The sequence below is a fragment of the Fundulus heteroclitus genome, chromosome 11, assembly GCF_011125445.2.
Source record: "Fundulus heteroclitus isolate FHET01 chromosome 11, MU-UCD_Fhet_4.1, whole genome shotgun sequence".
Lineage (NCBI taxonomy): Eukaryota > Metazoa > Chordata > Actinopteri > Cyprinodontiformes > Fundulidae > Fundulus > Fundulus heteroclitus.
Genome location: NC_046371.1, coordinates 13,861,902 through 13,972,406, shown reverse-complemented (window position 1 = coordinate 13,972,406; position 110,505 = coordinate 13,861,902). Strand labels below are relative to the sequence as shown.

The window sequence follows — 110,505 nt, the reverse complement described above, 5'->3', positions numbered from 1 at the left end:
TTTTGTCTGGTGCCCAACATGGGCTTAAAAATAGGGAAAGTGAAAGAGTGCACTGTAAAGATCTAAGATAAATCTGCCTACAGACATGATTATTATGAGATACTGTCTGATAATAATCATGTCTTTGGACCAAAGTGGTATAGCTGTGTGACAAATTAGGACAACCTACAACAACCTGTGTGTTTTTCTTACATATTTGGACATTTAGATATTTTAATATAATTTTTAATAGTACTGAAGATTTGAACTAGGATGAATAAACCATAAAACCCATTTTTGTTCACATGTGCATCACATCCAGCGCACACAATGAGAACGTAGTTACTCAGTAGTTAGAAGGTTTGTCCTGTTTAAACCTCACTGTCATGTTTGGGATGTCCCTGACCCTCGAAGTGACAGTAATCACCCTACTAAGACTGGATTAGTTATTTGAGGCCTTCAGAATAAGGACTGTTGCAGCTTATGAGCCGTACTGTGGGATTTGAGGAATTTGAAACTAACTCTTACGCTTTTTCGTAAATGGTTTGCTGGCCAACATTAATTCCTCTGGCTTCAGTTGTTCCCACCTGAGGGGCAGCTGAAACTTCTAGAAAACCAATGGCCAGGGCAAATGCACCTCACCAATTACCGTTTCCTTTATTCCAAAAATCAACATTCTTTCTCATTCGCTGGAAACCTCATGCATGACTCACGATTGTGTAATTTTTTGTGTACTTTGAAATACAGACTGACAACTCAAGTAAGGGGAAGAAAAACTTTAAACCACATCTCAAGCACCCTGTAGTGAAGGAGTAAATAGTTTGAACAGATGTGTTAGCTGTCCTTACTAATACATTCGTTTTTATTCTAACAAAAGCACATCTGGTATATGTATGCAGAATTATTCAGATATTTTCCTTTAACTACTGTTAACCTATTTTTACCAGTTCTCTTTGAACATAAGTGCATGGTTACATTTTTTTCTTTTTCTTTTTAAAGACAAAGGATACATTTTGATAAGGAAGATGATTTGAATTCATGACCTGAAGCCATTTTAGGCAGATTAGACTTCATGCACAGAATGTGAGAATGTTAATTTTAGTCATCAGAGACTTGGGATAAAATGACTTGTGAACAAATCTGTATGTAGAAAGGCTGATTGTTATATAAAATATTACAGTTTCAACAGCTTTATGTTGACAATGTCTTTATTTATTCATTTAATTTTTCTTTTTCTTCCACGAGAAAACAATCAAACAGTCCTCTTCCTTTTGATTTAGACTACATTGATGTCTATTTTTCTTCTCTTTTCAATTCTGTTTATTTTTTTTTTTTTTTGATCAATTATTAATAACTCCAATGTAATAATAATATATAAAAAAAATAAAGTAGTTTGATACAACACCGTATTTAAAAGTGAACATGTACTGTTTTGTTTTAGGGAACAGAGAATATCGAAAAAAGACATCTATAAAATTCTTTTCTATAGAGAAACTTAATGTCACTGTGTGTGTTTAAATGTGAGTGTGTCCATGCTTGACATGTCATACTCTTTCTCTGTCTGTCTCTGTCTCTCTCTTTCTCTCTGTCTCTCTCTTTCTCTCTTTCTCTCTGTCTCTCTCTTTCTCTCTCTCTCTCTCTCTCTCTCTCTCTCTCTCTCTCTCTCTCTCTCTCTCTCTCTCTCTCTCTCTCTCTCCAGGAAGACTTGGCCCTGTGCTGGTTTGCCTTCTGATGATAACTGAAGATGACTAAAAGGGAGGTAGCTGTCTTCCTTCACTCTGGTCACATTCTCATTTGTTGCTACTGGCATCCTATGAATTATTGAGTCTGGGGTGTCGTGGCTCCCACCTTTCCTCTCACATTCCCTCAGTCTACTTGACAGCCACCCTGTGTGCGTGCGTGCGTGCGTGTGTGTGTGCGTGCGTGTGTGTTCAGCGTACAAGTGCATTCTTCGGCAATTAGACGGAGCTTCCATCCTCATTCTGTCAAAAATGGTCTCTGCTGCATGAAAACCTCCAAAGTAAACACAATTTATCTTCTGCCCTCTCTCTCTCTTTCTCTTGGTCTCCAATTTGATTTTCACATTTTGCAGCTGCGTCTTGTAGCCTATTAGTTCACTTAAACTGCAAACTATTTAGTTTGATGTGGGGGAGCATACTTTCTCGTAACGATAAAGCAGAAATTGGCCTCCCGGTGCACCTCGATTACTGCATGAGAAACAGCAATATACCTTTCAGCTTCTGCTGAATAATTGAAGTGCCCTCAGTCGCCACATGCCGCTGACGCTCATAGTCCTTCAGCTCAACTTACCATGTTATGATATCAATACTGGTAATACGAGGATCAATTATTCACAATGCCAAACCTCACTTTTAGGTCTGAAAACTCTGAAATTCAACTTTTCTATTTTTGTGTGTGTGTATTTTTTATCTCTGCCCAAACTTTAAAAGGCACAGTATCAAATGGCCTAAATCACCAAGAAGGTAACAAGGTTTGCGGAGAGGAGGATCCATTGCAACAATTAACTCAAGGGTTTTGTCTCTCCCCTTTGCAAAAAGCAACCGAGCACCATAAATTAGACTGTATGAAATCAGCTCTCACCATCAAAGGGAATATTCATGAGCGCCACAAACGTTTCCGCGTAACGCTGCAAGGATCGATCCCCCCCTGCAACAACCGGGCCACGGTCTCACGGGGGAAGATCCCACCGCCGCCAGCCATGGCCACTGTGGGAGAATTCCGGCGGAAGCTTCTCATTTTAGCCTCTAATGCATTTATGTATTCCTTCCGTTTCTAGAAACCTTTGATTGATGTTTGGGGATAGTGACCGACGCCACCGGTGGAACCGCCTGTTTTAAGATACTTTTAGGTGTTATTTTTACGCCTCTTATTTCTGCCGAGTAGAAGCATCCTTTCCATATTTCGTTCTAATGAGCCGAAAGCCTAAAACTGATGAATAAAGTAATATATATATATATATATATATATATATATATATATATATATATATATATATATATATATATATATATATATATATATATATATATATATATATATATAAAACAATAATAGTCTAAATGCATGACGTTAAAAAGCTAATTAAGAGTATTGGTTCAACACATTTGCGCACATTTAATTAAACAAAACAAGAAAATACAACATTAAAGTGGAAAAATACTTAACAAAAAGAAAATGAAAATCATATTTACATTTTTTTTCTCTTTCAAATGAGACTGAATTTTCCCTGTTTCCTCGTCCCAACCTGTGGTGCGTCTCGGGAGTCACCCCGGAGTTTCCGTTCAAACTTCTGCTCGCAGCTCGTCCAAACGACTTGCCTTTATACACACATATAATTAATATTGCATCGTCATGACTTAATAATTTCTGTCCCGACGCACGAGACAACCCGGCAACACGAGGGCATCCATAATTGAAAGCGGCGCTAATTTGAGGGGAAGGGGCCAGGACGCGTACTTGTCGCTCCGCGGTGTGAGAACCGCTGTGAAAATCAAGCGCCCTCCCGTGTTTATTTGTTATGCTTGTATCATATACGACAATGCATATTTCATTCCAGCAGAGTTCGGAGGTCTATAAATAATAGAGTGCATAAAACAAGCCTGTTTGCAAAGAATGCATTTTTTTTCTAACACTGTAAACTATTTTTGAGGGGTAATTTTAGCTGGAAAAAATTGCGCTTTCCCCAAAGTACATTGCCCTTGGAGTACCTAATACTCTCAGCAATTATCTACCGTGTGATGTTTACATGTGTATTATGTTACTGTAGATTTTAGTGCACGCAGGGTAAATTATGAGCTACTGAAATTTAAAGAATAGCTCCATTATGGTGTGAGACAGTCCTCCATCTTGAAATGAAATCAGCTATGTTGTTCTAGGCTTGGCTTTGTTCTTGGGGGGGGCATTTTTGATTCATTTTTATTTTTACATAAGAAAAAATCCAGATTTTCTGTGATATGATTATATGTATGTACATATATGTAGTTTCTACACGAATTACAACAATCATAGCAGTTTAAACTATGTTTTATTGAACATGCTGTTATCTGTATATTATGGATTTTTACAGGAAAAAACGTTATGTTGTAGAATTAAAATACTTAACAAATTGAGGTATATACTAAGCATTTTATTAGAAATACTTAGAATTTAAATTTTTAAATAAATAAAACTCTTTTTAAAATACAAACAATTATGTTTTTTTTACTATAATTTTGCTGCTATCATTTGACAGAAAGATGCAGTGTGCTACTGTTATTTCACCAATAAACAATTTACAGTGTATGTCTGCAGCTTATCTCATATGCCTTGTTGGTAGGCCTCAAGCCGCAGCCTGAAGATTAAAGCAATGCATCCATTCTGTAAAGAATAATTATAAAATAGTAATCATAATAACAATAATGATGATAAAGATCATTTTAGAAAATAACCAATAATTTATTCAGTTTAAATGTCACACTTTTTTATTCCAAGTGAAATCAAGAGTGAGGAAAATAAATAAATAAATACTTATATTAGGTGATAAAAGCCATATAATAATTATCTATACAGCTCACCCGTAATTCTGCAAAACATGTTCACATCAAAATACTAAAATATAGCAGCAGCCACATTGGTTGTGCCCCTTATAATGACGGTGTCATTTCCATTTCTTAATGATTCAAGAAGAACAGTGTCATAGTTTGTGGGAAAAGACTCATTTTTTGTGCGTAAATCACAATCACTCACAGTTTACAAAGAGAGCGGCTTCATTCGCAGAATTTAGTGAATAGTTGAAACGTTGGAACATTTTAATCCTAAAGGCTCCACAGGTGAAGACATGATAGTGTGGCTATTTTTGCATATGTGATGTGGATATAATAGTGTTTTTTTTTTTTTGTATCGTTTTTTTGTGTATTTATGTTGTAAGTAGAAAAAGAAGTCCAGTTGCGCTCCAATGACAATGAATGTGATAGTTTCGAATAAAAGTCCATTCTCTGCGTGTGCAGAATACATGATCAATAACATCAAAAAATCCCCCTTTAAAATAAATAAGTATGCCGTCTCAACAGCAAAATCCAGAAAAGGTGCAACGAGGCAGAGTGAGTGACACAAAAAATGTGGAAAAGTCCGTTTTGGAAACGATCCCAGAGGAGACATGTTGATAAATCCCTGTTTGTTGGGGCTACTCGGGTTATTATTAATCACTCAATCAAAAATGTAGTAGGCTATTTTATTCATGATGTTGGTGGGGAGAACTCAGTGCACCGCCGAGTACTTCATTCGCTTCTGTTTCTGCCGCTGATTGCAGAACCACACTCGAACCACGTTCTTTTTCAGGTCCAATTTCTCGGCGATGGCCGCGATTTTCTCCGACGAGGGCCGAGGCTGGATGGCGAAGTACGCCTCCAACGAGCGCTTCTCCGGCGCGGCGATGGACGTGCGCTTCCTTTTCCTCTCGCTGCCGTTGAAAAGGTCCGGCTTGCTGCTCTTCTCCCGGTGCGCAGCCTCGGCTTCCTCCAGCCAGGCCTGCAGGACCGGCTTGAGCGCGATCATGTTGTTGTGGGACAGGGTGAGGGACTCGAACCTGCAAATTGTGCTCTGGCTTAGCGACCCCACGCCGGGGATCTTCAGGTTGGCCAGCGCGGCGCCGACGTCCGCCTGGGTCACCCCGAGCTTAATCCTCCGCTGCTTGAAGCGCTCCGCGAAGGCTTCCAGCTCCCGGGGATCGGACTCCACGTCGCTGACGCAGGCCATGCCGCCGTGCACGGACAGGGAGTGAGGGTGGGCCATGGTGGCCATTGCCTGGTGCAGCTGCCCCATGGTCTGCAGGTGGTGGTGCGGGTGCTGGTGGTGGTGTGCCGGCGCAGTCATCCCTGGAGGCTCTGGAGCTCCCATCCCGGTCACGGCCAGGCTGGTGGAAAGGTGATCCAGGAGGTCCCCGGCCTCCAGGGTCTGTCCCAGGTGATGGTGGTGGTGATGGTGGGAGATGGGCACGGTGGTGGAGGAGGAAGAGGATGCTGAGGTGCAGGGGACACTGCTCATGGTATGGTAAGTCACGTCTGGTTTGAACGGGTGGCTCTTGCCTTGAGAGACAATGCTGTCAGCAGCCGCCAGAGCTTCAGCCCGTGCCAGCAGGCTCTCATCAAAGCCTCCGAATATATTGCCCTGCAGCTGCAAGCAAGAGTGCGCATACTGGGGGTCAGTGGGGAATTCTGTCAGGCAGCTTTCAGGATCTAAAAAACATTTTCCAAAGGCAAGCAGCGCCGAGGAGAGGAGAGAACCCCTCCTCAAAGCGCAGGTCATAAAAATTAATATGAAAGCATTGCTTGAATAGACATGTGGATAAGAGGGAGGAGGGGAGGAGGGAGAAAGAGGGGGGCACAGACAGAGGAGAGAGAGAGAGAGAGAGAGAGAGAGAGCGCGCAAGAGAGAGACAGAGAGGGAGATAGAACAAAGTCCTGTCAAATCAACTTTACAGACATTTCCAGTGTGATATTTTTCCCTTCTCCTCTCACCCAGCAGCGCCGGAGCCCTTCTCTCCCACCCTGACCCGAACGTACCTGCGGGGCGGGCAGACAGACTCTGCGCATGCCCTCCGAGCCTGAGTGCAGGCCGGGATACTTGGGCTCGTGCAGGGCCGGGTGCATGGAGAAGTGCTGCTTTCCGTTCATGGTCATCATCGTCATTCTCCCTGCAGGCCCCTCGCAGACAGTGTGGCCCCGGACATGAAAACAGCCGGGAGGAGCGTACAGCCACGGGAGCCTCCTGCGCTCTCCGTCACCAGACTGAAGCTGCTCACAGTCAGGGCGCCTCCCGGCATCCTCCTCCTCCTCCTCCTTTTTCAGCCTCCCTCCTCCTTCTCCCTCCCTCCCTCCCACCTGCTCCTTTGCTCAACTTACAGGTTGCAACCGTGTGGCCTGTGAACTCAGACACACAAAGCTTCTCAAAATCACTGATGTGTTTTATTTCAAAAGCCGTTCATCGACAAGGTGCAAATATTTCGGTGACATTTCTTTACTAGATGTTTATGTCTTCCTGTTATTTTTATTTCCCCCTGCAAATCCCCAGATGTGTTGATTTTCTCAAACTCAAAGTCCTCCATGACTCTTATCTGTGATCTTTGAAAGGCTTGGAGGATCTAATACAGAAGGCCTGTCATTTCAGCACCATGGACAGTGCAGTATAACTCGATGGACTCATGGCCTCAATAAACTAGAGAAGGATCGAAGATTGTTCCAATTCAATATTAAACTCAAACGTTATAGAGATTAATTTTATAACGTGAGTGATAGCTTTCAATCGTTTCTTTCTGTTATTTGAGTGACTAAAATAAATACGTAGTGTATAAGACTTTCTTAGGGACAGTTTTTAAACAGTGATGTCATACCACTGAAGTGTTTCACGGTACTGTAAATTAAAACTTCTGAACACTTGACTGGGGCACCTTTTTGCCTGACTTACTGCATCAATACAGCGTGGTGTGGCAGGGATCAGTCTGCCCGCTGAGGTGTTAAGGAGGCCTAGGTTGGTGTGATGGCTTACTTCTCTTTTGTGCAGGCTTTCAGTGGATGTTTCCTGGACAACTGTAATGTCTGCAGCCTTCGGTTGGCCAACTTTAGCCCTCAAGAGCCAGCCTCCTACATGTTCAAGGGACACAACTAAAACATGCAGGACACAGGCTCCTAGGGTTGGAGTAGACACCCAATAATGTTCCTAATTTAATGTAAGGTTATTTTGTAATATTAAGATTTTCCTAGAAGCAATATTTTGAGTCTTTGTTTACTGTAATCCACAATCATTAAAATAAACAGAAACAAACACAAAAATGTCACTGATTATTTGAGATGCACTTGTACATGAATATTAATTTCCTTCCAATTGCACATTTTGCCAAGTTACAGCCATTGACCTCAATGTAATTTTAATGGGATTTAATAAAAGATCAATACAAAGAGGTCCATAAATAGGAAGTGAAAGGGAAATAATTAATAGTTTTCAATTGTTTTACGGGGCTAAATTTGAAAGGTGTGACATGCAAATGTATTCATCCCCCTTTCCCACAAACCTTTAAAAAAATCAGGGTAAACAATTCAGAAGTCAACAGTTAGAGGCTACAGAAGACTTTAAACTAGTGCCAAGGTTCAACTTCTAGCGGGAAAACGTCTCTAAATGTACAGCCAAAGCTACAATGGAAAACATTAAATCAAAGTATATTTTCATATGTTGAATTCAATTGAGTTTTTATTTATTTATATAGCCCTAATTCACAACACGTGTTATCTCAAGGCACTTTACGAAGTCAAATTCAATCAAATCATACAGACAGATTGGTCGAAAAGTTTCCTATCTAAGAAAACCCAGCAGATTGTCTTGACAATCAGCATTCACTCCTCCTGCAAGAGAGGAGAGTCAGAGTGGACAGTCATCTGCATTGTCCATGGCTTTACTGAGCGTGCATGAAGTGATAGTGGAGAGGAAAACTCCCCTTTAACAGGAAGGAAAACCTTAAGCAGAAACAGGCTCAGTGTGAATGGTCATCTGCCGCCACGGACTGAGTGTTAGAGAAGACAGAGCCGAGACACAAAAAGCCTGACCCAGGAATCCTTTCTATGTTATATGGTAATGGCAGGTGATTTGTTCCCCTGGATGGTGACACAGCTAACAGCACCATACCAGGTGTAGCTACAATTAAGAAAAAACGAGAGAACATAACGTTAAAAGTTGAAATAACAACAAACAATGCAAAATTGGGGAACAGTAGGAGAACTCAGCAGAGTGAGAAAAATAGATCTTGATGTCCTCCAGTAGCCTAAGCCTATAGCAGCAGAACTATAGAGATAGCTCAGGGTAAGCTAAGCCACTCTAACTATAAGCTTTGTCAGAAAGAAAGGTTTTAAACTTAGTCTTAAAAGTAGACAGGGTGTCTGCCTCACAGACCAAAACTGGGAGTTAGTTCAACAGGAGAGGAGCCTGATAGCTAAAGGATCTGCCTCCCATTCTGACCTGCAGTCTGAAAGCAAAGTGCTCTGTTAGGAACATAGGGGGCAATCAGGGCTTTGATATATGATGGAGCTTAATTATTACCGGCTTTATATGTGAGAAGGGGAATTTTTAATGCTGTTCTTGATTTAACAGGAAGCTGATAAAGGGAAGCTAAAATTGGAGAAATATGATGCTTCTTGTTGATTTTGATCAGAACTCTTGCGGCAGCGTTTTGGATCAGCTGAAGGACCATTGCATTTTGTGGACTTCCAGATAGTAAAGAACAGTCCTGCCTTGAAGTAATGTTAGAATGTTCAAATCAAAGTCCAGAACTTAATATAATATAAAATGTATGGTAAGACTTGAAAATAACTCCATCCATCCATCCATTTTCCAAACCGCTTAATCCCTCATGGGGTCACAGGGGTTGCTGGTGCCTATCTCCAGCATTCACTGGGCGAGAGGCGGGGTTCACCTGGACAGGTCGGCAGTCTGTCGCCGGGCAACACAGAGAGACAAACAGGACAAACAACCGTTCACGCACCCACTCACACCTAAGGACAATTTGGAGAAGCCAATTAACCTAACAGTCATGTTTTTGGACTGTGGGAGGAAGCCAGAGTACCCGGAGAGAACCCACGCATCCACAGGGAGAACATGCAAACTCCATGCAGAAAGACCCAGGGGTGTACTCGAACCCAGGACCTTCTTGCAACAGCGCTACCCACTGCGCCACTGTGCTGCCCTTGAAAATAACTTTCATTTAAAAAAAACTTTTGAAACTATCTTCCATTTTCCTTCTGCTTAACAGTAATACTTTATTTTGTGTTGGTTTCTTAAATTAGATCACAATAAAATGCATGAAGGTTGTGAAGTTGTAACAAAAAATAGGAACAAGTTTAAGTGGAATGAATACCTATTTGACAAACCACGTTTGGAGGACAGAGAAGAATGAACTTGTCATTGTTTAAACTGTGGTGTTATATAAACCTGCACTTCAATGACAAGGCCTGACCTGATGGCCTCGGCCTGCACTCCTCTCCATGTGAATGCTCAGTTCTCTGGAGCTGCTGCTTTAGCCGACTTCTCATGTGGCTGCCAGGTAAAAACTCAGAAACCCGGATGGACGGACCGAAAGCGGAGCCATGCGGACAGAGGCCGGGCTGATGACACAGAGGGTCCACCTGATCCTGCCGGCCACCTCTCCAGTTCCCCAGATTCTGAATAATTTAACAGCGCAGTGGCAGGCATCCATTACCATGTTGGCATCTCCTCATTCATTACGCAGATTAAAACAGCCAACCTTTTCTCACCATACAAACATATTGTAGCCAAACATGAATCCATATATACATGTGTTTCAGACAGACATGGTTATGACAGGGTATGATAAAGGCTAGATTCTGATTGAAAAGTTTGTGGCCTGCCCTCTGGACAAACAGCCTATACATGTGGTAAAAAAAAGCCAAGTCACAAGTCAGATATCTACCATGACCAGTTTGAGTGGAGCTAAAGTTTGACTTGGTCACATAACTCATTGAGGACACCCACCTTCAGAAATCTTGTGCTGGAATATTTAGGGACCCATAACAAATCTTTAATTAATAACATGTATTTAATATATAGGGTGCCATAAGAAATTTCAAGTATTTATTTATTCAGTTGCAAAGGATCTCTATATGACGTCCTGAAACTGCAAAGGTTGGAATTAGTAAGAGGTTTAACTAATGTTTTCCTTCCTAAAATTCCACAAAAATGAAAAAAAAAAACTAATGATATACAGGTATGATATATCTTTCTAGCTCAGTCCTTTTACGTGTTACGATTCTATAGTGGCCATATTCACAAAGAATCCTAAGGCTAAATGTAGCTCTTAGCGACATTATTTTAGAAAACAATCTCAGAATCCCTCCAATTCTAAGATTTTTTCTTAGAAATTTAGAAAGATCATATTTAACAATCATACAGTTTGTAGATCCAATAAACCTTATCATATCCATAGGGGGAAATAAATTAGTTTCAGCAAGAGGAGGCTTTAAAAATTATTCTTTTAAGGATAAATAAATAATAATAAAAAAATTGAATAATCACAAACTAAAAGTGGAACAATGTACAAACAATATAGTACAGAGAAATGTGAAAAGAGAGTGTGAAAAGCTCTCAATAATAAACATTTTGGAAGAATTAGAAAAAGTCTCAGAGAAATATATAATAAATACATATATATACATAAAACACACTCTAGACAAGATAAAGAACCATAATATCCATTCTATGTGCATGGAGAGAAGATGCAAAAGAGGTGAAAAGGCATTTGCTGTATTGTACATGATGTTTTCAGAGCCTAAATGGCCATCTAAAAGTTTGCTTGTGTGATACCTTCTCCTCTCTGGCTTTGGATTGCTGCATGGGGCGCTTCCCACTTTCCAGGCTGGTGTGTAAAAGCAGAGATAAAGATGCATTGATCTGCAATAATGCACTTCAAATTCCACCTCTTGGCACCCCTATCCAGGGACGAATGTACCTTTCAACGCTGCTCTATTCTCCTCCCAGAGCTGTGCGGACAGAGGCAATGCTCCACAGTCCTGTTCGGTTTTCTCAACCTTCTTTTGTTCTCCATTTTACGTTGGTTGTTTGCCAGATAACACCAAATTATACAAGCAGAGTATCCCAGTAAAACGCTGTTAGGTGAGCAGACATATCAAAAAGATGAAGTAGTAAAAGGACCAGTGTGGCGAGTAAAACTAACAAGCAAATCAAAATAACAATGAGGATAGAAGTGGGGTACGTTCAAACATTTTGATGCTGTGGCAATTATTTAATTTTGCTAAGTTTCATCATCATGACACACATTTCGTAATCTAGACTAATCAGTTAATTTCCCCCTAGGAGCACATTTGTGTTGTTTTTCTGTTTGTTTCTTGTGTCAGCCAATCACAGCTCTTAGCAGACAGCATCACACGTAGCAACGGGGTCAACCACACCTCCTCACTGAGAAAGAAACCTCTGTTGTCTCCTTACTCAGAGTTGCTCCTAGCAACTAGCTGAATCACTCTTTAGCTGTAAACTCCTCGGCTAAAATGGGATCTCTCTGAGAGGACTCAAATAATCTTTGTGAATAAGGACACAGGTTATCTACTTATTTTTAGTTATGTCATTGTAAAAGTTTCATGTTTTTATGTTTTCCAACCTCCCTAAAATTAGAAATGAAATTGAATGTAGTTGAAGATACAACAAAAATTAGATTGTCTATGAACTTAAATTATCTTTTATTTTCTCCAATTGTAAAGCAGGTTTTTCAACTCTAGACAAATCTCCCTTACAAGGCACATGGAGAAAAAGTGGCTCTTTGGATTTTCCTGTTTGTGTGATGTTTGAGAACTCCTATAGTACAGAACGACCACAGTTTTTTGCTTTCATATCACCAATTCCGCTGCTAGGATGCATCCTTTCAACTCAGATTTTAGCTGACCTCAGGCATGCTTTTCACAATAGTAAGATACTTTCAAAGGTGCTTTAAAGTGACAAAATGAAAATAAAAAAAATACCCCCAAGGAACTAATAAGCTTACTTGGTTTGTCGAGTCAGAGGCGGCTTTAAAATGGTTAAAAGAAATCAATTTCCTAAATGTTCATGCACCTGCTTACAAAACAAGGTATGAATGAGAAAGTTTATGAACAAACTTGATGGTCTGCAGAGAACTCTGACCTCAGATGATCTTTGGGATGAATTAGAGCAGAGACTGTGTGTTAGGTTTATTATTGTCGGACCCAATAATTGTTCTCCCTAGAGAATGGTCAAAAATACTATAAACAGACTTTAAAATCTTATGGACAGCCTTCCCAGAGCAGTCTAAGCTGTTGTAGCTGCAGGCTGGGCAATGCCACAATAAAGCCTTTTTTAGAATAAAAATTGGTTGTCATTCAAGTTTCATGTTTGTGTAATAGCAAGGGACCCACAAACTTTGGCAAACTAGTGTACTGATACCTATTGCTTACAGTCCATCCATCCATCCATCCATCCATCCATTTTCTAACACTTCTATCCCTTGTGGGGTCGCAAGGGCTGCTGGTGTCTATCTCCAGCTGTCAATGGGCTCCAGCTGTACACCCTGAAAAGGTCGCCAGTCTATCGCAGATTACTTACAGTCATATTCAACAAATTAGGATATTCTTGAAAAGTTAATTTATTTTTCTGTAACTCAATTCACTAAGGGAAACCAAGTATATATCTTAACACAGAATTATGATTTTAAAGCCTTTATTTCTGTTGTGATTTTTTTCCACCTCCAGCTTTTCTTTTTCTTTTTTTACAATATCAATATCAGATTAATAAAAAAAGTTTAATGCAGTTTTAAAGTTTTCTTTTGTTTGTTAAAAAGTACGTTTAATCTGATAAACAGGCCTTTTAAAAATGTATATTCTAATCTACTGAATAAGAGTGTTGAGCACACATCTATTGCAACTGGTAGCTTGAACACACACACACACACACACACACACACACACACACACACATATATATATATATATATATATATATATATATATATATATATATATATATGTGTGTGTGTGTGTGTGTGTGTGTGTGTGTGTGTGTGTGTGTGTACAGATGCAGGTGTAGATTAGCTGTCTCTACAGATTAACATCATCTGTGCAGGAAGCTCAGCCAGTACGTGGAACCATGGGGGGTTTAGCCTTCTTTGTAAATTTGTGATTATTTTATTTTATTCACATTTTTTTCATTTCTTTGCTTTTCTATTTATTTAATTTTTATTTGGACCACCTTGTGTCTTTGATAAAGTGATGATATACAAAACGTAGGTTTTATTTTAAATCCATGCATATAGGAAACTAGTACATATAATTTGTGCAATGCAGAACAAAGCAGTAGTTTTTTCCTCTGAATTTCTTTTCACATTATGTATTCTCTTATTGGTTAAATTTATAATAATTTATAATAGTTATTCTATTTTATTTTAAATTGATTCTATTTGTCACAGCCAGACCTTGAAACATACTTTACTATCTTCTTGCCTTCGTCAGGAACCCCATCCCTCAGGAAGAGCAAAAGGTTTGCACATTATGCAAAACATGGTCTTAAGTGTTTTCACTTGACTTCCTAAATTTAAAAACAAAATGCATTTGTTGAGTGAACTTAAAATTAGCAACCCACTTATCCTATACTCATCAAGTCTGACTTTTATACATTCATAGTAAAAATGGTAGTTATGAGGTTTAATTGTATTACAGTATGGTAAAGATGATTTAACATTAGAACCTTAAATAAACAATAAATACATCACATTTCAAAACCTGCCGTTACTTGCAGCATATGAAGGAGCAGTTTGCTGAAAACTAAACTCGTGCTACTAGTACCACCAGTGGTACCTGGGCTTGAGCTGAAGGAATCAAAGAGGAAACAGCTCGACTAAACTGTTTATAACAGCAGCAACAAGATTTAGTTTTACAATTTATCCCACAAGGTTTGTTTTCCCAGAAGGCAGTCTGTATTTCATGTTATATTCAAATATGGGAAATAAATTATTGGTAGGCATATTAGAGAAAGTCCAAACCTGCAGACCCAACAGTCTTGACATGCATGCTGCTGATTCTGTGTAACACCATCATTCATTTAAAACTGCATATTCAATGATGAGGTGGAGTTCAATCAGTGAGATTGCTTGTTCTGTAACAAACAGGCATCAAACAAGTAGCTATTATTTAAGAGCACGAGTATGAAATGTACATCTCAGTTATACTAAATCTTTCTCTGAAAACTGCAGGACTGAAAACAAAAGGCTGCTCAGCTAAAATGACCTAAAATGCCTATGACCTCAAATGCCTTAAAACCTGAAAAAGTTTACGGAAGAAAATTGGAAAAGAAACTACAGCCATCTGTGAGCATCGCTACCTGTTAGAAGACACCTAAGGCAAGGCGTCGCATGGAAGTCCCCGAAAAGTCCCATTACGGATGACATGAGCTGAAGAAACTGCAGTGGGCCGAAGAACACAATTGGTCTGAAGAGAAATGGCCAAAAACGGATAAAAGCAAGATTCCTTCTCTTGTTTGGACCATAGGAACCACAGTTTGTCAGACTCACACTGAACTCAAACCACATCAGTGAAGCATGGTGGCTCGGGGTTTCTTAAAAGCATCAGATCTGTTCATTGCAAAACGGGTGCCACGGATCAGTTTGAATACATCAAAATGCTAAACAAAGAGAAATATGTTGCCTAATACTGGAGTTAATGTCTTGAAATGGGTGTTTGAACACAGAGGGGAATCAGCAACAGTGGTCACAGGTAAATGTTGTTCAGGAATATTGAATCGTTGCCACTCAATGTACAAACTGAAAAGTGCCCGAGTTTGTAAAGAAAACCATTTACAAGATAGTTTTCTTTTACAAAATAGAAAAATATGCCTCATATTTGACTGAACCTTCTGCAGATAACCAAATGTATCAATAGTTCATGTTTTTGAATGTGCAATATTCCCAAAGCATGAAGAGCTTTATATTTGAACTTCTCTCAGGTTTTAGCACATTACCATCATCTCCAACTGTATATCTGATTATTAAAGTGGAGCCAGAAAAAAAATACACATAATAAAGAAGACAACACAAATTTTAAAGGTAGAATTTTCTGGAATGCTTTTGCTTGTATCTTTTTTTTTTCTTTTCTTTCCATGGCCAATATTCTCATCTTTTTCCTCAATTTTCTTTAACTTAAGCTTTTTCTTTTCCAAATCCAATTATTTATATTTGCTTTTTTTTTCTTTTCCTGGATCATCTTACAAGCACCCCATTCCTGTGTCTTTATTGGCAAAAGCAAACATGCTAGTAAATTATAAATCCATTTATACAAACAAAATACATGAAGAAAACACACACACATCCTGCAAATATAAACAGTAACAAATCCAAAACTATTATCCAATAAACATTTTACATTTTGTACACTGTTGGGTGACAGGTTACAGGTATTAACAAAAAAAGCCAGATCCTCAGAATTTGCTTTTACTCAAACAAGAGAAGAAGAAAAATAAAGACACTTAAACCTCTTTGTGGCGAAGTGAAATGGAAAAATCTAAAATTAAATGCATCAGGCTCTCTTATCAGACAGACAAAAGTGTTTCAAACAGTTCTGCAACCTCTTAAGTGGTGCCACTGTTCCGGAGATAAATGTATTTACACGCAGGCAGATTTATGTCTGCTAATAAATTAACCTCACCTTTAGTTTGCCTTCATTCTGTTGCTACTGGATATGATCGATTGAGTCGAGTTCGGGGAAGCTAAACGTAAACAATTATATATTGAATGGGGCTTTTTATGGCATCTTTCTGCGTTTATCTGAACAAACTGGGCTCCTCCCATCCTGATGTCTTTGGGAACACAGTGCAAGATATATAGATATACATCTATATATTAAAAAAAGGCAAAAACAGGAAGCAGTTTTCAGTCATCAAGCTTGCACACCTAAGCAGGTTTTGAACACTGACAATGTGCAGGAGGGCTGCACTCATGCGGATAAGTTACGGCGTGCTGCACGACTCAAGTGTGTTTCCAAAGAGTGTTTTTAACAACTCAGAAGCAGCTCTGAGAGCTTCGTTAGAGCAAACGTTCTACTTAGATGAAAAGTAAAAAAGGAACCAAAACAAGGACTGTTCAACACATGTGCAAACTTGTGCACTCGTGTTTGACCTTCTACCTGATACAATCCTGTCATTTGTGACAAAAATGCCAAGAAAAAAAAAAAGGAAAGAAAAATCCAAAGTTAAACTAATTCCTCTTCAAAGCATTTACAAAATTTACAAAAAGTAAATGACAAATCCTGTAAAAACTCAGCGACCAGCTGATCGTTTAAGGCAAAGAAATTACACCTATATATATATATTTCTTTATAATAAAATCAACTGTTCAGTACTACATTCAAACACCTGTCTATGGATGTCACATCTTGGAAATGGGCGATCTGATCAGCCTTGTTGGAGCCTTAGTTCAACAAGTGAGAATTTTACACCCCCTTTTAAAACGCCTGTGTATGTTTGGTGCGTATTCACAAAGAGTGGCACTGGACAGAGTGAGCTATAAAATAAAAATAAAAAAGGGGGAAAATTTGGGATATCTGCTACAAAACTGTCTGGTTGACATAGAGACAATGATTTGCAAACACTGATCTACTGCACTAGGACCCGTCAGTACCTGCACCCGCTCTTAATTTGGTACATCAGCACCTTGACATGCTGGGGGTGCCAGATCTAACAACTGTAAATCAAAAACACTTGGGATCATTAACATTTTAGGGCTAGCGACAGCCAAAAAAAAAAAAAATTACACTGAGATTAAGGTGAAGTTGGAAATCATATCAGGTACAACACAGTGCATCGAGGTGGTGAAAAAAAAAAATAAATAAAATTCTCTCTGGAAGCGGTAGCAAGCCTTCTACTGGTGATGGAATGGCTGTCCCTGAACTGAGGGTGAGATTGTTTTATTATTATCATCTTTTTATTTTATTTTATTTTTTACAAAAAACTGGTGAGAAAAAGCGCTTAAATACAGTATGTATAAAAATACCTATTCACAGTAGACACAAATGTTGTGCATTGCTGATATTAATCATCTGATAAGCACACTAAAACATACGTAGATTTTTTTCTTTTTAATCTATAAGAACAAAGCATTTATCACTCTCAGCAAAAGTGAGATGCTCTACATGTTTCACTGAGGTATACAAAAACTAAGGACCCTCTAAACTCTTTTTGTTTTTAGACATTTGCCAAAAAGCAAAGATGTTTTCCTTTAATTCAAGTCTAAAATTAATATAAAGAGGGGGGGAAAAAACTGTTTCCTTGAATGCAGGGAGAAAATAATAAAATAACACAATCCACGGTTGGGCATGCAGGGACAAATCGGTCTTCTTATCGTCTCCAAGACCGGCTCTCATACTCGTCGTCTTCATCGTCATCCTCCTCCTCTTCTTCGTCCTCCCTCCCTTCATCGTTTCCTGGTAGATACGAGCTCGGCTCCTTCTGTTCAAATAATAAAACAAAAAACACAGATGAAGTATGGATCTTAATACTTCTCTGGTTTTAGAATGTTTTGGAAATGTAACACATCTCATTTGGGAGAAGCGTTAAACAAACTGGCCTCAGTGGTCTTTTTTTACTTTGAAAAAAAATAAATAAATAAATAAATATATATATATATATATATATATATATATATATATATATATATATATATATATATATATATATATATATCTATATATATATATATTATATATATATATATATATATATATATATATATATATATATATAAAAAAATTAAATGGTCAAAATATAACCTTTCGCAGTAGCCATCATGGAGTCATGAACAAAATAATGAGCTACTTGAGGATTTTAAGAGCATATGTCAGATTTTAGAGCCAGAGAACCTAAACACCTTCAAATCAAACAAAAACAGAACTTTCTATTGCTTTTCAAAGCTGATAACTAGTTTTAAAACATGTTATTCTGCAGAAAAGAGCCTTTCTACAACAGAACGACCATTACCATGTATGGATGACAAAGTGTACATAGCATGACAACCAATCGCTTTAAACAGAAAACAAGTTGTTTTCTTGAAAAAAATGAAAACATGTTAAAAAATAGCACAGGAGTATTTCCAATGGATGTGTACTTTTTGGCATTGTACAAAAGGATGAAGTGAGAACTTAACTTTCCCAACTTTATGCAGACAGAGTGAGCTTTAGCGAAGTGAATAGATGAGAAGGGTGGACCTCTAAATATTCACTCTATACCAAACAGTTTTAGCTCTTCAATTAAGAAACAATTTTATTTTTGGTTTTCAGAGAAGAAACCACCCGAGGCTGAGGGAGAAAAGCACAACAGTTCACGGCTATGATGACTTTAAATATAATAAAAATATATAGCCTACAAAACAGAAACAGAGAGGATGGAAGGAAAGAAGCAAAGAAAAACTAAAGAAAGTGAACAGAAAGGACATAAGCACAAAGGGAAGGACAGATGGATGGCTCAAAGCAGGGATGGATACAAGGAAGGATGGAATAAGGAAGGAAGGAAGGAAGGAAGGAACGAAAGAAGGAAGGAAACAGGCATGGTTGAAGCGAAAGATGTGCAAGGAGAAAGGACACAAGGAACGAGGGAATATAAGCAGGAAGTAGTAAAGGAGGGAGGACAGAGGGATGGAAGAAAGGGTACATATTAGAAGGAAAAGAGGTGAGAAGGGACAAAGAAATAAGGACTGAGTCACAAGTAAGAAGGGAAGGACTGAAACAAAGGTCAGTTTAAAGCAGTAGTTCTGAAATAGTGGGGGACGCCCCCTGGTGGGGGCGTGAAGGAATGACAGGGGGTGCCTAGGAACAGCCTTGCCATTTTCCCTTTTTTTCCCCCAAAACCGTTTGGTCTGAACCTACAGTCAGCAGCATCAATAGCAAAGGGTTCTCAGTAATCCTCAGAGCAACATGTGGGAATTTCTCCTTTCACGCCCCTAGGGAGCTTTACGATTTGTTAAATTACATTTGTTCAGGTGTATTGACGGAAAACTTACATTTAATACATTGCCCAACATGGAGGGTTGGTTTTGAACATTGTAAACAGCTTGGAGACATTACTTTTGCTAAACATTCTGTGGTTTCATGGTTATTCTGTACATTAGCACCTAGTTAGCACAATGCTAGCTGTGTTTAACAGTATGGTTTGAGATATGTTATATACTATGCTCTGCAAAGAGTAGTTTACTTGAAGTTAATTTTATTAACTATGCTTAAGTATAAGCTTAAAAGGTGCAATAAGCAATATTTCACCAGTAGGTGGAACTTAAAGCACCGTCTGTACACCAAAACAAGATGTGCATCAAGCCACGCCTTTCTATCTCCGCTCCCACCCATCGGCTCATGTGAGCCTGTTTGCAAAGGATAAAAACACAGCAGAACAGCATCACTTCACTAGAACATGTCTAGTGAAGAAGTAAATAACTTATAACTTTATGATGCTATTAGTAAGGGAACGTTTTGATCCGACGGGCACGCTCTACGCCATTTTGTGCCTGGCGTGGCATTTTATGGGCAGGGAGCGGGCAGCTGTTCACGTGCACGTATGCGCATGGGCGGCTGGCCCGGCTGTGTAAACAAGAGATTGGAGAACAACATAGAGAGATGGTGTGTGACGTTTAACCACAGTCCATCTAAAAGATACCTTTAGTTCTTCACAAAACTATTTTTTAGTTCCATCGAAAATAATGAAATTTTGCTTATTTCTCCTTTAAGTCTTAGTATTAATGTACTTAGTCTTAGACTTCTGCTCATACTTTTTCGGTATGAATCAAGTATACTCCACTATACTTTTAAGTATGTAAAACAGAGTTTATGAAATGTAAACTTCAAGTACACTGCCTCATTTTAAGTGTGAAATAAGTATACTCGTAGTACACTTGAATAAACTACTTTTTGCTACAGGCTGTAGAGAAATAAATAATTTTTTGTGAAAATGCCTGATTTAAATCCGGTATAACTTTGGTTGTCGTCATATGATTTACTGTGAAGGTCTAGGTTTGTGGTTTGAATTTGTGTTTTTTGGAGGTTATCAAATAATAAAGACTGATGATGTGTGAAATCACGGGGCAATAAACAGCCAGTTCAACCAGAACTGGTTTATATTATTAATAGCACAACAGCTTCACTACATTGGTAATGTAGCTATGAAAATGTGTGGATGTATAATATTAATAAACTCTTAAAAAGAGCATAAAACTTATTGTAACAGTAATTTGTCTTTAATATTAATGGCTTCATATTATTTTCAGTATATTTTCAGCTCGTCTATTTTATGTCTGAATAGGTTCATGCCTACCTAAAAGTAGCTAAAAACGTGCTTCATCATTTGCTTTGACTGCTGGGATGTGTCAGGCTAAAAATCTTTTAGACTGTTGTTAATATCATATAGTTTAAAAAATGTGGCGATCATGAAAATTTCTAGTTGTTAGAAATCGATGTTATAGAATGTGTTTAACTGTTATAAAATGAAAACGCGATTCTGGGTAATCTTCAGAGCGGCAGTTTCAATGCATTAAGAGAGAAAACAATAAAAGTTACGTTTCTAACTCATTTTGTTGGGGTGCGCAACAGAAAATATTTGAGAACCACTGGTTTAAAGAAAGGATAGACAAAAGGAAACATGAAAAGGAAGAGTGGAAGAAAGAACACAATGAGGGAAGAACCAATACAACATTTATGCCATGGGACAAGTTTTCCAGGAAACTTATCCAGCCCTGGAAAACAGAAAAGTCAAATTCCATGTTTCTCCAGACAGAAAACAGATCCATGGTTCCCGGAAATGCTTTTGTGAGTATTCAACTGCATACAGACTTAAGGAGATTGAGACAGTCGATGTCCTCAAATCCCCACCCTGATAGCTCCATCATTAAAGTGCATTTCAGCCCAGGCCTCACAAATCAGGCATGAACCGATTATGTGTGGAAAAACGAGACTTTTAGTTGCTTCCATTCACTGCTGCTGTGACCTATGCAGTTGCTGGCCGGCACACAGATGTAAAACATTCAATGGGCAGTTGTTTTGAGAAGCTACCCGTACATATCAGAATGACAACGCTGATCAGAACCAGAGCAGAAATGACAAAGCTTGCCCGTTTACTGACAGCATTTTTCTTTCTAGGATTCCAACGTTTTATCAAACGCGATAATTCACCACTGTGACCAAGTAGGAACAGACTGGGTTTATTAGAGAACGCTTTTAAATCTTAGGTAGAGTACCAGGGTGCCGGGTCTCCAGGCCATTTCTCTTACATTGCTGAATAAATCCCCATACTTTCCTTTATGAACTCGCATTTGTGCTGCTGACTTTACCGTCTACTTATGTCTTGGGTGAACATCATGTTGTCGTTTCTTTTACTGACCGACATCCCTCTGCAGCTATTATGTTGTATTGCTTGCATTTATATTACTGTGAAGCACTTTGAGAGGTTTACAGCTGAAAACGGATGTTTTGGGCTTTTTTTTTTTTTTTTTTTTCCCCCCAAATTCAGAGACATTAATATATCCATTTTAAGCAATAAGCCCAGAGACAACTGAAGAGATTTTAAAACAGGAGATACATGTATGCACTTTAAAAACCGATGGACCTCACACATAAAAAAAAAACCTCATTAAATAAATAATATGATATCAAGTGATTGAGTTGCTCTAGTAATCCTAAAAAAAAAAAAAAATCCAAATCTAACCTGACAGGAAGAATAAAAATAATACCCTTCCTTAATAAAACAGCAGCAAAACACACTGAAGTGATAAAGGTATTTTACATCATTCTGGGAAGAATCCACCCCTAAAACACCAAAGAAACTATAGTAGTAGGATTTCACCTGAATGTAACGCCGTTTTACTCAAGAGGCTGAAATGCTCTTAGCAGAGAGACCACGCCTGACTTTGCATTGGGAGCTGCAGTGAAAAATTCAGCAGCAATAAAAACTTTACAAGTACAACCTGTGCATATAACTAAAACTTCTGAAAAGTTCACCAGCTGAGACTTGTTTTTCTTAGTATAAAAAAAAAGTGTCGAAGCATAAAGCTTGCCCTGAATCGACTGTGTATTATGTGCCGTACCGCTTTCTCTTCGTCTTTAGCCTCCTCCACCTCAGGTTCGGATGCGACCAACGACGTCTTGGGCTTGTACCAGGAAATCTGCAGAACACGACCTTTGAACTTCGCTCCCAGATTGGCTGCCTAGGATACAAAAACACAGAAGCTACTTAGAAAAAATATTTTTTAAAAAAAAAAGGACAGAGCGCCAGGCCTGATTTAAAGATTGTTACTTACATTCTCTGCTTCGCTTCGTGTCTTAAACGTTATGATGACAGTGTTGGCATCGGTGTCCCGCAGCTCTTCGATTTCACCAAATTTCTAAGAGAAAGAAAGAAACGGTCAACATAGCAGTTACAGTAAATTCCTGCCACTAGTCATGTAAAACCGCCTTCTGTGTATTTTCATACCACAAAGTGTGGCATTAGCTCTTCCTTTTCCTCCTGCGTCACTCCTAAAATAGCAAGCGTTCTGGGTCTGTGGTCCACCACCATGCGGTTGACGCCGCGAGCCATCATCTCCCGGCTTCGGCTCCTGCCCCGGCCCGGGTGCATGGTGCCGGGATCCAGTGCCATCTTCCCCCGGCCTCGACCTCGACCCGTCGGCGGGATCAGACCCAGTCGTTTCGCCTAAAGAAAGGAAAGACCGGACGCTGATTGTCTTCAAATCACACAGCAACTCAGAATGAGACAGCAGCTGGCAGTTTTCAAACTCTTAAACTCTTCTGTCTAGTGTACTGCTAGAAAGAAGTATAATGATAGTTTATGCAGCATCAACAGTCAATATATTTCCATTAGCCATTTATTTATTACAATTGCTTTTAATCTTTTCCAACGCTCGTCATATGATTATACTTGGCGCCTCGGCCATCATATCTTGTCATTTACTTTATTTCTGAATAACATTTGAAGACTTCACAGCTGCCATGGCTTATGGGCTCCTTACCCTTTTGAAATGTGTCCAAGAATATTACTGAACAAATAGCATTAGCAATACCACAAATAACACTTAACATTAAACACATTAAACATAGTCAATGCTATAATGGAATGCATCAGCTCAAAGATTATTCGTTTGTTTGAATGGCCTAGTTGAAGTTGTAAACAAAGTCTTAGGAACTTGTGGCAGGACTTGAATCGTGTTAAGTATCTGAAGCTCGGTAAGATTGAGTGGAGAGTGCCTGCAGAAAGCAAAAACAACTCAAGAAATTTATTTTTAGATCTCTGAACCTGGTGGGACATTCAACATGCCACACTTCTCAGATTTCCATTTGACGATCGTGCAACATTTGCATTTCACCTCGCTATTAAGCGCACATTTGTGTTGGTCTGTCACAGAAGATCAGACCTTTAAGGTTGTGGCTGTAATGTGACAAGATGTGAAAATGTTGAAGGAGTATAAATACTTTTACAAGGGACTGTACATGTTCGGCTCGCCCACTTCACCATTAGCTGTCCTTCCTCCATTTTTAACACGACATCGTACTTCCTAACCACTCCACAACCCAACAGCTCCTCTCTTCTCCATTTGTCCCTGCCTCACTTCTGCCTTTAATTGTCATTCCACCGTTTTCTTACACGGACCAGCAGCTCAAAGTTTAATGAGACGGGGCAACATCAGTGTAAGGACTTGTGGCTGATTTGGCTTGGTTAGCAGCTACTCCTCTGGGCTTGCTTAAGTGGCTGCGGTTTAATGCGCAGAAGGAAATTTGGGCTTGGATGGATGAGGCAGGTTGGGGGCGGGGGGAGATGAATATGCATTTTTAACAACCAGCTAATTAAGGACCCCTAGAGTAAAAGAAGGAAGAGGGAAATGAGGTGTTGCAAACCAAATCCATGTTGATATTACGCTGCCCTTTAGGATGCCACCCATTAGTAGCCGTATTTACGGTACATGTAGATGTAGACTCAGTCTGGATTTACATGGTCTGAGTATATGGAGTGAATTTTGTTCCGTTTTTGTTGCGAGCAAAGAATACGTTTTGTAAATGGAAATTTGAGGCAGAAAACCTCATGATCTATATGCAAGCAGATAAGAGCAACTAAATAACTCGTTACAGCTGGTCACACTAGTATTACTCCAAATACCGAGAAACAGCTCATGAGTCATGTGAGGTAAACGTTCACTACATCAGAACTTATTCGGCAAATGTGCGTCAATCTAACGTTTTGCGCATTAACTTTCTCGCAAAAAAACACCTCAAGAAAGCATAAAAATCTTTTTTTTTTTTTTAGAAATTGACAAAGTTATTTTGAAATTTGGTGTCTCAATTAACCTTTTCTAATGTGCTAGTTCACAACGCGCATACAAAACATTAAAGAAAACACGGCTAGTGTAGCTAAACCAAACAATGAATAAATGCCACACATGACAATTTTTGCTACAATAATCAACCTGCTCAATACTTATGCAGCAGGAGGAGTTTTTGTTGTTTTTCTCTTTTAAGCAAAGAAAAAAAAAAAAGCAATTTGAACATATTGTACATTTTGGTTTTACATTTTCATCTTAATACCACGCTAGTGTAGTGTTTTCACTCCAGATTTTCATATCGAGAGAATCTCATACTGACCCATTCTTTGTCACAGCTTTAACCTTTTCTTCTCCTAAGGTTGAATCGAATCCATTTTACTGACACAGTTCAATTAAATTTTATTTATATAGCGCCAATTCATGAAACATGTCATCTCAAGGCACTTTCCAAAGTCAAATTCAATCGGATAATACAGCTACACAAATTAAGTTTTTTGCACACATACGATGAACTGCTATGCCAGATACTGTACGTGCACATTAACGTAATCAGGGCTTTTACTAATCAATAGTGCATTATAAATAATCTTTGAAGTTTACAGTAATCACTTGTACAGTAAATGCAGCGGCCTTTTAAAGTCCCTCACTTTCCTTTGATTGGCGATTCCTGCACTTCTTAGACATCTCAGGTTTATCGCCCTTTGTGTATTAAGATATTGCCTTCTACATACACTGTTGCTAAGTCTTACTGAAAGCATCATTTCTCTTCTGTGTTAGCAGAAGACTGTGACAAGAATGTTATCAGCGAACTTCCTCTCTGACATTTCACATCCTCAAATTCAGCTTGCAAAAAAAAAAAAAAAAAGCTTATTATTGTTTGATGTTGTGTTTGTGTCCCTCTCTCCAGCTGTCCAAATTAGTATAAATGCATCTTAATTTTCCCCTCCCTGGGCTGCCACCTTACCGTGGTGGAGGGGTTTGAGTGTCCCAATGATCCTAGGAGCTATGCTGTCAGGGGCTTTAAGCCCCTAGTAGGGTCACCCAAGGCAGACAGGTCCTAGGTGAGGGACCAGACAAAGTGCAGCCCAAAATGCCCCTTATGATGAGTAATATTATTGGACCTCGTGTTCCCTCGCCCGGACGCGGGTCACCGGGGCCCCACTCTGGAGCCAGGCCTGGAGGTGGGGCACGTTGGCGAGCGTCTGGTGGCCGGGCTTTTGCCCATGGAGCCCGGCCGGGCTCAGCCCGAAGAGGCAACATGGGTCCCCCTTCCAATGGGCTCACCACCTGTCGGAGGGGCCAAAGGGGTCGGGTGCATTTTGCAACGGGTAGCAGTAGAGGGCGGGGACCTTGGCGTTCCGATCCTCGGCTGCAGAAGCTGGCTCTTGGGACGTGGAATGTCACCTCTCTGGTGGGGAAGGAGCCTGAGCTTGTGTGCGAGGTTGAGAGGTTCCGACTAGAGATAGTCGGACTCACCTCGACGCACCGCTCTGGCTCCGGAACCAGTCTCCTTGAGAGGGGCTGGACATTCTTCCACTCTGGAGTTGCCCATGGTGAGAGGCGCCGAGCTGGGGTTGGCATACTGGTTGCCCCACATCTCGGTGCCTGCACGTTGGGGTTTTCCCCGGTGAACGAGAGGGTGGCCTCCCTCCGCATTCGTGTGGGGGGACGGGTTCTGACTGTTGTTTGCGCTTATGCGCCAAACAGCAGTTCAGATTACCCACCCTTTTTGGAGTCCTTGGAAGGGGTACTGGAGAGTGCCCCTCCTGGGGACTCCCTCGTTTTGCTGGGGGACTTCAACGCTCACGTGGGCAATGACAGTGGGACCTGGAGGGGCGTGGTTGGGAGGAATGGCCCACCTGATCTGAACTCGAGTGGTGTTTTGTTGTTGGACTTCTGTGCTCGTCATGGATTGTCCATCACAAACACCATGTTCAAGCATAAGGGTGTCCATATGTGCTCTTGGCACCAGGACACCCTAGGTCGCAGTTCAATGATCGACTTTGTTGTCGTTTCATCTGACCTGCGGCCGTATGTCTTGGACACTCGGGTGAAGAGAGGGGCGGAGCTCTCCACCGACCACTACCTGGTGGTGAGTTGGCTCCGATGGCGGGGGAGGAAGCCGGTCCGACCGGGCAGGCCCAAACGCACTGTGAGGGTTTGCTGGGAACGTCTGGCAGAGTCCCCTGTAAGGCGGAGCTTTAACTCCCACCTCCGGGAGAACTTTAAACACGTCCCGAGGGAGGCGGGGGACATTGAGTCTGAATGGACCATGTTCCACGCCTCTATTGTTGAGGCGGCTAGTTGGAGCTGTGGCCGCAAGGTTGTCGGTGCATGTCGCGGCGGCAACCCTCGAACCCGCTGGTGGACACCAGCGGTGAGGGAAGCCGTCAAGCTGAAGAAGGAGTCCTACTGGGCTTTTTTGGCCTGTGGGACTCCGGAAGCAGCTGATGTGTACCGGCAGTCGAAGCGGCAGGCGGCTCGGCTGGTCGCCGAGGCAAAAACTCGGGCGTGGGAGGAGTTCGGAGAGGCCATGGAGAAAGACTTCCGTACGGCTTCGAAGCGATTCTGGTCCACTATCCGGCGTCTCAGGAGGGGGAAGCAGTGCAGTACCAACACTGTTTACAGTGGGGGTGGTGTGCTGCTGACCTCGACTCGGGACGTCGTGCGTCGGTGGGCGGAATACTTCGAAGACCTCCTTAATCCCACCAACACGTCTTCCATTGAGGAAGCAGAGCCTGAGGACTCTGGGTCGGGTTCTCCCATCTCTGGGGCTGAGGTTGCCGAGGTTGTTAAAAAGCTCCTCGGTGGCAAGGCCCCGGGGGTGGATGAGATTCGCCCTGAGTACCTTAAGGCTCTGGATGTTGTGGGGCTGTGTTGGTTAACGCGGCTCTGCAACATTGCGTGGACATCGGGGGCAGTTCCTCTGGATTGGCAGACTGGGGTGGTGGTCCCCCTATTTAAAAAGGGGGACCGGAGGGTGTGTTCCAACTACAGGGGAATCACACTCTTAAGCCTCCCTGGTAAGGTCTATTCAGGAGTTCTGGAAAGGAGGGTCCGTCGGATAGTCGAATCTCGGATTCAGGAAGAGCAGTGTGGTTTTCGTCCTGGCCGTGGAACACTGGACCAGCTCTATACCCTCAGCAGGATTCTTGAGGGGGCATGGGAGTTTGCCCAACCAGTCTACATGTGTTTTGTGGATCTGGAGAAGGCATTCGACCGTGTCCCCCGAGGGATCCTGTGGGGGGTACTCCGGGAGTATGGAGTACCGGACCCTTTAATAAGGGCTGTCAGGTCTCTGTACGACCGGTGTCAGAGTCTGGTCCGCATTGCCGGCAGTAAGTCGGACTCGTTTCCGGTGAGAGTTGGACTCCGCCAAGGTTGCCCTTTGTCACCGATTCTGTTCATAACTTTTATGGACAGAATTTCTAGGCGCAGCCAAGGTGTTGAGGGGATACGTTTTGGTGGCCTTAGGATTGCGTCTCTGCTATTCGCGGATGACGTGGTCCTATTGGCTTCATCAGGACGTGATCTACAGCTCTCACTGGAGCGGTTCGCAGCCGAGTGCGAAGCGGCCGGGATGAAAATCAGTGCCTCCAAATCCGAGACCATGGTCTTGAACCGGAAAAGGGTAGAGTGCCTTCTCCGGGTTGGGGGAGAATGTCCTGCCCCTAGTGGAGGAGTTCAAGTATCTTGGGGTCTTGTTCACGAATGAGGGGAGGATGGAGCGGGAGATCGACAGGCGGATTGGTGCAGCGTCTGCTGTGAAGCGGGCGCTGTACCGATCCGTTGTGGTGAAGAGAGAGCTGAGCCAAAAGGCAAAGCTCTCGATTTACCGGTCGATCTACGTTCCTACCCTCATCTATGGTCACGAGCTTTGGGTCGTGACCGAAAGAACGAGATCCCGGATACAAGCGGCTGAAATGAGTTTTCTCCGTAGTGTGTCTGGGCTCTCCCTTAGAGATAGGGTGAGGAGCTCAGTCATCCGGGGAGGACTCAGAGTAGAGCCGCTGCTCCTCCACGTCGAGAGGAGCCAGTTGAGGTGGCTCGGGCATCTGGTCAGGATGCCTCCTGGACGCCTCCCTGGTGAGGTGTTCCGGGCACGTCCCACCGGGAGGAGGCCCAGGGGAAGACCCAGGACACGCTGGAGGGACTATGTCTCCCGGCTGGCCTGGGAACGCCTTGGGATTCCTCCTGAGGAGCTGGCCCAAGTGGCTGGGGAGAGGGACGTCTGGGCCTCCCTACTGAAGCTGCTACCCCCGCGACCCAACCCCGGATAAGCGGAAGAAGACGGACGGACGGACGGGCATCTTAATTTTACTGCTATAAGGTTAGAGAATGATTTCAGGGTTTGTACCTCCACCTGTAGCTGCCCAAGTTTTCTCTTAAGGTCTGTCGTGTCTTCCCCAGAGCCCATTTTCTTGTGAAAGTCTAATTCAGCATCCAGCAACTCCTTCTGGGCCTGGTAAGAACACAAAGACAAATAGAAACTCACTCATTATTAAGTCATTTACTACCTCAATCAAAAGAAAACAAAAACTAAAGTTGGCAGTGTATAAAAAGCATCACATCTTATGAGGTAAACTGTGAAATTTTGGAATAATTGTACAAACACGCAGAAGTCTGGAAGCACAGAATAATTTCTGAACTTACATCCGTCTTGGTCTTGGGTTGGCTGTGGTTGGTTTTGCCACTTGAGACCTGAGAGGTAGGGTTCATTTCATTCTGCAGCTGGGTAATCTTCTCTGTTAGCTCCTTCAGGGTTTTCATGATGTTGGCCCGCTCCTCAGGCTTCATAGTTCGGTTTTTCTCCAAGCGGTTGATCAGCGCCTGAAGGGAGAGGGAAAAGCGGCGCAAGTTAAATGCCATCAAGAGCAGAAGGCATGAGCTCACACTGCAGAAGAGAAATAAAGAGGGCATGTTACTTTCTGACACTCGATCTGTGTCTTCAACATCTCCTGTTTCTTCTTCCTCATGTCCTGTTGGAGTTTCATTGCCTCCTACAACAGAAGAGGAAAACATTAGCACACCATTTGCTATTAGTAAACATTTTGTTCCAAAAATAACTGCGTTTCTTGTAGAATATGCATCAAAAAACAAAAACAAAACAAGGAATAACTTGCCTGCTTCTTTTTCATAGCTTCCTGCGCTTCCAGTGCTTTTCCAGTTTTCCCAAGGCTCTTTGAGGAAGATTTGGGGCCAGTAGGAGTGTAGGGGCCTTTCTGGGTGTTAGGTGCCACCTAAGTGTCCCACAAAGAAGAAGAAAAAGGACAAATGTAGCTCATCAAAGCAGGATTACGGACAGCAGTAAACTTTATGTCAAGCTAAAACGCACTGTTAAGTAACACCGGGTTGGAACGCAATGTCATGTTAGAACATGGCTCTGTAGCTTAAATCAATGTGGAAGAAGACCCTCGACGTCCTAAAGATATTCATTGCATGAAAAGTCTTCCACAACATATTCTCTGTAGTCATTTTTTTTTTTGTATTTTGTGACCACACCCAAATTATCACTAGATAGCAATGAAAATTAATGTTTGCATGTATTCCAGGTCATCAGTGTGGTCGAGTGTCAATCCTACTAACGGTTAAAAATGGTAAATGGACTAAATTTATAACGAATGGAAATATAGTGTGACCGTTTCCTAGTCACACTGACCACTCAAAGTGCTTTACACTGGAGTCACATTCATACACCGATACGCAGATCGGAAGGGAATCAACATGGGGCAGAGGGAAGCTGGAATCAAACCCACAACCTTCCGATTGCAAGACAACTACTCTACCCATTGATCAAATTATACAACTTTACACAAAAATACAGTGGAGGAAGAATGAAAGCGTACAATGAGAGGGTCCGAGTTTGGATTCAGGACATCCGTCTTTGTCGCGGTCGTGGTTCCAGGTGCTGCATTCAGGTGATGTTTGGGTACCGTGTTGTTTAGTACGTAGGCACCTGGACTATGTTGTTTGATCACCTGTGGCTACATAAAATAAAAAAAATACAAAAGTAAAAAGAGAGTATATCAAAAAGAGAATTTTAAAAATTCACAGATAAAAATCAGCTGGGGGCCCGAAATCAGATAATTATTAGCTTGATCGACAAGAACTTTGCAGATGTTTTTTTTTTTTGTTTTTGTTTACTGACCACATGCAAGGTCAAACTATGATTTTGTTTTTTTATGTGTATACTATTCTCAATCAGTGAATGAAACTTTCTTAAGCATAACTGAGTTGAAGAAATAGCACTCTTTGATCTGGAAGTTATTTAGATAAGAAGATTCAAAGTTACACATTTTCTGCATCAATGTGATCCTTAAAAATAGCGATGAACACATGATACTAAAGCTTCGGCACCTGTATCACTCTTCCTGAACGGGAATGACTCAAAACCCCGTGTTGCAGCTTTTAGCAAAACAGTGCATTCCGATGACCAACAGCATTTAAAACTTCACATATTGTTGGTGTCTTCACTTCATATTAGATTAGCGTATGACTAATTTTATGGTGATTTAATCATCCATTGCTTTAAATAAACAAAACAGCAGATAAAAATCACCACAGCCTGAACTTTTAACTGTTGACAACTACAAACAGTGCCAGTTTATCCATTTGATAGATTGCTATGGCTGCAGTCGGCCACCAGGTGTCCCCATTTTTAGAAAGGCTGAATCATTGAAAGTTTGACTCTTTTTCAGCACACCAAGACAGAAAGCCTCAGAGCTTAGTGAGGCTCCACCTTCCCATCAACATTGAACATCAACCTTTGGGATCAATAAAGTTTTCCTGATCCTCATGTCTCAGTTCTAGCTAACCTTGTGCATGTTGCCGTGCTGCAGGCCTTGGCCGGGCGCCGACCCAGCCCCGTGGCTCCCTGACGTCTGCTCCTGACCCGCGATGTTGTTGCCAGACTCCCGGTGCCAGTACACACGGATGAAGCGGTTGTTGAGGACGGCCTCGGTGCTGGATATGGCCCGTCTGGCCTCATCGTTCTTTGTGTACTGGATCAGTGCGGCCTCAGGGTCGCCGCCAAATACAACCTGGATTGGGGGTAAAACTGAACTGGTCAGCTGGACATCAAGTTCTCTGATGCTCTAATCTTTCGCTTTAATCCGCTCTATTCTGTCTACTTAACATGCCTTCCACAAAAAGAAATACTGCACCTGTATATTGACGATGGTTCCAAACTTGCTAAAATGCTCGTTGAGCTTCGTGATGTTGTTCAGTTCGCGTGGGATCTTGCGCACCTCCAGCTTTGTGTTCACGTAGTGGTTCCTCTTTGGAAAGATATTCTTTTCTTGACTGCTAAAGTTTAGCCTGAAAAGACAAAAAAAAAAAAAAAGGAACAAACAATGACATTTATCTTAAAAAGATGACTATTTCGAGCATATGCTTCACAAGAGAAAAAAAAAAAAAAAAATCATGCTAAAAAAATAAAAAGAAAATATTGTGCCAAGAGTTTGTCTTTCATGTCTTTGCAGGAAATTCATTTACACAAATAAAGAGGTTTTTATACTTTTTGAATATGTCATTTTTCACATTTTAAACAATTTATTTTTCATGAAGCGTTATGAGAAAAACTTAATTTGAAAAAAAAAAAAAAAAAGATTAAAATGTATGCTTCATATTTACGTTTCTGTCACTGAAAACGAATCACAAGTAGAGCACCTGCACCTGAATACTAAGGTATCTGTTGAGCTAGACTCGTGTGGAACACCCTATGAAGGCCTGAGTGTTTTGACACATTTGGACATTTGAATATGTAATATCCATATGGTCAAATAATGAAAAACTAAGCCATATAACCAACAATAATTTATTTAAAATAATTAAAATACATTTTAAAACTGTAAAATGCAATTAAAAATGCTATTTCTGGGGACAAAATATGGATACAACCACATTCTCCTTTATATTGTTAACATTAGATTAATTTTAAAAGAGGTTTAGTATTTTTAAAACCTCACACATTTAATTTATCGCTTTCAGATGGAAGGCTGTAGCTTCTGAGTCCAGTAACGGACTTTAAGAGTCTTAAAAGAATGTGAAATCAACCATTCCACTATAGGGAAAAGAGTCTAGAAGTATAAGACAATAAAAACAACTGCTAGCATTCTCAAGTCTAAGCAAGTCCAATTCACGACCAGATCGTAAAATGTTGAAAGAAGTCTCCAAAAAACCCAAAACATCATCACAGGTTGTCCAGGAGGCAGCAGCTTCTGCTGATATAAAGGTTCCTGCCTCTACAACCAGACACACTGCAGAAGTTTAGTCTCCTTGGGATGTGTGCAAGAAGGAAATCTTTGTTCTTTAAGACGTACGTGTAGGGCAGAATAAAGATTATATGCAGAGAATCATAGAATGCACAATTTTACCTTTTATCAGCGGATTCTTGAAGAAAATGTGAAAATCTGTTAAAAAAAAGAAAACTTAAAAGTGGAACTGGACCCTGGGTGATAATATACCAAAAACAAGCCTGTCTATCAACAAATGACTGACTCCATTCAGATACTTTCCATTTCTTAATTCTCAGCCAAAGCCCAGATCATGTCTTGCCGTGTATGCAAGACACCCCTCAAACATCTAACAGCTGCGGTAAGGGGGTAAGGGGGGGGGGGGGGGGGCAAACTTTCCTCTGATGATGCCAGAGACCGGCAGACAGCGTAACAACTACCCAGGTGTAGGGCAACTTCTTCAGCTAGAGAAAACAATGTTTCTGCATTTATCTGTAATTAATTAAATTCTCTTTCTTTTCCAGAGATAAACAAAAAAATATGGAAACATATAAAGCTCTGAACATATTAAGGTACGTCATTATTTTTCATATAACTCTTGTACACATCTGCTTCTCAATTCGTAGGCCTAGGATATCATCTAGCACAAGTCACCCAGGATTTAAGCCTCCAAACTACAGATGGGGCAACACTTTAATATCACTGAACTTGGCTCATTTAACTACAGTAAAATCTAAAATGGCTGCACAGTAAAAAAAAAAAAAAAAAAAAAAAAATCTCTGGAAATAATGCAGAACCAGTTTAGATTTTTTTGTGTGTGTGTGCATCTAATTATATTATTCTATTTTTTTATGTTTGTGTGCATCTGTGACTCCTTACTTCTCCATCCAAGGCTTTTTAGCTGCTGGACCCTCAGCTGTACTGGCTCCCATCATCCTCTTCCTGTTGTCCTGCTCAGTGTTGAAACGATTTCTAGGAGAGTTGGACGCAGTTTCAGGTTCTGTCTGGATCACTATGTTGGCAGCTAGAAGAGAAAATAAAAAAAAGACAAGACATAATTATTAGTCAAATGTCATAATCAGAAGATTTTGCACTTACTGTTTCTTCCACTGTCTAATAATTACACTCAGAGATATGTTGGCACACATAGTATAAATGTGTAAAGGCCTTAAAACGAGGCCATCTTTTTTTTATTTTTTTTTATTAGGATTTATAAGATTTAGGTCTGGGGCACTATGAAGTGAGCTTGGTTTACTTTAGACTGGGTCATCTGTTTTAGACCACCATCTCAATGAAAGACCCAATAATGACCAGTTATTCAGATTTTTAGTAGAGGTTTGCAGAGTTTGCCAAAAAAATTAATAAAAAATCTACCAGATTTATATAATGTACAGCAACAAGGTTCCCAAGTCCTTAGGATGAGATACAGGCCCACAGCCTCACATAGCCTCTACCACACTGAAAAATGGGCATGATGTTATTTTCCATATGTATACTCATCCTTTGTTTCAGACCAGAACCACGTTGGTCCCATTCATACTCCAGGGAAGCTGAGTCGACAAACAATTTAAAAAGTACCTTAAAAGGGACAGTGTGTAACTAGCTTGGCTTTTAATTAGCAAAAATCAAGTATTGCTTTTATAAATACAGATCCTGGCAAAGTCTAATAACCTCAAATAAAAAAATTAAAAAGTGTTCTCAAAACTTAGAATGAGTAGTTTGTAAATACATAAGTGTCAGTGCACCCATTGGGAGACGCCATGTTGCGTCACTATTTCTGATTTCAGAAGCCGAAAGGAGACAAACTGTCATCCAAACGGGTTTTCCCTATCTGTCTTCTATATGAAGACGCGCTGTCGGTGGAGGAGTATAAAAAAAGCAAACATGAAAATTGTTTGCTTGTTTTATACTACATGAAATTTGTACTTCATGTAGCGCATGATGGTGTGCCAGTGTGAAAATCCTGCACACCGGCGCTTTAAATCTCTGATCAATTCAAAAATGCTTGAAATAAATTTATTTTAAAAGGTCTTCTAAGAGCTACCAAATAATGGTGTTAATTTTGATTATTTAAAAAAAAAAAACGGTTCCCCATCAAATTAATCAGTAGGGTTAAAAAAATAGTTAAGTATGAGCTTATGCTACATTAATAATAGAGGTTTTATTTCAAGGCTTGTTATACATCTTTACCCGGCATCCAAAGAAAAATGTCCATGTGTGCAAGTCTGATAACCTGTATTTCCTGGAGAGGGAACAGTTTTTACCTCTGGATCCTTGTCCTTCGTTAGACGTGAGGCCAATGAGGTTGGAGCGTTGGGTCTGGACTCGAGGGATAAACTGCCGATAAGAATTACGACCTGCAGCAGTCAGTCCTGGAGATTCTGGGTTGTAGCCTTCAGGATCATAGTTATCTAAAAGAGTAAAACACAAGTTTAAAACGTGAAACTAAATGAAATTATAGTGGACTAAAACTCTTAATTTAAAAGAACTTTAACAGTTCGTAAATGCCCAGATTTTAAAAGAATATATACAAGTAGAGAAAAAAAATCTATTTAAAATAAAAATACTAAGGATTATAGTTATGAGCTTCACGTAGCAAAGTAAAGAAAACAAACAAAAAAACTCAGATGGCCAACAACTTCAGATGGAAGAGAAAAATATTTTTGCATAACTGCAAATATCTGGAATCTAACAGCAGCAATGCACCTTGTATGTAACATTAGATATGCTTGTTGTTCACATTAATAAACAGCACTACCCTATGGCTAACGATGGTTACTGCAACGCCCAAAAAACATGCAGATAAGGTCATCTAAAGATTTTAGTTCGCAATAAAATCTACTGTTATGAAGAGAGACGTTTACGTATGGAGAAAGAAGAGAGATAAAGAACAGAAAAAAAAAAGCCACACAGTCCCAATCTGAATAGGAAAAGCATTTCTGCTTACATTCAGACTGGACATATTGGGGCCGCAGAGACACAGATGAGGACGAGGAAGGAGGCTGAGGAGGAGCAGGAGGAGGAGGAGGAGGAGGAGGAAGAGTAGGTGGGAGCCCCACTCCAGGTGGTCCAATGGGGGGAGAAGAAGTGATTGCAGACTGATGGTTGGGGGTATCGATCCCACTGGTAGCTATCAGTGGGGGTCCTGGGGGAGACAAAAGCCAAAGCTAATGTCCCAGATGTATTGCATGTATGACAGTGTGTAAGGTTGTTTTTTTTAACCACTCTAGACAGCCTGCTTTAATACGAAGCTGACAGGAACTCGCATATTTTAATGATCTGCTGATACAAGAAAGACCTTAACATATGGAAGGTGGCAACAAGAGCGCTCAACATTTTAAATAAGACAACATTGCCTAGTTAGATTTTAGTAATGACACTAGATTGCACAAATAGAATCAACATAAGCTGCCGTGCAAACTTCAACAAAGAAAACAGCAACCCTCCGCATGACAAGGATATTTTAATTCACAGCCCCACTCCAAAAAAAAAAAAAAAAAAAAAAAAAAAAAACACATAACAAATAAAAGAATCCCTCAACTGTGTTTCTATGCCTATTATTTATCCAGCTAAAAATCCAAAACATTTATAGAAAAATAACTAAGTTGACCATTTTTTTTCTTTAAGGTTTTAAACAGTACCCCTACATTTTGGGCCAAAGCCTACACAGTCGGATAGGTGTTTTTCTGTAAGTGCCTGTAAAATATGTCATCACATGAGCAGTAGAAACCACAGCTGACGGTGAAAACCAAGAAAGCGGAGTCATATACCTGATCCAAATATATAAAACGTGACAGAGAAAATGCTTTATTTTTAACTGAACTTAAAGAAACACATGCACAACAAAAGGGAAGCCAAGTCTCAACTCTGACTTGGTTCACACATGGCACCAACGTCCTTCCAAACGGGATATGATTGCAAACCCACAACTATTACCGAATTGTAAAATGAAAACGCAAAACACAATCTCAATATGCAAAATGTCCTGTTACATTTATGCAGCATGATTAATAAAACAGCTTAATAAAAGCATGTGGAGTTGATGTTGAATAGCAGGTTGTTTTTTGGGGGAGTTGAAATCATTAGTGACAGTGTGCTGAAGCTGAGCTGAGTAAAATCCCAAATTATTTTCTCTTCTTCTCTTGTATCACATCTCTTATGCAACAATTAGGCCCATTAAGAGTTTGTTGATGAAATAACTTCCCAAAACATAATGTTCATGTGAAAAATCTAGAATTTTACAGAATCGACTTTCCAGAAATCTCATTCTATTGCATTTTGTTTGAGCTTTTTAATTAAATGAATTCACTATATTTCCATTCGTTATTCATTTTTGGCAGCGGGGAGCGTTTGATGACAGAAAGGGGGCCATCAGGAAATGGGAAGGAAGGACAGACAACACAATAATGCAGGAGAGGGAGCAAGAAAGGAGGATAAGGACACAGTTAAGGAAGAAAGGAGGACTAAAGAACTCATAGAAGAAAAGAAAGAATTCAAGAAAAGATAAAAAAGGACACGAAGAATGAAAAAGGAAAGACAAAGTAGTAAGGGAGGTATGGCAAAAGAAACTAAGCAAGGACAAATGCAAGAAATTAAAAGTGGAAATAAAGAAAAACCGAAACAAGAAAGGACAGAAAGAAGAATATAATGAAGGTACAAAAGGAATGACAAGAATGAAAAAGACCAAAAGAAGGCAACGGGACTGGGAACAAAGTCAGGAAATACTAATATTTTTCCATACAGGTTTTTTCCATCTTCATTAATAATTATCCTGACCCGGAAAATACTAAAACCAAATTCCTGATGTTTCCAGACGTCTTAGAACAGAGTAGATAACCTGGAATAATCGTAAATAAAACCGGAATAAAATTAGCCCAACATATGAAATGCTACAAACACACAAGCAGGCCCTTTCTTGCTCAGTTGCTCAGCTTACAGCACACATCGAGATCTGACTACATGCTTATTTGTATATAGCGCTGGTAACTGTGATCAGTTTTAAATCAGTCGTTTCCCTACTACAACTTTATAAGATCACCCAGGATGCACATTTATACCAGGGCAGTGGGAACAACGGTACAAAAAGCAACGATGACTTAAATTAGTAGGCTCTTCAAGAGGATGTGTTATGTGGTCAAAAAAAAATAAAATAAATAAAAAATACATGACTCAATTTAGAAATTTCAGAAGGAAGAGGCCAAAACTTACTGTGCTGAACTGTGCTACTTCTGTTGTGTAATTGTGCAGGCAGGGCAGAGGAAAATTAAACACACTGCACCCTTTATACAAAGTGTTTTACCGTCGACCGCCACTTAAATATTGTTTTGGATGCAAGACGCTGGAAACAAGAGAAAGTGTCACCAAAACTCACCTGTCATTGGGAAGACGCCCGGTGGCGGCGGCTGGGGGTACGGGGGCATTGCTGGCAACCTGAGTGAGGGAGGCGGCTCAGTGATCGGGGGCATCGGCAAGCCGGTGGGAGGCATGACGGGAGGGGGCGGGAAAGGAATCATTTTGGGCAGGGTGACATCGTCGACGATGAGGGGGTCGCTGCCGTGGTCGAAGGGACAAAGGTCACCACGGACGCAGAATCCTTTTTCTGTTTGAGCAAGAGACACAAAAACACTTGACTAAAAAGTACACAAGTCGATCACAGCAGGTTCCACTCAGTCATTGAAATCTATCAGATAAATAAAATAAATAAATGCTGAGGAAGATAAAGATCCGAGTTTAACACACCCAGTTTGCTTTTACCCAACAGCCTCATTAAAACACTTGGCTCCCCAGTGGCTGTGTTTGAGCACAGTGACAGCCGTGTGCTCTGGGGACTGTGGGTTAAGTTTAAGCTCTCTTGTGTTCTGTGCAGAAAAGGCCTAGTGCTCTGCTACCCTACACTGGGGACAAAGGGCAGAGAGCTAAACAGCGGTCATTAGCAAAGCGGCTCAACAACGGCCTGAACTCACGAGGGAAAACGAAACACACCAACCGTGCTGCTAAATTTAAGTATTTGAAAAAAGCCTAACGACGCTCCCAATTTTACAAGAACACAAACGCGGCTCCTACCGTCATAGTCCCTGCATCGCTGCTTGAGCTGAGTATTCTTGCCGCTGAAGGGCTTGCCGATGCCATCTTGCCTCTGAGCGTTGTAGTAGCTTGACCAGCTGTCTGTAGTGCTGTCGGGCAGGTGAGCCAGGGTCACCACAGGAACCCCTCCGGCTCCAGACGCCCCGGCGGATGAAGAAGCCGAGGAGAAGGGGTGCGGAGGGGCGGGAAGGGGCAGGAGGGGCGGTGGGTGCTGCTGCTGGGAGCCGGATGTGGCGGAGGTGTTGTATCCATCCCCGTCCTTTCTCTCCACCTCAAACTTTGACTTGAACTCTGTTAAAGACAGGAAGAGGAGACCTTTAAAAAACCGGTGGAAACATATCCTGGTGAGGAACTTAAAGTGCCATTTTAAGAACAGCGACATCTCTCGCTATGCAGATTAACCTTGTGGGTAATTAATCCAATTCCAACCCATGTTGTTGAATCCCCAATGATGGGACCGCAAAGCTGTCCACATTGCCCTGTTAGCTCTCAACAATCTGACTGAAAAACAATAAAATCTGCTACATTCAGACGCTCCACGCAGTCTTCTCCAAACAATCCAAATCCGCTCAAGTCCGGTATGTTCCTGGCAGCTCTTCTCAATTGCTAATGCAGTTATAGAGCTCCTGCACACCTGGGTCTGGTCCCCAGTGCTTTTGCTGTGGCTTGTGTGTGGGAACACTCTCTTGTTGTCTCTCTCACCTCTGCCTCCTCGGTGCTCCCTGTCCCTGCTCTTCCCTCGGCTGCCGCTGCGGCTCCTGCTGCGGCTCCGGCTGTAGCTCCTCCCCCGGGGGCTGCCTCTGCGCCGCTCGTGGCGCTCTCGATCACGGTGGGCGTCGCAGGCTTTCCCGTGGCGCTCAAATTCGCGCCGCTTGCGCTCGTCCCGCCTCCTGTCGTCGCGGCTCCTGCAGAGTTGATGAATTAGAGGTGAGGCATTTGGATGACTTATCTGTATGCCTCTTTTAACTACTAGTGTCAGCCTAAAGGGTTTCCACAAAGACGGTGAATTGTGGGTCGTAATCCCTTTATCAAATAGGCCCAAAGGGGCATCTCAATAAATTAGAACATTATCTATCCATCCATGCTGGGTCTTGCAAGACGGGAATCTCCAGAAAATGTATTCAAGTAATTCAGCTGAAGTTACACTAATTTATCATACAGAGTACTTACACACAGAGTAATATATTTCTGGTATTTATTTATGTAAATGTTGTCAGTTATGGGTTGCAACTAAATTTGGTTTAAATAGAAATAAAAAGGGGATTTATAATCCAGAAATGTTGTGTTATGGCCTATGAAAGGAGGGTAAGCCCCAAAAGGTCAAGGCTAAAGCATGTGGTTCATCATAGCTGTGCTTTATCTAAGCATATTTAGGGAAGGTTGAGTGGAAGGATAAAACCCAGCGTGAAGTTTCTACAATGAGTGAGGATTTGGGACGCTGACTTTTGTTACTCTGGATGAATCAAAATATCACAACTTTTACTTTTTTCTATTAAATGGCAGAAATACACTTTGGCAATATTTTAACTTATTGAGAAACACTAGTACAATAGTTCCTAGCCTTAGGCCCAGGAAAGCTCAAGCTTCATGCCAAAGAGACTGTTGACATGTTTTACATACAGTTAACACAATAACACAATAAGATTGTAAAATGGAACAGTTAAACATTAACAATGAATTGTTAAGTGTTGAACTTTCATTTATAGATGTCTACCTACTGTGTTCAGAGTTAAAATCAACTACAAAATAAATATAAGTACATTAACATAAATATATAAATTATATTGCTGGTCTTTTACAATAAGTTCAACACAGATGCAGCATCCTGAATTAGATGTGGACAAACTGAAGTGAAAAGTTAAAAAAAAATCATGTCATGCATGTTTTGTTTTGCTCGGGTCTGCGAGATAATTGGAGAGGAAATTAAGTCTTAGAACAATAAAGGAACAAGTTGCTGTTAGAGTAATCTATCCATCATCATTCACTTGTTTGAGATAGGGTTGCTTGGGCAACAGGTCCAGGATGGCGCCCCAGACATCCATCTCCCTGGCAACATCCTCCAACTCATTCTGGGGGATCCCAAGGCGTCCTCTGGCCAGAAAGGAGATATATGTGTGTATCGTTCTGGGTTTTTCCCGGAGGTCTTCTCCCAGTGGGACGTGGCCGCCAACACAGAGAGGGTAGTCCACTTTTTTCAGGTTTGCGAATCACGGCATCAGACCGAGAGGAGCTTACTCTCATCCCAACTGTTTCACACGCAGCTGTGAACCGCTCTGTTGCAGCCAGGTTTCCAAACCAGACACCTGCTTCTCCACAACTACGCATTGAGATCCCGTCCATAAACACCTTGGGCAGGATCTGTGACGGGTACTACTTAATAACATGAATGTAGACGCAGCTCCCTCTTTAGACATAGCTCTTCAAAGCCAGTCATATACCCTCCCCACATGGTCTTCTCCAGAACCACAAAACATACAGACAGGAGAAGCACGCTTCCACGACCCACTGAACAAGTCTGTGAGAGTAAAGATCTGGTCCACTGTTCAACGGCCTGAGATCTGAGGTTAAACTACGAGTGAGCGCCTCATCTCCAACACCCCAGGGTAAGCTGTCCCAGGGAGGCTGAGCAGCGTGATCCCTCCATAATTGGAACATACTTTTGCACAAATGTGTGCAAGTGTAAATGTGGCAGGTTTCCTGTAGGTGCAAGAAGGGGGTGGGGGGCTCCTTAAAAGACAATGGGGACCATTGCGCTAACAGATCGCTCCCAAGCATCTCTAATACAGCTTGTAAATCTTTTTCCAGACAGCCTCCTTTATTTAGCTCTATGACAGAAAGGTAGCAGACAGAAAGGGTCTTCGTCCTCTGCTCTGCATATTAGGTTCCTCTAATATAAAATGCTTTGAAACACTGATAATAGGACCTGTTTAAATTATTATAATTTTTTTTTTAATAGCTTTATAACTGAGGAAACGCAGGACGTGGTGCATCTTACTGAGGGCTGTTTCTAAAAAACAGAAGTAAAAATAAATAAAACAACCACACTGCGAAAACCTTGTGTATTCTCTTGAAAAGAAAAACAATAAAAGAAAGAAACACAACTATAATTTCCATACTGCACATATATATCAGAACTTTAAAGGAGAAGTCCGGTCAACAAGGAAAAAAAAAAAAAATCAGTGGATAATTAGCTATACCTAAAACTAATATGCCCGTGGTGATTGAATGAATTTAGCGTTAATCAATAAGAAAATAAAAGCATAAATTGTCGTCTCAATCACTGTGTATAGGGGCGGTCATTATTGCCCAAATATGGGCAATAATGGCCGCCCGACATCACATACAGTGAGGTCTCTGTGCGGTGAGGCACTGCGCTCTACAAGCCAATTCAATAGGAACTGTTGTACACAGCTGCGATCAACAACAATTATTTCGGATTTTGAGAGGATCTCACCATTGAAATTCGCGAGAGCTATTGTTGAAGCAACAATGCCCACGTGCATGGCAGTTGGATGTTCCAATACATCGGGTAAAAGTGAGAAAAAAAAACAAAAAACAGTTTTTTCACCTTTCTGATTCATGATTCACCACGGGTTCTTTTGTTGGATTGCCAACTTGCCATCGAGCCAACGTTTCGAAGAAGAACGTCTTCAAGATGACATGAGAGCGACACTTTTCGGTAGGTTTTTCTTTTTTGTAATGTAGAATTTGCCAGGACAGTTGTTTACCCGACCAGAGGGGCGGAGTGATACGATACACTTGGAAAGAGTGCTCACTGTTGCGAAGCCCACTTATTTTATGCGACTTTGGTCTTCTTTTTTCAAAAGTCGCTTGTAAATTTCATGAGTTATGGGGTTGCAATTTTTTTGGCCTCGTTTCTGAAAGTGAAGTCGATTGTTTGGGCTCTAAACTAAGTGATGCCGAAATATCCCTCCGCCTCATAACGCACTGCAGCTCATCCTGACAGGAGCAGAGAGTAAACTGAGGCGCTCTGACTGTATTTTCTGTAGTGTACGGTTGCAATGACTGATGATAACTGCTGGAAGTAGTTTAGGCGGTGCAGATCACCATTTTGAGCAGAAATTGGTTCTAAAGATGAGTTTTATACTCATCTTATAACATTGCAGAACCCAACCCATAAGCTGTACTTTAATGCTTATTTGTTCTCTTTTTATGTCTCTAAAATGTAAAATTAGTATTACTTTAAATTTAAATGCTTAATGCCATGTCTATCTTTGTTCAAGAGGTTAAAAAAAATATTTCGGCATGAAAACGGGTATTTATTTACAAGGGGATAGATACAGCATTGGGACTTATTCGACAGCCGATCCCACGACCTGGCGTCACAAACTGGGAGGTGGCAGCACTGTTCTTGACCAAGATGGCTGCCCCCATAAAAGGACCTTCAAATGAACATTACTCTTAATTAAAAAAGTTTATCATTTGTTGAACAGTATGTAATAATTTTATATTTAAAGTACTTTCAGCAGTTTGAATTCTGATTTTGACCGGACTTCTCCTTTAAACATCTTTAAAGTCAATCTGCTGTTTTAAATTGCTGCACAGAAGATTTGGAGTATCCCGTCTTGTGTAACCTACTGTGTCACAGCTGAAGGGGAGGTTAACCAGGGTTCCTACAGCACAAGGCAAGTTAAATTGAAGACTTTTTAAGACTTTTTAATGCCACTTGAAATAAAAAGTTAAGACCAACTTCACGATAAACAAGATAAACCTGGATGCGACAACTTTACCCAAATGTTTATTTTAACATAAACCATTACTTTCTGGCTCAGTAGACATGTTAAAGATTTTGAAAAACATTCCATATAGGAAGAAAGCTAAAAAACACACAAATTACAGATATATTTTTAACAACTACTGAATTCACAAACTTTGTTTTGTTCCTTACTAAAACAAACTATAAATCAGTTTTAAAAACCACAACATAACCAGTGCCAACTCTTTTTCACAGCTATGGTCCGGCCGCAACAGTTTTTATTGGTTCCGCTATCGGGACGGAATCAATAATGGTTACATTGAGCCGTTCGGTAAATTTAATAAAAATATAATTGTATCAATTATTTGACTGTTTGGTAAGGATTACAAAAATAAAATCCTATTTATGACCTGGTAACAATTTTAAGACCTAAGAAAGACTGATTTAAGACATTTTAATGCCAATTAAGGCCTTAGTTTTATATTACAGAATTCAATGCCTTTTAAGACTTTTTAAGGATCCGCAGGAACCCTGGTTAACGGACCTTCATCGAGCTGCAAAGTAGCCAGAGAAATACAGCAACATATTAACCTGCAGTTGAAGCCACGGCCTTACCTGGATTCGTTGAAGTCAGAGCGGTTTCTCAGGGGACTCCTCCTGCGTCTGTTTTCTCTCTCCTCCTCTGGAGTTTCCGCCTTAAGGGAAACGATGATTATGTTACACAGAAAGACATTTCACAAGATAAACATTTACAATATCAATGTTTGGATGTCAGCCTTTAAAAAGGAAAACAGCTCTCGTTTTTCTTTATGATACGTTAAAGAGGAATTACTGCTTTAGCAAATGTGTCTTTGTCCCCTGCTCTTACCTCAACAACATCAGCCTTGATTGCAGGTGCTTTAACCTCCTCTTTTGGTGCCTCTTTGGCAGCAGGGTTACCCAGGTAGTTCTTTGTCGTCAACGACTCAAAAAGGTTATCTACAAATCCTACCGTTTCTGAAAAAGCAAAATTAAAGTTGTGAACGTCTTATTAGATGTGTGGTCGGATTTCAATGCCGTTTCTTCTAGATAGTCATCAATAACTTTTTCTTCTGAAATAATGATGAGCACAATATAGCACTATGTGACATAACAATACATTACATTAGAATATCATATAATACAAGATAATATTGCACGTGCAATCGTTAGCTGCCTGTATTATAATACAACATAATATACTATGTTACATAATATAAAACGTGATTGTAAGGATTAAGCAGGAAGACATATTGGATGGATAGTATAAAAGGACATAACCCTAATATATTATTTTTGTTTTTACCATATGAGGTAGTCCAGTATATGTTTTATAAATATAAAAAACTTAAATAAAATCAGTAAACATTTTTTCTGAAAATAATCACTGAGATGAGTTTGCATCACAAGCCTGTGTTACATGTGAGTAGAGGTGGCATCAAACATTTACAGTTCCCTCCAATGATAAAGGACTCCCTCTAGTGGCCAAAAAGGACAACTCACTGCATCATAGATTATTTACATTTTTATTTACATAATGCCATTTTGAAAAATGCTAATTCCTTCCACTCTCTAATTGGCCACATTTGACTATCCCTCGCTGACCCACGTTACTTTTATTACAAGGCCTAAAGCTAGTCACTGTGGAGATCGTCTTAAAAGAACACATATTTTTAAACTTAACTCGTTTTATCCAATGAGATAACCCGAACTCGGTCAGACAACAATTTTGCAAGAGGTGGGTGAATGTACTTGAGTTTTCAGGGTAAAAACATTTCTCCCTGGATGAGCCAACTGAAGTCTACCAAGCTGCATGTTGTAATTATCTTTTTGAATAAGCTCCGTTTCCAAAAATGATTCAAATGTATTCACCCGAGCAATGCACCACTGGCAGAATCAAACATGTAAAACTTTCTCCTGATAAGGCAGGTCAAATGCCTAAACGTGATTTTCCTGGCCAGCAAATGCATCAAAACATGAAAACTTCTTTCAGTCCAGAAATGCACCAACAAACTGCAGGTTCTATGATTTTATATTAGCTTCAAATTAACTAACTAATGCCTCTAATACTCACCATGCCGCCAATTTCATAATCACCATTTAATTAGTTAAAATTAAAAAATTTAAACTGGTATAAGCTGGTGCATTTCTAACACAGCTGCTAATTTTACACAATTACTTCTCTAACTTCCACCATTTCTTCTTTTCAACTCACTGAGAGAGCAACACTTTTTTTTTTTTTCTTCCTAGCAGGAAAAGCGGTACTCGCTTTATCCAATCAGCTATAAAGAATTCTCCAAAGTTCTTACCCTTTTGTAGGAAAACATCGAGCTGGTCAGCACAGAGGGCTTTCAGCTCCTTCTCTGGTTTGTCTTTCTTCACAAGAGCCACCACATAGTTGGCCAACGCAGAGGGATCGGCATCACATCTGCAAGTCAAAACGAATGAATATTCGCACTCAGTTTGAGAAAACAATCTTTTTCATCTTTCCAGAAAGCACAACAGTGCTTGCAAAAAAAAAAAAAAAAATGGACACAACCGTAAACTCCAAATATGCAATTAAACTGAGTGAAGGCTGTGCAGCTGTTAACCAAATTTTCCCATGCGAGTCCAAAAACACATTGGGACTGAGCCACATAGCTCAGACCTTTTATTTGCGAGGCATATAAATCACATCAGGCAGCTTTTAACAGTCTATTTCACCGAAATCATTGGCCTTTCTAAAATGTTGTAGAAAAATAAAAAGTTAGCCAAGAAAAGCAGTTTTGACAGCAATAAGTAAAGACGAGACGCTACAAGAGTGGGGCAAGCTTGTTAGCTGCAAAAAAAATAAAATCAAAAATAAAATCAGACTTTAAACTAAAGGAGCTGTGTTGTGTCTGTCCACAATAAATAATCTAACACCTAAGCAAAAAACAAAAAAAACCCACCAACAACAACAACGAAAACAACAAAAATCAACTGCTAGTCATTACTTGTTTGTTAACACACAGCCAGACATATCAAACAACCTAAATTGATCTTTATCCACAGTTTTAAATTGTCTTACTGCTTGAATTAAAAGGGTGCCATAATTGTACTAGCCAGATATTTAAGATGGGAGGCAGACTGGATATATATATTAAACAAAAAAAAAAAAATAAACACTTTAAAAACCGCATGAAGGGTCCAAAATACACTCCAACATAAATTGTACAGAGCCAGCAATGTAACTGGTCAACTGGTTGAACTTTTCCTGCCTTTTGAGGCGACAACTAGACAAGTTTTAAGTGATCAAGATGCTAAAGCTGGAGAAGGGTGGTGGGGATTGTGTTGATGGAAACCAGAGAGCTTGTTTGTTTACTGGTGTTACTAATATCATTGCCAATATTATATTTATAGACAATAATATTATTATCCTTTCGCCAAATAAATAAAAAGCAGAATTAGCAGGTTTTCTTCAATGCAATTAAAAAAAAGAAAAGAAAAGCTTATTTTGTGACATCCAGTTGTAAACGTCCATACTCTATCAACTAGATGTATTTTTTTTTATTGCCAATGTACGTTTGTTAGTGAAAACACAGATCACTTGAAGGCATCTTAAAAAAAAAACAAAAAAAACAAAAACAAAGACTCCTTGGAAAGAATTCTCCTTAAGAACAAAATTCGACTGTTGACGTGAAAACAAACAATCGACACGCCATAAAACTAAAAATGTTAACGTGAATCAACGTCACTGATTCCCAGTTTAATTACATTTAGCACCGCTGACTCTTCTATACACGGGCTTTTTTTTTTTTTTTTTTTTTTAAATTGCTCCGACTGACGTTTCATTTACATTGTTTGCCAACCTCATTTAAAAAAAAAAAAATAGCAGAGTGAGTAACTATGGCTACCCAATAAGCCAACTTGATTCATTTAGTTTGTAAAATCTGGAAAAACCTCCGCGTACATTCAACAATTAAACGTAACGCCACATAGTGCAACTATGGTAACTCCAAAAAAGTCAAGTTAGTAGTTAAAACCTCGCTGCAACCACGTAAAGCCAGTATGTATCGCAACCACGAGTGGGGGGAAAAAAAACTACAAGTTATGGTATGTATTAGAGCGTTCTAATCCTCATAAAGTTATCCTTTCTGCTCCAACTGCAATCCCTAGTTGAGCCTAAAACCGTAGGGGACAAACACATATAGAACAGTCGCAAAAGAGGCACATTGTTGCTGTGTTCCTCGCGCTAAGTGAGCAGGATTACAGCTGCTCTCTTCCTCGACAGGCCTGATTACAGCACGGCTCCATTGATGCTTTGGCCAGGCTCGCCAGCTAACGTAGCATACGAGCTAAATGTCATTTCAATCCAATACTCACATCGGCTCCAGGAGTTTTGCAAGCCACGTCTTCAGGGCTTCCACATTCTCTATGATCATGGTGAAAATGACTTATACGGCCTAGAAGTAGAAAGTGCGCTCCGTCAACCCAACTTTCATCGTCTATACATTTAAAAGCTTTAAGGCCTTCTGTCTTCTCTACTGGCAGGTCGCACGAACTGTTTTACGGCATGGCAACGTGAGTTGAGTTGTCGTAACGCGGGCCTGACGAAGGACGTTATAATTTTATACACATACGCGTAATTTTGAAATGAGGACAAAATATTAACAAAATAAGCTTTGCGTGTTTATATAAAGTACACAAAATCACCAAAACATGATATATATATTTTATACCAGGGTACTAATTAGCTAGATGTTTTTGCAATATCGACAGTTAATACGTCGTGCGGACTACATTTCCCAGAAAGCCTTACGGAAAGTCGATTATAGGTGTCATCATCCAGACACCGGTGGCGTGGGCTTCCCTTCTAACAGGAGCATTTCTTTCATTTCCTCTCTTTAAACAACATAAAATCAAATTGTTATCAAATTTCGAAGAAATGACGGTAGGTTCTAAGCATATATTTGCTGCGCTTCAGAGCGGTTTATACTTCTGGAGAGTAAATTAATACACTTTCCATCTTTTTGTGTGAACTTACTTTAGCTATAAGCTACTTTAGCTAGCACGAGCTTTTAGAGCCACCTGCAGAAATCCGTCCTTTATTATGCCAAAAAAATGTAAACAACTTTCACATCGTTAGCTGTTAGATTTTTAGATTGTTGTTAATTGACACGGTTGATAAATTTCGTTAACCTTGTGTCCAAGGAACGCAAAGGAACAGCCAAGTTGGACTACTTGAGAAAGATTGAATTGGAAATCCAGGAGAAATGGGAGAAGGAGAAAGCGTTTGAGAGTGACGCTCCGTCAACTATTGGAGAAACGTCAAAGTAAGTATCTGTGGTCATTCACGTTTAGTTCGGCTCGAAAATCTGTTGGCTTATGTAGGAAAGCGGATCCCATATGCTTTATGCTCGCCACTAAAAGTTAGAAAAACAGTTTTGCAGGTATTTATCTTACAGTGATGGATTTGTTGTCATGATTTTATCCTGATTCCTCTGAGAACTGACCACAGAGAATATTTGAACGAGTAAAAACAAATGAATAGGGATATCAGCAGCATTCTCTAAACGACTTGTCAAAAACAAACCATTTCTTCCCATAGAAAAGTTGAAACAATTTTAAATAAAACCAATAAAACTTAAATTGCTGTAATTTTATTTAATGGCAAGTTTCAGACTTCTCATTACCCTTTAAATCTGTTTTTGAAACCTTTGCTTAATTTTCAGTATTTTCCTTCAGATGTTGTAAAACCCTCAACAGTCAGGAATAACTTTTCCCTTTTTTTCCCTGTCAGTTTAATGTTTTGTAATAGTCCCTTTATTCAGCCAAAATTTCCTGTTTTTTACTATAAAATATGCTCATATGCTATGCTATCATATAAAAATGCCAACCGGAAATATTTTGGTTTGAAAGCGTCTGCCTATGTTTTGGTAATTAGATCTTGTCATCAGCTTGATTAGAATTTAATTTCTCAATAGAAGCATAAAATCAGCAGCAAAGAGACATTTTTTTTATCAGACAAGCTTTGCTTTGCCCTGTGTATTCACTGTCCACAAATGGTAGAGGTTAGGGTTTTTGACATCCCACTCACAATGTTATCAGACCACGCTTTTTTTTTTTTTTTAACATCGTCAGAGTTTTAATCTGAGTTTATTTTAGATATTGTTGTTCATCTACGTTTGTTGTGTGGTGTGGTGAAAACAAAATGCATTGAAATGTACAGAGAGAACGGCACCTCCTACAATTATCTTTTAGACAACAAAACCAAATGTACATTTCTACTTATTTGTTGTCAAACACAAAAAAAGCAAACCAACTTGTATTTCAGTTTAATATTTTGTATTTTTGGACAAAAATCAAATAATCACCTCTTTGTTTTTAATTCTGTTACTATATCTGGGGAGCACATCCCATTTGCCAAAACGGCACAGAACAAAAAGTATTGCTGTTTACATCCTTATTTAAAATGAAGCATCAATTTTAGACAAAACGCTTTTGTTGCAAAATATGATCAAATCGGGACCTTCCATGTGCTCATGCTTCAAATCAATTCACTGTTTCAAATATTGGTAATTGAAGGCATTAACTAGCAGAGTATTTGGAGAAAAAAAGGGTGTGTGTGTGGGGTGTGTGAAATCAACTGGTATTCTGGTACATCAAGGGTTTCTTAGACCAACTCTTGAAATATAAGTCCCGGCTGTGCCACAAGCATAAATGCAAATTAAAAATCTGTTATTAAAGGGATGCCACAGCCAGTAACTTAGTAACCAGTCAAGGGATTGAAGCACAAACAACAACAGACTCATTGATAGTAACAAACCTACAATGTAAGGCTTATTCTGGGTGATATCAGGTATTTATTCCTCCATAATTCTACAACTTTGTTTTCTTTTCAGCAAAAACAAGTACTTTGTCACCTTCCCTTATCCATACATGAATGGTCGATTGCATCTTGGCCATACCTTCAGCTTGTCAAAGTGTGAGGTAAGTTGGATAGTCAAATGAATACAGAAAGAATGAATTCCTTTTCTTGTATTGTGCATATACCAAAACCAATAAATGGAAAGGCTTGATGGTGTGTCTGGGAATTTTTTAAGATGCTACGTTAGGCATGGTTATTGGTGTTGATTTACAGGGTTTTAAAACGTTACAGTTTCAAAACCTCAATGGTTTTATATGCTATTCCTAAGGCATCGACACGTTTACCTCAATCACTAGAGAGACGAATTGGGCTGGTTGTAAAAATGTTACAAATAACAAAGTACAGACAGAGTGGAAACTAAAGGTAACGTGGGTAGTCGCACTGATAATGTGTAGCACTCTCTGTTCTGCACATTCAATCTGGGCCTGCGTCCTCCTGCGCTGCCATGTTGGTTCAGCTGTGGGTTTAAAGTCAGAGCGATACAACGTGGATTCCCGTGTGTCTGTGAACGCACAAATACCACAAGAATTCATCTTGCAGACAAGGTTAAATTAAAGGAGCTTTACCCAACACTTGACTTTGTCATAATAAAAACAATATTATGTTTTTGGTTTCATTATTTTTTTTGTCAATTTATTTGAAATAAAATATTTTATTAGGCATGTGAAACAAAGTTAACCTCTTGGAATTACATTGTGTGCAGCTTTTAAAAGTCCGTCTTACTAGTACATAGGGCTGAGCGATAAATTGATTTTATCGATTAATTCAAATTTACAATTTATGAAGATAGGCACCAGCAACCCCCCGACCCCTTGAGGGATTAAGCGGGTCAGAAAATGGATGGATGGATGGATGGATGGATATTATTTTTGCCAATGCACTCATTGGGCTTCCATGAAGCGAATAGCATGCAATGCTGAATATGGGTTTAGGGAAAAAAAATTTTTTTCTTAACCATAATACGAAGCACGTTAATTTATTCGTTTACTTATTTTTTTTAAATAAGTAATTTTTTTTAAGTTAGTTTGAAGTTACGCTAGTGCAGTGAAGCCTGTTCTTAGCTCATTATGTAATGTGTTGATGAAGCGTCTCAGTCATCCAGGTCATGCTCAATCCAACAAATTGTTTAAAAATAAAACAACTGGACTTGTATTTTGAAGCTGAAGATGTTTCATTTCCCATCCAGAGAATCAAGAAAGCTTCCTAGATGGGAAATGAAACGTCTTCGGCTTCAAAATACAAGTCCAATTGTTTTATTTTCAACGTTTATTTGGACTCATGGTGTTAGGCTGTAGGAGAGAAAATCACTGTAACTTTAGGGTTTAAACAAATAAGACTCCTGGGTTTAATTTGATTTTAAATGGAGAATAGTAGTACCGTTCATGAAATTGTGCTGTTCTTAAAAACGTGTGTGTGTATATATATATATATATATATATATATATATATATAAGCATTACATAAAAAATACTCCAGACTATTTAAACTCTGTGTCTTTAGTAACTGATGATTTATCAAAGATCGTATTCTCTTTCCTCTGAGCTTCTCTTGTTCTGATTTGTTCATGCAGTTTGCTGTTGGCTACCAGTCTCTGAAGGGGAAGAAATGCCTCTTCCCATTTGGACTGCACTGCACAGGAATGCCAATAAAGGTTGGCGTCTTAGTTTTATTTTCCTTGCTGTTTATTATAATGCAGTTTCTGTATTTGCTTTAACTTCAAACAATAAAAAAGTGTTTTGAGGTCGGATGACCCCCTTCTACTATCTAATGGGCTCAACTTCTGTCTTTTATTGGAGTGTTGATACAACCAAGATGCTCCACAGGAAATATCTCCTACTTGTAGCCATGAAACTGCATAACTCACTGCTGCTATACACTGGAATTTTTACGACAGGTTGCTAAATTAAAATAGGATAGTGTTTTATTTATTCCATGTAGCATTGCCTCTACTTAAATCTGATTAGAGAAATGTTTTGTTTAAATTTTTTTGTTTTTGCTTTTTTAAAGAGTTTTCAATTTTATTTATTTAAAGCCCTGTATTTCAAATATACATAAAAAAAGATATAGTGTAATAATCTAAATTTACCCTGGTGTTAATAAAAGTTTCAGATTTATTCTCATGAATCAAACACTAAATCTCTGAGTAATAAAACAAAAAAGGTTCATACCAGAAATAATCAAAAATGAATGAGATGGAGAAGGTTTTCTCATTATTTGTCAAAAGAAGATACAAACTTGTATTTATAGATAGCTGAACTTCCTGAATGGTTTTTAATGAAGAAGTGATGCTAGTTAGTGATTGACCAAATAGATGTGCACTTTAGAGTTTAAGGTGTGCAGACGCTACGGATTTTCATGCTGACCAAATTGTTTAATTCATTCATTTGCACAAAAGGTGTTTGGAGACAAATTTCACTGGCCATATGTTTAGATTTCCTCAGTTTGTCAATTTAGCTTCTGTTTTCAGGGACTCGTTTAATCAGAATGGATGTTCTAATGTCCACAGAGCGTTTTAATAATAATTGACTTTGAGAAACTGGGATTGATAACGATGATACTTCTCCCAGATCAACAGCTCTTATATTAAGAAAACTCCCCATGAAAGCTCTGATGGATGACTAATTTTGTCTCAGTGCGTGGGCTATCGATTAATAAAACGCCAGCAAAAGCATTTTAAAGATTCTCAGCAAATTAAAGGCAATTTCAGTTAATGACGGACACCATTCAGTGTTTCCCATTTGATTTAAAGGTTCAAAGGCTGTTTTTTTTTTCCCCTTTTCCTGTTGATTACATTAAAACTAAAGTAAATTTGGCTTCTGTTAATCCTCATGTTTTATAGATGTATTAAATGCTACTGCATTATTTGAAACATCTAAACCTTATATCTTAGAAGAACACCTTTAAAAAAAAAAAAATTAATTTAAGAAAACAATCACCAATGTGCTGCTCACTTTTACTACTGAATAACTGAATAGAGGGTTTTATTAAAGAAAACTGGGGCAACATCACATTCACTTTCCTGTTCCATTATTTCTACACAAATCAGTCATTGATATGATATTCAGTTCTATCAACAAATATGCTCAAAACGGCCCATAAGCAATATGTCGCCTGTTTTATCAGTATATCGCCTTTCTTTCAGAAGTTTCTAAATCAAATTTTTGAATCCATCAGGCATGTGCAGACAAGTTAAAGAGAGAGATGGAGCTCTATGGAAACCCTCCCCAGTTTCCAGAGGAGGATGAAGAAGAGAAGGAGAAACCTAAGGCTTCTGATGAAATCATCATCAAGGACAAAGCAAAGGGCAAGAAGGTTAGGATCATCTGACGGTTGCAATCATTTCCAAATGAAAATTGTATTTTTGGTATTAAAATTGAAAAGAGGGATAAAGAATAAAAAACGTAATTTGCCCAAACAGAGCTATATTGTATACTTGCTTCAGATTCTCTCTAGATAGATAGATAGATAGATAGATAGATAGATCGATAGATGTATGCAACAGTCCTGTCTTCAAAATAAAAAACAAACCAATGACTTTCTATGTACAGTGTTTTTACTCACTTTGAATATTTCTTTGTCAGAGCAAAGCGGTGGCCAAATCTGGATCCTCCACGTACCAGTGGGACATCATGAGGTCTTTAGGGCTGAACGACAACGAAATTTCTAAATTTGCCAATGCAGAACACTGGCTGGAGTATTTCCCTCCACTGGCAATCAAAGACCTCAAACAAATGGGAGTCAAGGTGACTAAGCATACAAAACTATTGCTTATGTCTGCGTCTCACTGCTTTATTTATGCTCAGAGTTATCAGCTTTATTTGTAAGTCCTGACATAAAAGTGCTTTTGGAGCTTTTTGTGACTTTGGGCTAAATTCTGGATCATTCCATAGGTGGATTGGAGGCGTTCTTTCATCACCACAGATGTGAACCCCTTCTACGACTCTTTCGTCAGGTGGCATTTTCTGACACTGAAAGAGAGGAAGAAGATCAAGTTTGGCAAAAGGTGAATTTTTTTTAATCAAGTTTGAATAATCGTACCCTTCAGATGCAATACAAACTGGTGCCCTTTTTATTTCTTGCCATCAGCATCAGTAGAGAATAACAATGCCCAGCTCCTTCCATTTTTTTTTTCAAAGTCGGTCAGGTTACAACCAGAAACGTCAATGTATTTTACTGGGATTTGAAAATTTAGGGCAACACAAGAGAGCGTATAGTTATGAAGTGGAAGGAAATTAATACATTGTTTTCACAATGTTTCACAGTGAAAAATCTTAGTGTGGAGTGCATTTTATGTTTGACCCTCTGTTCTCTGATACCCCTGAAAAAAGTTCTAACTTACCAAGACACGGCTGTCCTTTAAACCTAAGAGGCTGCATACAGAGAACATTAATTGGAGAAGTAGCCAAGAGTGTGGCGGTAACAGTTGTGGAGATACAGAGATTTACAACTCAGGTGGGAGAATCTGTTGACAGGATTGTGCACTCCACTAACCTGGCCTCAATTCAAATGGACACAAACCCCAGATATTTTGTTGTTTAAAAAAATGGAAAACCATGCACCCAAAAATATCGGTGTAGTTCAAGGGGCGTTGATACTTTTGCAAGGCCCCTGTATTTTGCTATTCTGTACCGTTGTCCTTTTTCATCAAGTGAATGCTAAATCAATGACATATTATCTATGAAAGATGAATGATTGCAGCTAACTGCACATCATTCAGTTTATTGTTTATGCGTGGTTGAATGTTGTTTGGTATGAACCTTGTTTACTTCTCTGCAGGTATACCATCTACTCTCCTAAGGATGGACAGCCGTGCATGGATCATGACAGGCAAACCGGAGAGGTACTCGTATCTAGCTTAACGAATTAGCAAACACAAAATTCAAAATGCTGTAGGGTCCATGAACAATGTACATTCACTTTATTTTAATTTAAAATATTCTGCTAAATGTGCCTGTGATCCCATGTAATGTTTTTTCTATTCAAAAGATATTAAGTATAGACTGATTCCGCTGTATAATTAAAGTGCTGCACTTAAGTTTAATTTCTCTCATTTGCAGGGAGTGGGACCTCAGGAGTACACACTCATCAAGATGAAGATTGTTGAGCCTTACACGGCAAAATTTAAATCCAAAGTGTTTTATAGCAGGTAAAAAAGCATGACCACAGATTTATTCCCAATGATGTTTATTTATTTATTTTTTCCTAAGTTTTTAAGCTCATCATCTCACTTATCTCCTTTGGCAAAATTGTTTGCTTGGGTATAATTGCATGGCTCCTTCCATCTTCAGATTTATATATTTTTTTTCTCTTTAATACTATGTAAAAAAATAAATAATAATAATGAAGTTGAATTGGCTGAAAATACCAGTTCTTCTCTAAGAAAGTAGGTCAGGCTTTGATGCTTGCTTTCCTCCCCCCCACAGTGGCATGAAAGGCAAAAACATCTTCCTGGTTGCTGCAACCTTGAGACCGGAAACCATGTTCGGTCAGACCAACTGCTGGGTGAGACCAGACATGAAGTACGTCGCCTTTGAAACATCCAGCGGAGACGTCTTCATCTCCACCAGGAGGTCCGCCAGAAACATGTCCTTCCAGGGCTTCACCAAGGAGAATGGAGTGGTGCCAGTGATCATGGAAATACTGGGACAGGTAGAGAGTCTGCCAATGTTTTACTCGCATGCAAGCACAAGTGAACCAAAATAATGATCAAAAATCTTGATAAATAAGTGAGAAGACAGGATACTGTGTCGACAGGTCGCCAGTCAGATTTGCATTTTGATCTGAGAAATAAAGGATTTAATTAAGAACCAAGCCTCATTTTCATGGCATTTATACAGGTTCTAGATCAAAATAACTGCAGCACTTTGAGGAGAAGCTGCAATGGACTTACCTGATTATACACTTACTCAGAGTAAAAAAAAAATTCTTGGTGGGTGAAGAGAAGAAAGTTTGAAATGATCAAAAGACAACCTGTGATAAGCGCAGAGTGACCGATTTCAGGCTATTCAGACTCATTCTATACTACATTCACAGAGAATTTAGCTCGTTGTCAGAGTGACATTTTCTATCACCGCTCAGACGGTGCACAAATTGGACTCATCCATTCAGTGTGATGTAGATCTGACTGGTGTTAAAATGCTGTGAAAAAACCACAAGCCTATGCTTTAGAGCTGCAAACAACCCTTCCAGAAAGATTGTGGAAAGGGTTAGGGCTCAGCCTGTCACTGGGACCTATAAAAAAAAAAAATGTAAGCGCCTGAAACCGGTTTATTGTTGTTGGGGGAACTGAAACGCGAACATTATTTTCACTTTATCCACTACCAGCTCCTTCATCATGGGACAGTTTTTTTTTTTTTTTTTTGGAGGGGGATTGTAAAACAGGGATTTCAACAGCTGAAAAAGTTGTCTTCAGTAACTGTAATGAAACTTACTGTGTATGTTGTAGGTTAAGTTTGGTTATTAGGTCTTTCATTTGGCTCATAAATTGTAACCAATGTTCTTGAAAGTATCTTAGTCTTAAACTTAGTGAAACTGTTTGTAAATGTAAACACATTAATCTAAAGTATCATCTTTATTTGATGTCTAAAAATGTTTAACTTTTGTTATTGTTGTCTGTTGTATTCTTCTTTAAACATAAGAAAGGACTTGGTTCTTAAAGGAAGTTATAAGTTATACCTAAAATGGCATATCTTCTCTGTCTAGGATATCCTTGGCTGTGCCCTAAGTGCTCCTCTGACCTCCTACAAGATCATCTATGCTTTGCCAATGCTCACCATTAAGGAGGACAAGGGTATGAGTCCTTCACTATTAAACTTGTATAGCTCTCCACTGCAGTGATTTATGAACATCTGTTTGCCAGTGTTCCTTACAAAAGTACAGATCTTATATTTGAGCGTTTTTTTCCTGTATCCATCCATCACTAATCTGATTTGATCTTCAAAAGCTAATTGAAATATTTACATCGTTATGACACTTTTCTAGAACTCTAATATTGGCATTTCAGCTGTATTGAGTTTAATTTTCCTTTTTTTGGAAAGTTTTTTTTTTTTCTTGCAGTGTTGAATGGGTAAATATTGAGATTTCAAGCATTTTGAGTTATTAATCAGCTTAAGGATTTAATTTATTTGTATCGAATAAAGAGGGATCAGACTACAGACTCCACAACAGTCGACTTTTTAGTTCGTGGCTATAACAGAACAAAGTGTGGAATTTGTTGAGGGGTAGGAATACTTTTTATGAATTTGTAGTTGAACTTGCACCCCAAATAGTTAGTTTGTTGAAGATATTTCCTTTTTTTTGGCATCTGTTGCTAAAACGCCACTCTTTGCTCCTAAGTAATTCTTTGTCCTGTTGATGAATTTCTGTAAATATTCATAAGCTGAATTTCTGAATCACTAAACTGAAATGTCACAATATCCATATGAATAATAATGAATCTTTCACGCTCAATCTGTCGTCTTGTCTTGAAGGGTTATGGAGTGTAATGAGCAGCAGTAAATGAGATCATGTTTGTGTGTCCTTTTTTCACCGTTCGTTTGTTTGCTCCAGTTCTCGTTGCACAGCAGATAATGAAATGTGGCAGCATGGGGGCATTTATTAGATTTGGAACCAAGTGGAATGAATTAAATTAGTTTTTGTTTGTGTGCATTTCCATGCATTTTTTTATTTTATTTTTTTTGTCTTCTCTGCAGGTACTGGGGTTGTTACCAGCGTGCCATCTGATGCTCCTGATGACATCGCTGCTCTCAGGGACATCAAAAAGAAACAGGTGACATAGCAGACACAAACTTCCACTCTCTAACAACTACGGGCATCTTTCTTTTCTTAAGTAGTGTGTTCTGAGCAATCTGTGCAGTATTTAGTTAGTCTTCTGGTAACATTAGTCACACGCTTAATGGAAATTAGAATTATTAATCAGTATTGTTGCATTTCTTACAGGCTCTAAGGGAAAAATATGGAATTGAGGATAAGATGGTGTTGCCGTTTGAGCCGGTAAGCAAGTCTTTTAAGTCAACTTGGCTTCACTTGCACTAAACGCACGTGTTTAATGGCAGTTTCTGTGTATCATTATTTATTTTTATTATTCTGTTTGCACCTCAGGTTCCCATCATTGAAATCCCAGGCTATGGAAACCTTTCAGCCCCTCTTGTCTGTGATGAACTGAAGATCCAGAGCCAGAATGACAAAGAGAAACTCGCTGAAGCCAAAGAGAAGGTTTACCTGAAAGGATTTTATGAAGGGGTGAGTTTCAAACGGCTACATACGACCAATCCTCCTGTGGATTTCACTTTAAATTTGTAACGTTGCTTTATAACTTGCAGAAACGTAGCAACATGGAGTGAGCATAAAATCAATTTGCTATGTTGAAGTATCCATTTCTTTCAACTACTTTGATTACATTTCGAGCTGAAAAATCAGAAAGCAGGCTGAATTTATAATTTTTTGTTTATGAAGATCTTTTTTTTTTCTTTCTTATCATTAAAAGACTCATAGTTTTACCTTGGTTTTTAATAATCATGTGGATGTTTATTTTATGCCAGTTGTATGTTTATTGTTTTTTATGCTGTTTATATTTGTGTGTTTTTTTTTGTACAGCACTTTGGTCTCTGTGTGTTTAAAGTGTTTTATAAATAAAGTTGGATTGGAGATATGGCTCACTTATTGCTGTGAGAAGTTTTAGACCGATGAAACTTCAGAAATAGAAATAAGCTTCTGTGAATGACTGTTCCTCTCAGATCATGCTAGTTGAGGGCTACAAGGGGCAGAAGGTCCAAGATGTCAAGAAACCGATCCAGAAGATGATGGTTGAGAAGGTAAAACATTAACTTAACCCTGGTTTAGTTGTTCTTTTCTCCGTGCACAGATGTTAGTGCAGGCATTCTATGTCTTTATGTTATCCACATTTTGATTTGTAGTTTTCATTTTGTCTGATGCTCATCTTTCACAGGGTGAGGCCCTGATTTACATGGAGCCTGAGAAACAGGTCATGTCACGTTCAGCTGATGAGTGTGTGGTGGCGCTCTGTGACCAGTGGTGAGCGTCTTGGAAATCCTCATTATATAAAAATGTGTTTGGTTTTTAAAATATCACAATAGTTTTTTCTATTGTGATATTTCTATTTAACCCTTTATACAGACTCTCATTGACATCCAGGATCTCATTTAAAAGAGAGACCTGTTTGATAAAAATAAATATCCAAAAATACAATCCAAATAATTAAAATAAATATACAAAAATACAATACAAATATTTAATAACATTTGACACAAATTTCAAAAGCTAATTATAATATGACCTAAAAACGAGCAAGTTTTGTAGGACGATTTCTTTTTCTTACAGAAAATGGAAATAAAAATGTTGACATTGTCGAATAAGTTCTGTTATAACTAGAAAAAAAAAAAATCCTACAGCACATTCTATGATTAAATACAGGTGTAATACTGGTCTCTGTGAAAAGTATAACTTTTTTCATAGGCTTGAGAGGGAATAAAGAATTAATCAATAAAATCTATTGAGTTTTTTTTTTCACTACTTATTCAACAGATTGTTTTGCCATTTTTGCCCCTCTGCTTTTAATGGAGTGTCACTGAGAGTCCAATACTGCTTCACTTAGTTGGAATGAACTCAGATTTTATTTGTTCTAATTATCAGTTTTGAATTTACAGCTGCGATAAAATTTGAATTTATATGGTTCATTCATTCAGGATACAACCATTTGAAGAATGTTATATTTGTGTTTTGCTTCAGTTTCTGAAAAATTAACTGCAACTATCGTTTTGGTATTTGGACAGGTATCTGGACTACGGGGATGCCCAGTGGAAACAGCAGGCCAATGAAGCCCTCAAGACACTGGAAACGTGAGAAGATGACCTCAGAATAACATTTTTTTGTTTGTGGACTTCTTCTTCCTGCCGTGTTTGTAGGGCTCTTGTAATAGCTCAGAAATGTTTGTTTGGTGTAATGGAAATATATTTAGATACATCTTTATTTTATTTTTTTGTTTAATCTGCTATGAACATTGGAAAAAATCAACAAAAAATTTAAATTACAAAATTTTTTACATACTCTCTCTTACAAAATTATAGGTTTTGTGAGGAGACGAGGAGAAACTTTGAAGCAACTTTAGCCTGGCTACAGGAGCATGCCTGCTCTCGCACCTACGGGCTTGGTAAGTAGATCAAGTCAAGTTTATTTATAGCACATTTTAGAAACAAGGTAGTTCAAAGTTATTTTCCCCATGAAAACATAAAAATGTCCCAAACTGATCAAAATGGTCACTGGTAACAAACATTAAATTGTATCAGGTGAAAACATCAATACACACCAAATATGTTTGTCAGTGTTACTGTCACTGTTATTATGGGTCAAAAGCGACTCTAAACAGCTGGGTTTTCAGTCTTGATTTAAAGGAACTCTGCATTTTGGCTGTTTTGCAGTTTTCTGGAAGTTTGTTCCAGATTTGTGGAGCATAGGAACTAAATGCAGCAGCAATGTACAATTAGTGCATAATAATGTATTAAAACCCCTTTTGTTTAGTTCTTCTGTTTTAAAATATGGTTCTGCTTTTTATCTTTTTCACCTAATTTTACAACCATCTAAAAGATTTTGGAGAAACGGTACTTAAATACTGACAGCTAAAAATCTCCAACTGCTATTTGTATACAGTTTTTTGTCTATAGATGGAGACAGAGGACTGCTTATATGGCATCTAGCAGTAGCCTGTGTTCATGTAAGAATCAATGTAGTATGGAGCCAGTTTGGTGTTAATTGCAGGCCAGAGCAGTACAGTTCTATTTGGCTCTGACATCCAAAAAATGTACCTGCATTTAGCCTGCCTAAACAAAATGTTGAACGGATCGTACTTCCTTGTAGATTCAAATATAACGTCATATTCAAAGCACTTTCGCTGAGAAAAAGGAAAAAAAATATGATGATATTTGAAAATTGTGATCCCAGCTAGAGTTTTATTCAAGAGAGAAAAATGCATTTGCCATAGGAAAAAAAGTGCCCCTAAATTCAGACTAAATCACATCAAAATCCTGCACTCCAATTGTTGCAATAACCTGGTTAGTTGTTTTTGTTTTTACTCTGAACCAGCAGGGTGGTCTTCACTACTAGTAAGTATAAATTCTAAGGCTTGCAAATATTTTGCTTTCCTTATGTTAAAGCTTGGAAAAACCTTGAAAGTAGGCGGGGACGACATGCGACAAAAATGCTATTTAGCAACCTTTATTGCTATAACAAAGTCAAAAATTCTTAAAATGTATTTTTGCCAAAAAATATGTACCTCAATAAGGCTAGAGCTTAACAACCTCAAACAGTGCTATAAAAATAACATTTTCATTCAGTTGTATTTTTAAATATAAATACAGCAGTTATTGATGCTCTGGGAAAATAGGTCAAAATGCTTAAAAATAACCCCATTCATACAATATTTTGGGCTGCAAACATCTTTTAGTTTCTTGTTAATATGACTAACTAATAATGTTTCACATAGTAATGGTAACTGATGCGATTGTTGCTCATCCCTGCTTGTAACACATGAGCCATGAGGATATAAAACCCAGGTTATCTGTTAAAATTGCTCTTTAGGGATGACTTTTTGGTTTTTGTCTTCTGGCAAGACCAAATTGCATTTTTAAAGATTTACACACTCAAACAAAACTTTGATAGACAAAGATTTATATTGTCTCAGCATAAATCCAAAGCCCTGGACCAAATTTACCAAAAACGTTTAATCAATACCTTGTGCTGGTAATTTTGCATGTATCTTGGTTGTCTGGATGCTGTCGGTGTGTGACTGTGTCCCCCGGTTACCATAGGAACTCGGCTGCCTTGGGACGAGCAGTGGCTGATCGAGTCTTTATCGGACTCCACGATCTATATGGCTTACTACACTGTAGCCCACCTCCTCCAGGGAGGTGTGCTGAACGGACAAGGAAACTCTCCACTGGGCATCAAGTAAGAATCCACCACACACAGACTTGCTCTTGAAGCAAATATTGAACATGAACCTGTTCTTGTCTGCTTTCTCCCTTTTTTGTCTCCTTCTCTTGTTTCTGCTTTCAAACAACAAGAAACTTCATACCTGGGCATTAGGAAATATTCTTTAAAAATATTTTCCCAAACAACAAAATGATACCAAAATGACAAATAAAATTATGCTGTATTCCACAAATTTAGGTTAAACTGAAAAGTGCTGCGAGCAGCTAAATGCATTGTTTCTCACTAGAAAACCGAACTGTTTAAAGCCCACAGTCACACCTGCCATTTAATGCACATACGCCCAGTATTTTGTTCTTCCTGGCCTTAACCATATTTTCCTTTTTTGACAGGCCAGAGCAGATGACCAGAGAGGTGTGGGACTTCATCTTCTTTAAGTCATCTCCGTTCCCCAAGACTGACATTCCCAAGGAGCACCTACAGAGGCTGAGGAGGGAGTTTGAGTACTGGTATCCTGTAGATGTCCGTGTGTCTGGAAAGGATCTTGTGCCTAACCACCTGTCCTACTATCTCTACAACCATGTAGCCATGTGGCCCAAAGACAGGTGAGTTTTCCACGTATGAGCTGCTGGTATAAAATGAAAGAGTTGTTTAGCCAAAAAATGGAAATGAATATAGTGCCTTGCAAAAAAGGCTCCTGCAAATTCAACTTTTTATCACATTTTGACACATTAAAACTTAAACTATTTTGATAGATCAATATCCACCCCATTCTAAAGTCTTCTAATATATCGGATTCTCCGCTAGGATTTCTCTTTGTTTAGCTTCATCCATCTTCCCATCAATTCTGACCGGCTTCTCTGTCTCTGCTGAAGAAAAGTGTCTCCATAGCATAATGCTGTCTCCACCATAGGTTCATGGTGGGCATGATGTGTTCAGAATTATGTCTCTCCCACATGGCTCATGGCAAACTTTAAACGGGACTACTAATCTCCGTCCACACTGGCCTTTTCTCTGCCTCTCTTCCATAAAGGCCATGTTTGTGGAGAGCATGACTAATAGTTGTACTATAAACAGATAGTCATGTGAAGGGACTCAATTTTATTTAAGAATATCAGAGCAAAAATACAAATGAATGCCACCTTTTTGAAATTAATATAATTTTCTTCCACCTCGCTAGTATGCTGTACTCTGTGTTGGACTATCATATGAAATACCAGTAAAACCCACTAAAATGGTTGTAAGGTGTCCAAATATAAAAAGTGTATATGTAGACAGCTACCAATGTGATTCTCTCTTTTTTATTTAAATATTAAAGATATTTACAGATTTTTGCTTTTTGCACCGCATTTTTAATATCTAAAACCCTGCTGCGATTGGCTGGACATCAATCAGTTGTGCAATAGTTGACCGATGTGCAAAACGTACAGCTTTTATGGACTTATTTATTTTTATAAATTTATATAATTTATACATATACTTGTACCTGCCCTTAGGGCTATAGCAAGAATATCTTCTTTTGTGTGATTAAAGTTGCTGTCCATGGTGCTGGACAAACTCAAATTTACAATCTGTAAAGAAAACCAAACACGGTTGGTCATATTACGGTGGATGGGAAGTCATAGTTCTTAGCCAAGACCTGTACCTGTTACAACCGTTCCAGTTTAAACCTTAGTGATGTGTTCTTAGAACATGTTTGATTTTGTATCTGTGTAAATCTTTACACTATGCAACGTAAGTTAAGTATTTCCCTTGTGATCCTTCTGCTGAAAACATTTAAGTCCTGTTAAGAGAAGTCTGTTTCAGGATTATAGGGCCTTTACTGATACCCAGAGTCCTGGATCTGAATAGGATTTGACTTGTAATTGTTTTTGTGTTTGTTTTTTATTTTAAATCAATATGTCAGACACTGCTCTCCGCCATCAGCACAATGACATTAATGAAATATATGTTTTTTTTCTTTTCTTTTTTACAGTGGGAAGTGGCCACAAGCAGTTCGAGCAAACGGACATCTGCTCCTTAACTCAGAAAAGGTAAATCAAGCATTGGGAGCTTAAAATATTATTATTTATTTTTTCATTAATTTCTTTTATTTATTTCTATTCATTTCAGTATACATTGCAGTTAAGACACTGACATGTAAACAGAAAAAAGATCATTAATTTTAGCACTTTTTTTTCTTTTTGAAAGCTATTTTTTTGTGACCTGATTAAATGAAATCTGTAAACATTTATTTTAGTTAAATTCAACATTTCAATTATTTACAGACCTTTGGTTTCTCTGTTTTTGTTCTTACTATTTGTCAAAATTATATTTTGTTTTCTGACTGAAACTGAAAGTATTTTGTAATTATTGTATTTATGATTTTTTTTTTTGTATTTATGATGCTATTTAGATTGTTTTTCAGTAATACTGCCTTAATTTGTACCTTTTTTGTCGTTTTAAACTGACAATCTCCAGGGTTCTGATTAGATATGTTTCTTTTGAAGCAATCAGGAAAAACTTTTAAAACAATGTTACTCCCCACATCTGTTTTATTTTCTATTATTTGTCTTTTACCAGATGTCCAAGTCAACAGGAAACTTCCTCACTCTCAGCCAAGCGATCAGCAAATTCTCAGCTGATGGTAAAGCCAGTTTGTTGATCTCTCCTGTTTTCTTTTTGCTTCTTACACGTCATCTTTCTTCACTGTTTACTTCTTATTTTTTTCTATTGCTGATGTTTTATTGTACCAAAGTGATACATTACAAGTATGTGTTTTCACTACTAAGGCCATTCTGGTGGATTATGTTGTAAACATCTTCTGTCAAACTGGTAGCTGCTATTAAACGTGAAAATACATATATTCTAGGGCTACAATTAGTTACTCTAGGCTGTTTTAATCAGCTTTATTGTTTAGAATATTATTATGGTAGGGTATGTGGTTAGAATATGCTTTGTTTAGCATATCCTTCTAAAACCTTTAAGAGAAACACAAATAATGCTTAAAACATCCTGTTTCTCAGGTCTAACTAATGCTCTTTTGTCATTCTTTAGTCAGATTGTTGAAGTGTGTCCTAAATTATCATACATCTACACAAAGTGCACTCTAGAAAGGCTGACTTCAAAATCAACTATTTATGGAAATAAAAAAGTGAACATATTTTGCAGATGTCATATGACCAATAACAATCAAAGTAGAGATGTTCTTTCTTGATAATCCAAGAATACATTTGGCTATTAATGTCTTTCTGCACCGGGATAAAAATGTGACTCACCCTTAAAATCTGCCTGCTTTTTAATCCTAATAATTTGATACGGATCATCTACTATTTTTTTTTCTTTTCTAAAGTAATATCAAACTTTTTTAGGCTGGATAATAGGTTAGCTTGTTTGCTTTGTTTGTATTAACTGCTGCATGCAAAACTTTGACTATCTTTGTATAGTGTTTGAGTGAAATATTTGTTATATATATATATATATATATATATATATATATATATATATATATCTCAATCAACACTTGGCATAAATATTGCTGCTATGGCAGATTATTTCCATTTCCCTACCATTTGACACACTGGAAAAACCCCACCCCTGACAGCGCTTCTGTAACAATCCTGCATTGTGTAAAGTTTTTGTATGGTTTGTGCATTAAACATTTGTTTTAAACAAACCATTTGTCAAACTACATAACCTAAAACCTTCTTGATTTTCACCCTGTTCTATGGATTTTGCACCTCCTTCTTCCCTTCAGGTATGCGTCTGGCTCTAGCTGATGCTGGAGACACAGTGGAAGACGCCAACTTTGTAGAGACCATGGCCGACGCAGGCATTCTTCGCCTTTACACGTGGGTAGAGTGGGTGAAGGAGATGATTGCCAACCAGAACAACCTGAGGACGGGGCCAGCGGACACATTCAACGACCGTGTGTTTGCCAGGTATGTGGGAAAATTTTATTTTATTAATTAAATGTTTAATCAGGTGTGTCTTCTTGGCAATCTTATGACAATACTTAGAAGAAGTGTGATTTTTATTTATTTTTTATTTATTATTTTTTTATTTCCATCTTTAATTATTTTTAACTTGATTAAAATTTGGGTTAAATATTTCTGATTCAGTAATACATATTTCATTCCTTGCTTTTGGCTATAATAAGTAGTTACAGACACTTCCTGCCCAGTGAGAAATGCAGAGTCCTAGGTCTCAAAGGACTCTTTAATATGTCCTGGAAGTGCTGAATTAAATTAGCTTTTCATCTCCAGAGCCACAGCTCAGCTACTCTATGTATCTTTACATGATATGAACTTTACAGACAAACAAATGTTATCTTTTTATCCAGCGAAATGAATTCAGGCATCTTGAAGACAGAGCAACATTATGAGAGGATGATGTACAAGGAGGCCCTGAAGAGCGGCTTTTTTGAGTTCCAGGTAAATACCTTAATATTCTGGGTAAGATAAGAAGAGAAAATGGCACATACTATTATTTCTTTCTTAAAAGTTTAGGATTAAGGTGCACAGTTTTTATTTGGATGAAAATGGTGTTCAGATCTCTCCAGGGTCTGTTTGTGAAAATCTATTTTTGTGTTATGTGGCCAATATATTGATACATACCTTTAGGTGTTACACAAAGAACCTCATAGAGGTGCAGTAATTAGTTTTGCTGATTGAGTGATTTCTCTTTAAGAACTGTATTTGAAGGCATTCAAGCTGTGAAACAGACTTGTAAAACAAGATGGCGGCCCTGCCATTGTAAACAATGAAAATATAATAAAATGTTTGCTGCTAGTGGTATCACACTAAGAAGAGGCTTCACTGCACTTGTGTAACTTCAAAACAACTTAAAAATAAGTGAGTAAATTAAAGTGCATCATATGGTTAAAAAAAAAAGTTTTGTCTCTACAGTATTTTGACAATATACATAAACATATATTCAGCATTGCATGGAAGCCCAATAAGGACATTTGCAAATTAAAATCCCATATTTAAAAAAAAATGTATTCTTAAAAAGTTGTAAATTTGAACTAATCAATGGAATGGATTTATTGCCCAGCCCTACTTTGTATATCCTTTTTTTTCTGTTTTTCTTTCTTTTTTAGTTTTTGAATATCTTACCAATACTAATATTAGTTTATTTTAAGTCTTCTTTTTTCAGTTACAGCTTCCAAAGCAAACAGGATTTCTTTCAGAGCTAAATACAGTTATGATTTTTTGTTTTGGGTGGATCTCTAATTAAATGTGAGTGAGCAATTACCCTGTCTGAGATATTTGTTATTCGTAAGTAGTTCTAAATACTTCTGCAATATCATCAAAGAATCGCCCATGATATTCTTGGTTGAAATAAAAAAAAAAGGGAGTTGTGCAACAAGACGATACCTCTGTTTACATGTTTTTTCACTATTGTGTGGAGATGAATCATGCCTGGAAATCTGTCGGATGGACAAATGATTGAAGAACCTGAAGCAAGCCGTTGATGTGTTTTATATGCCAAAGTACACACTGTCTCTTACAGATATGTTTCTCTACTTTGACCTTTTTATGTCTGAATACTTTATCAGGCATGGCTGTTTACCTTGGACAGTATTTTTGTTGTTGTTAAAGCATCATGCATCTTGTAATTGATGTGGATGACTTTAAAACTATGATCATGTTTTTGTTTTAGGCGGCTAAAGACAAGTATCGTGAGCTGGCTATTGAAGGCATGCACAGAGAGCTTGTCTTCCAGTTCATAGAGAGACAGACACTGCTGCTGGCCCCCATCTGTCCACACCTCTGTGAATACACATGGAGTCTACTGGGCAAGGTATGCAACATTACATTTTGGTACTTCTCTGCTGTTAGTTCTCACAGTGCACTTTCAGGGTAGTAATCTGGCTTTGATTCTCTCCTCCCATCTACCTTTCCGGCTTTTTCGTGCGGTAGACTTTTACCTACAACAGGGAAATTCAGGCGACAAAAACATGTCACTGTAATTTGTTCATTCATGAAGAACGCCACCTGGGATCAGGAAGCTTAAACTTCCTGGCTCATGTTGGCCTGCCGCAGCACTGGATCCCACTGCTCATTTACTGGTGTGAAACGGCTACTGACAAGTTCCCAGTGGTGAAATACAGCTCTGCCGGGAGCCCGTCTCCACACCGAGCCTTTCCCTCTACAGCATGAAACAAGTGCACACACTGTTACGTGCTTCCAGTAGCGGCGTGCTGGAGCCAGGAATATTTTTAACACTCAAATTTATGAATATGAAGGAGTGCTGCTGAGCTGGAGATATGTTTTCCCAGCTGTTGCTTAGCAACAACAAAATAACCCCCCCCCCCTCAACTACCTTTATTTTCCTCTCGTCCTGTGCTGGGTACCAAAAGCTGAAATCCTGTGTTTATTTGACGCGTGCTGAAGCAAAGCTGGTGCCTGCTAGTGATGTTCCGAAAGTAATGGGGACTTCTGATTGTGTAACTGATGAGACTTTTTTTTGTTTCCACTTCTAAGCTGTCACTCCTCCCCTGTTTCCCTCTGACAGACGGGTTCTCTGATGAAGGCCTCGTGGCCCGTGGCCGGCCCAGTCGATGAGATTCTGATTCGTTCCTCCCAGTACCTGATGGAAACCGCGCACGACCTGCGATTGAGACTAAAGGCATACATGCTCCCTCCCAAAAACAAGGTACGTACAACACGTCCACAGCAGGGTTTCCGTGTGCTCCTAAAATATCTTAAATTTAACTCAGTTATATTTCCCAAAAAGTCTTTAAATACATTCTTAGTTATGCTTTATATTTCCTAAATCTATATGCTCATTCTTCCGTTGCTTCTTTAACAAACTTTTGTTTTTATACTTTTAAGAAAACATTTTTAGAAGAGAACTCTCCTTAGTTGCATTTATTATTTCTGGGCCTTTTTGTACTCTTGTCTGGTGAATTCTGGTTATCGTTTGACAAAATTACAAAAGATTTCCCTCAAACTGGCTTTGTGCAGTTTGTTTAAGGAATTAAACTGCAAAACATCTTGTTATGGTAGCTAACATTATACATTTGTTATTATTAATGAAATTGTGTTATATGATTCTGGTAGGCCCTAAATTAAAATAACGGAGATCTTATAGTGTTTAAATTTTTTTATTTGAATGTATAGTTGACGATGTCTTTCGGCTTTGAGTTATGGGGGGATTATCTTATCTATTGGTTGTCCTGCATGTTAATCATTGTGACGAACCCACCTAATACTAGTTTTACACATGCTGTCTGTGCATGCGCATTTTTAGTGTTTATGTATCAAGTTAGCTTTGATTTAAGTCGTTCATTGTAGCTCCGCTGCTTTCACTTGATACTTTGAAAATGGCTGAGAGTAGCAAGAAGAAAACAAGTTTAAGAGAAGAGGAAGGCATCAGAAGAAAGAAATAAGACCAGAGTGTATTTGGGAGATCATTTCACGCGATCCCCCTGTGGAGTGGAAGAGAAGGTGGGATGGTCTTGTGAATGCGTAGTTATTCAAAAAGGGACTTGGGCGTTTCTTTCCTACATTTCTGGAAAAATAGTCCATTATATCTCTAACTTTCTAAAACTTGCGTGAACCCTGTTGCATGTTCTTTACAATGCAACTACAATAGCTTTTCATTGTGGGAGTGGAGATCAATTTTAGAATTTTCATAGTTTTATTTATTTTATTTTTTTCATGAAAACCAAATATTTTGTGTTCAAAAACCCCAATAAAGAAACTGGAGGCTGAGTGTTTTTTATTCTCTCTGTCCGCAGAATTTTCACAGTTTAACGATGGTTGGATGTGAGGCATAAAATTAATACATAGAAAATGGATTAGACTCCAGACTAAAGATACCTTCTTTTAATGTTCTTTTTTTTTAAACACAGATTTCTTTACATTTTGACCAAAACATGTCTTTTACAAGTTTTAACTGGTTTCAGAAGCAAAATCAAAAGGAAATAAATGCTTTTTTTCCCCTCCCTTTGTGCGCCGTCCCTGACTTGCAGCAGTCGTAGATTATTGATGTCGAGCTTCCTACAGCATCTGTTATCCTTTTTAGATAAACTCGGTGTTTAGTCTAATTGTGTTTGCGGTGGGAAGGTTTGTCTGTCTGTTGATAGTTTAGCAGTTCAATAAGTGGATTTTAGCAGCCCAGAGAAAAACAAAACTAGTATTGACAATATCTAAGCGAGACGATATCTTTGATTCCCAGGCCTCTTGTTATCGATTTGCAACAAATGTTTCGTTGGTATAGGGTCAGGACTGGAGGAGGTTGGGAAAAGAAGGAAAAAAGCAGGAAAAGGCTGTCTTTAATTCTTTTTAAATGTTTTTTTAATGTTTTAGTCTGTGTTAGAAGGTCGACATGTTTGATAAGAGATTTTGTATTAATCTAGAAAGACCCAACCTGTAATTTTAGGAATATTTTAAAACAGGCAAAATTAGCTGTCATAAAAAAACTGTGTCTATAGTAAATTATGTGCAAATAAATTGCTGCTGCAAAATGCTATTGCAGCTTTATCTAAATTTTATTGCTATTATTAACCCCACCCACCTAAAAAAAAAAAAAAAAAAAAAAAAGAAAAAACATCATGACTCATTTATTAGAAACTACCATGTTGGGCTTCACAGCTGCCATGTAAATTAAATTCACAGATTACAGACTGAGGATCATGAAAATACATAATAAAAAAAAAAATATTATTCAGAGGTTATATTTCATTGCAACCAACTTTTTTGTTTGTGGACCGAACATGAATCAATCACATCTAAAAGGTTTTTATTCTAAAAAAACATTTCTTTTTCTTTTTTAGAAAGGTGAAACGAAGCCCCCAACCAAGCCCTCCCACTGCACTATTTATGTGGCTAAGAGCTACCCCTCATGGCAGCACAGTGCCTTATCTCTGCTCGGCAAGCACTACAAGGTAAGAAAACAAAAACTTGCATTTTTATGTGTTTTGTTTTTTTGTTAAAAAGCAATGCAAATCAATGCTGGGACTCTTTCAGCTGTCCTACTCATTTTTTTTTGTTCACAGTCGCCTTTTGTTTAAATTAGTAGCACCTCTTTGTGTTTGTGACCAGAACAACAACGGGAAACTTCCCGACAACAAAGTCATCGCCAACGAGCTGGGAGCCCTGCCTGAGCTGAAGAAGTACATGAAGAGAGTTATGCCATTTGTCGCCATGATTAAGGTACTAATTATCAGTTTAAAGGAGCATTGCGCAAGTTTTAAGGTTATATATATTTTTTTTTCTTTCCCATACATGGCCTTACAATTGCCCAATGTGTAAAATTAGTTTCCCTCTGCTTACCACAGTTGCCTCTATAGACTCCATTAGTCATCCTCTGGACGTGCGCGTATCACGCACACACGGGCAACTGGATCACAAAAGACCAGTCACAAGTGCAGCTCAAACCCCAACTTCAATATTGAGAACTTTCTTACCTCAGAAGACATTACACCTCTAAGCAAAAGACCTTTGCAGTGGCAGATGTGCATCCTCTTCTCCAATGCATGTGCACCATATTGGTGTTATTTCAACTTGTCACAGGGGGGTGTGGGGGTGACTTCTACAAAAACGCTGCAACGTGCGATATGCTCTTTTAAGGGTCGCCTTGGAGATGCACCGATCAGACTTTTTCCTGCCAAATATCAACTTTTCATTCTTATTTCCAGCTGTCTTAAGGCCTTATACATGTAATGTGGAAAGAATGTGCTGCATGTTTTTTGACAGATTGAATCCTCTTGCGATGAAAAAATTTATTCCCATTAATGCATCATAACTAACCTTTTTTTTTATTTATTTATTTTTTCTAAGTAAAAATAAAGCATTAGAATTAAATCAGATTTATTGTTCAGTTCAGTAATTCTTTTATTTTCACAAGGGTATAAATGAACAAACAGTAGAATTTAGATTTGGTGTTTGTATAAATGCAAACCACCATTAACAGGTTACAAGTACCTCCTGTTTTTGTTTTTTGTTTTTTTTTGTTTTTTTGGAAAAGCCTTTAAGTCGAAATTACATTTATTTTATATAAATGTTCTTTCCATGCAAGCTGGTTTCATTACTGTTTGTTTTTTAAACTCCTTATCCACGCTACATTGCGGCTCTGCAAGCAGAACATACTAGATTCATCTCTTTCCTTGCGCCTCACCGAAAAGCTGCTTTCATTCTTTTAAACATTGAAATTGTTCAATATTCAAAACGAAAAACATTTTGAAACTGCACGTGTTTTCTCTGTCATCTCATAGAATATATATTCAGTTAGTCTAAAGCAGGTAATAATGATACTGATCAAAGGCATTTCTCTTTAAAAATTGATGAGCTGTTTCTCTTAGGTGCTTTAGTCTTTATTCAAGTGATCAAACAGAATGAACCTGGTGATATTTAAGATGAGCTTCTTTAATAATTTATGTCCTTTAAGCTGATCTTGCAGATCAGCGTAATCGTCAATTTTTTTAAAAACAATTTATTTTGCTCAAAAATGCCAAAATCAACGTGGCAATGGGTTACATATAATGTACATTAATAGTAAAATGGCATATTTCCTTTTAATAACTTTCTGCAGCTGTGTTTTTAAATAATTCTAGCAATAAATAGTTATTGTCTACTTACTTTTTGAGTTGTCTTTGTGTTTTTTAGGAGAACCTGGAGAAGAATGGAGCCAGGGTCTTGGATCTAGAGCTGGAGTTTGATGAGCGGGCAGTTCTCATGGAGAACCTGGTCTACTTGACTAATTCTCTGGAGGTCTGTGACTTAGCACTTTCAGGTCTAACACAAACAAAACGCTGTGTGTATCTGCCAACAATGCTTTAAGGTTTTGTCAATCGTAAGCGTAAGCATTGTTTCTCCAAAACGTCCTAATACTGCCAAATAATAAACCCGCTATAATGGGTAGTATTGCTTTTTACAAACTGGCACAAATTTACAAACCTGACACGAATCTTCCATTTTTGCACATCAAAGTAAACTTGTTAATCTAATGCTTGTTAACAACAAAAAAGATCAACCAACCCATAATTTGTGTTCATTTTCAAGCACTGGATTTTTTGTGATTTGTTTCGTGCTGCACAAACCGGTGGTTAGATGAGAGTCCCATCAGTGATACTTCATTGAGGATAGAATGGTCAGCTGAGAAGAGGTGTGGATGGGTAAATGACTTCAGTTTGTTGCCATAAAATGGCTTCTGCTGAACTCAGATCACTTGGGAGTTGTTTCTTTATAGGTAATAAAGTGGCCTTAGATTGCTTCCGGCCTTTGTACTTGGCTAAAAGAAGGTAATATGCAGAGGTCAGATTCTTCCATGCTCAGAAAATGCATCAGGCAATGGTGTAAAAAAAACAAAACAGATTACATGATTTTTATATTTTCTCGAGTCCATCCTTGCTCAGTATTCCTCTTTCCAACTATTTTTTTTCCCAGGCCGTTTATGCTCAAAAATACGCATAATATGTAATATTCTGGTGTAAGGCTGGATGGTAAGTCTAGGATCACTGATGGATTCCAGCTAACACCGGCAGTCTGGACCAGTGGGCAGAGCAAACACACGCAAAACATTTAGCTGCACACCATTGTGGATTGTACTGCTCAGATGTTTACTGATGGGTTTTCCCCCCCGTTTCCTTCCCCTAACAGTTGGAGCAGATTGATGTCTTATTTGCATCAGAGGCTGATGACAAAGTGAAGGAGGACTGTTGCCCTGGGAAGCCGTTCAGTGTCTTCAGATCAGAGGTAAACGCTCCTTTGCTGTGATGGATGCTTAAAGAAAATTGACTTTCAGACCAATTGTTTTTGCATATGTTCCGAGTGTGAGCGGATCCTTTTCTTCTGTCCATCTGTAGGTTTGTGTGCATTATGGATCATGTGTTTATGTCGGTGATCAACAAGATTAATTAAACAAAAAACCTGTTGTGCCTTTCCAGCCTGGAGTGTCCGTGTCTCTGGTCAACCCTCAACCAGCCAACGGCCTGTTTTCCACTAAGGTTGAAATCCGACAGGGGGACAGCAAAGACACCGTCGTCCGTCGGCTAGCCAAAGTCAACAGGCTCATAAAAGGTTGGTAGCGCGGATTATATAACGGGATTTTTGAAACCCAAAAAGGTCTCCTTATAAGGCTGGATTTTTAGAGAGGGTAAAAGCATTCACTCTGTTTAGATAAAATAGTCTCTAAACTGCGAGTCACATTGGAGTTGTGTTGATTCATATTTTTAGTTTTGTCGCTTGCATCTCTTGGTGGCTAAATTCAGATGCATGTTGCAAATCTGTCTTGGAAATGTCTTTTTTTTCCCCTTTTCTTTCATTTTTTTTGGCCGTTGCCATCTGCCAGTAGAGAAATGTAGAAAACATTCACTAGTCTTTTGACCTTTTTTGCAATCCAAACTGTAGCTAGATGCATGCTGATTGCTGTAATTACCCCTGAGAAGGGCCTACAGCTTGGAAGTCCAGCTGTTACAAATTAAGTTAGATTAGGTCAAATGAAGCTCGAATAACATTTACAAATTTTATTATACTGCATTAGTTTGGGTTTCATAATTTATTCTTTATGTTTTTACCACCAGCCTGCCAGAGACTGCAGATAACAATTAGCCTTTATGGCTAAATCTGGCATGTTTAGACGATGGACTAAAATACACACTTTTAAAGTAATGAAAATACTAGAAATGTGCTAACTGTGATTGGCAGGTCGGATACTGAAAAATCAAAATTGTTATTTTCCTATTCATTAAATGCATCAAAGCTAGGAACGCTCCCCTGCAATCTCTATTTTATAAGCAGTTCTTTTTTTAAAAGTATGATACCACAGGTTTCTGTTATGTCCAACTTTTTATTCCTTTATGTCTTGGTTTTAATGGGGACTGGCCACCTATTCAGGGTTGATAAATGGATGGATGGTATCTATTGTAGCACACCACTTCAAGACTGGCTGGGAAAAAATCCGGCCCTTAAAAATTAACTATCATTTATTCCCCCAATCATTCTACGATCACATTCTATTGTATCTCACTTCCTTTCATGTATTGCCTCTTTTAAACTGTATTTTCTTCATTTCTTTTTGCTCTTTTTCTGTCATGTTTTTTTATTTTCTTATTCTGCCTACCCCACTGACTCTTAATTACTTGACCACACCACTAGATCTGTCCAGAGTGAAGCTGATGAGGTATGAGGACCCCATGCTAGGACCACGCCGGGTGCCCATCCTGGGACAAGAGGAGAAAGGCAAGCTGCCCATCTCCAGCAAATCTGTGTTCAACATAAATCTGGACGAGAAGAAGGTCACTCTGGCTGACAACGGCCTCACTGTAGACGTTGGAGACACTCTGGTTTATCTGATCCAATAATGTACAATAGGCCGTCTCACAGGCACAAAGGAGCAGGTTCAGCAGTCTCTTTGTAAAATTTTCAAATATATACTGACCTGTTACAGTAAAAGAAAAAGGCATTTTGAGCCAGACGGCACAAAAAAAAACGCCTTTCCTTTACATTTGATTAGTGGACACCTACAGTTAATTTGAAATGTTAGTTAAATAACTGCTGAAATTGTACCGTAACAGAACTCCTGTGTGCTGTTAAATAGTCTTTCTTTTTTTTTTTTTTTTTATAAGATTCAAGTTTGCCATTTTTGTATATGGCCGATCCTGATATTTAGAATTTTTAGGCTTTCAAATGGATCTGTACTGAACAAACATCTACCACCACCTCACCTGTGTTCGTCGTCGGACTGCACCTGCTGGGCTCTGAATGCCTGATGATGTCATATAAATGGAAATGTGTCTGGTATTATTTTATTCATCAAATATGAGGCCTATCTTGTCTCTTCAGCTTGTTGGACAGCTTTTATGTTTTCTAGCTGTCAGCTGTGCTTGTCTGGATTTTCCACAAAAATAAAACGTATTAAATATTCATAATTTGTTTGCCTCGCCTCTTGTTTATACCGTCTAAGCTATGGTAGAAAATCATCCAAGAGCTAAACAGTGACAAAATTAGGTTTACATTTTTAACTGAATATATTCTTAGCCAAATCCTATTTGCTGAACTAATGTTGGCTATAAAGTTAATATGGAGTCTAGTGAGCAGCAGCTGTCTGTCATATTATGTGTAACATAAAGAAAACCTTTTTCTTTGTAAGAATAAAAAAAAACTGTTTGAATATTGTCATATCAATATGAAGTTAGTGTTTAAGTCATTTATCTACATACAACAAATTGTCATTTAAAATGTAATGCAGGGCTTTTGTTGGCTGCCTCGAAAATGTGGCCTCCTGTTTCGGTATCTTTGTTTCCACATGAAAATTTTAAGGTAAGCCAGCAGAAGAAAAGTTTTCAGACTGATGGAACACTATGAGAAGTATTTTATGACTTACAAAAAGTGTAATCCTATTTATTTATTAATTTGTTTGGTTTGCTTTTGTTTTATCACACAAATGTTTCAGATCAAGCAAATTTTAATGAACAAATGACCTGAATACATGCAAAAATCTAATTCCTATTGAATTGAAATGGCTATCTCAACCGACCTGACCCTATGTGGTAAATGTCGACATAGCATTAAGTGTTTGAGACAACTAACAAGTTGTATATTGCCATAGAGGAATTTTGGTCACTTTGCAGAATTGTTTTCAATTAAGCCATTCTGGATGTATTTTGATCATGAACACCTTGTTTAGGTTCATACCTCTGTATCTCAGAGTCAATTCTGGACTTTGACCAGGCTGCTTCAAAAACTTCTACTTTTTTTCCAATCACCTAGAGGTAGGTTTGCTGGTGTGTGTGTGGATAATTGGTCTGCTGTATAATCAAAGTGTGCTTGAAGTTATGAGCTGCTTAGCAGAAATTCTTTGGGATTCTCTGCGAAAGAGCTGAATTCATGGGTCCATCAGTTACACAAAGTCATCCTGGTCCTGTAACAGCAACACAAACCCAGACAGTCAAACTACCGCCACCTTGTTTGAGCAAAGGTATGCTTTTCCTTCTGAAGTGCTGTTGAGATTTACCCCAGATGTAACAGGATGCCCGCTTTCTGAAAAGTTCAAGATTTTTTTTCTTGTCTGCACAAATTCTCCCAAACGTCTGGGGATCATCTGAATATTTCTTTCAAATGTGACACCCCTTTGTGTTCCTTTTAGCCATCTTTGGTTTTTAACTCTCTTTAAATATCTTATTGTTGAATAATGAACCCTGACCACGCTTTATTTTACCCCGTTTCCGTTTATTATGGTTCTAATCACATTTGCAGCAGTCCAATCATGAAATGTGTCGGTTTATGACCCTTGTTCAAAGCAAACTAAATGACCTGCTTAAAACCTATTGAGCAGGAAGCTTCTTTATTTCATCCATTTTGAAACTATATCTTAGACTATAAGTAAAGTATAAAAATTACTTTAACAGATTAACAATTATGAAAGTGGGTGTGAGGTGCCCCCAATGGGTGTATACATTTCCAAGCATTCTGTAAGAAATGCCCAGCCCCATGTGGCTTTTTTTTGGTGAGCAGATACATCAGATATGAAATGACATCATCTCAGTTGTTTAAAGACTTTTACAGAAACCAACACTGATTTGTTTTTAAATAAGCAATCAATCCTGTTTTAATGCATCTTTCTGGAAGGCATGCATTTTCATTATCTTTAAGAGTTGCTAAACTGAAAAAAAATAAATAGGTCTACTCTTGAGTGAACACGTGGTTAAACTAAGCCTCTAAACCTCACAGTTTCACTGCATGACTTTCTGTCACGTACAAAGCCCTTCTTCCTGCTTTACTTTCTGTCACTCAGTCTTAAATGCAAAGTTCATCAATCTAAATAGAAGGTCATTGTCAGAGCAGAGGAAATGAGCCTTCTTAAATAAAAGCCACAGACATTTTACAGTTTATAGAACCAAGACTTTCCCTCGCAGCGCTTCACTCAACATTTCTTTACCTACAGAGTACGTGTGGCATTCACCATTCAGAAATGTAAGTACATGATTAGAACCAATAGAAACTGATAGATTTGATTTATTTGGTTTGAATCTATTGTATTAAAAGTCTTAATGTAGTTATTTGCATGCATTTGCCTTATTTTAAAAACTTTATCAAATGTCCTCTAACTTGCTTGTGTGCAACTCCATCATCGTCATCATCGTTGTCGTCCCATGCTGAACGTTTTATGTTTTTGCACCCTGATGTGCCTTTGCCCTCTCTTCATTTGCTGTATTAGCAGGGTGCACAGCAAAGTCTCAGACTGAAGACAGCGAGACTTATCTTAGTCACGCAGCTTCTGGCTGAGCCATCTGACTGCTGGTTTATCTGCTCCGACACACAGCCTCTCACCGGGAGAGTGTCACTTTGGCTTCTCTTTCCTGCTGACTCCCGGCTCCTCTCTCGTTTCTCCTCCTTGTGTCGCCCATCTCAAGGAGCTGCTGGTAGAGCCAAGTCATGGAGGAGACGACAGTTACGGACCAGTAAGTGTTTTGTATTGTCCCAGACCACTTCATACTGTTGTCCGCACGTAACACAATACAATTAAAGGTAACAATTTCATCTTATCCCAAGTAGGACTGCTTGATTTACTTGTTTAAACATCAGGGATAGATAGATGATACAACTGTACATTTTTCTCTTCATATTTTTTGTAATAACTCCAATTTTACATTTACTGCTGTCTTTTTTTGTTTGTTTTCTAAACAATGTGAACAAAAAATAGATTAGAATATCAGATGTGATCCCTTTTGTGAATAAAGGACAGACGTTTATGTTTAAAGCTGCCTTTTTTGCTTCCCTTTTTTTAGAACGGAACTGTCGGTATCAAATGCTTCATCGATAATGTGTCCAGATGAAGAAGTGGAAAGCTTGAACACACAAAATGATGATACCCAGGGGTCAAGCGAAGTCCCTGTGACGACAAACCCAGTGGTAACTCAGCCTGGTCCTGGCCTCGCTACAACCACCATAACCACCATGACACAAATGGGGGGAGACTGGAGCACCGGCCTTCTGGATGTCTGTGGAGACAAGACCACATGTAACGTGCACACACAAGCATATTTTGTGTTCAGCATGCAGTTAATAATAGCCAATGCATTATGTTGGTGTAGAATACTAAAGTGGTGCAAGCTGTTCTAGCTTTAAAAATATTTAGTTACCTAGTGGATGATAGTGGTCATAACTAGGGCTGTGCATAAAAATCGATATAAAGATTAATATCGATATTTTTAAAAACGATTTAATATCGATATTCTGGCTTTCAATATCGATATACCTCCCAACCTCTAGGGGGCGTTATCACAGCGCAACCATTACAGTTCACAGCGAAGGAGAGCAAGTGAGACGAATTTGTGGAACGGCCGACAGGATTTTAGAAGCTCCTTTGTCCCTAAAATCAGATGTTTGGGCACATTTTTGGTTTCTGTGACACGTTAAATGCATTGAAGCAAATGCACTTTATTTTCCGGTTAATATGTCTGTGATCAATAAATAGAACATAAACATAATATTTGGCTGATTTTGGTGATTGAATCACTGAGCATTAATTCAAAGTAATAAATATCGATATTGGAATCAAAGCAAGCTGAGCTATGTATCGAGAATCGTATCGTATCGTGAGCTGTGTATCGAGAATCGTATCGAATCGGCTCATCCTAGATGATACCCAGCCCTAGTCATAACTAAAATGGTACTGTGGTACTGTGTTAACAAGTAATAATAACTATAATAATACATTTTATTTCAAGTGCCTTTCAAAACACTCAAGGACACTGTACAGGTAAAAACATTTATGTTAAGAGAGAAAAAAACAACCTTAAACAAAATACGACAACTCAGGTTTCCACTTTCAAATACAACACAGCAATAGGTTTGAGGTTCCTTCCAGTTTTCACCTCAATACTCACCTCCTTACAGGTGATCACAACATCTCCCCTGTAAGCCAGGCCAACGATGACCCTAACGACTCCCCATTGCAAAGGGGTGGACCAGTTTCAGTTTAATTTGCATGTTATCTAAGCCAGAACAATGCCTCTTTGGGCAATAATATAAAGCTTGGAACTCCACACTACTCCAGACAGTTGAACTGAGAAAGCTTTGTGGATGGGAAGCAATCATTCTTTTGGAATGATCATGACCTGGATGACTGAGAATCTTCACCAGCAGACTCTGATTTTCTACCGGTTATTACTTCTTTATCCTTTCTTGGTTACTTTCTCTTCCCTCTCCCTGGGCAAAAAGAATGAGTGGTCCTCCATTTCAACAGAAAACGACAAATAGAATGAGCTATGGTCATCTTTGCTTGTTTATACTCCTCCTCCACCAACATCATGGCGTCTCCCAGTGGGAGCAACAATGTATTTATAAAGTACAAATCATAAATTAGAAGAACACTTTAATTTTTGGTGTGATGTTATTAGACTTTGCCAGAATATGTATTTATAAAAGCAATTCTGGATTTTTGCTAGCTAGTTAAAAGCCAAACTACACACGCCAAACCTTTAAGGTTCACACAACTCTGAATCCTTTCTCATCTATCTTTCATCTATGTTACCCGAGCGAAAGTAACTAAAGTTTAAAACAAACTAAAACCAATGAAGACTTGTACAAAAGAGAAAAATAATCCAAAATGTCGAATTTGATTTTCTCAAAATGTCATGAAAAATAATTGAATACATTTTTATAGCAATTTGGCATTTAATAGTAATTATCTTTAATTCTACATATGACCCAAAATCAGATGTCAAAGCATATTTTTTCAGCCTTAATTGGTTCTAGGGTCTCAAAGACCTTTCAAAATAAATGACATATGAAAGAAGAAAAAACACTCAAAAAAACTCACACCTTTTACACAAACTATTGTTGCCTTCCTATGTGTTTACAGGTATCCTTGGGGCACTGGTGCCATGCTATTTAGACCTGAGTTTAGCCCACCAGTATGGGGAATGTCTGTGCATGCCTCTCCTACCGGGATCCACTTTTGCCATCAGGGTTGGGATCAGGGAGCGCTACAAAATACGGGTAAGTGAAATGTATAGTTCTTTGTTTCTTCTGAACAAACCAAAACGTACCCTTATACACAGTAATAGAAAAGCTTGTAAGAAAATGAATTATTATTTTAAAACCTTTATTCTACCACTTATCTGACATTAAAAGGTGCAAAGTAAGATGTGCACTTTGAACATTTGTTAGTTTTTTTTATTTTATTTTACGACCTTGTAGTTGAAAATTTGTTCTGTGTGGATTTCTGCTGCATCATTTGGTTTGTGTCCGTGCTTCCTCTGCTTGCTGGCATTTGTTGTATGTCTGCTCCTTGCTGTCCTGCATCTTTACCCACAGGGAAGTGCGTGTGAGGACTGGTGTGCAGTGTATTGCTGTTACCCTCTGGCTGTATGTCAGATGATAAGAGAGATGAAGCGCAGGATGAAGACCCAGACATATCAAGTGTCTACAGTGACGGAATCCCTGTGAAAAAGCTGTTGACCGTACCCTTTTTCCTCTGTGTTGACATTGCAACAAGGATCAGTGAAATCAGATTAGCATAAATTATCAGTGCCATAAGATTTGGGTATTTGAAAACCCAAAGTCCTCTAACAGTAAAAAAAACCAAAACAACAACCTGAAACCACAAAAGGGTTAAAATATTGGATCTGATTGTCCAGATTTTAAAGCTCCACTGGATGATACCAACCAGAATAAAGACATTGGAACTGCTGTTTGAACTAAAGTTAGCATTAATATCTATGACCATTTATTTCACTGGAAGATATTATTTTGTGGCCACATTTATAGATGGATGAAAAACAGACAGGAAGATAAATGGTTTCCCTTTTTTTCCACCCCCAATTCCAGCAGACCTCAAGCAAACTCTAAACATCTGATGCAATATTAAATTAAACACCAAAGAACAAACAGTTCATTCTTACAGAGAAATACTCCTGTAGCTGACATGATGTGGTCATCTTAAAAATGTATTAAATATTGCACTTATGACTATTATAATTGCCCCACTCAAGCTCAGGAGGATTTGTGCTACATTTAATCTTTGACTCACATTTAAAATACAATTTAAAAGCCAGCCTTTCACCTCTATTGTCAATTGTCAGTTAATAACCCATAACAATGTTCTCTTCAAGCCATTTTTTCCAAGTCTTTTTTTCAAGTCTCTAACTAAATTTAACTGTCTCACATTGGGAGCATGCTGTCTAGGTTGTCCAAAACACAGAATAACTGAAGGTTATGAATTTAGATCACTACCTTAGAGCCTAAGTCAACACATGCATTTTCAAAACGTTTATGCTTCTCAGAACATTTGATTATACATGCATAAAAACTGTAAACTGTTGTAAGTGTTAATGTGCAATCTTATCCCTCTGCAACTGTAAGTATGCATTTATTAAAAAAAAGGTAACCAAAATGTGTTAAAACTAGTTGATATTAAGTGCCTGAAAGACTCAAACAGGAAGTGCGTTTTTTATTTCAATGGTCAGAACTGCCCTTGTAATGACGATAATATAAGATGAATTGAGTTTTTTTGTTCTGACACAAACCAAAATCATGTGGCATAGAGTTAATTTTGAGAAACATTTGTGTGGTCATTAATCTACAAGAAACATTAACGGGTTGTAATTATCCATTGTTGGTACATAGGAGTTCTGCCACAGTTCAGAAACCTGACTTAGGTTAATTGGTCACTCTAAGTTGTCCAAAGGTATGTGATATCTATGGTATGATCGAGATTTTTGTCAGAGCTCCAGTTGTGGCTTACTTGCTGTGAAATCATTGTAATTTACATATGCAATTGTAACTCAGAGGGGATAAATTTAACTGATTACATGACACAAAGAGTGTTTGTGAGACTGGAAAGCCAGAAGTCGAGTCTCACATCTTCAAAGAAGAAGTCTAAGTCAAGCCTAATGTCTTTTGCTTTGTGATTTGAGTGCAACAGGAGTTTGGGTTGCAGACTCATCCCCCCATGGCTGAACATCATGTAATGTAAGATTTAATTTAGATTTTTGCTACAAAAGATAAAAATTAACACATTTTCGGTTAAAATACTCTAATACCTTTCATTTAACCTATAATTATATTTTTTAAGCATTTATTCAGCTGTTTAAAAATATATGACATATATTTCAGAATGGACTTTAAACTGTAAAACTCTCAAAGAAAATCCAAAAATGTCAAGTTTAGCTTAAACATTTGGATTTTTTTGTGTTTTTTTTTTTTAGGTATTACATTTCAGAAGAATAAGCTCAATATGCAGTTTTACAGTAATGAACATTAAAATATATTCAATTAATGTAAGTATATGAGATGGAGCTTCATCTTTTTTACATTGGATATATGTTTTCATCAAAAACCTTTTTTCCTCCCTGCTCTCAGCAATCAAGGCATCTGTATGAGAAGTTTTTTGTCTTTTCTTGATAAACATTTAATTGCAATGTTTTTATTCATAGTTGTTTGAAATGCGTTGCTGATATACGGTAGTAATCAAATCATTTTTTCAGGCCAATTTACTTTTAAGTACACAATTTATTTAATAAAGACACACAAGGTAATACATATGTTGCATATAGAATCTCAACAGCAGATAGTGCAATTAAACATTTCCTTACAGTAATATGAGTTATGAGGTTCACTTGGTCTATGCTCTATATCTGATGTTTTGTTTTCTAAAGAGAAGTGGGTCTAGGTTCACATGGTTTAAAGGAAATTGAATTCAGTGGAATCAGAAGCCTGAATGTATGTTACCTCAAAAAGCAACGTCTTTGACTCTGCATCTCTCACTTGATTTCTGACTTCATTAAATTGAGTTGAATATAAAGTTAACTACATAAATTGGGACTTCTTACTTTAATTGTCTGAAACCTTTATTATGTTTATTAAAGTGAAGGTCACCACATGATGTGTGTAATTCCAATTAAAAAAGGAGGGCAGACAGGAAATTTTTACTGATCAAAATTATATATATATTTTTTAATGTCCCTTGAAAGTCCTGGAACACAATGGATTCACTTGCAGTAAACCATTTATTTTAAGAACGCCTAATTACTATTCGAAGAGGTCTAATTGCTTATTTTCTGTATGCAGAGACACCCGTCAGGTTAACCAGCCTTCTCTCCACAACGTCGCTTCCCATACAAATAGTACAAAAAAGTCTGCTTCTCTATTCCTGTTCTTTTAAACATGCATTCCTTGATTCACCCTGAGGCATTGAACCATTTTATTAATCCAGTCCTGATTGGCCTGCTTCCCTGATCTTGAAATGCCAACCAGACTGAACGGATATGAAAATGTTATTTATTCACAAAAGCAGATGGATCCTCAAAGGGCAAACATGTAATTTGTTAACTCTTGCAGAGGCAGTCTCCCACCTGGCAGCTTCCGTGAATGAAATAGAAAGACTGAGAAAATTGGGTTTGAGTCAAGAAAAAGATGTGAATCTGATTGTATTTTGTGGACTGTTGTGAGGATAAAAAGAAAAAGTTTTCAATTTGGATAATTTCACAAGCGCACACACTTTAAGGGTAGATTTTAGCTTTATCAAGACCATTTGTTTTGGACTATAAGGACCTTGCATGGATCTAAACAAGGGATGGTTGGAAGTGATATTTTATCAAGAGGAATGTGGGAAACGAGGGATACTAGAGTGTGAGTTTTACTTAAGGGAGTCATTATTGAAAGCAGAGCAGAGCTATGGATCTAAGCATTGAGGTCCAAAATGGAACTACAGATCTTTGAAGAGAGACACAGCAGGGAGTGGTAGTATAACACCTTAAAAGTGGGTTAGAGAGGAGAAATCAGCAAACAGAGAACACAGACACTAAATAACACAACATAATGGAAGTATAATTATTAAAAGAATAAATTAAGTTGATAATGGTGAGAATGCATGAGGACAGAGCAATAAATGACTCACTGTTGAAATAAATTTGAATTTCCATATTACATTGAATTTCACAGCATAGATGTTAAGTTTAAATACTTGTGGTTAAACTGTACAATAAATGACATAGCTTTAATTTAAATGTGACAAAAGACTAACAGGAAGGAGGTAAGAGGAGGATGGGTGGGATGACCAGGGTCATGAAAAAGAAGGAAGCGAATGGGTGAGAGGAAACTGGGTCCTAAAAAAGAGGAAGATGGTGGAATGGAAAAGGATTGTAAAGAGGGATGAGGAGAATAAGGGGATAAAAGGGACTAAACAGTTTTGAGGAGGATTAGTGAGATAAAATTACTCAAAGAGGAATAAGGGCAAGTGAAATTAAATGGGTCACTAAGAAGAAGGATGAGGGGAATAAATAGTGATCATAAAGAGGGAGGAAGAGGATGAGTAGGTTGAAAAGGATTCATAAAGATGGGATGAGAACAATGAATGGAATAAAAGCCGCCATAAGACAAGGGGGATGGATGGGATCAAAAGACGTTGTGAAGAGGGGACGAGAGGAGTGAGATAAGGAAAAAGGGAGCTGCTCTGTAAAGCCTTCAGAGGCTTGTTAGAGATAACTTGTGAACAAACGGCACTGAGTCCAAGGAAAGCAGCAGAAAGGTCAGGGATACAGTTGTGGAGAATTTTAAGACGGGGTTGGGTTATAAAACCAATATTTCAAGGTTTTGAATATCTCATAGATCACTGTTCAGTCCATTATCTAAAAATGGAAATGGTATGGCACAAATGCAAACCTAGATATCCACAGCACAGGTTTTAAGACAAAACCATACGGTATTTAGAAAGTTTTTTCGTTTTACTTACCCAATGGATTTGGCACAGTAATACTGGAGTAAGCAGTATATGTCTTGGAAAGGACCTTGGTTATTATGAATATCTTCTTTTTTGAAAACTTTTTTTTTTAAATGTTGCTAGGCAATAATAGTGAGGCAAACCACAGGTCAGTTCTTACAAATCTCCATCAAAATATAAAACACCCAACCAAAGAACACTTTGGACAAAAAGCACAATAATGTTAACACGCATAGAACCACGCAGTGCCTCAACCTTGGAGGATCTGACCACATCTGTTTGTACATGTTACCGCTTACAATCCACTAATTAAGCAAGTTGAAAGCAGCCAGCAGTGAGATCACTGGTTTGAGGCTGTATGCTTTAAGCATACATACTGGAATCTCTTTGGTCTGGACAGCTTTTATTATGACCACTACATAGCTTCATTAATGTCTTACATTTGTTTCTGCTCAGAGACTCTGTCACACACATTAAGACAATATCTGTGTGTTCCCAAACCAAAAATCTTTAATAAAGAGGTGAGAAACTTGCTGAGCAGCAGAAATGTTTAAATGGGACCATAGAAACTGATACTTAAAGCCTCGCAGGAGCCAATCTGATGCGGGGGTAACATTGACTATGGTGGGTTAGGATCAAGTGTGGCTTCTCTTCAAACCCCCACCTACACTGCTCCTAGGGAAACAGGCCAACTATGGCTCCATCCGAATACCTTTATTGAGTAAGGACTCTTCAGCCAAAGCGGAAGTGCTCTCTAGTGCTGCCAGTAAGTAAGTAGGTACTAGGAAAAGGAGCCTGCATACTTCCTCACATGGCTAGTAGAACCTTGTGAAGTCCCTTACCGGTGCTAAGGAGCTATAAGGGAACCCACAGTCCTTTGCATGACTTGACATATAAGCACAACCCACCTCATGGAAATTAAGAAAAATGTCCGGACAGAAGAGAGCGCACACTTTGTTGTTCATTTTTAGAAGACTGTAGGCCCGGATTTGACTAGCATCATCCGTGTGCATTTCCATCACGTAATGACGTTGGAGTTGAAGGCAGTCTGAAGTCGCCTTTCCTGTGGATCTGTTCCAGATGGATGCGTGGAGCTAGGCGGAGCGAAATTAATTTGGCTAGGGTCAGGTTAGGAGCCTATGGCCCTGGCTGTGGAAATTCTGTCTACGTGAATAGAAGTTCATGTGGGTCTTTCTGTTGCTATCCCTCAAAAATGATTTGTTTTCTTGGGCTAAATGAATATATCTTAACTATATCTACAGTAGACCTGCTATGTGCATATATATTTATTCTATTTTATTCTTCAATAGCCCCTCTGTTTCCTCGTGTTTCTGTTTTGCCTTTTTGTTTACACTAGTCAATTTAGCAATAGTTGGTGGGTTGAGTTTATTTGTTTGGCTCGTGAAATTCAGGAGCTTGAAGCGGGACAGTAGTGGCGTCAGGCAAAAATCAAAACCTTGCAAACACCTATATCAGACTGCTCTTCCTGTTCCTCAGTTCAGCCTTCAACATGGTCATTCCCACCACTTTGGAGTCCACACTGCACAACCTTGGCTCAAACGCCACCATCCACAACTAGAACCTGGGTTTTCTGGTTTCAAGTTTTTAAAATGGGGAACTACACATCTTCCACCATCACCTTGAACACCGGGGTGCCCCAGGGATGTGTACTGAGCCGCTTGTTGTTCGCTTTATTTAACCATGACTGCCAGCCAGCCTACAGGACGAACACCGTAATTAACTGTGCAGATGATACGATCTGATATCCAGTGGTGATGAGGCAGCCTACCGGAGGGATGCTGGAATTGTGACAACCTGGTGCTCCACCAACAATCTCATCTTGAACAGCAAAAAACGAAAGAAAAGAAAAATCAACAAGGAGATGGATGGGATTGTAGTGGAATTCAGGAATTCCAGGAAATTGGTTCTTGCATTGAAAACAATCAACAAAGAAGCACTGGTGAGTTTCCCTAGCTTTAAGATCCTGGGTGTCCACATCACCAAGGACCTCTGGTGGGCTACCCACACCACACACACAGTTGGTAGGGCTCACCAGCATCTCAATTTTTTTGTGGAACCTAACGTTGGATTACCTCAGAACCTTCTCATGATTTTCTACTGGTGTTTCCTAGAGAACATACTGACTTATGGCATCACAGTGTGGTGCACATCAGGCTACAAGAAGGAGCAGAGGGCACTCTAGAAGGTCATAAAAGCACCACAGGGGGTTATGTTCATAACTTTCCTTACAGTTCACTATCTCACCTACAACTTGTTTATAACTGTCCATACCACATGGACACAGACGATTTAATGAATCTAATTTTATTTTATTGTTGTTTAATCTATGACTTATTTTGCTTTCTTATTCATTTGGTTTTGTTCATTTGGTACACAATTTTGTTGTATTGCTAACAACAATGTGCAATGACAGGTAAACTTCTTATTTTACCCTAAAGTGCTTTCAGATACATATACAATTGCCATGCTAATACAATCCATAATACTGCATGCTATATGCAGATGTAATACTTGCAAACCAATTGCTCCAACTGAAAAAAATACTTTAATATTTAACAATTATAACAATTAAGAATTTGGATATGTTGACTGAAAGAACAGTTTTCCTCTTTTACTAGCCGATTTGCCACATGAAGAAAAGTGTCTTGCAAAATCACCCCCACACCCCCTGGCTTTTTACCTACTGTATTACATTCCAACCTATAATTTAGATATTTTTCAATCTTTTTTTGTGATGGATCTACACAACATTGTTTGAATTGATGATGTGAAATGAAAACGTACATATTTAAAAAGAATAACAGATAAAATGCTGAAAATTAGCATGTTCATATGTATCCACCCCCTTTGGTATAATGCCCCTAAAAAGAGGTACAGATGATGGATGCATGGGTGCCAAATTGGGTCAAGCCCAGGAGTGAGCTACAAACATTTAAAAACAAGCACCATGGACACCAAAACATGAAAGCCTATTAATAAGTAAATGTTACACTCATCAAAGCTTGTCCATTCCTCTCTTGGCTCCCTTTGTGCCACTGATCTCAGCACCATGCTTCTGCCTCTTCACTTTTCCTTTCAAAGTAGTGAATGACAGTATTTGAATATCTCTTTTCCTCTGTATTTATTATTTTTTTTTTACTCTGAAATATATTTTTAATCTAATATGGGGTACTACCTTTAGGCATGCTAAAAACTTTTCATATTCTAGATATGTATTTCTCCTCCAGCAACACTATTTAAACTATTCACTCAGGCTATTTCTAATTAAATTAAATTATCACTGCAGTCTAAATGGACCCTGAAGTGTTTCCAAAAACAAGACTAAAAACAAGAATTTGTTGCAGGACAGTTAAATTTGCCTATTACTTTAAGGGAAATTAATTTGCTTTTACCTTAGGTGCTAATTGTTTTCATTCTTTAAGGAAGAAACTACATAGTAAACGTTTTACTTGATCCCTGTATCTTTACCATAAACCCAGTTTACACACTATGGGCTTACGTCATCGCTGCCAGATACACTGTCACACCTTAACCATTAGGGGGCAATGTTGCTCCGGATCTGGCTGCTGGCGCCTCTTCTATTGCTTCAATGGCTCAGCAGGGTGACATCAGTTTTAAGTGCTGATGTGAGGTCAGAGTTGGGATTTCCAAAGCAATAGCCAGGTCAAGATCTGGAACAGTGAAGCCCTTCCTAAGTCAGCAGTCAGACAGGCATCATAAAATATCTCTGCGGATGTTCTTTCCTGCTGATCCAGCATGAAGACAACAATCCCTACAGAGGCATCAGGTGTAGAGTACAAGCTGTTATCGACAACAGCCCCCGTGAGAGTTGAGTTTGCCGTGTGGGTGTGTGTGTGGGGGATGTATCTTGGAGAGCTTGTTTCTTGCTGTTGTGCTCATTAGAAACTGTTGCTTGTACAGAGAGACAACCAGAAGATCAAGGCATCATTTGCCAAATAAAACTGATTGTGCTCTCTCATACAAGAAACCATTTTAGCATATCAAACCTCTCACTTCCCTTCTCTTCTTTTTTTTAATAAATCCAGCGAATATATCCTTACCATATCTACATATAATTTCCCCTCTTTAAATCCTTACTCCGTCTATTCGGTCCCTGACTTCTTCAAAACTGCCTATCTTTTTTTGCTTCTCTTATTCTTCCTGGCTGATGATACTTCATCTATCCAGGACAACAAGTGCCACCTGGGGTTTGCATAACACAAACCCACACTCTCCTCCCTGCAGTCTCTTGTCGTATCAATGTCTCTCTGATACACATTTGCTTCGTCCCTGTCCTTCCTCTGTGCTCCTCTGATTTTCAGCGTGTCTTTCTCTGCAACATAGCATCACTGTGGGTGATTTTGTTGATGTGGTGTTCGGCTGCTGCTTAGCCCGAGGCTGTGGAAGCTTTGTCTGCCCATGACAGCAGCAGTCTTGGTTTGCTTTGCATGTTATATGTATGTGATGATGGGCACTTGTTTGGTACTGCTCCACTTCCAACGTTACATAGTCAATTTATCAGTTTTGTTTTTCTTCCAGTTATAGATAGAATTCCAGAAATAATTATAAAACCAAAGATGATGTCTGTTTTTGCCTTCTGGTCTCTACGAGAAAAAGAATTATTAATCAATTAATTAATCCCTAAAATCATTGCTTCACATAAAAGGGTGTTTTTTTCCTTCTTTTTTATTAATTAAGCTGTATCCTTTGAGGCTTTTGTCTGTTTTCAGAACATCTTCCAGCATTAATTAAAATAAACAAATATGAGCCAAGTTTACAAATTTGTCATGGATCTTTCTCTATTATATGAGTTTATTTTTTGAAAAATTAATTATTTTGAAAGCATTAAAGCAATTGACAATGTACTGAATGAGGGAAGTGGCACTGTTAGTATTCTTTGTTTTGCAGACGTTTATTGGTCACATCTTACTAAAGTCGTAAAATCGGTTAACATATTTTGAATATTTTCCTTTAAAATTGTTTTTACAGTGCTTTTTTTAAGTACTAGGGCATGCCATATGCATGCCAAGGTCTCATGCAAGTATAACACTGCACTATAAACGCCCAGTACCTTGAAAAAGTATTCATACTTCTTCAAAATATTCTTTTGGGCTTTTACGTGATAGACCAACATAAAATTGTAAATTATTTTGAAGACGAAACAAAATATCCTCTATCCCCCACTGAAAAAAGAGGCTGGATGGATGGATAGATGAAAATCCACCAAAACATCACCATCCACCTAATCTGATAGGGAAGGAGAACATTAATCCGAGAAGCAGTAAACAGGCCGATGGTAACACTAGAGGAGCAGCAAAGATTCCCATCTTAAATGGCAGAATGTGTATCCAGGACAACTATTAGTAATGCTCTTCATAAATCTGGCCTTGACAAGAATAGACCTGTGGTCGAAAGAAAGCCATCTGAAGTCATATTTGCACTTAGCCAAAAACAAAAAAGGGGACAAAGGAAGCAGGTGGAAGACAAGACCAAAATGCAGTTTTTACCTAAAGTACAGTCACAACAATATGTGTGGAGGAAAACTAGAACTGCACTCGAAGGGTTGCTAATAAACTGTTAACATGGATGTCGTATAGTGATGACTCCATGTCCTGGTCATTATTTTGACAAATTAATACACATTTGTTGAACTCGTGCTGTTGTGTCTAAGACCATCTCTTTTGCATCCTCTTATGGTTTAACGAGTGTCTTGCATTGAATTTCTAATCGGTTTTGCCATCGGTTCAAAAGATATTGCGACTTCACCCAGAAAATCTGACGTCAGTGGAGCTCAGTGGAGCTCTGTGCTCCACTGAGCCTCCATCAACCTCTGATGACGAGAGGCGGAGAAATCCTCCATGACACAAGCACCGCCACCAGATGCCGCCCTAGTCCCTCCATGTGTCAACACATGACTTTCCCTTGTTCTGACCACAGCCCCTCACTTAATGAATGATCCAGCCAAAGTCCAAAGCTAAATCTAATAGAGAATCTGTGGGAAGACCGGGGTGTAAAGTACTGTAACTAGTTAACTTTAGTGGGAGTGGTGGCCTAGTGGTTTAGAGAGCCGTGTGTGTGGGTCCGTCTTGAAACGGCCCCAAAGTCAGCGGTTTGAAACTCACCCTGGGTCCCTGGGCAAGACTCCTGACCAAAGATCCCCAACCCATCCCTGAGAGCAGGAGTTCCCACAGTGAGGGTTGGGACCTCCGAGGGGTCGTGAGATGATTCGATGCTGATATGGTAAAACGATTTAGTATTTCCTTCTTTGTAAAACTGATACCAGAGTATAGCTTTACAAGATGCTCCACATTCCTTATTTTAACATAGGAGGAAGACTGATCTTTCTTGTAAGAGTTCTTATAAAAATACTACTTTATTCTCATAATTTTACAACATTATTCTTGTAATATTATGACTTTATTTTTATAATTCCCAAAAAAAAAAAAAGAAGGGAAAAAAATCCCACTGGTCAAAAGGGGCCAGTCTCTGGCATGGTTATTTTGGGGGTCACAGACTGAAAAGTTTGAGAACCCCTTTGAGACCACTGTGCTGCCGACACCGTGGGACTATAAAAGGAAATGTTTATTTATTTATTTACTTGTGTTACTGTAATTAAGTACCATTTGTGGGTACTTTGTACCTTTTTTAAAACTCAATAATCTTTATCATCATTATGTCACCATAATGAAATTTTGGTGGGACACTGGCTCAGGATATACACAGATTCACACATATCACACAGACACAAACAAAACATAATGTTCAAATAGTTAAATGCACCAACAACACTTCCTGAGATAGTAAAAGCGTGCAAATAGTCCTTTGCATCTGATATATGCTATGTTTACAAAAACAAAATCTTTACTTGTACTTGAGTATGATTTGATTCAACTATTTTGCTCAGTTACTTTGAAATCACATTCGTTTCTGAGTAAAAGAAAGTAAGTAAATAAGTAAACTTTATTTATATAGTGCTTCACAATATAAACAACCATAAAACAACACAAAATAAAAAGATAAAACTGCATAAATGCAACATCATAGCATAACAATAGTTAAAAACTAGTTAAAAGACAAGCAAAAGAAGTGGCGCTTCAGCTACTTCAAAGAACGAACAGAGTCAAGAAAGCATGAAGATGAAGTCAACACATTCCATAGTCTGGGGCCAAATCTCTAAAAGACAGATTCTCTCGGGTCCTGACATTAGTTCTTGGAACAATTAATAGTCTTTGGAGGATCTCAAACTACGAGAAGGGGAATACGGTTGTAAAAGGTTGGTAACATAAGGTGGAGCATGGCCACTCAGGGCTCTAAAAGTAAAGACTAAAATTTTAAAATGAACTCTTAAATGTACCAGTAGTTAATGCAAAGATATTAAAAGCTCAAAGAATCAGTTTTTGAATAATCTACAAGGATGACACTCTAGTGACAAGGCAGAATCAAAAACGATGCCAAGGTTTCTGACGCTTGGTTTGACAGAGGAACCCAATGCACCCAGAAATTGCTCAATTTCTATTTGGTTATCAGGGGCAATTATTACGGTTTTGTCTTATCAGAGATTATCTGCAAGTAGTTATCACAGAGCCACTGTTTAATATCATTAACACAGTTTATTAAGCAGGACAACTTAAAAGAACAATAGAGCTGAATGTCATCAGCATAGAAATGATAAGACACATCAGGGAACTGCCTGATTATCTTGCCAAGGGGGAAATATATAAAAGAAAAATAATAGGTCCCAAGACAAGGCCCTGTGGTACCCCACATAGCAGGTACTTTGAGTCTGACATAAACTGATTAGCAAAAACACTAAAAGATCTTCATGAGCGTTAGGAGTTAAACCACGTCTAGAGCCTCTCCTGATATACCAACTACATTGCAAAGCCTGTTAATCAAAATACTGTGATTGACAGTATCAAGGGCGGATGTAAGATCCAGGAGAACCATTACCATTCCAGAGCCTGTAGAGATTAAAATGTCACTAGAAACTTTAAGTAAGGCAGTTTCTGTGGAATGGAGCTTATAAAATCCAGACTTAAAACTATGAAAGCGTTCATGTTTTTCCATTAAAGAAATTAGGTGTTCTGCCACTCCTTTTTTTAAGAACCTTGGACAATAAAGGATTCTTGGAGCTAGGCCTGTAATTATTCTGATGGGTATGATCCATATTGCACTTTTTCAATAATAGCTCAACAATAGCATACTTGAAAGAATCTGGAGCCACACCTGTTGAAGGTGAGGTAATGTGAATCTTTACAATACAAGGGCTGATAGGAGGGACAACTTCTTTGAACAATATTGCAGGGAGGACAGGGAGGACGTTGATTGGGCAAGTAGACATTTTCAATTTATCAAGGAAACCTGAGATGTCCTCTAAAGTAACTAGATCAAGGAAAACACACAAACAAAAACACCTGACACAACCACAGTGATCTATTGGCTGGGTTTGAGGTCAGAGTAATAAGATTCTGAAACTTAGGGAAGCTGAGTAAAATTACACACCAGACTTTTAAGGTTTACATTTATAAAAAAAATTATGAAAACTGGTGTATCCTTTTGCTTCCACATTAATGATTAGGCACTCTATCACACTAAAGCCCTGTAAACTGCATTGACTGTTGTTGCTGTAACATGATAAACTGATTTTTTTTTTGAGGGTTTTAGATACTTTTACTAGACAATGGATACTTCCGGTCCAATATCAAAAAAATAATGTATGGTTAGAAATCCATGACAAAGCTTTGTCTGGCATTGCCATGCTTAAAACTGATTTATGGACTTCAGTTTAATGTTTTTACTAGAATGTAAAATTTGAAACAACATTGAATCTGACCATGCCTGTGCAAATTCTCAGTTATCCGGGTCATAGCAACAGCAAACATGCTTAAATCAGAGGCAACCGGACTTTCACTCAGTTCTTTCTGAAAACGTTTCGACACCTATCCAGGAGCCACTGGAATTGACAAAGACTCCTGTATAGGTGTGGAAATGTTTTCAGAAAGTACTGAGCAAAAGTCCGGTTGCCTCCGATTTAAGCCTGTTTGCTACTGAATCTGAAGAAAGCACCAAAATAATATCTTACAAAAAAAGTAAAAAAAAAAATCATAGTTCTCATGCATGTAATATAAGGTAATAATAAGACATGCATGGCCATCTGAATTTTTAGTTGGACCTTAAATGTGAGAGCCTCTCTGACATGCATAACCATAAAATGTTATTTGTGCTTGTGTAGGTGAACAGTTACTGGTGCATAAGCACTTTGCAGTTTTAAGAGATAGGAAGCACCTCTAATTTAAACTCTCATTCTGCTCAACATCCCATCATCACATTCTTTCACCCTGAGAGCATAAGGGGGTTGTTGCATTGCTAATGGTTGTTCAGTTGTACTTAAATAAAGCAAAAATATAAATTAGAGGGTCCTATTCCCTCATACTGTTCTGCAGGGAGAGAACATTCTAACCATTACATTCAACTGACATCCAACAGTTTACGTTTGGAAAATGTGACAATCTTTAGCATAAAATAGGATGTTAAAGGTATAGGTTTATCTATCAAACACTTTTTGTTAAAATTCTAAATGCTATGCAGAAATAGCCCTGCTTCTTGTTGCATGAGGGTCTGAAATTCTTAAGTAATGAAAAGACGTTTACCCCTCATCACACTATTACATGCATGCCTCACATTTCAATGACAAAGGAAGAGACACCAGCTTGGGTAAATTATCCTTCCGGCCTATCTGATAGTGTAGCATATGGAATTTTAGCACTAAGTTAGTGTTGGTGCCACAAATATTTGGATCTGTCCAAAACTTTCACAGCATAGGTTTTGCTTAACCGACATGCAAGTCCTAACTAAATGTAACTGCTATGACCTGATGATAACATCACCTAATCTCATGCTATGCTCTGCAGATATTCTGTCTGCATTGATGAAGATTAATTCACTACTGAATCCATAGTGCTTGGCGTACTTTCCATTGATGGCAGTTTGATCTCGTTTTTAATCAGGATATCAATTATTTGATCATTTGGTGTCACTCATAAACTGCATACACAGTAGTACATTTCAAACCCCAAATGGTTAGGTGATAATTAAGTTTGGAGGAAAGAAATAGAGACTATAACATCATGGCAAAAATCATGTATCATGCTTTGACTTCTACAGACACACAATATGAAATGTGGGGCCCAGCAAAAGCAACACACTTATATGTCACAGACGTGACAAGATTTAAGCAATATATTAATTATATTTTATATTAAAATATTGCTTCATTTATTTCAGATTTAGTGACTATGTAAAACTGATTTTTATATACCAACCAACAGAATATATGAAACAGTGTGGCAACATCTTTAGAAAGAAAACTGTGGTAGATGGAGTATAAAAATTTCCTGGACTATTAAACTCTTTCTGTGGCAGAAATCTTTTCCTAATCTCCCTGTCTGTTACTGTTATGATTCAACTCAAATACATTGATCTGGGAGCTCATATCTGTTCATCATGATTAATGAGCTGGTTTTTGCTCATGCATGGCTGAATGTGCACGCATAGAGATCAGGACGTGAGGCTGATCCGATCACATTCCTTTTCAGATGAATATTGAATTTAGAAAAAGAACACTGCCCAGGGATATGCATATATACTGTTTTAGAAATCCCTTTCTTTTGGGCAATGCATTTTTAGTTTTTGTGGGAAATGTTGGAGTGAATGTTTGTGTGAATCAGGTGCATAGTTTTGGAATTGGAGGATTCCGCTCTTTGATCTTTGGGGTATAATGGTCTTCTCAGTCACTCTGGTTTTTGGTTTAGTGTCCGAATGCCATTGTCGGCTCCAGCTCTGTCCAGTCAAGTAAAGAGTTCTTTAGCTGTCAATTTTCTTTTCATAATTTTAGAAGGTTGAGTACTGCCCACAGCGCTTCCTTTTACTTTCTAGGCAAGGCAAGGCAAGACAAGGCAAGGCAAGTTTATTTATAAAGCACTTTTCAGTAATAAGACAGTTAAAAGTAATAAGATGATTCTATGTTTTAAAAATACAGTCCTCTTCTTCCCACAGTGCAATTGCTGGAAAAACTGTTGTGTCGCAATATTATTATTTACTTTTGTTTACGAAAGGTAATGCGTCCTTTTTATTGGTATATCAGTTTATTTTTGGTCCTTTTACAATTTGTCGGGCTGTGAAAATTAAAAGGAATTCCAAGACGTTACAGCCTAAACTACCTTTGTTTTTGTCATTTCATGTTGACAAGTGAAGGAGAGAAGATGAAAATATATGGAGCTAAATCAGTGACAGCTTGCAATGACATTGAGAAAGAGATTTGGCATTGTAAAATCAAACATTAAAAAATTAAACATTGAAAAGTGAAACGCTAAAGATTCAAACATTAAAAACTCAAAATTGAAAAGCCAAACATTAGAAAGTAAAAACTTATGATGGTATTCAAATTTTATGATACAGCTTTTTTAATGACATATGTTTTCAGTGTAGCTCCTTCAGCTACAAGCTGGCACTGTTTTGGGGCGGGGCTAAATTGAAGGCTCCTCATCATCTACCTGCAGTGAACCTATCGAAGGCTCCGGTTCAATTAGCGCTGCTCTACCACAAGAAAGGGTATTATTTTCAGTGTGACTTTTCAGTGTTTGATTTTTCAATGTTTAATTTTTCAACATTGAAAAAAATCTCTTTTTTAATGTCATTGCAAGCTGTCACTGATTTAGCTCCATAAAAATAAATCTTAAAAAGGCATCTGTACAAAAAGTTGCTTCATTTCATTGGCCATGTGTAGCTGCACTAGCTTTGATACAAATAAAGCTGCTTTTGGTTACAGCCCCTTTGCTGGTGGCTGAAAACTAACTTTACTAAACCAGAAGCAACACACAAAGCAGTGTTAACAAAAATGCTAGCAAATATGTTGCAAGCTGCAACACTTTTAAACGAGGAAGACAGAAATGAAAAATAACAACTTACATCTCCTTGCAGTATGTGAATAAATGTACACTCCCTACCGAACCCACTTTATATGTTCTGACATGAGCATGGTTTATAAATCAGATGGTCCTTGGCAATAAATGCGTTAGAAGCCTACTGCAAGTCTGTTGTCATCATTCAGGGGTTTCTCCCAACAGACTTACAGGACCCATACTGATTTGTGTCAATACAGAGTACTAGTCTTTAACATCCAGCAGAAAACCTCAGGGGAAAAAAAAATCACTTCCTTTGAAGGTGTCACGATGGCTTCCTGCTTGTGAAAACTTCAAAGTGAATGTTTAGGTTGTTCCTCCAATTTGCCAGAAGGGATGGTTGCCATTTGACTTTGCAATAGAATTCCTGAATAGTAGCCACTTCCCCTACCACACACACACACACACACACACACACACACACACACACACACACACACACACACACACACCCTTTACAGTTGCTCCTTCACCTCAAAGCCCTCTGTGTTTGGTGGCTTCGCACATAGACGTACAGTCCCACTGCTAATAAGAATTTGCTACCAATGGCAAGGCAAAAAGCAACAGAGCAACAGAGTTTTAGCTTCCTGCCTCCAGTGTGTCATAGATGCAGTTTGATTTGAAGTTGGATGGAGATCATAGACTGAGATAAAGCTTGATTGGTTCAAAAACTCCGCTCTGAGTCGGGAATGTGATCAAAACACTGCTATGTCGTTTTGAGATTTAGATGTTGATCGTGAAAACATGTGCTTGCATTTCCTGAGGTTTTTTGTTGTTCTTTAATTAAATACATTATTGTTTTTTTATCTTTTTTGTCTCTTTAGATTGTACAAACTGAATTAAATCATAAACATGATAGAAATGCTAAAATAAAATAAAGCTTTCTGAAAGAATTTTCATCATCTGCCATTTTTATGGCTGGTTGATGTGACATTTGACAGTAGATAAGAAGCAGCTTTGACAGTTTGATGCCTCATTTAAGCTCTTGGGCTTTAGTCCGGTAGATGTCTTTGTACGGTCAGTGAGCAAGAGTATCATCAGTCCGTCAACATTTGTTCAGTCAGCAACTTTTAAACACATCAAGTCCTTTTCAAAATGCTTTCTGAGTGACTGACACAAGCTATTATGTATGACAAACAAAAAACAGAAAGCAAGTTTTGATATCAAACCGATCTTTGAGTTTTGATTCAGGCAATAAAACAAAAAGAACAGTAAGAATTCACTTAAAAGCTCTCTTTCTGCTTGGTGGAATACCTAAAAGGAAAGATCCAAACTGTGTTGATTCGGTAACCCAAGGTTTTTGCGAATCCATCTGGTCAAAGTCCATATCACTGCATTGTTAATGAAAGAATAGTAAAACAAATGCATAACATATTAATTGTAAATATTGTAAATTGTAAATCTTCTGAACCAGAAAGGCTCCCTAGGTCTGGTCAGTAGCTTTAAAATGCTCTGCTACATATAGACACAATTGGCTTTACTTCAAGGTTTTTCCCCCCAAAAAACACAAAGTTGGTTTTTTAATACTTCACATTGGTATTGACATACAAGACAGTAAAATTACCATTTTAGTTTCAGCTACTTGGCTTGAGATAAATCCTTTCTGCTTTATATTTGCAGTTTCTACGTTCAAGCTGTTGACCGCTCAACAAAGATGTTTTTTTTTCTAATTATATATTTGATCAATAAAAACTGAAAACACAGTGTTACACTCCTTTGCAATGTTCTTCTTCAATTGTCATTACAGTCTCTAGACCTAATTATTAACAAAAATCATCTAATAATCGTACAGTATTTTTTTTCTAAGGCGGTAAATTTGGACTTACTGTACCGCTCCTTATTCTCATTTATTGTTTTTATATTTTTTACGTTTATGTGTATGTCTACTCTTCTATTTGCCTGTCACTTTACTGCTGGTACACCTGAATTTACCCACTCAATAAATAGACAATACAATATATTTCTATTCTATTCTATTCTATTCTATTCTATTCTATTCTATTCTATTCTATTCTATTCTATCAACACTGGTCTTGCAAGAGTTGCAGGTTGCAGCGCTGTCTGCCTGCATGGGCATCATTGTTATAATTGACTGCCTATTTGAAGTCGTGTCTGATCATTGTGAGTTGGTTTGTCTCTTTAGATACTGGAGCTCACCATGGCTGTGTTTTTATGCATGTTCTGTGTGGTTAGTGAGAATAGACATGAAGATTTCACTGAATGATGGGTAGCTGTACCATGCATCCATCAAAACACTTGTTTGTTGTTTTGCTTCAGTATCAGTTAGATACTTTGAAGTGAACTGTGTCACTGGTCTGCTCCCTGTACTAAGTATTTAATAGTTTAGTATGTAAAGCGGACATTGATCTTGCACCTCGTGAAGTGTTACGTTTGTGTAGGTAGTAGTTTTGTCTCATGTTTGTTTGAAGTTTGGCTAGTAATAATTATCTGTCTCGTTTATTAAGTTGACCTCTTTTATTGGCCTGCCTGTTTATGTTTTGGAGTTGTCAATCATTTTTCTTATTTTTGGGGTAAATAATAACCCATCTTTTTAACTAAACAAATGTGTTCTTTATGCTTTACTGCTTGGTCCCTGACACTGAAAAAACAGATGTGATAGCAGCAGCTACGCGTGTGTCCTCCTGCGCTGTCATGCTCATTTTGATTCGGCTGTGAGCTCTACAGCTCTTGTTTTAGTCAAAGCTGTACCTACCCCCTTAAACCATAATACTGCAACACGATTGGCCGACTCGTTCTGGGCGGTTTTTCAAATGGTTGAGGCGAGAGCAGGACAGGATGGATTCTTATGTGTTTTGGAATGCACAAATAACACGAGAATTCAGCTTGTGGGCAAAGTTAAGGATGTGAAAAAAAGACTCCCTGTCTTCAAGATTTGACTTTTTAACAAATTAATAAAATGTAAGGCTGTGCAGTTGATTTAGAAAATATAATTTCTAACTTTTTTGCATTTTTCCCCCTGATCCATTATACCAGAAACCTTCCTGGCAAACTCCTGGCTCAATGTATATTTAAACCACATTTTCTGTCACTTATAGTTTCGTCATCATGTTGTCTTCTTCATATTTAATTTTCTTCCCCCTCATGCAAGAACCTCTCAAAGACGAGCCCCCGCTTTGCTGTCGCCTATCATCATCCTTTGGGCTGTGAAAATTCCTGCAGGCCATTTTCAGTCTGTCAGTCTGTCACATCTGTTTCAATTGCTGTATGTCTCCTATGTTTCTACACACAGACGGACCTAATATGTTTGAATCTGTACTTATGCTGTAGAAATAACTGATATCCTACGAAGTGATTTTTAAAAGCTGGCATGTGTTACGTAATCTTTTAGTATCGATGCTTGCACATGTTTCCCGTCGTCCTGGCATTGATGTGGGTGTTATTTCATCTACTGTCCAACTCAAATGCGTGTGTGTTTGTGTGCATGTGATTACGACACGTCAAAAGGCCGCAGTGCAGAAAAATGTGTAGGTGTGCGCTGTGAAGGCAGTTGTAATGGTGCAGTGAGGGGAAAAAAAGAGAGTGTGAATGAATTAAAGTCTTTAGAATTCATCCTCTGCATCCTTCGCTGAGCTTGTTCAGCCCTCCCTTATTCCTACCATTCAAGTCTTTGATGTAGTTTATTATCATATCTACAAACAACAGTTGAATACTAATAATTAAAGCATAAAAGCATCTCAATGATTCAGTGTCTGCAGCTTTGGGTGTGAGGATTCCAAATAGAGCAAAAAGGAATCTCTGCCGTAATAGCTTGATATCTACATCTTGATTTAAATGAACACATATGAAAGCGTGTAAGGGACTAGATTGGAAAATGTTCAGTTTCACACTGTACCAGTCTACTTTTAAATATCGCCGTACGATCTATTAAAGACAGATTATTTTGATGCATGTAGGAATGTTATTCAAATTAGACATACATAGATGTGTGTTGTGTCTCATTCAAATTCTGACGCTTGACATTTTAAATGTCACATCCATCACACCAGTGTACATTTAACATCACTCCCTATCATTTGATTGCAAGATATAAAAAAATAATAACCATATACAACTGTCAATAATCACTCCAGTTACAGCTCCACTGTTTAGGATGAGATTATAGCTGTCAATGCACATGGTCTCTGTGCATGTCCTGAAGTCTAAGCAATGAAACAAATCTGGTAATCTGTTTCAACATTTTAGAATATGTCCATGATTGGGGCAGTTGCGCAGGAGTTAGGGAGTTTGTCCTGTAACCGGTGGGATGCCGCTTTGATCCCCTTCTCTGACCGTCTCAGTTGTTGTGTCCTTGGGCAAGACCACCTGTATTCCCTGCAGGCGGTGGTCATCGGGCCCGGTGGCACTGATGGATGGCAGCCTTGCTTCTGTCAGTCTGCCCCAGGGCAGCTGTGGCTGCATGTAGCTTATCACCATGAGGATGTGAATGAATGGGTGAATCCCTGAATGTGGTATAAAGTACTTTGGGGTCCTCTGGACTTGATAAGCGCTATACAAATACAGGCCATTTTTTTTTTCGGAAACGTCGGTAAAAAACACCTCAGTATCGTTATCGTGAAAAATGTCTTATGAGAATTTGGGTTTACCTTGACAACGATAAATTCCAATTAGCAATGTCTAAAAACTCCAAAAACTGCCAGTATTGTCCGGATTGTTATTTTTGCTATTTTCTCCACTGTTTGTTTCTTCAGAGCATCAGTAAATGTCAACAGAGTCAAAAATATAATTAAATGCAGTTACTGTGTGTAGTTTAGTGATAGAAATCACATTTCTTCATTTGACAGGTGTCCTTTTTGAAACTTGTGTTAATATGTTACATTAGTAAATGTGTTTTACGGACAGTATTTGTGTTTTTGGGGCTATAATTGATATTAAGTCAAAACCGCAAAGTTAGCTAAAAAAAAAAACTAGATCAATGTGTGTGTTTGTGCTTTTTGTGTCTCTGTTCTGTCTTCTGTAACCCCCAGTCAGTCGCGGCAGATGACCGTTCACACTGAGTCTGGTTCTGCTGGAGGTTTTTCCTTCCTGTTAAAATGGAGTTTTACTCTCCACTGTCGCCTCATGCATGCTCAGTATGAGGGATTGCTGCAAAGCCATCAACAATGCAGACAACTGTCCACTGTGGCTCTACGCTCTTTCATAGAGAGGTGACTGCTGCTTGTCAAGACTTGATGCAATCTCTTGGGTTTCCTTAGATATGAAACTTCTGGACCAATCTGTCTGTATGATTTGATTGAATTTGTCTTTGTAAAGTGCCTTGAGATGACACGTGTTGTGAATCAACGCTATATAAGTAAAATCTCATGGAAAATTTAATTGAATGATCCCCAACACTCTTGAGAAACATCCTGTGGACTGCTAGGACAAAAGTGGAACTGTCTGCAAGATTACAGAGCTAACAGCATTTCAGAAAAACAACCTCATGGTAACAAATGTGTTGGTAGTAGTGTGATCATTTGGGGCTGCTTCGCGACATTGAAGACTTGCCATAATAGATGAAACCAAAAAATTCTGTTCAACTAGCATGTCCGCCCATCCTTTTGTGACATTAAGCTGTAGTGCACTTGGGTTATGAAGCAGGAAAATTATCCAGCAAGTACACCTCTGAATGTCTTGAAAAGCCAATAGTGAAGGTTTGGAGCAAGTCCAAACTTAACTTTAATTGAAATGTTCTTGTGTGACCTTAACCATACTGTTCATGCTCATGAGCCCTCCAATCTTATTGAATTAAAACAATTCCGCAAAGAATGGTGAGCAATAATTGCTGTAAATGACTTATTAAAAGTTATTGCAAATATCTATCACAGATATTGGGGCTAATGCACACAGTTATTAGGCTAACCCAATGACCCAATAATAATGTTACCATATCTTATGATATGCTATGCAGATCCTCTGTCTGCATGGATGAAAACCCAGCATGTTGAGGGCTTGAAGCGGCTTCTGTAGAGGGGGAAATGGCCTCTGCTAATTATTACACGCTCAATTAAGGACACTCACAGACTGAACATATTGTATTGAACTATCAACCACAGATTGCTCATTTCTCATTAGATATAAAAGAAGAAAAAAAGTGATGTCACAGCAAAATGTAGACTGTACATTTTACTTTCTGTCCAATACACATACAAAATGCAACCTAAGGGAGATCATAATCAACCTAAATATTTCAAAAACGTGGCAGGGCTTGATGTTACACAGAATATGCTTCAATTCGTCACAGATGCACAAGAGCACACTTTTATCACCCTTTTTCCTGTCAACTTCCAATTACCCATCCGTCACAATTTTTTTTACATGATTTTTATTTCACAGGAAGGCTTGACATTATGGACCTGCTGGGACTATACAAATGTACTTATTATCAAAAATATATATATTTTTTGTGCTTCCTTCTATAGCCACTAACCGTGAAAATCTCATTCACTATTATGCTGTTGGGCTCACATTGTTATTGTGCATTTTTTTTTTTTTTTGTAAAATGAAAAATATAAACCCAAGTGATTTTATAGTTACTTCTTGTGGTCAACTTGCTTTTTATTCAAATTGAGTTCCACAAACTGGAAACCTGATGTCAAAAGTGAATACAAACGGCAGAAATATTTTTGTCTACAGATTATATAAAAAGAGTCTCTCCAATTTTTAATGTTTGGCTGGATAGTGATGTATTCTGTGTGTCATGTGAATGTAAGAAAATTAGAACATTGTTATTTCAAACAGAAAGCATATCTTTCCTAAGCATTACTCCACAGATGCCAGTGGCTCTATCCATTATGAGAGCTTTACTGAAGTGTTCAGTAGTGTCATTTCTGTAGAAAACAAAGACATCTTCTGAGGCAGGACCACCCTTTAGCCCTATTTAAAGCATATGAAGTTCATTTCCTCCCTTGACATTTTTAATAAGTGAAGCTTTACAGAAGACAAAGGGAAATGTTCCAGAAGCCAAAGATATTTCACAACATTTTTCACAAAGTGCAGTTGAATTTTAATCAAGCATTTATCTGTACAAATCCCACAGTAGATATCAGTTGTGAACTTATTACGGTTCTTAATGCACTTTCTCTTGTTTTGTTCACTCTCAGTGTTAATATTTCGTATTCAACCAACCCTTTTAGCCGCTTCTTGATGTTTTTTTCAGATTAAAGTTTTTCTTTCTTCACATTAAATATTCATACAATTTGACAGCACCAGATTTACGTCTTCACTGAGATCCAGCTGCAGCCTGACTTTTCTGCTCTGATCTGGAAAATTGTGTGGGATTATAGTAAAAGGGGAAGATTAGTCAATTAGCTTCACCGTTCAAATGCAAATACATCTTAATTAGCAACAAATAAAGCGCCAATGTATGTTTACGTTTGTATGTAAACAGACAAAGTATTAAAGGAGACGGGGTGCACACTGTCAGATGCACTAGTTTTTAACAGAATAAAACATCAAAACAACATGCAGCTCTGTGGAGCTCATTAAGACACACAACCACCCATGCACACAGTTGAAAAAGTGTTTCATTGAACTGAATATCAGAGGTCCCTCTTCTGTGACAGGCACAGTTGTGGGCATACTGCTTTTTTTGTGATGCAGTACCACATTAACATAGTTTTCCGAGTCAATACTGTTCCTCACCAGAAGTGGGCCGTCAGGCAGTGCACGTGTTAATTTGCTGTAATTAATTTACATGGCACAAGCAAAAGCATTTAAGTGGCTCTGCAAAACTTCCCTTTTGAATTTAAGCCTGAACTTTGACTGGGTCATTCCAACCCATGAATCTGCTTTGGCTTACATCTTTCTATTGTGGTTTTCATTGTGAGCTCTGAACAGCTTCCAGCTTCTTCAGTACTGCAATCAGTATGTATATGTTCGCTTCAGGGCAGTGTGTTCACCCAACCCATTTTCAGATGATTGATTGAATGATGCCCCATGATATTTAAAGCTTGAGATATTGGTCTTCACAGAACAGCATCATTTAAAGTGAGATTGAATAACACAAGATATTAAGCTCTTAAGTGACTTCTGAACACATTAGGTTAAACTGAATTATACCTTGGTGTAACAGAGTAGGTTTTTTGTTGTTATATTGTGATGAAATAATAAAAGATTGAAGGGGAAATAATAATTTAGGATTTAGGAACAGAAAATGAAATAATGAAAGCTGCTTTACCTCCAGTCAGCCACGTCAAGCTTCCAGTCCAACCCATTAATTGGATTACGTTGCCACAGATCTCTTCATGAGGGCATGTCCCTGGGTGTCAAAGCAGCAACTTGACAAGTTAGATGTGAGGTGTGACCAAGACATCTTCTAAGAAGCCTGGCGCATTTATTTTGTATATTAAAACTTCTTACTTCCACCTGTCCAAGTTTTTCAATTATTTCTCTCGCTCAGTTAAAAACCATCATCCTTAAAATTGTGCATAAACTGCAGACGGTGTTCTTTTAGATGTAATTACAGTGATTTTCTTTTGAGAAAAAAAAAAGGATTGATTTTAGCAGTTCCCATAGAGACCATTTCTTTTTTAGACACAATGAAAACTGCTCACAGTAAGATCTATAGATCCTGGAGCGACTGCGCTGAGACGAGGCTGTTGCACAAAGAATGTTTCAGGACTTTGACATTTTTATCTGTCTTGTGACAGAAATGTCCTGAAAACCTGGTCATATACAACAATTGTTTTGTCACAACCAGATGCCACTGGAGAGTAAATCTGAGGTAATTACAGCAATTGCTTTTTGATGCTATTCTTTGATTGTAATGAAAGTGGTCATTTAGGGGAATTTTTAGCAGGGATGAGGTTCGCAATATAAGAATTAAGAAAGCCAAATTTAGGGCTCAAAAAAAATAATTTTGTGATGAAAAGTCATTTAATGTTTTTTTCAATTAAAGGGGAAAACTAACAACAGCAGTTTATTAATTATGCTTTCAAATGAGATTAGCAAACTAGAAAATAGTTATGACGTTATATGGAATTCACTAACATTAAACACATTTTGTAATTAACTGGGCCTATTTAAAAGAAAGCCTTATCACCTGAAAAAAACAGGACTTTTCTCCAACCATGCTTTCAATAAATGTCGTGCAGCGTCTGTTAACAAGCATCATCGTAAGATCTTGCTGTAATGCATAAATTATTCTGTTAATTACCTTTAAGTGTTGTTTTATCATACAGGGTATTATTAGACTATATGTTTGTTTTAGGACTTGTCAATATATGCACACTGATATAGTAAACTGGACTGACTTGATGTAAAATACATTATGACCGGATTCATTTTGTGTGATTCAGCCTTAAAGCAGCAACTTGCAAGTTTTGACCCAAGTATTAACTTAGTTTGAGAGATATTAAATTATTTTCCAGGTCAATATACAGCACTTGATGCATATCGATGTACCATGCAGGCTGCCCTTCTCAAAAACTCGACTATGTAAGTTAAGAGGGGCGGCTGAAGAAATGATCCGACGGTTTTAGATTCTAGATTACGGCAGTCTGAGCTCAAACTTTGGCTATGACAAATAAAAGATGATGATTATCAATAATGAAATGATTCAGTGTTTGTATCAGAGTGCTTTTTTAACTGTTGCACATAAAACTAGTGAATCTCCTTGGTGATGAGAGGAAGCTGGAAACAGATGAGACAAATAACACACACATTTGGATGGTTTTTGGTAGATGCTGAATTGACCAACTTGTGGTGTCATGAGTTGAGAGGATAATATTAGCACATCAGGCAGTTACTTAGAACCTGTTAATATCTCAAATGTCCCCTTTATCATTAATGCAATGGGGACTATTAGCAGTGTTTTTTGTTTTTATTTTGTCAAAGTAACATGGCACCAAAAAAAATCAAATGTAAGAATAAGTAATCTTATAAAGTACACTTTTTATTAGTGCACTTTTAATAAAGTACACTTTTTTTTACAGCCCCCCCCCCCCCCCCCCCCACACACACACACATTTATTGGTACGCCTGGTTAAACTGTATACAAACTTTGAAATAAATATCTATTTGCAGCGTTACAGCTTTATCCTTAAGTATTTGGATGAATTCAATTCAACTCAATTCAGTTTGATTTATATCGTGCCAATTCACAACACATGTCATCTCAAGGCTCTTTACAAAGTCAAATTCAATCAAATCCTACAGATTATTCAAAAGAATTTCCAACTTTATTCCAACTTTATTTTATAATAAAGTTGCAATACAACAACCTAAATAATTACAGAAGAGGATTAGGGCCACTAATAAATAATTAAATAAAACTGAGACTTTTTTCTCAGAATTCTGACTTTAACCTCAGAATTCTGAGAAAAAAGTCAGAATTGAATAGACTTTTATCTTTATTTTTTTTTTTAATGGCCCTAATCCTCTTCCGTAAATAATAATGCTACTACTAATAATTAAAATAATACAGACATGTTTTTTTTCTAAATAATTTGATACTACAATTATTGGGACCAGGAAAAATTCCTAGAAAATTAAACTAAATCATTTCATAATTTCTATTGCAGTTAATTTTGAGCGCCTAGGATTTTCATAATAAGCAATCAATGAAATACTGTTCCACTAGTGTGTAACTAAGATCTGACACAGGAGCCCCTTTGTGTTAAAAATATTGGATCTTAGCTAATATTTCAAATAGGAAAGACAAGATAAATTGCCATTTTAGTAACCCAGAGGTGATGTGATTATAAGTCAAGGAATGCCTATGAGAAAATATCCACTTATCTAAGCTTGTTCATATTCACAGTCAGAGCAATAGTTATAAAGCTGTAAAAAAATAAATAAATAAAACTAAAACAATGCTGGCCAAGGAATCAAGTTTATCTTGCCAGCCATGTAAAGTGACAGGGATGGTGAAAAATAATAAATCAGTTCTCACCTTTAGAGAAATCTGTCAGTTTTTTAGGGTAGGTTTAATGTATTTAGACGGTTATTTTATTTTACATTCACATTTTTGACCAGGGTTACCAAAAAATGTGGAGGATGCTATAAAACAGTAATTGCACATGAGTTTAGTTGTTTTACACAGTTCATTGTCACAATTGTCACAATTTATAATAATCTTTGCTTATCGAGATTCAAGCTGAAGTAAGGGTTGCTGGAAAAAGGTTTGCAAGATTTCTGCCTTTTAACAGTAGAAGAAAATCAGATAAAACAATTATCACAGTTCATTGTGCCTTTAAGAAGCTCTGCAATATTTACTATAGTCAGAAGGCAGAAGTACTGCACTGCTCCCACAAACTTTGAACAACTGCTCTCAAATGCACTTATTTGATGCACACCAGCAACGCATGAACACTAAAAGTTGTTGTGAACAAAATATTGGACCACTGGGGCCCAGCTTTCTCTCTGCGTGAGACGTCTAACTAACCATAGTTTGCAGAGTGTGAACAAGTACGGGAGACTATAAATAAACCAGAATCAAACTGCTTGTCTGTTTTGAAACACAAAGCCCAGGGTGGGATCACACAAGCGTGTCCAATCCACAGCTCCAAACATCTTTTGGAGGGTGACGTGCCAGTCGAATGGGAAAACAATGTGGAGTGATGAGTTGTAAAGGAAAGTCAACCACTGGTGTCGGTCAGTGCACAAATGCAATACATTCATGCAAGACATTTGCTTACATGGAAATGTGTTCTTGTATTCAGAAGTGTTTGTATATTAATTTTCACAGCGGTATCAGTCCACGACGCTAAAGGAATGTACAAAGCAGCGTTGACTCTTAAAATGGAAGGGAGAGACTGAAAGGAGACAAAGCTGGGTGATATTTAAGGGTGACAAAAAAATCTCTTCTCATGAGAGACAGATCGACAGTAAGTAGCTGTTGCCACAGTGAAAAAGAGGAAGTGAGTTGCACACTGACAACAGGTATTCAATTACAGACTATTGTTCTGGCGCTCACTCCCGGGGATACCAGCAAGACAACAGTCTGTCAACAGCAGGGTGGGAGAAACGTGTGTGTGTGTGTGCAGTTTACAAAAGAAAGCAGAAATAAAGGTGCGTGTCTCTGCGAGACTAAAATCTCTCACGTAAACTTAGTCAGTATCCGAGGTGAGTCTGGCCTGAGGCAAGCCCCGCAGAAGTGGAGAAATAAATGACAGGCTCCATCTCACGGCGAACACCTACATCAGTCAAGCTTT

At 38.4% G+C, this 110,505-nt stretch overlaps 4 protein-coding genes across 6 annotated transcripts; 2 read left to right on the top strand and 2 right to left on the bottom strand.

The window, feature by feature from the left end:
- Positions 1–4,410: 4,410 nt before the first annotated feature.
- Positions 4,411–6,854, bottom strand: pou4f3 (POU class 4 homeobox 3). The gene is made up of 2 exons (XM_012854663.3): positions 6,540–6,854; positions 4,411–6,150 (listed from the first exon to the last, which is right to left on the bottom strand). Exons 1-2 carry the CDS (start codon positions 6,663–6,665, stop codon positions 5,236–5,238), a joined length of 1,041 nt encoding a protein of 346 aa, XP_012710117.1. The 5' UTR covers positions 6,666–6,854; the 3' UTR covers positions 4,411–5,235.
- An 8,736-nt stretch (positions 6,855–15,590) lies between these two features.
- rbm27 (RNA binding motif protein 27) lies at positions 15,591–48,435 on the bottom strand. 3 transcript variants are annotated; one of them, XM_021311895.2, is made up of 22 exons: positions 48,230–48,435; positions 46,195–46,313; positions 44,736–44,863; positions 44,483–44,562; positions 39,853–40,055; positions 39,130–39,441; positions 38,438–38,665; positions 36,014–36,211; positions 35,331–35,477; positions 33,946–34,090; positions 33,208–33,243; positions 31,996–32,149; positions 31,648–31,872; positions 30,679–30,816; positions 29,956–30,072; positions 29,758–29,832; positions 29,486–29,662; positions 29,190–29,294; positions 22,993–23,211; positions 22,820–22,903; positions 22,607–22,726; positions 15,591–17,994 (listed from the first exon to the last, which is right to left on the bottom strand). In XM_021311895.2, the coding sequence occupies exons 1-22, from the start codon at positions 48,286–48,288 to the stop codon at positions 17,884–17,886; spliced, it is 3,180 nt and encodes a 1,059-aa protein (XP_021167570.2). In that variant the 5' UTR covers positions 48,289–48,435; the 3' UTR covers positions 15,591–17,883. The 3 variants fall into 3 exon arrangements, with proteins under 3 accessions (XP_021167570.2, XP_012710258.2, XP_021167583.2); XM_012854804.3 differs by lacking the exon at positions 33,208–33,243; XM_021311908.2 differs by lacking the exon at positions 36,014–36,211.
- Positions 48,436–48,670: 235 nt separating this feature from the next.
- Positions 48,671–76,575, top strand: lars1b (leucyl-tRNA synthetase 1b). Its single transcript, XM_036142891.1, has 32 exons — positions 48,671–48,797; positions 49,058–49,179; positions 50,749–50,836; positions 52,345–52,425; positions 53,949–54,086; positions 54,356–54,517; positions 54,665–54,777; positions 55,551–55,614; positions 55,832–55,920; positions 56,198–56,423; positions 57,477–57,564; positions 58,466–58,542; positions 58,713–58,766; positions 58,875–59,015; positions 59,510–59,587; positions 59,722–59,807; positions 60,566–60,631; positions 60,860–60,942; positions 62,597–62,735; positions 63,110–63,322; positions 64,693–64,750; positions 65,280–65,343; positions 66,454–66,637; positions 67,039–67,129; positions 68,361–68,501; positions 69,216–69,356; positions 71,482–71,592; positions 71,750–71,860; positions 73,313–73,417; positions 74,306–74,401; positions 74,593–74,725; positions 75,803–76,575. The coding sequence occupies exons 1-32, from the start codon at positions 48,792–48,794 to the stop codon at positions 76,006–76,008; spliced, it is 3,555 nt and encodes a 1,184-aa protein (XP_035998784.1). The 5' UTR covers positions 48,671–48,791; the 3' UTR covers positions 76,009–76,575.
- Positions 76,576–79,339: 2,764 nt separating this feature from the next.
- plac8l1 (PLAC8 like 1) lies at positions 79,340–82,211 on the top strand. Its single transcript, XM_012854675.3, has 3 exons — positions 79,340–79,667; positions 81,513–81,649; positions 81,968–82,211. Exons 1-3 carry the CDS (start codon positions 79,469–79,471, stop codon positions 82,097–82,099), a joined length of 468 nt encoding a protein of 155 aa, XP_012710129.2. The 5' UTR covers positions 79,340–79,468; the 3' UTR covers positions 82,100–82,211.
- The last annotated feature ends 28,294 nt before the right edge of the window (positions 82,212–110,505 follow it).

What these genes read in the sequence shown, in the direction of transcription:
- pou4f3 (XM_012854663.3), bottom strand. Translation starts at nt 6,665, where the DNA reads ATGACGATGATGACCATGAACGGAAAGCAGCACTTCTCCATGCACCCG. An exon ending in TCTGTCTGCCCGCCCCGCAG is followed by an intron (nt 6,151 to 6,539) that starts GTACGTTCGGGT and finishes TCTTGCTTGCAG; the next exon opens with CTGCAGGGCAATATATTCGG.
- rbm27 (XM_021311895.2), bottom strand. Translation starts at nt 48,288, where the DNA reads ATGATCATAGAGAATGTGGAAGCCCTGAAGACGTGGCTTGCAAAACTC. An exon ending in TCTGACTTCAACGAATCCAG is followed by an intron (nt 40,056 to 44,482) that starts GTAAGGCCGTGG and finishes TCAACTCTGCAG; the next exon opens with GAGCCGCGACGACAGGAGGC. An exon ending in AAAAAGCCTTGGATGGAGAA is followed by an intron (nt 33,244 to 33,945) that starts GTAAGGAGTCAC and finishes TTTTTTTAACAG; the next exon opens with ATTTTCACATTTTCTTCAAG.
- lars1b (XM_036142891.1), top strand. An exon ending in TCAGCTTGTCAAAGTGTGAG is followed by an intron (nt 50,837 to 52,344) that starts GTAAGTTGGATA and finishes TTGTTCATGCAG; the next exon opens with TTTGCTGTTGGCTACCAGTC. An exon ending in ATGACAGGCAAACCGGAGAG is followed by an intron (nt 55,615 to 55,831) that starts GTACTCGTATCT and finishes TCTCATTTGCAG; the next exon opens with GGAGTGGGACCTCAGGAGTA.
- plac8l1 (XM_012854675.3), top strand. Translation starts at nt 79,469, where the DNA reads ATGTGTCCAGATGAAGAAGTGGAAAGCTTGAACACACAAAATGATGAT. An exon ending in CTGTGGAGACAAGACCACAT is followed by an intron (nt 79,668 to 81,512) that starts GTAACGTGCACA and finishes ATGTGTTTACAG; the next exon opens with GTATCCTTGGGGCACTGGTG. An exon ending in GGGAGCGCTACAAAATACGG is followed by an intron (nt 81,650 to 81,967) that starts GTAAGTGAAATG and finishes CTTTACCCACAG; the next exon opens with GGAAGTGCGTGTGAGGACTG.